General features: G+C 39.0%; 6 protein-coding genes, 2 long non-coding RNA genes and 1 pseudogene across 11 annotated transcripts; 6 read left to right on the top strand and 3 right to left on the bottom strand.

Moving 5' to 3' along the window:
* Positions 1–44,139: 44,139 nt before the first annotated feature.
* On the bottom strand, positions 44,140–44,658 carry LOC121810565 (protein FAR1-RELATED SEQUENCE 4-like). The gene has a single exon (XM_042211328.1). The coding sequence runs from the start codon at positions 44,656–44,658 to the stop codon at positions 44,140–44,142; it is 519 nt and encodes a 172-aa protein (XP_042067262.1).
* A 3,179-nt stretch (positions 44,659–47,837) lies between these two features.
* LOC121810564 lies at positions 47,838–48,191 on the top strand. Its single transcript, XM_042211327.1, has one exon. The coding sequence runs from the start codon at positions 47,838–47,840 to the stop codon at positions 48,189–48,191; it is 354 nt and encodes a 117-aa protein (XP_042067261.1).
* Positions 48,192–50,832: 2,641 nt separating this feature from the next.
* Positions 50,833–57,217, top strand: LOC121742590 (protein SPT2 homolog). 2 transcript variants are annotated; one of them, XM_042135778.1, is made up of 10 exons: positions 50,833–51,113; positions 52,037–52,127; positions 52,228–52,454; positions 52,765–52,882; positions 55,063–55,131; positions 55,210–55,333; positions 55,437–55,939; positions 56,024–56,160; positions 56,263–56,349; positions 56,800–57,217. In XM_042135778.1, the coding sequence occupies exons 2-10, from the start codon at positions 52,107–52,109 to the stop codon at positions 56,903–56,905; spliced, it is 1,392 nt and encodes a 463-aa protein (XP_041991712.1). In that variant the 5' UTR covers positions 50,833–51,113; positions 52,037–52,106; the 3' UTR covers positions 56,906–57,217. The 2 variants fall into 2 exon arrangements, with proteins under 2 accessions (XP_041991712.1, XP_041991713.1); XM_042135779.1 differs by having other exon boundaries at positions 50,834–51,113; positions 52,231–52,454.
* A 5,057-nt stretch (positions 57,218–62,274) lies between these two features.
* Positions 62,275–62,980, top strand: LOC121811164 (kirola-like). The gene is made up of 2 exons (XM_042211962.1): positions 62,275–62,487; positions 62,553–62,980. The coding sequence occupies exons 1-2, from the start codon at positions 62,301–62,303 to the stop codon at positions 62,804–62,806; spliced, it is 441 nt and encodes a 146-aa protein (XP_042067896.1). The 5' UTR covers positions 62,275–62,300; the 3' UTR covers positions 62,807–62,980.
* Positions 62,981–64,552: 1,572 nt separating this feature from the next.
* On the bottom strand, positions 64,553–67,176 carry LOC121740899. 3 transcript variants are annotated; one of them, XR_006037696.1, is made up of 7 exons: positions 67,039–67,176; positions 66,904–66,958; positions 66,410–66,801; positions 66,212–66,300; positions 65,444–65,558; positions 65,120–65,254; positions 64,553–64,985 (listed from the first exon to the last, which is right to left on the bottom strand). It is a non-coding gene; the product is annotated as an uncharacterized LOC121740899 (long non-coding RNA). The 3 variants fall into 3 exon arrangements; XR_006037695.1 differs by having other exon boundaries at positions 65,444–66,300; XR_006037694.1 differs by having other exon boundaries at positions 65,444–66,801.
* A 284-nt stretch (positions 67,177–67,460) lies between these two features.
* Positions 67,461–94,846, top strand: LOC121810563 (mucin-17-like). The gene is made up of 31 exons (XM_042211326.1): positions 67,461–67,559; positions 67,702–67,774; positions 67,823–68,163; positions 68,238–68,596; positions 72,296–72,593; positions 75,241–75,342; positions 76,024–76,256; positions 80,521–81,761; positions 81,917–82,583; positions 82,669–83,066; positions 83,115–83,928; positions 84,039–84,130; positions 84,179–84,497; positions 84,583–84,980; positions 85,029–85,842; positions 85,953–86,044; positions 86,093–86,651; positions 86,794–87,108; positions 87,194–87,607; positions 87,718–88,296; positions 88,439–89,244; positions 89,293–89,524; positions 89,634–90,313; positions 90,483–90,796; positions 90,898–91,076; positions 91,186–91,425; positions 91,646–91,980; positions 92,029–93,069; positions 93,118–93,344; positions 93,539–94,139; positions 94,188–94,846. The coding sequence occupies exons 1-31, from the start codon at positions 67,461–67,463 to the stop codon at positions 94,844–94,846; spliced, it is 13,521 nt and encodes a 4,506-aa protein (XP_042067260.1).
* Positions 94,847–108,025: 13,179 nt separating this feature from the next.
* LOC121741064 lies at positions 108,026–108,690 on the top strand. The gene is made up of 2 exons (XR_006037765.1): positions 108,026–108,324; positions 108,433–108,690. It is a non-coding gene; the product is annotated as an uncharacterized LOC121741064 (long non-coding RNA).
* Positions 108,691–127,411: 18,721 nt separating this feature from the next.
* LOC121741198 (RNA helicase aquarius-like) lies at positions 127,412–138,819 on the top strand. Its single transcript, XM_042133895.1, has 15 exons — positions 127,412–127,785; positions 128,077–128,219; positions 128,970–129,059; positions 129,674–129,736; positions 130,653–130,739; positions 130,834–130,983; positions 131,072–131,223; positions 131,837–132,071; positions 132,176–132,286; positions 133,555–134,613; positions 134,713–134,976; positions 135,243–135,428; positions 135,534–136,688; positions 137,402–137,752; positions 138,229–138,819. The coding sequence occupies exons 1-15, from the start codon at positions 127,509–127,511 to the stop codon at positions 138,427–138,429; spliced, it is 4,524 nt and encodes a 1,507-aa protein (XP_041989829.1). The 5' UTR covers positions 127,412–127,508; the 3' UTR covers positions 138,430–138,819.
* A 1,444-nt stretch (positions 138,820–140,263) lies between these two features.
* LOC121810562 lies at positions 140,264–144,059 on the bottom strand (annotated as a pseudogene).
* Between the last annotated feature and the right edge of the window lie 120 nt (positions 144,060–144,179).

The raw sequence follows: 144,179 nt of genomic DNA, 5'->3' as shown, positions 1-144,179 counted from the left end.
CTATGCTCACTGCAAGCAAGGCAAGCTCTACCCCATGGCCTAAAATGTGTAATGGTGGGTTATCGGCATGGGGTGAAGGGGTATAGGCTCTGGTGTACGGAAAAGGGAAGTCAAAAGATCATCATAAACATGGATCTGATATTTGATGAGGGAAACATGCCTTTCCTTAATGCTAATGTCCCTACAGATCCTGGACAGAGAGTTGCAGATTCTGGATAGATAGAGAGTGGTATGGAAATTTCTAATGAAGGTGGAGCTACTGGCATGGTTCCAATTCTTGATGGAACTGGAACCTCAGATGGAGGTGGAGCTGCTGAGTCAGGCAGTTCTGATCCTGATGCTAATGGATCAGAGCCAACGACACAGATTGATAGTGGATACAAGCTGGCTAGAGATAGAGTTAGAAGGGAAATCAGAAGGCCTACGAGGTTCAGTAACTATGAGATGAGTTTTTTTGCTTTATGTGTGGCCAAAGTTATTGGATATGCTGAACCTTCCAGCTATACAGAGGCTATCAAGAGCAAGGAAAGTGATATGGCCTATTTCATGCATCGGTTTATGGGTGAAATACATGCTACTTGATCGGTTTATCGCGCAAAACAAGTGTTAAATGTGCAGAATTACCACTTGACCAAGGCTTTAAGGCCGACCTGATCAAGCAAGTACAAAGGCGATAAAAGGCCCAGAATCGGGGGAGTTGATCAAGGAGAGCGATCAAGCAGTTAGGAGGGGACCACTGGCTTCTGGAAGAAGAGCCCGTGAGGAAATGAGCTAGATACAGCGCACCATTCTGTTATCAAGGACGACCTTCTAGAAGGGGACGCGTGCTGGAATATGAGACGCAAGGACGAAGCTGAGTCATGAATTTGTTACCAAAAAGCGTCGACATTCTAGAAGAACAACACGTAGCAATCAATGAGTCGCTCATTCTCAGAATGAGTGAATATTCCCTGACAAGATCGTTATCCAACTGGAGGCCGAATAGAGCTTATAAATAGAGGGTGTGCCACCACAAGAAAAGAGGAGACACTTTACTTTCAGCCTAGTTTAGTTTAGCATAGTTATCTATCGTAGTCCAGCTCTCTAGCTTAGTTTAGTTTAATTCTCTAGCTTAGTTAGATAGCTTAGTTAGAAGGGCGACCAAAGGGAGCGCTGCAGAATACTCATTTCTGTTAGCGTGACTTAAGTTTCCCGCTGAGATTCTTCTCAGTTTACCGCTTTCTTAGACTTCAAGTGTTAGCTTATTTTAATTTCACGCTGTAATCAGTTTTTAGTTTAATCAAGTTATTTTCGCTTTAAATCCGCGCATTTACTTTTCTGTTGTTTCCTGCAAATCACTTGACCCAGTAGTTAGAATTCCGTTGATCAAGCTAGCTAGTTTAAATTATGTCTAGATTAAAACAGTAGTTAAAACTCCCAAATTAAAGCGTGGCAGCAGCCAACCCCCCTGTTCACTACTCACACACTCGACACACCAACTTCCCTGTGGGATCGACCCCGAATTTGCCGCTTTACTGTTAAAGTTGTGCAAAATTGGGAGTTATAAATTACTTTGGCAAGGCGGAAAGGGCGAGGGCTAGAGTGCATTGATTAAGTGGCAACGACATTTGCTAACTGATCCAATCGGTTCGGTTATCACTCCATATAACTTGATCCGCATTCTATTCGTATTTTCGATCTCTTTCCTAGTCCCTCCAAAATGGCGCCGTTGCCGGGGAAGCATGGTGTTACTTTATGTTTGTGCGTAGTGCGTATGTGTATATAATTTTGTTTCTCATTTTTTGTTTTTGCTGTTGATGAGAAGGTACCACCAAGGCGATTACTGGAATCATCCCTTGATATACATAAGAACTAACACTCAGTGGCATTGTCATCACTCGTCGCAGAGCCGCATTAGAAGCAGCAGCAGCCACCAAGCAGAAAACACAACCACCACCACCAGAATGAACGGAAGCAGAGATGGCTGTTGTCATCGACGACTCGGGGATCGGTTCTCTACATGCTCATGATGAGAGAGAGCCCACGCATGCCATCACCGCTACTCCTGGGATGCGGACCGTTGCGATCAAATCAGGAGTACTGGCCGTCTTGTCCCACTTCTATAGCCTTTCGAAGGAATGTCCGTATGCTTTTCTGGACAAATTTTGCCGGTACTGTGATATTCAGCCCGTGCCAGCTGGGTCCACATCCGAAGATTACAGACTCAAAGCTATTCCTTTTGTCTTGAAGGGGGACGCGGGTGTCTGGCTGTCAAGGCTGCCGGAAGGATCCATCAGAACGTGGGCTGAGTTTCGCATGATATTCCTCGATCGTTTATTTCCAACATTAAAAACAAGTGCCCTAAAAAGGGAAATTACAGAAGCCAGACATGAATACGACGAGCCCCTCGTCCAGTACTAGGATAGGTTCCAAGGGCTGCTTCAAGCATGCCCTAACCACAAATTGGGAGAAAAGGAAATCTACTCGATTTTCTATGGCGGACTCACGGTGGATAGCAAAAACGACCTCAACCTCGCAGCACAAGGGGATTTCTCCTTTTTAGCCAAGCTAAGAATATTTTGGAGAGGCTGATTGAGGCTAAGCGGTCGTATGAAACCTCTCGAGGGCAGTACAGGATAGGAGCAGTGCACGCAGCAGAGGCGCGTAACGATGAAAAGCTGGAGGCTCGATTCGAGCAGATGGAGAAGAAACAGCTGGAAGCAGTAGAAAAAACGAGACCACCGCCACCACCTGCACCAAAGGAGACACAGTACGTACTGCAGCCGCCACCTCCAGAAGAACATCATTACTATTACTGTGAATTTCCCCCTGAGGTAGAGCAAGTGAACGCAGTAGGCCACTGGAACACAAATGGCAACTGGATCCAGGGGATGCAGAGAGATGCTCCGTGGAGGGACCACCCCAACTTCAGATGGACTGATCAGAATCAAAGCCAGCCACAACTAACCGCACCTCAACAAATACAACCCTTCGATGGGCAGTCCAACTGGCCAGCCCGAATCTTGGATAGACCAAACACAAGAGGAAATAGAATGCAGGGAGGTCAGGCAGGATGGCCAAGTGGACCTCAAGGGAACTGGTCAAGTGGAGGACAACCTAACTGGTCAACCCGACAACAAGAAGGAGAATGGGGTACCAACACCAAGCTACTCAGTATGGCAACCAAGGTAGGCAACCAAGTAATCAAATGGTGAGTTATGTCCCGCAGTACCACAGAGGAACCCAACAATCCCAAGGGAACCTACAGTACTACCAAGGAAATCAACAAAACCATCTGTCCCAGAACCAACTAGAGCAATATGGATCTTCCGGTTTCTACCAGCAAGGCAATGGAGGAGGCCGATTTAATCAGAGAAATAACAGGCAGCAAAATGAAGAAATGATGTTCCAGGGGGTATGATGGTTCCACATCAGCCTCATGATGCTATGCGGGAAATACAGGAAGCCCAGAACAGAGAGCCGTATTAGAAATGCTTACAAAGCAGTTATCTTAGGTCGCCATGTCACTAGGCAAGCTGAGAGGTAATGATGGAAAGATTCCGGCTACAGTGCAACCTCCAGCAGGGCGAGAGAATGTTAACACAGTCTCTCTGAAATCAGAAGGAGTTTATCAGAGCTCAACTGCAAGTTTTCCAGCATCCAGGGCAAGTCTTAGTAAAAGCCTTGAATCCAGCGCCCCTGATCAAGTCACAGCGAAAGAAGAGTCTAATATATATGAACATGGTGCTGAAAAGAGAAGAAGGGTCGAAGCAGAGGAAGTAACCGGTGAGATCCAACCTGATGATCTTCCCTCAAAGAGAACTGACCCATGAGTATTTACGCTCCTAATTTCTATCAGAAACGTTCAAATGAAGCACACAATGTGCGACCTAGGAGCTTCTATCAATATTATGCCGTATTCTATATACAAGAAGTTGGAGAATGCTAAGCTCGTCCAAACCAATATGGAAATACAGCTAGCAGACGGGTCCTGCATCTACCCCGAGGGAGTTCTGGAAGATGAAATCCTCAAGGTGAACAAATTCATGTATCCCGCTGACTTCTTTGTTATAAAAATGATGGAACCAGGAGCGGAGGAGTCTATTGGAATCCTTTTGGGGAGACCTTTCCTATCCACCGCTAACACAGTCATTGACGTCCGCCATGGGACAATTAATCTAGAGTTTAAAGGAGAGCGACTTACAGTCGGCATTAATGCAGCCGCAAGAGAGCCACAGGACAGAGAGCAAACAAACAGTAAACGCTATCAGCCCTCGAAAAAAGGAGTATCCAAAAAGGGAATCCCTCAAAGAGCCACCGTCTGGTTCCGCTAAAGGCGAACAGCTGAAGAGAGAGGCAGCAGAATGGTATGATACGACAATGGCTGAAGCAATGGATGACCAAGCCATTGGAAGAGCAATTATGGAGTTTTGCTAGCCGTCACAACCAGCTGAGGCAAGAGAGATTACTCAGCCAAGAAGGGTCGAGAAACCACCTGACCAAGCCGCTCCATTAAAAGAAATGCTGAAGAAGGATCCCTCGTTTACAAGGCAACTGTTTTCCGTACCAGTATCACCGATGGCATTCAAAGACTTGTCCAGTCAGACAGATCACAAGACAGTCAAACCACGATTGCAGAGAAAGGAAGAATTACTCTTCCAACATCAACCCCAGCTGATGCCCAAGAAGCAAAATTCAAACTGGCCGGAACATGGGACAGTCATGGCAAGACACACACATGTGGCAAAATTTCCATACCTTATTAACCAGGGGAAGATCAGAATCTTGTTAAGGCACGCTAAGGGCCGTGGAGGACGTATCAAGGATTTCACCGGGGGAACGCAGATCCTGACAAAGCTTCCCCAGGACGACATGGAGTTTAAACTTTCTGATGACTGCAAAACCACGTTCCCATTCCTGAAGGAACAATTGATGAGTTATTCTATAATTCGTGGTCCTGACTGGAATCACTCTCTTGAGGTGATGTGTGAGACTAGTAACTGTATTGTGGGAGCAACACTAAGTCGGAAAATCCAAGGGAAAAGTTATGTTTTCCTCTACGCATCAAAAGCATTGGGTCAAGCGCAAAGGAACTATGATGTAACAGAAAAATAATTGTTATCGATAGTCTTTGCATTTGTGGCGTTCAGGCAGCACCTATTCGGTTCTAAGGTGACGGTGTATACAAACCAGGCGGCCATCAAATACCTATCGTCGAAGAAGGGATCAAACCCACATTTGATCAGATGGTTACTCCTTCTACAGGAGTTTAAATGGGAAGCAGTTGACAAAAAAAATGTGGAAACATAAAGATCCATCAGGAAATGAGGATTGATCAAGGTAAATAGAGAAACTGGGAGCAACGTAAACCTAAAAGGGCAAAATTTGCAGGAAGGACCAACGGTTTGGAACAAAGCGAGCTACCCGGAAGGAACGAAAGGAAGGCGTTTGTAGTGGATGACATTTCACTACCAATTCCTAGCTTGTACCAGTAAACAGGTATAAGGAGTGATCGGGTATTCATGGATGATCTGCTTGATCAAGCAAGAATTTCTAAATCTCTAAATCTGATCAAGTAACATTCCAAGGAAACCCGGTCAAATCTTTGTAAATAGTTTTTTTTATTAAGTGTGTTTAGTTTTATTTTTGTTAATCAAAAGTCGGAAGTGGAGGAAAGGAACTGATCAAGTGGAATAATGTGAGCTGTCATCGAAGATTTAATGATTCACGTGATCAGTGCAATTTGAATTTAATTAGTGGAACAATGATTGAGTTGATAAGAGCAGGTGATGACGAGACATGTGCAGTAAGTAGAGAGGTGTCAGGCGGCGCCGACTGTTGAAATGAAAGGACGTTCTGGAAAGAGAAAAGGAGCAAGAGGAAGGGGGAAGAAAGTATCTTTCCTCCCCCTAATATGGGCCACCATACCAATTAAGGTATGGGGCTTACTAAAGCTGCCATCAGGTCTTTTGCTTCCCCTCCCAGAAGGAGAAAAAGAATAAAAATACCAAGGAGGAGGAGCTCCGATAAGCACGAAGCCGTAGAGGCAATAATGAAGGCCTGTGTAATGGAGGCAATAAGGAAGGAGCGCAACATTCCCCTGATTCAGCTATCTAGAAGGCAGTACTATCACCCTTAACCTTGTTTCTTTGTGTAAATTGTGTACTCCAATCTCACACTTAGTCCTGTGTCTGGACTAAGTGTGAGAAGTTTATGGAAGTTGTTTTCTATTTTGCCTATATCTGTTTTATTTCTATGTGGTTATTAGCATGTTTTGATTGCTGGCACTATCTCACACTTAGCCCAGTGTCTGGTTTAAGTGTGAGAAGTTTCCCTTGATTGTTGTTATGCCGTTGCCTGTGCCTAACCCTTCTTTCCACTGCATCCAGCCCCTCGAGGACGAGTTCATATGCAGTGGGGAGGGGAGATGGGTTAGTTACAGTAGAATCATACATGCTAAAAAATTTTCGAAAACAAATTCCAGATAGTAATAAAATAGGCAATATGCATGAAATTGGATAAATGGAAGACTTGATTACTTCTTGGGAGAGTTAGAAAAAGGATTCAATATGCTCACATGTAAAACTTGATTGCAAAAGCTTGATCAATTTGAATGACGCAAGTATGATAGAAACGCTCAATTTCTAAACCAACTGTGAAGCCTCTCTATATGTGAGTTATAAGCCAAAAGTAGAACACTTTCTACTATTTTTACAAAAGAAAAATTATGAGAGGCTGATTTTTAATATTGAGATGAAAATTGCACAAGTAGTAATGACTAAAGGCATTAGGAATTAACCATTTGAGCCGTGTTCTTCCTTCGTTCCACAAACCCGCCTCATTAGTCAAGGCACCCCCTAGTTAGCCAATTCGAGCTTATACACTCTTTCCCTTTCTTTGAAGCCTTAAAACCAAATTCAAAGTTTCATATCACATGAGGAAAGAGGGTCAAAGAGATGGAGTTTGTCAAGGGTAACGAAAGGGGATAGCAAGAAAAAGAAGGGGCAGCCAGGTTGATCAAGTTAGACAACCGGGTTGATCATTGATCATATAAAAAGAAAATGATGAAAAGGTTTTAAAAAAAAAAAAAAATAAGGGCAGGAAATAGTTGTAACCTGACCCAGAAAATAAAAAATAATATAAGGCTGAAGGTCGAAATCTGACCAAGAAGGAGCACCAAAGAAAAAAAATATCTCAATTCTGATCCAGCGAGTCTAGGAAAATCTTTGGCTTTTTGACTCATGTGATTTTTCTTTAAATTTTTTTATTTATTTTTTATTTTTTAATTTTGAACTTAGAACCCCTAGGACCCCACCCTAATACGTTACTAACCTTGAGCCTCGTTACAACCTTAAAACAAAGACCTTAAGGAACTATCTTGTGCAGTCCGATTCAAGGTATTAAATTTATGGCAACATCGAGTGAACAGTCCTAACTTCTCAGGTGAGGAATGAGTGACTGAGTGAATCCAACAGTGGTTTTTGAATTGAGCAATCTTGACAAGCTGACACCTTGATCAAGCAAAGGCGAAAGAGAATGAACACAAGCTACTGACAAATGGATTGACCTCGACCTCGGGTATGATTGTTGGAAAATTATTCGGTCTAATGCATACATGTGAATACGTGTCTTTATCTTAAGGTCATGTTTTTCTTTTCGTCTTTTCTTAAAAAATAAATAAACCATGCTTGAAATTTGCCCTATCTTTTTCTTTTCTTTTTCTTTATACTTGGGGACAAGTATGTTTTAAGTGTGAGTAGTTTGATAGGGCCTATTTCATGCATCGGTTTATGGGTGAAATACATGCTACTTGATCGATTTATCGTGCAAATGCAATTGTTAAATGTGCAGAATTACCACTTAACCAAGGCTTCAAGGCCGACCTGATCAAGCAAGTACAAAGGCGATAACAGGCTCAGAATCGGGGGAGTTGATCAAGGGGAGCGATCAAGCAGTTAGGAGGGGACCACAGGCTTCTGGAAGAAGAGCACGTGAGGAAATGAGCTGGATACAGAGCACCATTCTGTTATCAAGGACGACGTTCTAGAAGGGGACACGTGCTGGAATATGAGACGCAAGGATGAAGCTGAGTCATGAATTTGTTACCAAAAGCGTCGACATTCTAGAAGAACAGCACGTAGCAATCAATGAGTCGCTCATTCTCAGAATGAGTGAATATTCCCTGACAAGATCGTTATCCAGCTGGAGGCCGAATCGAGCTTATAAATAGAGGGTGTGCCACCACAAGAAAAGAGGAGACACTTTACTTTCCGCCTAGTTTAGTTTAGCATAGTTATCTAGCGTAGTCCAGCTCTCTAGCTTAGTTTAGTTTAATTCTCTAGCTTAGTTAGATAGCTTAGTTAGAAGGGCGACCAAAGGGAGCGCTGCAGAATACTCATTTTCTGTTAGCGTGACTTAAGTTTCCCGCTGAGATTCTTCTCAGTTTACCGCTTTCTTAGACTCCAAGTGTTAGCTTAGTTTAATTTCACGCTGTAATCAGTTTTTAGTTTAATCAAGTTATTTTCGCTTTAAATCCGCGCATTTACTTTTCTATTGTTTCCTGCAAATCACTTGACCCAGTAGTTAGAATTCCGTTGATCAAGCTAGCTAGTTTAAATTTTGTCTAGATTAAAACAGTAGTTAAAACTCCCAAATTAAAGCGTGGCACAACCAACCCCCCTGTTCACTACCCACACACTCGACACACCAACTTCCCTGTGGGATCCTGAACTTGCCGCTTTACTGTTAAAGTTGTGCAAAATTGGGAGTTATAAATTACTTTGGCAAGGCGGAAAGGGCGAGGGCTAGAGTGTATTGATTAAGTGGCAACGACATTTGCTAACTGATCCAATCGGTTCGGTTATCACTCCATATAACTTGATCCGCATTCTATTCGTGTTTTCGATATCTTTCCTAGTCCCTCCAGAAAGTAAAGAGTGGCTCAAAGCTATGAAAGATGAGATTGAGAGTTTGATGAAGAACTGGACCTGGATTTTGGTTAAGAATCCCATGACTCAGAAAATAATCAGTTGTAAATGGATTTATAAGAAGAAGATTGAAGTGGGAGAGATTGAGAAGCTCAGATTCAAAGTAAGACTTGTGGCTAGGGGATTCACTCAAGAGGAAGGGGTGGATTTTAATGAAGTTTTCCCACCTGTTGTAAAACACACTTCAATCAGGATTTTGTTGGCTTTAGTAGCTAAAAATGGTTAGGTCTTACATCAGCTGGATGTGAAGACAGCTTTTCTCCATGGAGAGTTGAAAGAAACCATTTACATGCATCAGCCAGAGGGTTTCGAAGTTCCAGGAAGTGAAGGGATGGTTTGTTTGCTGAAGAAAAGCTTGTAAGGTTTGAAACAAAGTAGCAGACAATGGTACCTCAAGTTTGATGAGCACATCACTACTATGGGCATCAGAAAGTCAGATTTTGACAGCTGCGTATTCATAAAGGAAAAGAATGGAGATGCAGTGGTTTTTCTTCTCCTCTATGTAGATGATATGCTAGTGGCAGCTGCAAGTGATGCTGAGGTGATGAGGGTGAAATCGGAGTTGGAGACCAGGTTTGACATGAAGGACCTGGGAGAGGCTAGGAGAATACTTGGAATGGACATAATCAGGGATAAGCAATAAATGGAATTGAGGCTGGTTCAAACATATTACATCAAGAGGTTGTTGCTGAGATATCAGATGAATAATGCGAAAGCTGTGAGCGCCCCTTTGGCAGCACACTTCAAGCTTAGCATGGATCAGAGGCCAAAAAATGATGATGAAAGAAGAGAGCTAAGCAAGATTCCCTATGCTAATATCATAGGAAGTATTATGTACACCATGTTATGTACCAGACCTGATCTAGCACAAGCTATAAGTGTTGCCAGCCGCTTCATGTCTGATCACGGTAGAGAGCATTGGAGTGCTCTGAAATGGTTACTCAGATACCTCAAAGGTGCAGCAGAGTATGGGTTAGTGTATAAGGCAGAAGGTGATCAGCAAGATGGGGCACTTGTGGACTTCTGTGATTCTGATTTTGCTTCAAACAGAGACGATAGGAGATCTCAAACCGGATTTGTTTTCAACCTATATGGGACTGCTGTCAGCTAGAAGTCGGGGCTACAACATGTAGTAGCCTTATCTACGACAGAGGCATAGTATATTGCTATAACTGAGGCAGTAAAGGAAGCAAAATGGCTCAAGGGAATCCTAGAAGATTTTGGTGAAAAACAAGAGACAATAGACATTTTTTGTGATAGTAGTAGTGCATTGGCTCTTGCGAAGCATCAAGTGTTTCATGAGAGGTCTAAACATATAGACGTGAAGCTCCATTTTGTAAGAGATGAGGTGCAAAAGGGAGTAGTCAGAATGATGAAAGTGTCGACTGATCACAATGCCGCAGACATGCTAACTAAACCATTACCAGCTTTGAAGTTCAAGTATTGCTTGGAGCTGGTGGGTCTCCGAGAGTAATGGAAGATGGAATAAGGCAGGGAAGAAGGTGGAGTTGATGGCGTGGGTAAGGTGGAGATTGATAAAAGTAACCACGCAGCATCTGGGCCGCTCATCAATGATCATCAAGATCGACGGCCGTGATTTGAATGCAACGGTTAAATCGGTTGAGAAGGCTGTTGCAGCTGGGACCGCTCGCCGTTGGAGAAAGCGTGCATCCTCCATATATAAAAAAGGGATTGGAGATGCATGCGCAGAGAGAGTGTGAAGTAACTAACATGAACACATTCTTGTTTTCACTTGTTTGATTAGCTTTGGAGAAAAAGTGAGATTAGAAGTAAGTGTGGTGTTTTAGAGTTGTGTTCATAGTTCTTGTAATCTTCAAATCATCATCAATAAAGCCATCTTCTTCCTTGCCCGTGGACGTAGATCGAAAGATCGAACTACGTAAAGATTTGTGTCTTTGTCTTTGGTGTTCGTGTGTGTTCAATCGTTGCCGTTTATAACAGTATGTATAATACAGTTATCATTTGGACCATTTTTCCCCTTAATGCCTTATTCATGTTAAACTAATGTTGGATGAAAATCATAGATCTTCACCCTATATTTCTTGATCCAAGAGGTCATATTTGACCTTAGTTATGATATAAAATTGAGATTCATTTTAATCCTACCTTACATAATTATATTTATTGTCTCATCCGATTTCACGATTTTTAATTTCTGGATCTGCCTTAGATGCTAAAAGTTCGAATGCTGGAATTGTTAAGCATCTATTCGATGAATTTATTGCCTATGATTCTTCAACTGGGAAAGAAACAAAAGCAAATGTGGGTAAACTATTGCATAAAGAAGTTGTTCAAAATCAACCAACAAATAGGAAAAGTGCCAAGTGTGGAACATGTACTTAATTTAATATTTCCATATAGTTTACGACACGTACTTAGTTTGAAATTTGTGATTGATTTCCAATAATTTGGGTAAAGAAGGTACAGTACAAAATGCTTCCAATGAATTGGGGACATTTAAGTTCGACAAGGATGAATGAAGTACAATACAATAGGATTAAAAAGGGCTAACATCAAAGTCCAATGATCACCCATAATACTTTTGAAATCTAAAAACGATACAACATCAAAGTTCATGAACCATTTTGTATATTTCACTCTATATGTGCAAGGAACGAGAGAAAGCAAAGAGGCATGGTAAATATACAACTCTTATAAAATATTTTATCTTTATTTTATATTGGTACAAAAAATTTAAAATTTAGATAAATTATACCAAAAGTTTCATTTGTGTTTCATTTTAGTACATTTCGTTATTTTTGTTTGGATACCGTTAAATCTTTTTCTATATAGAGTACAAAATGTTTCATCATTATTTCATATTGGTGGAGAAAACTTTATCATTGTGTTATATTGGTATAAACATTTTTTTTACCATTGTTTCATCTTTTGTACGCTACATAGGTAAAAAAATTAACTATGTTCAAACACATACTCCTTCCATCTCAGCCTAAATGAGGTGTATTTGTTTTTAGAATAGAGTGAACTACAAAACTAGTACCCATAAAATGTGATTTGCACACTTTTAGTACCCAAATTTACAAAATCACATTTTCAGTAAAAAAGTCTCATAAATCCCAAATTCACTCCAAATTTTTACTATTCTAGCCCTTGAGGGGTATATTTGTCCATTTAGTTTGATTTTTACTTCTTTTGTACTTTGTTAATGACCAAAAATCTTTGTGGTATTATTAAATTTTTGTATATTATCTCAAAATAAATTATTTAAATCTTTGTAGCGTTATCTAAAAATACATTATTTAAATCTTTATAGTATTATTTAAATTATTGCATTACAATCTGGAAATTAATATGCATTCGTAGTATTATTTAGAAAATATTGAATGGTTATTTTTGAAGCATTCATTATTAATGCTTGATTGCAACAATAATTTATAATTTGTTAGATACCGATTTTTTTACATGTAATTTAATTTGACTTAAATTGAATTGAATTGTAGTTTATTTTATTTAAATGACTTTATTTAAATTATTTTTGCAATCAAGCATTAAACTAAAAATGAATTCTTTAAAAATAAACCATTCAATATATTTTAAATAATACTACCAATACATATCAATTACACGATTATAATGCAATAATTTAAATAATACTAAAAATATTTAAATAATTCATTTTTAGATAACACTACACAGATTTAAATAATTTGTTTTGAGATAATATACAAAGATTTAATACTTCTTCCGTCCCCTATTAATTATCCACTTTGGTTTCGGCACTAGTTTTAAGAAATGTAAAGGAAAATGGGTTTAAAAAGTTAGTGGAATGAGTCCCGCTTTTATTTATTGGTTATAGAATAAAATGTGAGTGAAATAAGTTAGTGGAATGTGAGACCTACTTATCATTTATAGTAAAAGTGAAAGTGGACAATTAATGGGGACAGATGAAAATGACAAAAGTGGACAATTAATGGGGGACGGAATGAGTAATACCACAAAGATATTGGTTCTTAAAAAAGCACCAAAGAAGTACATAAACATTCAAAAATCACAAGTTTGGTACTCAAATCAAACTAAATGGACAAATATACCCCTCAATGACTAAAGGGTAGAATAGTAAAATTCGGGACTGAATTTGAGATTTATAAAACTTTTTGACTAAAAATGTGATTTTGTAAATATTGGGTACTAAAAATGTGCAAACCCTATTTTCTGGGTACTAATTTTGTAGTTCACTCTTTAGAATATCCCAACCTAAATGAGACATTTTTAGCTATATTAAACTTTCTTCTTTTTTCTACCTTATCCTTTTATCTTATTCTTACTTTATCCTACTTTATTCTTTCTTATTATATTATCACTCTTACTTATAATTAATTCACTAAACACCACATTCTAAATTTCTATTCCTAATTGAAATGACTTATTTAGGCTCTAACGAAGAGATTATGATAGAATGTAGTATTAAATTGGAACACATATAAAACTTTTTATACTCCCCCCATTCTCCGGTATGTATCCCACTTTGATCCAATACAGATTTTAAGAAATACTCCATCCATCCACGAATTGAATTTCCGGTTCACTTTTACCGTAAATGATAATCCATAAGGTCCAGTGGCGTATCCAGTATATGAACAAGGGGGTACAACTGTACCCCTAAATTTTGATATTTTTACTATATATTGTCGAGCCATTGTAAGGAAGCTCTATTGATCTACTGGTAAAGTACCTATTATTCTTCTTACTCACCAAGTTCAAATCCCAGCTGCTACTTTCAAGTTTTTGTTGCTGTATTTTTGTTTTATTTCCTTATTTTGTAGTTATATTTTATATGAAGTTATTAATATTTTATTTGTTTTGTAAGGAAAGTGGGTCATCTTCCTTTGGACGGAGAGAATAATATTTTTTTGAATACGAAACTTTCAATATTTATTTATATTTATTATATTGCTTCTTTTCTATTTGAAAAATAGTAATAGATATATCCTTGAATAATTTATATTCATTATTATATTTTTGCTAATAAGATTCGCAAATATTTTATCAATTATTTGGTTATTATGTATTCTTTTTTATTGTAGTAATTGCAACTTTGTTCAAATAATTTATGTTAAAAAGATTTATTTTCAGGATATTTTTTTACTACTATATAATTATTATATTTATAATTAATAAAAATATCTAAATAAGATATTCTCCACTAATAAAACAAAAGAAAAATGGTCGATCGAATTTTAAAGCTTCAAATCAATATAAGTATCGCACCCCCGAATCAAAAATCCTAGATATACCACTGATAGGGTCTCATATTTCACTAACCCATTCCACTTACATTTTATTTAAAACTAATATATATATATAAGTGAGACTCTTATTCCACTAACTTTTTTCACCTACTTTTCTTAACATTTATAAAAAATCTGCGCTGTCAAGAAATAAGACTCCTAATAGCCATGGTTGAGAGTCGAGACCTAGAGGAGAAAAGAAGGGTTGGCAGGATATTAGAGAACAAGGTTTTCTTAACTTGTAATGTTATTTGATATTAAAACATTTTTTTAGCAAGGATATGAATACAATTTATTTGGGTAGTAGTACATACATCAATACTCGACTAATAGTGTTAGTTATTTGTATATTCTGAGCATCAATGATATGAAATGGAAATGATTATTTGGTAGTATGCAAAATGGGCATTCTGAATTTGATAATTAATGTGAGTGTTGTGTTTGAAATCATGATTCATTTAGTTTTTCATAAAGACAAAATTCCGGTGAGGATTTTGCAGAGATGGAGAGGGGAAACAAAGAGTAGGGATGAAATTGGTGAAAAGATGTTAGGGAGATCAGCTGAGGATGATGGGGAGGCTGCTACTGCTAAGGCCATGCACGCCTACACATAAACCTGCAAAGTTTGTTCCGAGGTGGTTCAGAGAGCGGCTGCAAAGTTCATTCCCAGAGCAGCCTATTCTCCGCCTGCTACTGCTACTGCTACGTTAAGTTTGTTCCAAGATTCGGAAGAGTGGCTACTGCTACTGCTACGTTAGTTCCAACACCTACACCTTCAAAGTTCAGAAGAGCGGCTGCAGTCCATCCTCCGGCTGCTACGCCTACACCTAAACCTGCAAAGTTCGTTCCAAGCTGCAGCCCATCTTCCGGCTGCTACCGGTGACAAATAGTGTCCATAGGCATGCAGCTGTTGAAGCATGATTTATGGGTGGCTTTTTAATCGTTATGTTGATGAATTTTGTTTTTCTGTTCAAATGGTGTGTTTTAAGATACAAATATTCTTAACTTCTTCTTTTGATTTTCTCTATCCATACATCCATCACCCGATCCAACTTCTTTTGCTTCATACTCATTCCCTTCTATATGACATTACTTTTAGTGCATAATTCATACTAATATCAAGGGAGAAGAGCTGTGTGAAAATTTTGTTACAAAGGAAAGAGTGCAAATTAGAATCAAATCATAGTGATAAGGAAAGATTGCAATTAAGATCAATCACACAAATTAGGAGATTGATAGAATATTGCATAATCAATGTAATCAATGTCTTGCCATGTACATCTTCTTCTACACCCTATTTAAAGGGCACTCTGTACAGTTGATAAACATCCCATTCAATACAAATCATAGTGTTCCCTTCTCCCTAAATATGTCGATCATACCATTCAACATGGTACCAGAGCGGGTTTGGACTCAGAAAAGATATCATCATCGTCCTTGATACCTTTCTCGGCCCTTTCCCGTATCTTTTCCATTCTTTTTCCTTTCCCGAACCTGTAACAGCAAACATGTCAGACCAAGAAGATCAGAAATCAATAGAAACTACCAATTAGTCCATGACGGACGAATTTGCCCGGCAATTTGCCAACTTCATGTGCAATAGTTTTGCGATGAATCAAAACCAAAACGACCCACCAGAAACTGCTGCTGTGTCATACAAGATTGACACGCAGCCCCTCCACATCGGAGGAGACAAACTCAACGGAGAGAATTACGCTCTCTGGTCCGTACTTATGAAGGCGGCAATAAGCGCTCGGGGAATGATATCTCACGTGACCGGAGTCCCAACTCCCCTACCGCGAACCGATCCAGCCTTCACACGGTGGCAACAGGCTGACCACTGTGTGTTCACATGACTGACCCAAAACGTTGAACCTCAACTAGTGGGTCGAATTTCACAACACCCGATGGCCAAGCACATCTGGGATGCGTTGGCCGTCACGTATGGAAGCGGAGGAGACAGAATCCAAGTGTATGACCTCCAGTTCAAGGCAAGCACACTGAGACAGGGGAACAATACATTAGAAGAGATATGGAGCAAGTTGCAGGAGATTTGGATCTTAATCGATCAAAAACAAAGCAATCCAATGAAGTGTCCAGAAGACATCGAAATCCACAAAAAGTTCATACAAGATTAGAGACTATGCCAATTTGTTTATGCAATTGATAGCAGGTATGAATCGACGAAAAGGGAAATACTAAAATTAAACCCACTTCTCTCAGTAGATTTCGCATACAACCTAGTCCAGCAGGAGAAGACACGCCTCCGGGTGTTACAGACGACAAGCAATGGTGGAAAGATTAACCCCAATGGGATCGGGGCAGGCCTCGCCGTTTGAGGGTGGCAAAACCACACCGGCAGCTCGCGGGATGGAGGTCGCGGCGGCTATGGAAGGAAGCACTCAAATCGAACCGACGAGGAGGACAAATCGAAATTAGTATGCTTCTATTGCAAACGGAAGAAGCATACGAAGGAGTCATGCTTCGAGCTCATCGGATATCCCGACTGGTGGGAAGAAAAGCACGGCAAACCACCACCGCCGCCACGCGAACACCCTGGAACCGCGGTGGGCATGCCGCCGCAGCGGTCGGAGGCCAGGAGATGGGAGGCGCCACCCAGCCAGCAAATTCGGCCGACCTCGCCACAACCCAACCGGCAAACAGGACCGGGACGGCTAATTTCATCGCCGGAAGGAGTGGGAACATCATCGCAGATTGGAGTGAGGAGTTGATCAGAGAAGAAGAAGAAGAGACGGAGGAGGCGCGATCTAGGGCTTCAGGTAAAATGGGATTTGGGGCTTCTTTTAGTAGAGAGCCCCAAACTTCCAAGGAATTACATAATCGACCCTAGATCCCTAATAAATTCCGTAAAATACCCCACTTTTCTTATAATTCCATAGAAACCCCAATTTTGTGTAAAAATCAATTTCATCCCCTCAGAAATTATGGAATTGCGTGTCAGGTATCTAGTGGATATGAGAAAAATAATAGATGGATATTTGATTGCGGGGCAACGGATACGATAACTTATGATGCCTCGGATCTTACAGGAATTCAAAAACCGATGAAATCCCATATTCAGACGGCTAATGGGGAGTTTACAAAAGTTGAGGGGGCCGGGACTGTGAAAATATCACCTACCCTTCAATTATCTAATTGCGTTTACATTCCTTCAATGTCTCATAAACTGTTGTCTATTAGCCATGTCACGAAGGAATTAAATTGCACCTTATTGATGAAACCTCATTTCTGTCTGCTGCAGGATATCTGAACCGGGGAAATAATTGGACGTGGCACTGAACGTGATGGGTTGTACTATGTAGACGAGATAGCTCAAAAAGGGACCGCCATGCTAACTCACGGGTCTACCGACAGGAAAGCTTGGCTTTGGCATCGGCGCTTGGGACACCCCTCTAGCGGTTACTTAAAATTATTGTTTCCTAGTTTTGTTTCTAAACATGATGATTATTGTGAAACTTGTTTTTTGGCCAAAAGCCACCGAACCTCTTATCCTTTAAATAATACTCGTGTTGATTTCCCTTTTACCTTAATCCACTCTGATGTTTGGGGGCCCGCACCTTTTCTTGGGGGGCAGGATCTTAGATACTATTTAATTTTTGTATATGATTGCACTCGCATGACTTGGGTATATTTCATGAAACAAAAATCCGAGGTCTATACACACTTTTCACACTTCTTTAACCTCATAAAAACCCAGTACCAACACTCCATAAAAATTCTGAGATAGAAGGGAATTTGTTAATTCGGCCATGAAACAATTTTTTCAAGTAAATGGCCTGATTCATCAAACCAGTTGTGCCTATACTCCCGAACAGAATGGTGTAGCTGAAAGGAAAAACCGTTCCCTCCTTGAAATGACCCGGTCCATGCTCATTGAGTCTAAAGCCCCAAAACACTTCTGGCCAGAAGCTATTGCCACCTCAGCTTACCTTTTGAACAGATTACCCACAAGTATCCTCAAACACCAAACACCACTCCAAGCCCCGTCTTCCTTCACTAAAATTCCACCACCTTTAAATCTTGAACCACGAGTCTTTGGGTGCTCCGTTTTTGTCCATACCCCAAAACATGAACGAACCAAACTGTGTCCTTGTGCAATTAAGTGCGTCTTCGTGGGGTATGGGATAAACCAAAAGGGGTATAGGTGCTTTGATCCTAAAACCAACCGCATGTTTGTCACAATGAACTGCAATTTCCTTGAAACCGAATACTTATATACCACCTTAGCAGTCAGGGGGAAATAATAGTAAGGACCCGCTAAGTTGGGTATCAGCGCCAATGCCAACACCAAGTGATCCCGCAGCGGACCTACCAGAGGCTGCAGTAAGCGATCCCGCTGAGCAAGTCTCTGAAGTAGGACAGCCTGTTCCTGAAGGTGACACAACCCCAATTACTTCCCCGTTGAGGCTATCCGGTGTAAGTTCTGATAACCCTACTTCTCCAGTTTTCTTTTCTACTGATAATGTGAGTGTAGAGGAAGAAGTAGGGCTCGATGTGGCGAACACGGTTGAAGAAACCAGTGGGATAGAAGAAGTTGAAGGAATTGACCCGGACACAGGGGGATACATCCTTCCGCCGCGGGCCAACATGGGGGTTCCGCCAAAAAGATATACCCCGGAGAGGGTTAACAGGAAGGCTCGCTACTCTGTTGCTTGCCTAGTTACGAGTCATTTGAGCGAAATGACTCAAGCATTTGAGAAGGCACTGTACGAGGAAGGAGAGATCCCACAGTCATGGGAAGAAGCTATGCAACATAAGCATTGGAGAGAGGCAATGCAAAAGGAAATAGATGCACTGATCCGGAACAACACTTGGGAAATATGTATCTTACCCAAAGGGAAACGACCTGTAGGATGTCGATGGGTTTTCACTATCAAGAGGAGACCAGATGGCTCAGTTGAGAGGTACAAAGCACGGCTAGTCGCGAAGGGCTACACCCAGACATATGGGGTGGATTATTCAGAAACTTTTTCTCCGGTGGCCAAGATGAACACAATTCGAGTCCTATTGTCTGTGGCGGTAAATAAAGATTGGCCACTACACCAGTTCGATGTGACGAACGCCTTTCTTCATGGTGAACTAAAAAGGGAAGAAGAGGTGTATATGGAGGCCCCTCCAGGATTCGCAGCAGATTTCAAAATGGGGGAAGGATGTAGACTAAGGAAAACCTTATATGGGTTAAAGCAGTCCCCAAGAGTATGGTTTGGTAAGTTCGCTGGAGCAATGATTTGCTATGGATACAAACAAAGTAACTCTGATCATACATTGTTTCTGAAAATGAGAGGAGATAAAATCACTTGCTTGATCATATATGTCGATGACATGATTATCACAGGTGACGACTTGGAAGAAATTGAGAACTTGAAGAAGAATCTGTTTCAGGAGTTTGAGATGAAGGACTTAGGGGATCTCAAATTCTTCCTTGGGATCGAGGTGTTGAGATCTCAGAGAGGGATCTTTCTAAGGCAGAGAAAATATATTCTGGACATTCTTGCAGAAACAGGGCTCCTAGAGTGTAAACCGGCGGATACGCCCATAGTAGTTAATCATGGATTACAGATTGATGATAAAGCCGAGTTGACTGATCGAGGGAGATATCAGCGACTAGTTGGAAAGCTTATCTACTTATCGCACACTGGGCCAGATATTGCCTATGCCATAGTAGGGGTCGTGAGTCAGTTCATGCATAAACCACAGATGGATCATATGGAGGCAACACTCAGAATTTGTCGATATCTGAAGGGGACAACGGGACATGGAGTACTATTCTCTAGAAATGGGAACCTTGATATTCATGGATACACAGATGCTGATTGGGCCGGGAATCCGAATGATAGGAGGTCAACCGCGGGATATTTTACCTTTGTTGGGGGTAACTTGGTGACTTGGAGAAGTAAAAAGCAGAAAGTGGTGGCTCTTTCAAGTGCCGAGGCAGAGTTTCGGGGTATCAAAAGTGGATTAACTGAGATAATGTGGTTAAGAAGGCTGATGAAGGAACTTGGTCTCTCTCCAAGAAAGAAGTGCCGACTATACTGTGACAACAATGCTGCCATAAGTATTTCAGAAAACCCGGTCCAACACGATCGAACCAAACATGTCGAGGTGGACAGTATTTTTTCAAAGAAAACATTGAAAGGGGAATTGTTGAGCTACCATTTGTTCGCTCAGAAGATCAGCTTGCTGACATGTTGACGAAGGCAGTCAATACGAGGGCCTTTGGAGATGCTCTTTGCAAATTGAGTATTGGAGACCCCACCACTCAATTTGAGGGGGAGTGTTAGAAAGGAAAGATTGCAAATTAGAATCAAATCATAGTGATAAGGAAAGATTGCAATTAAGATCAATCACACAAATTAGGAGATTGATAGAATATTGCATAATCAATGCTCCATATATATATATGGAGTGTGTTAAGGTCCTTCGCAGCTTTTCAGTCCAATGTTCTTTTTAATTACAGCCCTTGGATGCTTGAATTGGATGGTTGTGATGATCTGCATTATTTGATGAAAAATTAGCATTATTAGTCGGTGTGCATTATTCAACTGAAAATCTGCATTATTACACTATAATGGTGCATTATTAGTCGGTGTGCATTATTCAACTGAAAATCTGCATTATTAAATGACACGTGGCATCAATCTAACCGCCGAATGACAAAATCGTGGGGTTGAGATTAAAAAGAACAATAGAACAAAACATACAAAAGGAAATGAATACATCCCTATATATATATATATATTTGGGTGTGTTAAGGTCCTTCGCAGCTTTTCAGTCCAATGTTCTTTTTAATCACAGCCATTGGATCCTTGAATTGGATGGTTGTGATGATCTGCATTATTTGTCAAAAAATTTGCATTATTCGTCGGTGTGCATTATTCAACTGAAAATCTACATTATTACACTATAATGGTGCATTATTAGTCGGTGTGCATTATTCAACTAAAAATAAGCATTATTAAATGACACGTGGCATCAATCTAACCGTCGGATGACAAAATCGTGGGGCTGAGATTAAACAGAACAATAGAACAAAAGATACAAAAAGGAAACGAATACATCCCTATATATATATATATATGTATATATATATATTACACATAAGTGAGATAATCAAAGTATAACTAATATTAAATGTATAACTAGAGAACAAATCCCAGTCATTAGATCAAAATGATATAGTTCACTATATGGGCGATTTAGTTCACTATAAGAGTGATTTAGTTCACTATAGGAAAGAGTCAACCAAAATACCATTATAGTGAAGTATTTACTTCGTGAAGGATTTAGTTCAATGTATAGTAGTTTTGGTTCACTCCTTCCTATAGTGAACTAAATCACTTTTATAGTGAACTAAATTCGTTTTCTCTAGTTATGCATTTAAGTAGTGGTTTCCCTAGATCACTACTCTTACTCCTAATTCATTATTTTAAAGTTATACTACTATTTCTTTATTTTATTTTTACAATTATTATAAATTAAAAAATTAAAAATGATCGAAAAAAATATTTTTGTATCTTTATGAGTTACCAATAGAAGTATACTTCCGCTATATCCCATAAGAATATGCATACTTTCCTTTTTAAATCCATATTCGCTTACCAATAGAAGTTAATAAAATTTGCATCTCCACATCACCTAATCGCCGTTGCCGGTCACCAATTCCAGGTGCGTACCTCTTCTGTCTTACTCATTCTTTTCGTTGCACACATACATACACAACTCCTGCTCGAACACACATGCACGTACGTTCACACACCCCTCTCTCTCGTGACTCTCAGGTTCCGGGATGGCGTCGGGCTTGCCGCGTGAACGGGGTTTTTGGGCAGCGGCTACGCAGGAGCAGCAGAGGTGCACAAGCACTCTTTACAACTATCACTCTTCAAAGCTTCTGTAAGTCCTTGGAGATGAAGTTGATACTAAAAGGGGTTTGAGAAGCCAAATTTCTCTGTAAAGCATTGGACAATGAGAATGTCCAACAATTGTCATTTTTATCACCAAATAACTACGTTTCCTTCCAAAATTACATTATTGTAAATTTGTTGAATGGTATGATCGACATATTTAGGGAGAAGGGAACACTATGATTTGTATTGAATGGGATGTTTATCAACTGTACAGAGTGCCCTTTAAATAGGGTGTAGAAGAAGATGTACATGGTAAGACATATATATATATATATAGGGATGTATTCATTTCCTTTTCCTATATTTTCTCCTTTTTCCTTCTTAATATCAGCCATTAGATTAGAGAAATGGACGGTCAAGATCAACATTGGGTAATTAATCCCGTGTTGCATTATTTGTCCTATTTTGTGCATTATGAGGGTACAATAGTAATCTAATAATGGCTGGAAACCGCTACGAATAATGCACCACATGGTCACGAGTAATGCATATAATTGCCTATATAATGCACAATATGTGAACTGCAATGCATACGAACAAGATGTGCTGTGTTATGATGTTTGACACACGTTTCTTGTTTCCCCTAAGGGTTTAATAAGCTTAGGGGCTAGGGTATAGTACGTAGACACGTATGTAATCTTCACATGGTAACGAGTAATGGACATAATTGACTATATAATGCACAATTTGTGAACTGCAATGCATACGAACAAGATGTGCTGTGTTATGATGTTTGACACACGTTTCTTGTTTCCCCTAAGGGTTTAATAAGCTTAGGGGCTAGGGTATAGTACGTACGCATTAATAACAAATTATAAAACGATACGAATAATTCACCAAATTGTCACGAGTAATGGATGTTATTAACTATATAATGCACAATATGTGAACTGCAATGCATACGAATAAGATGCACCATGTTATGATGTTTGACACACGTTTCTTATTTCCCATAAGGGTTTAATAAGCTTAGGGGCTAGGGTATAGTACGTAGACATTACTAAATGCACGTATGTAATCTTTAATCCGTTGATTAACCCATATACACAATATCTTTAATAATACATAATATACTGAGATAATGACAATTAACAGCTACATAATGCACTACCTAAACCAAATAATGCACATACGTATATTCCAATAACAACAATTTGTTAGTAATGTCTACGTACTATACCCTAGCCCCTAAGCTTATTAAACCATTAGGGGAAACAAGAAACGTGTGTCAAACATCATAACATGGTACATCTTATTCGTATGCATTGCAGTTCACATATTGTGCATTATATAGTTAATAACATCCATTACTCGTGACAATTTGGTGAATTATTCGTATCGTTTTATAATTTGTTATTAATGCGTACGTACTATACCCTAGCCCCTAAGCTTATTAAACCCTTAGGGGAAACAAGAAACGTGTGTCAAACATCATAACACAGCACATCTTGTTCGTATGCATTGCAGTTCACAAATTGTGCATTATATAGTCAATTATATACATTACTCGTTACCATGTGAAGATTACATACGTGTCTACGTACTATACCCTAGCCCCTAAGCTTATTAAACCCTTAGGGGAAACAAGAAACGTGTGTCCAAACATCATAACATGGTACATCTTATTCGTATGCATTGCAGTTCACATATTGTGCATTATATAGTCAATTATATGCATTACTCGTGACCATGTGGTGCATTATTCGCAGATACCAAAATGTGGCAGTTACTTTTCCGTCAAATGTCAATAATAATCCTGTAATGCATACAACCACCTTCTATAATGCAACACGGAACCAGTTTTATAGAATCAATCTGATCCGTTGATGCCTTAGATCTAACGCGTAATATTAAGAAGGAAAAAGGATCTAAGATGTGAAAAGGAGAATAACGCTCCCCTATATATATATATATATATATATATATATATATATATATATAGGGGTGCATTATAATGATAACCTCAATTTCCGTAATAACCCTATAACTAAATCTGGACCACACATTTTTAAAATCACGTGGTCTAGATTCAAACTTAGCTTTCCTTCATAAAAAAGGCACAGAGGGTAAATATGTCATTTCGCTCATGATAAAATGATAACATGATAAAATGAACACCTACTTCGATTCAGATTTAATTGAATTATGTTTTAGTATCTGGTTTGTAAGGTGTTGAGCTGCGACTACTCGTGTTTTAATTTCTGATGATTATTCATGAAAACAGATGTATGAGGTTCTGTTACACGTATGTATGTATGTATATGGCGTCCGAGTCTTTTATATTGATGTGGATTGGTTGTGGACTACATTCAACATGGATAGAGTAAATTGAATTGTGTTTTGACAGTCTGCATAATCGTGTGGATGCATAATAAATTTTTGTCAGTTATCATTTTATCATTTTATAGGTCAAAAGTATCATTTTATCATTTCATCAGACAAAAGTATCATTTTATCAACTCTAAGTATCATTCTATCCGGCAAAACTATCATTTTATGCAATAAACCTAGCATATATCATTTTATCTTTTTATCAGTCAAAAATATCATTTTATAAGTCCAAAGTATCATTTTATCAACTCAGAGTATCATTCTATCCGGCAAAACTATCATTCTATGCAATAAACCTAACATATATCATTTTATCAGTCAAAAGTATCATTTTATCAGTCAAAACTATCATTTTATCAACTCAGAGTATCATTCTATCCGGCAAAACTATCATTGTATGCAGTAAACCTAACATATATAAGCCAAAAGTATCATTTTATCAACTCAGATTATCATTCTATCCGGCAAACTATCATTGTATGCAGTAAACCTAACATATATCATTTTATCATTTTATCATTTTATAAGTCAAAAGTATCATTTTATCAACTCAGATTATCATTCTATCCGGCAAAACTATCATTCTATGCAATAAACCTAACATATATCATTTTATCAGTCAAAAGTAACATTTTACCAGTCAAAGGCATCATTTTATCAACTCAGTCAAAAGAATCATTTTATCAACTCAGAGTATCATTCTATGCAATAAACCTAACATACATCATTCTATGCGATAAAATGATAGATTCCGGCAAAACTATCATTCTATGCAATAAACCTAACATATATCATTTTATCATTTTATCAGTCAAAAGTATCATTTTATCATTCAAAAGTAGCATTTTATCAACTCAGAGTATCATTCAATGCGGCAAAACTATCATTCTATGCAATAAACCTAACATATATCATTTTATCATTTTATAAGTCAAAAGTATCATTTTATCAACTCAGAGTATCATTCTATCCGGCAAAACTATCATTTTATTCAATAAACTTAACATATATCATTTTATCATTTTATCAGTCAAAAGTAACATTTTATCAGTCAAAAGTATCATTTTATCAACTCAGTCAAAAGTATCATTTTATCAACTCAGAGTATCATTCTATGCAATAAACCTAACATACATCATTCTATGCGATAAAATGATAGATTCAAGCAAAACTATCATTCTATGCAATAAACCTAACATATATCATTTTATCAGTCAAAAGTATCATTTTATCAGTCAAAAGTAGCATTTTATCAACTCAGAGTATCATTCTATGAGGCAAAACTATCATTCTATGCAATAAACCTAACATATATCATTTTATCATTTTATAAGTCAAAAGTATCATTTTATCAACTCAGGGTATCATTCTATCCGGCAAAACTATCATTCTATGCAATAAACCTAACATATATCATTTTATCATTTTATCAGTCAAAAGTATCATTTTATCAACTCAGTCAAAAGTATCATTTTATCAACTCAGAGTATCATTCTATGCAATAAACCTAACATACATCATTCTATGCGATAAAATGATAGATTCCGACAAAACTATCATTCTATGCAATAAACCTAACATATATCATTTTATCATTTTATCAGTCAAAAGTATCATTTTATCAGTCAAAAGTAGCATTTTATCAACTCAGAGTATCATTCTATGCGGAAAAACTATCATTCTATGCAATAAACCTAACATATATCATTTTATCATTTTATAAGTCAAAAGTATCATTTTATCAACTCAGAGTATCATTCTATCCGGTAAAACTATCATTCTATGCAATAAACCTAACATATATCATTTTATCAGTCAAAAGTATCATTTTATCAACTCAGAGTATCATTCTATCCGGCAAAACTATCATTGTATGCAGTAAACCTAACATATATAAGTCAAAAGTATCATTTTATCAAGTCAGAGTATCATTCTATCCGGTAAAACTATCATTCTATGCAATAAACCTAACATATATCATTTTATCATTTTATCAGTTAAAAGTATCATTTTATCAGTCAAAACTATCATTTTATCAACTCAGAGTATCATTCTATCCGGCAAAACTATCATTGTATGCAGTAAACCTAACATATATAAGCCAAAAGTATCATTTTATCAACTCATAGTATCATTCTATCCGGCAAAACTATCATTCTATGAAATATAACTAACATATATCATTTAATCATTTTATCAGTCAAAAGTAATATTTTATCAGTCAAAAGTAACATTTTATCATTTTATCAGTCAAAAGTATCATTTTATCAACTCAGAGTATCATTCTATCCGGCAAAACTATCATTCTATGCAATAAACCTAACATATATCATTTTATAATTTTAGCATTTTATCAGTCAAAAGTATCATTTTATCAACTCAGTCAAAAGTATCATTTTATCAACTCAGAGTATAATTCTATGCAATAAACCTAACATATATCATTCTACGCGATAAAATGATAGATTCCGGCAAAACTATCATTCTATGCAATAAACTTAACATATATCATTTTATCATTTTATAAGTCAAAATTATCATTTTATCAACTCAGAGTATCATTCTATCCGGCAAAACTATCATTCTATGCAATAAACCTAACATATATCATTTTATCAGTCAAAAGTATGATTTTATCAATCAAAAGTATCATTTTATTAACTCAGAGTATCATTCTATCCGGTAAAACTATCATTGTATGCAGTAAACCTAACATATATAAGCCAAAGGTATCATTTTATCAACTCAGATTTATCAACTCAGATTATATTCGACACCACTATTACAAAACAATAGTATCAAGTCATACAATTACAATTACAACTACTAGTTCTCTTTAGGGGGTTTAAATTCTCTAATCAACTTTTCAACATCGATTTCCCCTTTTTTGCTATCATTCTGAAACTTCTGCTATATATTTGAAAATGTCTCAAAAGCCTTCTTGTTTGTATCTCCAACAAGCAATGCTTCAGTATATTTGGCACGGAGTTTTATGAAAGCCTCTGTCTCCTTCTTCGTTAAACCAGAATTCCAGTTACGAACAGGACCACCCATGTAAGTCTCCATATGGCGCATCACATAAATTCCATAGTCAACTTTATTTGTATCGTTCTGCCATGGCAAAGTCATGTGTCTGGTTTTTGACATTTTGACAATTCTCTCCATTGATGGATTAACTCCATCTCCAAGATAATTCCGGAAGAAAATTTTCTATTCAAATAACACAAAACATACATGAGGTTGATTAAAAATGATATTTATTACTAGTAAAAATGATATTATGTTCGTACTAAATGATATTCAATGCATTTTAACTAATAGATATTGAATGCGTTTAACTAAACATACCAGCATACTTGGTGCATCTTCATATTTGTTCTTAATCAACTCTTCACTAATCAGAGCATTGTCAATCACATCCATCATTTGAATCTTGAGATTGAAGCACATGATATAGAAATGCTCGTGCGCCCATATCGGAAAGAATATCTAATTTTCAAAACATTATATACAAATGTCATTTTCAAAAATATAGGAATGTTGTTCTGTAATGTATATCTCATTATGACTTACCATGTCATAATCTTCCCATTTGAAATTTTCAATCTTTGACACAAATTCATTCAGCGATGAGCAGAATTTTCTTTGAGCCTCGGCTTGAGTCCATCCAGATTCCCTTGCAGTGATATTGTATACCTGTCATGTTTACATTTTTGTAAATAAATTTAACTTTTAATGTAACACTATTATTTATTTATTCGTTTACTGTACCGTAGGTGTGGTGTTGATGAAAAGGAGACTCGGTGATGCCTTTGATTTGAATTTTTCATGGTGGTTGAGGTACACAACCCATGCATCTATGATGTTGATACTGACGTATGTACGTGGAGCAAGGCTGTGGAAATCAATCTTGAACATGCTCATCATGTTGTTCTCATAAACCATCTCATAACTGGTTTCAAAATCATATTTAATGTTAGTTAAAAGAATTTAATAAGAATATAATTATGTAATTCAAAACTTACTATTCGCTTTCTTCATGTTTCATCAACCAGTACATTATTTCCTTCTCTTCTTTACTCAGTTTTCCTTTTATACTTACTGCTCTGACATTGTAGGGAGAGCACAGTGCTTCAACAATTTTCTTTGTGGTTCTTGCAACTTTCTCCTTTTCAACAGGAGGTTCTTTGGAAACCTTCTTCTTACCTTTGGCCTTTTCCAAAACTTCTTCCCTCTCTTTTAAAACTTCATCATCTCCGGTTTCACCATGTATATCCTCCATGACATTGGATATTATGGCACATGCTCTTTCGTCCTTTCATTCAAAAATATAAATTGTTACTGACATAAGGGATATTATTTTACCCAATGGAACTCATATTATCAGCCAAAAGTATCATTTTATCAGCCAAAAATCTAAAGCTATCATTATGAAACAAAAATTTCATTTTATCACTGAACTTATCATTTTACTCACAGAAACTATCATTTATTCAACGAAACTATCATTTTATCATTTTATGCAAAATTATCATTTTATCATTTGAAACTATCATTTTATGATGCAAAAGTATCATTTTATCACTGAACCCTATTGATGTGTAATTTTCGAGTTCAAATATTAATGGTACAGTTCACACAAGTTTAATAAATTGACTCTAATATTACAACGAATCGGCAAGAATACAGAGCCGATTGTAGTACTTCGAGTGTCGATCCACAGGGAGGCGTAGGCTATTTAATTCGAGATTGATAAGATTAAAAAAAACAAATTGAACACTAAAGAATGAAAATAGAGAAACTCAAGAGATAAAGAACATCGCTCCTAATATGCTCCAGATGTGAATTAGCTTAACGGACCAATTAAGCTATGGATTAACAATTAATCTAATGAAAGTTGTAATAATCTCGTTCATTCTACTCACACTGAACATGTTCATAGATGCTTGAATTTAACCTTGCTGAACACTAAGATCAAATTCGTACTCGTCGGGTTATCACTCCTACAGACGCATAGTAAGCTCTAATCCAACTTCTACGTTTCAACGTACGTGATTAATTTACAAAATCAATTAAACATTCCTACAATTATTGTAACGACATGTAAATTAACTTATCCAAGATTCATACGTTGAACACGATACGATTCTCAAACTCTTTATCTACGTTTCCACCTTTTAACCAAGTTAAAGACACATTGGCTAAAAGACAAGATCGAATCATAAATCAGGCCGGAATTATAATTCAATGTAAAAAGCACCGTAGAAAAGATCATAAATTAATGTTAAACCATAGAATCCAAAAGTAATTCACATCTTTCACAAATTAGGAGCAACGTAAGAGCTTAGCCTAAACACATGGTAATAATAACAATTAAAACCGTAGGAAGCATGCTCTTGTTGAGTGGAATGGAGATATGAAGACGGATTGTCAGAATGTTGGTCGGAATTTCTTCCTTCTCTTCTTCCTCCTCTCTTTCTCTCATTCCTTCTCTGTCGTCCCCCCTCTAACATGCCAACAACTCCTCTTTTTCTTCCAGCCAAACTGCCGAAAACTACCACTTTGCAGTTAGGAGTGAACCACCCGGCCGAGTGGAATATTAACTCCACAAATTCACCCGGCCGGGTGACAGAAATTCTCCCCAGTCTGGACTTCGTACGCGTAATGAAAAACGCCTGACCGGGCATTATTTTGAATCTTGGAATCGCCCGACCGGGCGAAGAATCTGACCTCCGCATGCATGCCAATTTTCACCCGACCCGGTGGAATTTTAACTTCACAAATTCACCCGGTCGGGTGACCCATTTTCCGAGCTTTCTGGACTCACGACGCCATTTGCACAACCTTTTCACCATCCGAGCTTCATTCCTACACCATAAACATACTTTTGCAAGCATCAAACTATATAAATCATGTAAAGTTAGGGGAATAAAAATGAACAATTTGATTCGCGTCAAATACCCCCAAACTTATTTGCTTGCTCGTCCTCAAGCAAGATCACATAACACGCAAAACTTTAAAGCTCAATTCACAAAAGTTTTTCAAAAGTTTTCATAAGAGCGAATCACATAGGGACGTAAATGACAAAATCTAAACCCCTAACATTTTCAATCAAGATTTCCCACTCTCAAGAACAATCACTCTTCAACCTAGAACTTCAAGTCAATGTGCATGTCAAAGTAAGTCCAAGCATAGGATCATACAACTCAAACCGTCATCATTGACTCGTCAAGCATTACTTATCACATAGACTTGCGGATTTCAAATCAAACTTCTTTAACTCTACCAAGCTATTTACAAAACATCCACAATCAACAATAAGGTCCAAGGTCTTAATTCAAGGTTGTAATGGGGCTAGGGATGAGGTAGGATAAATATGGATAGTGAGCTCAAAGCTACACATTTGAGTGCCAAATTCTTCCCTCCTACAACTTCCTTCCAAAGATCAGACACAAAGATTTTACAACCAACTCTCACTCCCTCACACTTTGGATCATTCTAGACAAGATTACATCTTAAGAACAAATAGAAGCTCTAACTTTATTTCACAAATTTTTGTTTTGTAAAGACCTCGACTTTTGCAAATTTTGAGGTCGTCTTTTTCTTTTTCTCTTTTTTTTTTTCTTTTCTTTCTTCTCTAAGAACATCATTCTTTTCACCTATGCATTACATCAAGTCTAGAAAGTGTCTACTCTCTTACAATTCACCACCCAACACACCAACTCAAACCACAAAGCTCAAACTTATATTTAGCACCCAAATAGTAGCAAGGTCTATTGATGAGGCTAAAATGAGGCTTATTTCAGTAGCTAAGTGATTGGCTAAGTGTTTACACAAATAGTAGAGAATTAAGCTCAAACTGGCTTCTAGGGGATCATTTGTTGGACTAGGCATGTGATCATTTGGCCATGGAGTTCATCCTAGTGCCTTATCCTCCCAAATCATTAACACAAATGAATGCAAGCACGCAACTTGATAAAACAATTCAATCCAAGATAATCTCCACAAGACATGTAATTTTCATACTCTCCTCAACTCAAGAAATCGGATGTAATCACAACATGCTTTTTCAAATAAATTCATGCACAAATTCCATCCATCCTAAGCTTCAAAGATCAAGTAAAATCAAGCGAGATTTCCCAACCAGAAAGTCGAAGATCTAGCATGCACCCGTCAGCTACATGATTCAAAACACCTTTATCGTACAATACACAAAAAAAACATGCATAAAGCATAAAAATCATTCACAATCCCCCCCACACTTGAATGTTACATTGTCCTCAATGTATGCATAGAAGAACATATAAAGTAAAGGGAAAGAAGACTCCCCCAAACTTGGCGTGATATCCAAAGTGTATTCGGGTGGGTGGGTGGGTGTATTTTCCTTTGTAGGTGTGCTTCCTCATAAGCTCGAATGTGAATCCTATCTCCACGTTGCTCCTACAAAAAGAAAAATGAAAACAACAAAAAGAAAACAAAATACTCAATTCATAAAAATACATCGAAGGAAAGAATTGAGCGAACAAAACTCTCGATTTATTAAGAGAAAATAAAGAAAACTAAAAACTCATTGGGTTGCCTCCCAACTAGCGCCTTTGTTTAAAGTCGTTGGCTCGACTTAGTCTTCTAGCTACAACTCTGAAACAAAAAATAAAATGTTAGAAAACTATACAAAAATAAAAAAAACAAAAAGAATCATAAATTAAATAACCAGTTGCCTCCCCGCCAACGGCGTCAAAACTTGATGTGTTATTTTCGAGTTCAAATATTAATGGTATAGTTCACACAAGTTTAATAAATTGACTCTAATATTACAACGAATCTGCAAGAATACAGAGCCGATTGTAGTACTTCGAGTGTCGATCCACAGGGAGGCGTAGGCTATTTAATTCGAGATTGATAAGATTAAAAAAAACAAATTGAACACTAAAGAGTGAAAATAGAGAAACTCAAGAGATAAAGAACATCGCTCCTAATATGCTCCAGATGTGAATTAACTTAACGGACCAATTAACCTATGGATTAACGATTAATCTAATGAAAGTTGTAATAATCTCGTTCATTCTACTCACACTGAACATGTTCATAGATGCTTGAATTTAACCTTGCTGAACACTAAGATCAAATTCGTACTCGTCGGGTTATCACTCCTACAGACGCATAGTAAGCTCTAATCCAACTTCTACGTTCCAACGTACATGATTCATTTACAAAATTAATTAAACATTCCTACAATTATTGTAACGACATGTAAATTAACTTATCCAAGATTCATACGTTGAACACGATACGATTCTCAAACTCTTTATCTGCGTTTCCACCTTTTAACCAAGTTAAAGAGACATTGGCTAAAAGACAAGATCGAATCATAAATCAGGCCGGAATTATAATTCAATGTAAAAAGCACCGTAGAAAAGATCATAAATTAATGTTAAACCATAGAATCCAAAAGTAATTCACATCTTTCACAAATTAGGAGCAACGTAAGAGCTTAGCCTAAACACATGGTAATAATAACAATTAAAACCGTAGGAAGCATGCTCTTGTTGAGTGGAATGGAGATATGAAGACGGATTGTCGGAATGTTGGTTGGAATTTCTTCCTTCTCTTCTTCCTCCTCTCTTTCTCTCATTCCTTCTCTGTCGTCCCCCCTCTAACATGCCAGCAACTCCTCTTTTTCTTCCAGCCAAACTACCGAAAACTGCCACTTTGCAGTTAGGAGTGAACCACCCGGCCGAGTGGAATATTAACTCCACAAATTCACCCGGCCGGGTGACAGAAATTCTCCCCAGTCTGGACTTCGTACGCGTAATGACAAACGCCTGACCGGGCATTTTTTTGAATCTTGGAATCGCCCGACCGGGCGAAGAATCTGACCTCCGCATGCATGCCAATTTTCACCCGGCCGGGTGGAATTTTAACTCCACAAATTCACCCGATCGGGTGATCCATTTTCCGAGCTTTCTGAACTCACGACGCCATTTGCACAACCTTTTCACCATCCGAGCTTCATTTCTACACCATAAACATACTTTTGCAAGCATCAAACTATATAAATCATGTAAAGTTAGGGGAATAAAAATGAATAATTTGATTCGCATCACCTATCATTTTACCCAATGAAACTATCATTTTATCATTTTATGCAAAAGTATCATTTTATCATTTGAAACTATCATTTTATACCCTTTCACTATCATTTTATGATCCAAAAGTATCATTTTTCAAATAAAACAGAGCAACCAAAAAACATCATCAAACCTATATCATCTTAACCATATAAACAATCATTTTATGTACTTAAACTATCATTTTTAAAAGTACCTCAAATTCATCATTGAGAGACAATTCAACTTCTTTCTCTGTAACTTTTTCCTTCTCTTCTCATGCTGCTTTATTAGCCATTTCCTTCTCTGGAAGTTTTTCCTTCTCCATATCCTTTTTCTGATTAAAATTTTCATTCTCATCAGGAGTTTGGTCATATTCGGTTATGAGAGTGAAGGTAGGGAACTCATTCCTATTTTTCAGAATAAATGTCCTCTCAGCCGCTTTAGTCAGCTCAATCATGATATCGATCCATTCAGGATCATCAATTTCGTCATTGCTCATAGCATGTGACATTGATTTCTGACTTTCTGTAACATTCTGCACCCCTTCCTCTCTCAATCCCATTGCATTTGTTGTCGTATCACATATTATCTTAAAGCTATTAAGCTTCCTGAGTTCATCTGGCGCTGCTTCAAGGACATCAAGCATCTTCGACATTGAGGCTTTACACTCCCTGGCAGCTTCCTTCCATTGATCTATGAAAGTCTTTTCTTGACTTCCATTGTTTGTCCCCTCTTCATCCTGATCATTCATCTTCAAAGCTTTTACATCTTCAGGATCATCATCTTTGGATTCAGATTCATCATCTTCATCGTTATCTTCATGTGGTTGCTTTTTATATCGGTCATACTTATGACCGAGACCAAAATATGAACTACTCATTTATGCTCTTTGCCTTTCTTTCAGCAGTTCGCCAGTCCAACCCTTAACTGTTGGATAGTATCTTGGCACCATTTTTTTTCAAACACAATTTTGTCGACGTAACAGGCCTACATTAACAAAAACTAAATATTAGTTTTTCTGTAAATAGATTCATAGACAATGAAAAAAAATATATTCTTACCACTACAAAGATAACTGGTCCTGTAAATATCTTTGCTGTGTTTCTTTTCCATCTCTTTTGTGTTTCAAGCAATTTGGATATGACATAGCTACACCAATTTTATTCTTTGATCTTCTCCACATCAGCTATGTAATCTAAAACTTGTGGGCTCAGATTTCCATCAGCAGGGGTGTTGATCAAGGCATACTCCACCAGAATCATAAAATTCCTTTTGAACCACTCACCACCTTCTTCGTCTTTCATCATATGCTCTACAACATACGCTGGAACCATATTTTTTTCTCCACCTTTACATAATCTAGCAATTTCACTTTTGATGTTGATATTTTTCTGAAATTTGATCCTACTCATAGGTAAAGATCCCATCGGGAACCCAAGAGTAATATGAACATCTTCATCATCTAAAAATAGTGAATCCCCGCTGTTCAATTTAATTGAACAACTTTTATGGTTAAAGTTGTAAATCAGATAATAAGCCAATGATCTTGGGAAACTTCTTATTTTGAAGTTTAGGATTGCTCCAAACCCAATCTCTCTAACAGCTCTTTTTTTATTCTTGTTTAGAGTTTCGAGCATGTTTACGAAGAAGTCAGTATTCCTTCTTCCTGCCAAAGTCGGTGAGTGAATGGCTGTATCATCTTGAACAACTATTTTCTTGCAGTTCTTTGCAGCTGCCTTCTTCTTACTTGCATCATCATTCTTTATTTTCTTGTTATTTTTTATACTTTCTATTTCATCTACTAATAGTCTATCATCATCAGCAGCATCACCATCACCTAATACACAAAAGATTTCAGTGTGTTAAACGGTTTATGTCATTATATTAAGTCAAAGTATCATTTTATCCCCATAAACTATCATTTTATCCCCTGAAACTTTCATTTTATCAAGTGCAACTAGTAAGTTTATCATTTTACCTACTGAAACTATCATTTTATTCCAAGAAACTATCATTTTATCATTTTATGCAAAAATATCACTAAACCTATCATTTTATCCCCTGAAACTATCATTTTATCCCCTGAAACTATCATTTTATCAAGTGCAACTATCATTTTACCTTCTGAAACTATCATTTTCAATGTAGAGATTTATCATTAATACACAAAAGATTTATCATTTTACCTTCTGAAACCATCACTAAATGTCTATCATCATGATCAGCACCAGCAGCAGGAATGTTTGTTCCTAATACACAAAAGATTTCAGTGTGTTAAACGATTTATGTCATTATATAAAGTAAAAGTATCATTTTATCCACTGAAACTATCATTTTATCCCCTGAAACCATCATTTTATCAAGTGCAACTATAATTTTATCAAGTGCAACTAGTAAGTTTATCATTTTACCCACTGAAACTATCATTATTTTATGCAAAAGTATCATTTTATCATTTGAAAACTATCATTTTATGATGTAAAAGTATCATTTTATAACTGAACCTATCATTTTATCCCCTGAAACTATCATATTACACAGTGAAACTATCATTTTATAACCTGAAACTATCATTTTATCACCCGAAACTATCATTTTATCCCCTGAAACCATCATTTTATCAAGTGCAACTATAATTTTATCCCCTGAAACTATCATTTTCAATTTAGAGTCTAACATCATTAATACACAAAAGATTTATCATTTTACCTTCTGAAACCATCATTAAGAGTCTAACATCATCATCAGCAACAACATCAGGAATGTTGTTTCCTAATACACAAAAGATTTCAGTGTGTTAAACGATTTATGTCATTATATAAAGTCAAAGTATCATTTTAGCGCCTGAAACTATCATTTTATCACATGAAACTATCATTTTATCACCTGAAAATATCATTTTATCACTTGAAACTATCATTTACTAAATTTCAATGACTTCAAAACAGGAGAGAGAGCAAAACTTGTCACTTAAGTAGAACAAAAAACTACTCACAAAATCAGCACTCAAATAAACTTCTTCGAATCTGCATTATTGCTGCACACATTTTTCTAAACCAAAGCGTTTTAATAAGGTCAGGAGGTTAGGATATGGTTGCAGATACTGATAAACTAACGGATCTCAACTATTCGCTTTATCAATATGAGTTTTGCCGCTATAGTCACACATTTGCTATAGACACTGATAAACTTCTTCGAATAAACCGCTGATTTAGAATCTAAAAACCGCTGAGTTAGGATATGGAACAAGGTATGTATTGATGATACAAAACCAAGTATGAAGTAAATTCGAAGTAAATTCATCATGCTGTCATATGTAACTCTAAATCTACACTAAAAAACTATAGAATCTAAAAAAAAGGAGAATCACAGGCAAAATGATAAAATCGAGCAAAAACAAAAGTGAAATAAGTAAAAAACTTCATTCAGCCTTTCTTCGATGATGCTTGAGCGTTTCCCGACGTCATATTACAGAATTTGGATGGATTTACCTTCGAAACTGAAGAAACTAAGGTTTTAATGCGATCGGAGAGTTTAGAAGCGATTCGGAAGGTTTGGAAGCGATTCGAAGGGTTTGAGTGTCAGAGAAATCAAATTTAGCGTCAAGTTCACGTTTTCTATCGACGCGCCAATTTGAAAATGAAATGACAATTTTGCCTTTATATATTTTATCAATTATTTATCCCCACTTTATTAAAGTAACCACAAAATACTCCAACTTATGAAAAAAATAGTGTTAGGTATAAAATGATAGTTCAATCCTTTAAAAGTTTGGATTTGTCAAAAGTTCAATCCTTTCAAAAGTATCATTTTATCAACTCAGAGTATCATTCTATCAATCAGAAATATCATTTTATCGGCTGCAAGTATCATTTTATCATTTTATAGGTTAGAAATATGATTTTATAAACAACAGTATCATTTTATCAACTCAGAGTATCATTCTATCCGGCAAAACTATCATTTTATACAGTAAACCTATCATTTATAAGCCAAAAGTATCATCTTAACTACCAATCATTGGCTTCAAAGCATCATTACAAACAGGAATGTACATAACTACATATCAGTAAAAGTATCATTTTATCAACTCAGAGTATCATTCTATCCGTCAAAACTATCATTTTATGTTGTAAACCTAACATTTATAAGCCAAAAGTATCATTTTATCAACTTAAAGTATCATTCTATCCGGCAAAACTATCATTTTATCATTTTTATGTCATTTTATCAGCTTATATGCCATTTCTTCAACTTATATCATTTTATAAGGTTGCTATCATTTTATCCGCTTATATTATCATTTTATCAGGTTAAAGTGTCATTTTATGACCAATGTATCATTTTATAAATAAAAGTATCATTTTATCAACTCAAAGTATCATTCTATCATTCAGAAATATCATTTTATCGGCTGCAAGTATCATTTTGTCATTTTATAGGATAGAAATATCATTTTATCTGCTGCGAGTAACATTTAACATTTTATAAACTCAGAGTCTCATTCTATCCGACAAAACTATCATTTTATACAGTAAACCTAACATTTATAAGCCAGAAGTATCTCCTTAACTACCAAGAATGTAAAACCTACATATCAATAAAAGTATCATTTTATTAACTCAGAGTATCATTCTATCATTCAAAACTATCATTTTATGCAGTAAATCTAACATTTATAAACAAAAGTATCATTTTATCAACTCAAAGTATCATTCTATCAGTCAGAAATATCATTTTATCGGCTGCAAGTATCATTTTATCATTTTATAGGTTAGAAATATGATTTTATCTACTGCGAGTAACATTTATCATTTTATAAACTCAGAGTATCATTTTATCCGACAAAACTATCATTTTATATAGTAAACCTAACATTTATAAGCCTAAAGTATCATTTTATCAACTTAAAGTATCATTTTATCCGGCAAAACTATCATTTTATCATTTTTATGTCATTTTATCAGCTTATATGCCATTTCTTCAGCTTATATATCATTTTATAAGGTTAGATTATCATTTTATCAGGTTAAAGTGTCATTTTATGACGAATGTATCATTTTATAAACAAAAGTATCATTTTATCAACTCAAAGTATCATTCTATCAGTCAGAAATATTATTTTATCGGCTGCAAGTATCATTTTATAGGATAGAAATATCATTTTATCTGTTGCGAGTAACATTTATCATTTTATAAACTCAGAGTATCATTCTATTCGGCAAAACTATCATTTTGTCAACTCAGAGTATCATTCTATCGGCAAAAATATCATTTTATCAACTCAAAGTATCTTCTATCAAGCAAAACTATCATTTTATCCAGTAAACCTAACATTTATATGCCAAAAGTATCATCTTAACTACCAATCATTGGCTTCAAAGCATCATCACAAACAGGAATGTACATACCTACAAATCAGTAAAAGTATCATTTTATCAAGCAAAACACATCACTCTCATTCGAATTTTACTTCACTCTTGTTCACAAAACACTAGTTCCTTATTCAGTGAAGTAAATAGATACAACACAACAGTGAATTAAATAGTAAACAAGATATTAATGTACAATAAGTACTTGCTATTGAATTTAAATGAAGTTTTCTACAATAGTTTATAAACGCTTGAAGTTTACAATCATTTTTTCCACATTTGTGTTATTTGTTTTCCCATATTCTTCATAATGCTTTGATGCTAGTGACAAGATATTCAATGCCTCATGGTTTTTTTCCGACAATAATAATGCGCTGCATTACTTTGCTCTCAGTCTTTGGAGTATTCCCTTGCTTCTTGCAGTTAATCCACAATTCCAATCTTGTTCACGCTCACCATAATAACATTCCAAATGTCGCATCAAAAAAACTCCACAATCTTCTACATTTGATGTTGTTCTCCAAGGCATTTTGAGCCTTACTATGCTCGCATACTTTATTGATTTGCTTTGATTGTGATACCCCATTTTTGTCAAAAAATGACAAAAAAACAATCTCTGCAATATATCATTAAGAATATCAGATGTAGTCCACTATAAAGAGTGCTATACTTCACTGTAATCACAAAAATACTTCACTATATATCATGTATACTTACCACATTTCCAGGTATGCCACCATATTTGATTAATACGTCCTCATCGTCAGCATTCTTCGAATTGTCAATCACCACTATACTTTTAGTACTAAATCTGAAGAATATGGTATAGTAATGTTCTAAAGCACATATTGGAAAGAACACCTACATAGATAATAATAATAATTTCAGAATAAAAACAATTAGTAATATAACAAAGAATCAATTGTGTTCAGTATTTACCAAATCTACATCGTCCCATTTGAAATACGGAATTTGTTCAACCTCAGTTTGTAAATTGTCACATAATCTATCAAATAGAGTCATGAGGTCGACCCCATAAGGCCAGTCAACAATTGTATACAGCTGAAAGATGAGACAAGTCAAATCTGGATGGAAATAATTGAAAATGATAGGTTATGGGAATAAAATGATAGTTTCAGTGGGTAAAATGATAAACTTACTAGTTGCACTTGATATAATTATAGTTGCACTTGATAAAATGATGGTTTCAGGGGATAAAATGATAGTTTCAGGGGATAAAATGATACTTTGACTTTATATAATGACATAAATCGTTTAACACACTAAAATCTTTTGTGTATTAGGAGAGAAAATTCCGGATGCTGCTGCTGATGAAGATGATAGACAAGCATATATATAATCATGCTTTATAATGAACATATACCATGCAATTTATTTTTCAAAATTTATATTATTCTTACGGATGGGTATGTTGTGAAAAAGAGGCGCCTTGATGAAGATAAAGCCCTGTATCCTTCCATATTATTCAAATAAGAAGCCCATGCACTGATCACACCAACTTCTATTAGCGTACGTGGCAATAGTGAATAGAATTCTCTTTTTGTTACCGTTATGACATTATCATCATACACTATGGCGTCCATGTTCAAATATGTGTGTGTGTTAGCACATCTTTTGTATATTTTTCTTCTAAATCAGAACTATAATATAAATCTTACTCATTTGATTCATATGTTATCATAATCCACAAAAAGATTTGTGACTCCTTCAAGGTAAACTTGGTTTTGGCCTGGACCATCCTCTCCGTTTGTTCAATCCTAGCAGTTGCCTGTCAGGGTAAGAATGATATGAAAACTTCACTATATAAGACATATAGTTCACTTCATGTTTGTTAAAAGTGTTGGTGAATGGATGAGATATATCATTGCTTAACACTTACCTTGTCTGGATTGTAAACTACTATTTCGGTTGAGGGATTATAATCATTTGTCTCCTGCAAATAGTGAAATGTGATATAACATAAGAATAAAAACTCAAAAAAGTAAATAAATTGTTTCCCAAATCTTCAACGTACTAGTTTCTTTCCCAAGTTAAGATCAGACAAAATTGATGTGCCTTCATTCACTAATTTGCATTTTTCATCATGGGCTTCCATCATTTTTTCCATAAGCTGAATCCATTCTAGATCATCTTCTTGATCCTCTTCCATAGCTTGTGTCATGTTTTCAATTGGCTTAGACACAGCTTGGTTCCCTTGATCAACCTCCACACCAACCATCTTTAGTGCATTTATAGCTGCAACTTTGAAGCAACTGGTGTCATTGGTATTTGCTGGAGCATCTTTTATATACCTCATCATTTTACTAATAGCATCTGCAGCCTCCCTAATTGAACTTTTAATTTCATCACACGAAGGAACTTTATAACTAATATCTTTAACACTCTTTCCTTTATCCTGTTTCTTTCTGGCAAGCTTTCTTCTTCATCGTTGGTTTATGACCTCCCACGCTTTGAGGCTGGAAGACATACAAAAAAAGTGGTCAAATTACATATAGCTCAAAATTATTCACTGAGATACTAAATAATGATAAACTTCTTCGCATAAACCGTTGATTAAGAATCTAAAAACCGCTGAGTTAGGATATGGAACAAGGTATGTATTGATGATACAAAACCAAGTATGAAGTAAATTCGAAGAAAATTCATCATGCTGTCATATGTAACTATAAATCTACACTAAAAAACTATAGAATCTAAAAAAAGGATAATCGCAGGCAAAATGATAAAATCGAGCAAAAACAAAAGTGAAATAAGTAAAAAACTTCATCCAACCTTTCTTCGATGATCCTTGAGCGTTTTCCGACGTCATATTACAGAATTTGGATGGATTTACCTTCGAAACTGAAGAAACTACGGTTTGAATGCGATCGGAGAGTTTGGAAGCAATTCGGAGGGTTTGGAAGCGATTCGAACGGTTTGGAAGCGATATTAAATTTAGCGTCTAGTTCACATTTTCTATCGACGCGCCAATTTGAAAACGAAATGACAATTTTCCCTTATATATTTTATAAACAAAAGTATCATTTTATCAATTCAAAGTAGCATTCTATCAGTCAGAAATATCATTTTATCGGCTCAGAGTATCATTCTATCCAGCAAAACTATGATTTTGTCAACTCAGAGTATCATTCTATCGGAAAAAGTATCATTTTATCAACTCAGAGTATCATTCTATCAGTCAAAACTATCATTTTATGCAGTAAATCTAACATTTATAAACAAAAGTATCATTTTATCAACTCAAAGTATCATTCTATCAGTCAGAAATATCATTTTATCGGCTGCAAGTATCATTTTGTCATTTTATCCAGCAAAACTATGATTTTGTCAACTCAGAGTATCATTCTATCGGCAAAAGTATCATTTTATCAACTCAGAGTATCATTCTATCAGTCAAAACTATCATTTTATGCAGTAAATCTAACATTTATAAACAAAAGTATCATTTTATCAACTCAAAGTATCATTCTATCAGTTAGAAATATTATTTTATCGGCTGCAAGTATCATTTTGTTATTTTATAGGTTAGAAATATGATTTTATCTACTACGAGTAACATTTATCATTTTATAAACTCGGAGTATCATTCTATCCGGTAAAACTATCATTTTATATAGTAAACCTAACATTTATAAGCCAAAAGTATCATTTTATCAACTTAAAGTTTCATTCTATCCGGCAAAACTATCATTTCATCATTTTTATGTCATTTTATCAGCTTATATGCCATTTCTTCAGCTTATATATCATTTTATAAGGTTAGATTATCATTTTATCAGGTTAAAGTTTCATTTTATGACGAATGTATCATTTTATAAACAAAAGTATCATTTTATCAATTTAAAGTATCATTCTATCAGTCAGAAATATCATTTTATCGGCTCAGAGTATCATTTAGTCATTTTATCCCGCAAAATTCAGAGTATCATTCTATCGGCAAAAGTATCATTTTATCAACTCAGAGTATCATTCTATCAGTCATAACTGTCATTTTATGCAGTAAATCTAACATTTATAAACAAAAGTATCATTTTATCAACTTAAAGTATCATTCTATCAGTCAGAAATATCATTTTATCGGCTGCAAGTATCATTTTGTCATTTTATAGGTTAGAAATATGACTTTATCTACTGCGAGTAACATTTATCATTTTATAAACTCAGAGTATCATTCTATCCGGCAAAACTATCATTTTATATAGTAAACCTAACATTTATAAGCAAAAAATATCTATCATTTTATCTGCTGAAATTATCATTTTATCGGCTGAAAGTATCAGTTTATATCAAATGGCTTCAATCTGCCTTCTCATTGAATCAACCACAATTTCTTGAATCTTGATGACCCATCTCATGACATTTACCACATCGTCATTTTGGCTTATTTGCTTTCTTTATTGCATTCTCCCTCTTTGATACCCTGTCACTAGCCGATCCTTTGGTACGAACAACATTTGGAGGATGTACATCAATTACATCAGGTACTGCCATTCCATATAAATTCTCAACCATCTTTTTCTTTTCAATGACTGAATGTGTTGCACAATTTCCAAATATATGCTCTTCCAAATCATCAAGACCAGCACATAACAAAGACAGATGATCCATACTTCCCTCAGACTTTTGGACTAATCGATAAAAGTTGGAGAACAACTTTTTCTTAACTTCCTGCTTTTCATCCAAATCTGCAAGGTAAAAGATAACATTATTACAATAAATAATATCATTTGAATGACTGAAAAATAGAGTTTTTACAAATAAGGTTAAAATTGGAGCTCACGTTCAAATGGTAGTTGCTCCTCAAATGGTAGACCATGGGCTGCCTTTAGTAAAGAGCTCTTCAACCACCTTCGACCAAAATATTTCTCAGGAATGAGATTAGCAGACTTATTCTTCAACAAACAAAATATATGACAGCATAACAAACCAATTCTGGAAAATTTCTTACAACTACAGTCGAATGTGTCTTGCTTACAATCATACTTAACATCCCATGTTCTACCATATTGGTCCTTGACCTTATGCATCTTGATGTTATCCTCAACAGTTATCGAAACAATCTCACATACCATACTTATTTCCTTTTGTACATGTTTGAAAATAGAATCAGTGTAGATTGTAGATGCATGCTTCTCAATAGGCAATTAGGTTGACAAATCAGGAATAGTTGAGTAATCCAAGTAGTTCAATCGTGAATTGGCATTCCTTTGATCTCCCACAGCACAGTTAAAGAAATTGATGAACTGTACAAGATTTGCACGAGGCTTTGTGTAGTTTTTAAAAAAGCTATTCTCTGATTCAGACATCGATGTAGTCCTAAGAAGCGACCCCATGGGAAAATCTCGAAAATAAGCAGGAACCCAGAATTCTCTATCTTCAAACATCGATCCAAACCAGTGGACGTCTTCTAATCCATATCGTTCCATAATATAATTCCATATTATATCAAACTCATCAGGCTCTAACAAATCAGACCAAACACATGCATTAAACTCTTTTTTGATATCTTCACTACCAAGCAAGGATTTGGGCAACTTATCTGACACCTTAATCATAATATGCCACATGAACCATCGGTGCCTTGTTTGTAAAAGTACTTGTTGAACAGCAAGTTTCATCCCCCAATCTTGATCAGTGATAATCATTTTGGGTGCAACCCCCATACTCGAACAAAACAGCCAAACAACCAAGAATATGAGTCTCTACCTTCACTTGATAACAATCCAACTCCAAATGTAACTGCTCTGGAATGGTTATCTGTTCCAGTGAATGGAGCAAAAATCATGCAATACCTTCAAAACATAACATAAAAATGAGTTATATTTTCATGCATACAGAAAAAGTATCAGTTATCAGCTATAACTATCATTTTATCAGCAAAAAGTATCATTGTATCCACTGAAATATAATTGTATCAGCAAAAAAGTATCATTGTATCAGCAAAAAGTATCATTTTAGGTCTATTAGCAACAAAAGTAATATACATGTTAGTGTTGTATGTTGAATCAAATGAAATTACATCTCCAAACATATGATAATTTCGTCTTGAAATAGCATCAGCCCGTAAGAGTTTAGTTAACTTTCAATGAGATCCTATCTCAATTTCATAATAGAAGGCATCAGATAATTCCTTTTGAGAACGCATATAATCAAAAATCATTTGAGCATCTGAACCATCAATATTGGACATAATATCACGATAACCATTTCTAATATCAATAATATCACATCCAACATTTTCAGGTCCACCCATTATCTCCTTCAAAAGTTTGAATGTTTGAGTGGGACCAATATTACACCTGCCACAATCCTCCATAAAACTTCGATGGATAGGATCCAGACTGCGATTGGCCGTCATAAAATGCCTATGCTCATCCGCAACCATTAAGTGATTATGATACTCAACAAACTGATAAAACTCATACCCGCTGCTAATACCATCTGAAAAATATCTCAAGTTGAGCTTAGCAAGACATTCACACCTAAACGACCGACACCTACGCTTCTTAACGGACACTTCAGTTGATTTGGATGTATGACCAGGTATAAAACTCTTAGAGCCTTGTCTGCTGCAAGCCAAATACTGCCACTTAATAATACCATGAACTGATTTGTTGCCCAGTTTACGAATGCCAAAACCAACTGAACGGGCATAGTGTTCATAGAAACCAGATGCTTCTACTAATGTATTGAATTTCATACCAATCATTGGCTTCAAAGCATCATCACAAACAGGAATGTACAAACCTACAAATCAGTAAAAATATCATTTTATCAACTCAGAGTATCATTTTATTAGGAAAAACTATCATAAGAAAATGTATCATTTTATAAACTCAGAATGTCATTGTATCGGGCAAAACTATCATTTTATGCTGCAAACCTAAAATTTATAAGCCAAAAGTATCATCTTAACATATAATCGGCACAATACATAATATACAAACCTACAAAGCAGTAAACGTATCATTTTATCAACTCAGAGTATCATTTTTATAAGGTTACTGTCATTTTATCCGCTTAAATTATCATTTTATTAGGTAAAAGTATCATTTTATTGAACAAAAATGTCATTTTATACACCAAAAATACCTATCATTCTATCTGCTGAAAGTATCATTCTATCCGGCAAAACTATCATTTTATGCAGTAAACCTAACATTTATAAGCAAAAAGTATCATTTTATTAACTCAGAGTATCATTCTATCCGGAAAAAAACTATCATTTTTATAAGGTTACTGTCATTTTATCCGCTTAAATTATCATTTTATCATGTAAAAGTATCATTTTATTAAATAAAAATGTCATTTTATACACCAAAAATACCTATCATTCTATCTGCTGAAAGTATAATTCTATCCGACAAAACTATCATTTTATGCAGTATACCTAACATTTATAAGCAAAAAGTATCATTTTATTAACTCAGAGTATCATTCTATCCGGAAAAACTATCATTTTATCAGTTTTATGTCATTTTGTCACGTTAAAGTATCATTTTATCAACTTATATGCCATTTCTTCAGCTAAACTATCATTTTTATAAGGTTACTGTCATTTTATCCGCTTAGATTATCATTTTATCAGGTAAAAGTGTCATTTTATGACAAATGTATCATTTTATAAACAAAAGTATCATTTTATGTGCTGAAAGTAACATTTTGTTAACAACACATGTTGCAAAACTCTCAACTCAGAATATCATTGTATCCGGCAAAACTATCATCAGAAAAAGTATCATTTTATCAACTCAGAATATCATTGTATCCGGCAAAACTATCATTTTATGCTGCAAACCTAAAATTTATAAGCCAAAACTATCATCTTAACACAAAAACGGCAATAAATAATTTAATTAAATAAGAATTTCAGTACATCAGAAACATAAACCAATCGACATCTAATATTCATCAAAAATCAAATTCAATACATGAATCAAAACAATCAATAAATTAAAATATGAACACAATCAATAAGCTAAATAATAGATAATGATTGTTACCTTCGTTATTTGCTACGTTCTCCATCGAAGCAAATTCTGACAGCTATTGAACAGATAATCAATGAAAATCTGGAGATTATGGAATAATGAACCAAATCGGAAGGAAATCTGGAGTCTATTAAAATAATCGGAAGGAAATCTGGAGTCTATTGAAATAATCGGAAGGAAATCTCTATGGAAATAATCGGAAGGAAATCTGGAGTCTATGGAAATAATCGGAAGGAAATTTGAAGATTATGGAAATCTAGAGATTATGGAAATCTGAAACCAAATCGCGGAGAATAGGAAAGATTCGAACTGAGAAAGAGAGAAAGAATGGAGCGGAATTCAGAAATTTAAATGAGGGAAATGACATATTTACCCCGCGCCTTTTATTATGAAGTAAATCTAATTTTGAATCTCAACCACAAGATTAGAAAATATGTGTGGTTCAGATTTGGTTATAGGGTTATTACGATATTTAGGGGTTATCATATGATCACAAATCTCTCTCTCTCTCTCTCTCTATATATATATATATATATATATATATATATATATAGTAGTGATCTAGGGCAAGAGACCCTTAAACCTATAACTAGAGAACAAATCACAGCCACAAGATCAAGAAAATCAAGGGCTATTATTAATACATGTAATTTTTGAATTTAAGGAGAAATTAGTTCCCTCAATCACAAATTTACTCCACAATAACAAGGCGGGGTATAATGGTCATTCCATCTTCGTTGAACCTCGAGGAATCGCACTTGAGAGAAAGTGCAGACTCTCTACATTGTTGATCAGGAGGGCTACGTTTCATTTGATTGAATGTTGTTCAGTTCACCAACGTTTTCGATTGAATGTTGTTCATTCAATCGCACTTTGCTACGACGAGGAGCGGGGCGAGCAAGAGCTTGACGGAGCTGGAGGTGGAGGAGCTGAAGGGGTTTATTGATCTAAGGTTTGTGTTTTCGGATGAGGATCGGGATTCCAATTCGAGATTGGCGTCGATCATTCCCGGGCTGATGGGGAAGAGGGGGAGTGAAACGACCCCGTCGCGGCCGTATCTGTCGGAGGCGTGGGAGAGGATGGAGGAGGAGGAGAGGAGGAGGAATTTGGTGATGGAGTGTAGGATTCTGGCTTTCGGTAACGAGATGGAGCTCAAGGATCATCTCAGATTCTGGGCTCATTCTGTTGCTTCTACTGTTAGATGACGATTTGTGTGTGTTTTTGGTTGATCACTTTTGATTTCTTGGAGATTTTGTTATAGTGATTTTTGTTGAGAAGTTATGAGAAAAATGTTTGGTGGGGATTGATACAAAGTTTGTATATGTAGATTGGATTATTGGAATCATAATAAGAGTGATGTGTTTTGTAAACAATAATGAAGTAAAATCATAATAAGAGTGATGTGTTTTGTAAATAACAGTGAAGTAAAATCATAATAAGAGTGATGTGCTTTGTAAACAAGAGTGAAGTAAAATCATGCTAAGAGTGATGTGTTTTGTAAACAAGAGTGAAGTAAAATCATGCTAAGAGTGATGTGTTTTGTAAACAATAGTGAAGTAAAATCACGCTAAGAGTGATGTGTTTTGTTAACAATAAATAGTGAAGTAAAATCATGCTAATTATGGTTTTTACTTATTCTTTCTTCTTTCTAGTCATTAAACATTCTTGATAAAAATAAATAATTAAATAAATAACAAGTAATGTAATGTATTTTTTTGAGGAATTCTTGGAAGATTTATTTTATGGTAATTTTACGGAGAAATATGATGCTAAATAAGAAGATATGGAGGTGTATTTTAAGTGGAAAATTTTAAACAAGTAAAATGAAGATCGAAATGTCAACAAGCTAGCTTGGCAGTTTTACGCGTTTTTGAATCAAGTGGATGTTTAATCACATATGAATTCACATTCATATTTCCAATCTCTCTATTCACTTTCTCTCTCTAATTCATATGAATCTGAGTCTATATATATCAAGCATTTGGGGAGATCATAACAACTCAGAAATCCGACAGAATTGAACGCGAATGCGTCGTTTAGCATTCTGGTGGTGGTGGTAGTGGTGCTAACGTGCGCTCCGCGGTGCATTATCTCGCAGCAGCGGCGTGTGAACATGACTCTCGTCAGGAACGCTTCGTCGATCGGCGCATGTAAGTTTTCCGCCATTAACTCTCAAACCGTGATTCCGATTTCAAACACATTTCAATTACTTCAACAATTGAAAAAATAAATGTGTAGATTGCTTGGACGGAAGTTTGCCGCTGTATCATTTTGACAGGGGATTCGGGGCGGGGGCGCGCAACTGGCTTTTGCAAGGGTTTGCATAAGAAGGTCGGGGCGGAGCTGCAGTGACCGCTGACTAAGGAGGAGCCGGTGGTGAAGCTGGACGAGAAGCACTACCTCTTCTCGCTCCCCACGAACGACGGCAAGCCTCTCAGCTACGGCTTGGGGTTTGCCAGCGGCGAAAATCAAATGGTTAGCGAAGAACAATCCTACAAATTTTTTCCCCATGTCAAAGGTGGAGTTTTTTTTTTCCAAAATACTCCCATGCAATTTTTATTAATAGAAAATGAATACTTAATTTAGTCATTAGATTAAGATAATGAGGGGCTGAGAATGTTATACTCTTAAAATTAATTATACATTGATCATTAACCTATATATATATATTCATGTACATTTGAGAAAAATGTTTGACTAACTTTGTTTGAAAAAATTAATGAAAATTGACAATTAAAAATGAGAATTATTATATTTTGGGCAAATTCTATAGGCTCGGGTTAATTTCAAGCCAGTCCTATTGGGTTGCGGGCTATTCGGGTTGTAACCTTTCCAGGTTATAAATTTTTAACCCTAACTTTATAATATTGTAGACTATTCGGGTCAATCCATGAGTTTCAGATTAAATTCATATCCTATCTCCAACGACTTAGCTACCTTGATCCCTCTATTCTCGTTAAAAACCAACGGTTAAACATCGATTTTTTATTCCACATTTCTTGTAACGTCATTTGTCAATCGACTATTTGATTTCAGCTCGAATTAGACTTGATTACGTGATCGGCGGTCGATGTTAAAACACAATTTAGTTGATTAAACGTTTTTTTCACTCCATTCAATAGATCGAACTTAGAGTTTTCATATGGTAAAAGTAGGGGTGACAACTCGTGCGTGTTGGGTCGTTATCGGGTCAACCTGTTAACGACACGATCCAATAAGGACAAACACGAACACGACCCGTTAAGAAAACCTCAAACCCGAACACGACCCGCTACCCTCAAACCCGAACACGGCACGAACTCGTCACGAACCTATTAACGACACGAACGACTTTAGGTCAACACGACAAGAGAACAACACGTATATGACACGACACTATAACAACACGACCTGATAACAACTGCTATTGATTAGCAAAAGTTATAAAACTGTGAATCTGATCTTTAAGAGACTAAATAAAAGCCTAAAATCTGATTACTCAATGTGATCTGATGAACAATAACATCAATAGATTCATAGCCAAGAAATCCAACAAAAAAATCATTTTTAAAATACTACTAAAAATTAATACTAATATTATTTCTTAACGGGTAATCCGAACACGACACGAATATTTAGTGTCCTTAACGTGTCGACCTGATAAGGACACACGCCCAATAAGCTTTGACCAAAACTCATTATTTTCATGCGAATTTGTGTCGAGTTATTGTATCATGCCAAAAATTACCGTCCTAGGTAAAAGAACTACTATTAATCCCCTTATTTATAAAAATAAAAAGAAAAAATAAGAGCAGTGATCGATGATTAATGGTCAATGGTCTGATTTTACGCCGAATCGGTGGTTCAAAAAAATCTGGTTCCTTCTCCGCGGCGCAAATACCGGTTCGGTCCAACATTGTTATCCTCAACCCTACAGGCGCACGATAGCATAGCGCCCCTCTTTTCTGGTTCCTTCTCCGCGGCGCTTTATCTCGCCCAGCCTCACCAAAGGAATTTCTCCTCAATTCAATTGCGAAACCCTATATCTATGCCTCTAACACCACGGCCTCCGAAAACGCAGCTCAATAAATATTGACATTTAAGCTCTGATTTTTCCGTCGTCGATTCCGTTTTCACCCGTTTTAGAGGTATCTTTATTCAATTTGATCGAATCTGTTAATTTCATTCGCTATTTGAACTTTTTTTAATCGTGGTATGATTTCAACCGTGTATGATTTTCACGGTTTAAGATCAAGCTTCCGAGTAAATTTCAGTATCATACGGGAGATTTGCGATTGTTTTTCATTTTTTTAAAAATTGATCCGTATGTTTTTCATGCTCTGTTTATGTGTTCGATCAGCAAAAAACAATGCCTTTCATCGGTTGATGATGTTACATCTCAATTTTCTTTCCTTCGGTTGAATTTTCTCAATGTTTTTCATGCGTTGTTTATTCGTGCTATCCAAAAAAATTCTAATTTTTGTATTGATGTTATAGTTCAGGAAAATTTTTGGCTGTAATTGATTGATTTATGATATTTTTCAATTTTGTATTCGCGATTGAATTTGATATCATCTGCATCCCACGATACAAATGATGATCTGATGATAATCTGATATTGTCCGATTGAATCTCCTTTCCTTCAAGTGTCTTTGGAAATACCAACTTTTTTTTTCATTCAATGTTGCAAATCGGTTAGGGATTTGAATATGTTTAGGCGAGTTTGTGTTTTATGAGTATGTAAATATTTACATGTGTTTGTTATATTATACAGTTAAGTGATATGTTAGATGCTTAGAAATCTGAAATGAAGATGCCACAACCTGTCATTAAGCAATTAAAGAATGAATCAATATGTGGTTTGGGTTTGATATTATCATTTGGATGTGAGGAATTTGTTTTATATTCCTATATTACAACTAGTTTTCTCTGTTGGATGTTCCTTGTGCTACATTAAACAAACTATTTATTCGTTCAGTTGTTTGGCATTTGGCATCTGGTAATTAATTGCAGCAATTTGCGGATCCGAGTTCAATTAATATTTGAAATATGTTTACATTTCTGTCTTCAGTGTTGGGGATTCAAGTCTTATGAGACCGGAATCTATATGTTCTGTTTGTATCTAGCAATTCATTAGAGCAATGCGAGGGTATGAAAAAGATGTAAGCAACTCACCAATCAACATCTTCAAATGTATTGGCAGGTGTCTTTCGGGATACTTTTGAGATTTTAATTTTCCGAAAACATATATTTTTCTAATAGCAGGAGTATGAAAATTGGGATGAGTATGAGGAAGATGGAGAGGAGCAAGAAGAGGAAGAAGGTGGTGATGATGATTATGAAGAAGTTCATCAGTCCACCCAGGAGGAGTTGGATTACCTTGCTATCAGGCAAAAGTTAAAAGAGTCGATCAGAAAGAAGATGAAGAAGGATGCAGGGACTGCGAACTCTGCCTCCCGCAACAAAGTGAATGCATCACGTAAAGACAAGTGAGCTTACCTCAAAATTTGATCATCTTGATGTTTTTTGGATACTGTATTGAGTGAAATGAATTGGTATATATGCCTATGACGATCTTTATTTTGCTATGGGTTTATTCAACCATTTTTATGCACAATTTTGGGTGCTTGAGCATTTTGAATTGTTGATTTTTGTGCTAAAGATTTTACTAATATAAATATATAACACAAGCTTTGTTGATTAATCAGCAAGGATGCTATAGCTGTATTGCATATTTATATTATAGTTGTATTGCACTAAGATCAAACTAATGTTGATGTTAACTTGTAATACTTGCAGCTATGGTTCTTTCTTTGGGCCTTCACAGCCAGTTATTGCTCAGAGGGTAATCCAAGAAAGCAAGTCCTTGTTGGAGAATCCAGATCTGGCAGCAAGAATGTGTAAAACTAGCCAAAAGGTACACTGCAGTTCTGTCCTTTTTATGTTGGTACTGTTGCTTTGATGTTGTTATGCTTTCCCTTTTTTACTTCTTGAACCTTAGATGGGCCAAAGATAGTTACATGTGTAAATTTTAATCTAAATAACTGACATTTCAAGCTAATGACCTAGAGAGGCGTGGTTAGTTGAATTTTGATATCAGCAAGAATCATCACTACTGTTTTGTAGTCAGTTGAGTGTTCTGCTATAGGATGCCTGATAGCGATTAGGTAGTTGTTGTCAGAGAACAGACAGAAGAGCAAGGCCCTACCGCAAAACTACCATCCTTAAATAAACAAGTGATCAGACATTTATCTCTTCCAGTAAGGAGCTATTTGTAATCTACTAATGAAGACTCCTACTCAACAAAGACTACTCCAAAGATACAAGTAGACTCTAAACTGACTCTAACTCTAAAAGATAAAAAGTCAATAAGCAATAATAAATAAACTACTCCATCCGTCCGCCATTAGGAGTCCCGGTCAGCTTTACTTAAATGGTAAGTAGACCCCACTTTCCACTAACTCATTCTACTCACATTCTATTATAAAACTAATATATAAAATTGTACCCCACATTCCACTATCTTTTCTCACTTAGTTTCCTTTACATTTCTTGAAACCCGTGCCGAACTCAAATTGGACTCCTAATGGCGGACGGAGGGAGTACTAAGGGCATCCGCAATGGGGCGGACGATAGGCCGCCCGATGCCTCGGGCGCGCCATCGTCCGCCACTTTGGGTGTGCGGACGATGCCCGATGCATCGTCCGCGCCCTATAGATTGTCCGTGGACGATAGAGCATCGTCCGCGCCATCGTCCGCCCACTGTGGTTGACGCAGACGATGGCACGCGTTTTGTTTTTTTTTTATTTTTTAAATTCGAAGTTTTTTTTTATATAAATACCCCCTACCCCACATTCATTTTTAACATTTCCATTCACATTTCCACTCTCAAATTACACTATAAAATGAGCCAACTTGTGCACGACTTATTATTTTGCATTTCCACGCGGATTTGCCGTTTTTAATTAATCGTTGTGTTTTTTAAATTATTTTGCATTGACATATTTGAAAACATATAAATTAATTAACAAAACAATAGTGAAACCTATAGGGCGGCTTATAGGGTGGCTTATAGGGCGCCCCACTGCAGGTGGAAGGAAGGGTAGGAGGATAAAATGATGATGTGGCAGTGCATAGGGCGCCCCATTGCTAATGCCCTAAATATAAGGATGGGAGCATTAATATGACCAATATCATCCGCCCTGATGTCAAAACAGCCTTGTCATCAACGTGGATGTTAAAACTGTCTTCTCCACTCCCAAGGAGCAGGGACAATGCCTGGTGTCGGAAGAGGCACTGTAATAGGAACAATGTCGATGGCAGTGGCAGGAACCGGGGTGTTTCTGCTACAGGTAGCTGAATCGCTACCGTAACCGGAGGGTAGAGTGGTGGAAGGATTTGCATCGATGCTGTTGGAGACGGAGGGAATTCCCAGAATCCTTTCAGGTTGGTGACGGAAAGGTGGCTAGATGGAAGCACTGTTGGGCCATTTCATTTACGGTGCTGTCACACTCGGACTATGCTCTGATTGCATACATGCAGAGGGTTAATGTGCGCAATAGGCTGGAGTGTCGTAAACGTCGTTGTCTTAGGAGAGTGAGGATGTCGCTGTGATTATTGGTGGGAATACCTGCAGACTTGTGGTGGTAAAATGTAGCTGGAGTTGTTGGAGAATGGCTCTGATGCAAACGTTAAAGGTTATGTCGTGCTTATCGATCCTTGTGCACCACGCAAATGCTTACCCTAATTTCGGGATCGCAACCATCGTTCGCTGCACCAAATTGGTGGAGATACGACGATTGTTGCTAGAGAACGAACATAAAACAAGAGGAGGCAAGAAAAAAATTGAACGACAGAGTATAAACGGAATAATGCTGATGTAATTGAATGATAAAAAACTAAAATGCAAAGATAATCCTTTGGCGAGGCCCTATGGCAGAATTACTGACTGAATTAAACCAAGTAATCAAGATATATAGCTCTTCCAATGATGAGCTCTTTATTATATAACCTACTAATGAAGACTCCTACTCAACAAAGACTACTCAAAAGATAACAATTAGGCTCTTAATCAAACTCTAATGTGTTTATCTGCAGGAGAAGAAGACCTATGTTTCGGCTCCTGTCAGTTCAAAGTCTCAAGCACCGCCAAATGTTAAAAATGGGGTAAGAATTTATAATTTATACTATTTTAACTGATTGCTGTACTTGTTTCTCAATTCTGGATTGCTGAAATTGTTGCAGTTGAAGAAAAAAGTTGAAATGCTGAAAAATACAAGAGACTATTCATTTCTGTTATCAGATGATGCTGAGGTTCCAGCCTCCTCAAAAGGTCCACCTCCAAGGAATGTGTCAGCCCCCAAGTCTGGTGTGAGATTGCTCCTCTGTACTTTCTGGTTCGTTGACGCAAATCGTGTTGCAATTATATTTTTCTTAAGGGAACTCATACAGGTTTTTTCGTGGACTTGAAGATGCACGATCTGCAGAATTCATGCATAGGAGCGGCAGATCAGTGGTGAATGGTCGTGTAAGAGATGTTTCCAATGGTCGTGATGGCAGAAAGCCTACGCTTCCATGTAGCCAAAGTAAAGCTAAAGTTGGGATGGATAACGTAGCTCATACTAACAAGTCATCTGCAGAATCTAGGAAACAGTTTGGTAACAATAGTGGAAGTGGTCCTGGCCGGCCTCTAGGGCACAAAGTTGTGCCTTCTAAGAGTTCAGTACCTGCTACAGCGAAGTCAGCACCACCTGTTGCAAAAAATATTAACTCTGGTGTACGTAAACCAACGTCTTCATCTCTTCTACCCGTTGCACGAAGACCTATTTCATCAAATTTGCAATCTGGAAATAACAGACCTACTTCATCGCATGGTCAGCCTTCGACTTTGAGAAGACCTGTACAAAAAGACTATCATGGGACTACCAAGCCTAAGGTTATTAGTAAGCAGTCATTGCCTTCCTCTAAGGTTCAGGTATGAGCTATTAGATCAGTACAAATTAATTTTGCTTTATATTAGTTCTAAAATTTTGTAAGGGTTATTCTATTGTTTTGGTAGACGAAGATTTCGCCTCAAAGACACCCGGCACGCGTTCCTTTGCGCGATGAACGACCGAAGGCAAAACCCAAGAGGCAGCTCCGTGATGAAGATTCTGAGGGAGCGGATGCCATAAATTTAATAAGACAAATGTTTGGGTAATTGAACATTTTTTATTGGTACCTTATGAATTATTCTCTTACAGAGGGAAACTTTTCCTTAGTATTCAAGTATTAAAGACTACTATATTTGTCTGGCAGTTATAATCCTAATAGGTTTCGAGATGATGATGACACTGATGACATGGAGGCCAATTTTGATGATATCATTAGGGAGGAGAAACGAAGGTCAGTGAGATGCACTGAGTATCTAATTATTAAATATAAACTGGTTCAGTGACATGGCTTTTTAACTTTATGCTATGGTATTATCATTGTATATAATCATGAATCATGCAGGAATTTTGGACCCATCTTTACAATATCTAAGATGTTGAATGATTGTTCTTTCTTTATTAATGCGGTCAGTAATTAGTTAGCCACTTAGAGTTTTACATTCAGTTGCTCAGAAATCAATTTTCATATGGATTTATAGTTGGAATTTATGCTAATATGCTGCGTGCCTCTGCCAGAATTTGAACACCAAGAGTATGTGGAAATTCAATCAATCTATCTCATTATTTGCCTTTTGTTTGTGCCTTGTCTTATCCTGGGAAGAAATGCGTATTTGCACTCTGATATGTGGTCTTAACATTGAGCTTTTCGCTGCTTTGAATATCAAATATGTTTGCTGTGTAGTTCAAGAATTGCCAAACAAGAAGATGAGGAACAACGCATCCTGATTGAAGAGGAAGAAAGAAGGGAAAGGATGAGGCAAGCGAAGAAGCGCAAGATGAGCCGTTAGAAGGAGCCGTAAATAGATAGATGGCATGATGGATGGAGAGGAGTTTGTTATGGCTGATTTGCTGTTGCTTTGTGTCTACATGAATCGATCAAACTCTACGGAACTTGCTATAACAATTGTGATCATTTTCTATTTTGGATTCATTATTTTCTTTTTGTTGAAGGCCCAAATCTGCAGTTTTATCTAGAAGATTGTTTTCTGTTATTTATATCAAGCTTTTGGAAAAATGTATCTCAGTGACATATTTTCCTTTCGAGATGTTACACTTTAAATACAGTATATTTTTAAAATAGAAATATCACTTTATACCTATTCTATCATTATTTTATTATCTTTTCATTTAACTTATAACACATTACACAACCTTATATAAAATTAAAAAATATTCCATTTAGAGTATGACGTAGGGATATATAATACTCATTCCGTCTTAGTCTAAATGAGATGTATTCTTTTTTCGTACTTCCCAACCTATATAAGACGTTTTCTATTTTGACAATAATTAACTCACTTCTCTCTTCTACTTTATTTTCTCTTTCACTTTATTATGTCTTTCTCTTTTTTATTTTATCACTTATCTCTCTCTTTTTTACTTTATTTTCTCTCTTATTTTACTATTAATAATTGAATTGACTAAACACCACTATCCAAAAATTTTATTCTAAAATAGAAATGTCTCTCATAGGCCGGGACGGAAGGAGTAACAAATAGAAGTTATCAACTTTTATCTTTGGTTATTTCGTAAGGGACAGCTGGTACCTTTAAGAGCTCATATATGGGTTTAACTGTATGTTTGATATACATGACTTGAATTATTTATATGGCATTGAAGCCTACGTTTCACCTTTGAAAATTAATCCATCATTTTGGAGGGTTATTAAACAAGCAACATTGAAACTTGCACCTAGATAATAGCATAAAAGCAACTTGGAAGCATGCTTTTTAATATACTTCTTCCGTCCCACTTAGAGCATCTCCAATGCCGGCGTCAAAATCACGACGCCGAACCATTGGAACCGGCGTCAAAATCGGCGTGGCCATGCCGATTCGCGCGATGACGCCGGTTCCGACGCCGATCCTCACGGCGCCATTGTGGGTCCCGGATCGGCGTCAAACACAGATTTTATTTTTTATTTTTTTACTTTTGAAAACACTATATATACGCGCTTTGAACGTCATTTTCATTCGCACCACTTGTTTTAACGAGTACTCTCTCTCTACCTTACTTTCTGTACAAGATCAATTTAAGAAATGAGTAATGCCGGTGGTAGTGGTGGGGATGCGGATGAGTACGAGCGTATGATGAACGAAGAGCTAGATGCCTATACGAGCCGTGAGGTTGATCGATGGATGCAGAGTTATATGCAGCCGGCGGCACCTCGCCCACGACCAGTTGTCCACCGTCGACAAGTGGTTGATCGTGATCATGAAGCTGCACATCAGCGCCTGTTCACAGATTACTTCGCAGAGGAGCCGCGTTTTAACGCCAACCATTTCAGGCGTCGTTTTAGGATGAGGCGGGACTTGTTTATGCGTATTGTTAACGCTTTGGAGCAGCGATATCTGTATTTCCGCTTCAGGCATGATGCGGCTGGCAGACCCGGCCACACCCCTATTCAAAAGTGCACTGCGGCAATCAGACAGTTGGCCTACGGCACCGCGGCAGACATGTGGGACGAATACCTCCACATCGGTGAGACGACTGCCATCGAATGTATGAAGTATTTCTGTCAGGGCGTGATCGAAGTATTCGGTGATCAGTATCTCCGAAAGCCTACGCCCGAAGATTGTCGGAATCTGCTGCGGATGCACGGGGATCAGCATGGGTTCCCGGGAATGTTAGGCAGCAGGAGTGGAAGAACTGTCCCGCTGCTTGGAAGGGGTTTTACACGACCGCCTACAAGGGAAAAAATCCCACGATGATCCTCGAGGCCGTAGCTGATTACCGGTTGTGGATTTGGCATGCGTATTTTGGGATAGCCGGTTTGAACAACGACCTAAACGTCCTCAACTCGTCGCCCCTTTTCAACGAGCAGTGCCAGGGCGTCGGTCCGGCCATCAGTTTTGTCGCCAACGGCAACCAGCATGATATGGGCTACTACTTGGCGGATGGGATATACCCTAGGTGGCCCGTCTTTGTGAAGACGATCCGGTGCGCATCAGATGCGAAGAAGGCCTACTTTGCGACGCGGTAGGAGTCGGCGCGAAAGGACGTGGAGCGCGCATTTGGTGTGCTTCAGGCTCGATGGGCTGCAGTTAAGGGACCAACGAGTTTGTGGAATGTCGACTGCATTGCTGATATAATGTACGCCTGTATTATTATGCACAATATGATTGTCGAAGATGAAGGTGTACAACTGACTGATTGGGCCAACGACGATAATGAGGCCGGTCCAAGCCACGGCGTCGCCACCGCCAACGTACGAGGTGGGGTACCTCACGATGAAGAAGCCCTCCTCCAAGCACATGCCGACATGCGTCAGACGGAGGCTCATATTCGACTCCAAAAGGATTTAGTTGAAGAGTTGTGGGCGCGGAGGATTGCAAGGCGTTAGTTTTTATGTAAATTTATGTAATTTTTTTAAATGTAATTTTTTTAAATGTATTTTTTTTAAATTATTGTACTTTTTGAAATTTTAATATTATTATTCGAATTTTCCGTATTTGTCTCGTAATTTAAATTCCGTATGTTGATACGAGTGTAAATTAAATTATATAATTGTTATTAGTGATGTGGATAGGTAGTGTGAAGGCTATGTGAGGGCTATTTGATGTCTAGTTGATGTGGCAAGCTGATGTGGCAGGAGAATTGTAGTGCTGATGATGTGGCAGTGTGAAGGCTATGTGAGGGCTATTTGACGTCCAATCTTACTGGAGATGCTCTTAATATATCCACATTCTTGAATTGCAAAGAATTTTAGGATGAGTTATTACATGGAGTAAGTAGAAAAGAAGTAGTTGAATATTTTAATGAAGAGAGATGAAAGTAAAAAAGAGAGAGATAAGTGATAAAATAAAAAAGAGAAAGACATAATAAAGTGAAAGAGAAAATAAAGTAGATTGGTGATGTCAGTCTTAGAGGGGGATGCAGATGGAGTTTGGATTAGAGAAGCCCATGGTTCCGGAATCGCCGGTTTCGGTTTTAGAAATTGTCGAACCGTGAGGGTGTTTCGCGGTTACGGTTCTGGTTTCAAAATTGCCGGTTTCAGCTTCGGTTCCAAACCGGTGTTTTTTATAGTTTTTCACGGTTCCGAACCACCAGTTTTTGGCGGTTTTTTGCAGTTCCGGTTTGGGACTTCCCAGAATCGGCAGTGTCTGAAATTTTGGAACTTGGATCGGCCCACGGTTCCTAAAGTGACGGTTTTGGTTCAATTTAAATCTCACGGCTACGATTTCACGGTTAACCGCCCAAACCGTAAACCCTAGGTCATCTTTAGTTTGAATCCCCTACTGTGACTTCCATACACTCTATTAGTTTATTTTTAAAATATAATATTAAAATATTAATATTTTTATTATATAATAATTGAATATGTGTATATATTTTGGGGACCCTTGCCATGCAGATGGAGCAGCAACGAGAAATAGGTTACGACGGATAAAAAAACATCTACAAGAGAGAAAAAGAAAGATTTGACAACTATTTTTACCGTGGACATTTATGTAAGAATAGAAAATGTAACTAATTATTGACTTTTAGTTATACACATTACGTATTTTGTACCCCCGTCATTAAGAGTCTCATTTGAGTTCGACACGAGTTTTAAAAAATATAAAGAAAGTGGGTGGAAAAAATTAATGGAACGTGAGACCCATTTTTATATTGTACTCCCTCCGTCCCATAAAAATATGTGCACTTTTCATTTTCATCCGTCCCACAAAAATATTTGCATTTCATTTTTGAAAAGTTATATCAATTTAATAATGTAGGTCCCACTATCCAATAACACTACATTAACTATCATTCTTCTCATCTTTCTTACTTTACCATATCATTCTCCTCATCTCTCTTACTTACCAATTTTATCTTAATTCACGTGCCATACCCATTGCCCATATTTTTATGGGACGGGGGAAATAGTATAATAAAACATGAGGGAATGAGTTAGTAAAATGTGAGATCTACCTATCATTCACAGTAAAAGTGAATCGGAACTCCTAATGGCGGACGGAAAGAGTATATAACAACATTAATATTACTCTTATTCTTATGATTGGGGAAAAATACCGTAATACTAGATTTATCGTATCGATAAAATACCCAAATTACTGATTTTTGGTATATCGTGCTTTTCAGTACGGTATGATACCTTATCAAAAGATTTTAGTACGATAACAATATGAATTTCATATACCATGCGACATAATGAAATTTCGGTATATATTGTAAATTGTGGTATACACGTGATTTATGGCATACCGTCTTTATATTGACATCAATATAATTGTATATACCCTAATAGTACGTAATTTTTTATATATATTAAATATATTTATACATATATTATGTATTTATAATATAATAGGAGTATTATTTAACGAAATATCAGAATTGCGGTATATTGAAAATTCGGTATTGGTATCGATAATGAAATTGGTCATAGCAAAAATTCAACATACTAAATTCTGATGTATCGAAAATTTTTGTAAGGTAAATATAGTTTTTATTCATGCCGAATTTGCGGTACGGTATACGATATGATAGTTTTGGTATTGTATACTGCACCGACTCCTATTGTTACCATTCATGGAGGTATTCTTTGAGTTTTTGTGTGTTTTTTTACTATGTTTTATGCTACTTTGGTTCTTTCCTTTTTTGGGGGGGCATTTTGTCTCTTCACTCTATTGTATAATGAAAACTCTTCTGTGGAGGAGAGTTGTTTATCTATCACAATATAGAATATGAGGAATAGGACCACGGAATGAAAGGGTTCCTTTATGCATGTTGTGGTTGGCTTTATTCTCTTCTCATGCCAAAAATCTGCCATACATCTTCACGATTATGACTCAAATTTCTGGAGTATCACATCAATTTTCAACACTTATATTGAATAAGAAACACCGCGTATATATTTTTGAGACTATTTCAGTGAACTTTTAATATCCATATTAATTTTTTTCTATATCACTACAATAGTTTAATCACTCTTACTCCTAACCTATCGAGTTATTCTTTAATTTATTTTTCTTCATTTTATTGAGTAATAAAAACTCTTTTGTGGAGTAGAGTTGTTTGTGTATCACAATATAGAATATACAAAAGCTATAGGCGCTTTGAATCTTTATGCAAGTGGAGGATGCATGGCTTTATTCTTATGCCAAATCTGCCTTATATATATAGGTATATGTTTATGATCATTTGTGGAGTATCATATCAAATTTCTTATCTTAAATTATGGCTCAAATTGCTAAGCTTGAGACCAAGGCAGAGATTACAAATCCTCCTGCTAAGGTCTATGATCTCCTTAAATATAATCTAAACAAGTTTGTGAATTTGTTCCCACAAGTGTTCAAAAGTATAAAGTTAATTGAAGGAGAGGAAGGCCATGCCGGAAATGTTAAGATCGTCGAATATGTAATAGGTCAGTGTCTTTTCATTTACGATATTTTTTTTTCCGAATTAATTAAAAACATGAATCACATACAGGTAAGGCAATGAGTGCAAAGGTGAAGACTGAAGAAATAAATGATGAAGAGAGATCCATGATAATGAGGGTTGTTGAAGGGGAGGTCTTGCAGTTATACCCTACATTCCTCTGCAAGATTAGTGTGAGCGATGGCTTTGTGAATTGGTCGATTGAGTTCGAGAAAACCAAAGATTCAACACCTAAACCAGATGCCTATGCTCAAGTTCATTCCCATGTTACTAAACTCATGGATCTTTACCTTCTCACCAATTGATACATCTATGAAGGACTTAAAACTACCTACTGAAATGCATACTAATCAAGAATGTCGGATCTGACTTTTCAGCTCTACCAATATCCACTCTTATGTATATGCCTCGCATGCCATGTATGTTTATCGTATCGTACGACGTACGAATAAATAAATCATGTTCCTATCTTTGTATTACCAAGATTCGCCTTGCCTTAGCCCAGAAAATTATTACCAGTTAATACCGTGAATTTGGTTACAACTTACACATTTATTGAGGATATATATATATATATATGTGACAGTCTTTCACCATAAGGATATGAAACAAGGTTGCACAAATTAGTCGAGATTGAGTTAAATACAACTAATTCAACCAACTATGTCACCTCTTTGGTAATAGAAACACTAACAAGTGTATACAAGTAGGAAAAACAAAGGTGTGAAAGCTACGTCCACTACAAATAACCGGCCGGGGCTATCACGCTACTCTGGATCTCGTTGTTCAACTCTCCATGTAGATTAACAGAATGGTAGGTTTTAGAAATAACTCAGTTCCGAATTGTTGTTCCTCGCTCATCCAACTTCACCCTAACCATCCATGTGCGTGTTACTATTGTTTTTCTTTTTTTTTTGTTAGTTTTTTAGATGATAATTGTCCAGTGTTAGACTTTTGCTGGCTGTTTTATGTATCTTGTTCACAGCTTAGGCGATTTGAGTATTTTCCAATAATTATAAAAATAGTACTGAGTATTTATCACTACCTCTGTCAACAAACTTATATTTGACACCAGTTTTAACCCGCAATTGGTAAAATAAGAGAGTGAGGGAAAAGGTGGCGGAAGTAGTGTTAGTAGATTGTGAGGTTCACATTTAAAATGATGTGTAGGGTTATTATTTGTTTTAAATTTTCCTATTTAGAATTGGTCTAATTTTGGTGGACGACCCAAAATGTAAATATTAGTCTATTTTTTTGTGGAATGAGGTAGTATTAAGAATGAGAGTGTATTTCCGAGATCAAATTTACGAACATTAAGAAATTGTGAATAAGTTTGGAGGTTTTGATTCTAAAACACAAGTTTCTTATTTTCATATTTGGGATGATAATTTCAATTGTGAGGTGTCTTTTCAGTTTAATTTTAAGGGAAAATAATACTAAAAATCATGAACTTTTCCCAAAACTAATACTCCATTTCCTATGAACTTTAAAAGTGATGAGAAATACCACAAACTTTGGACGATATGTCGACTTTCAATAATAATTTTTCAGCCAATTTTAATTGGCGTGGCTCGTAGGACATCCTCCGTGCTACACAAAATGCACCATTTTTTAAATAAGAAAATGTCATCATTTTGAACCCTGATTTATATTTACTGTCGTTTTTTAAATTGTCGCTTATTAAGGCATCTTCTTCCTTTTATTAAAGAATTAGGGTTAGAAGTGAAGAAGTTTTTTTTTTTTTTTTTTTTAAATTTTGATCACCTTATGGGGTTTACACGTATAGGTTGGGCAAGCCGCGTGAATTAAAATTGGATGGAAAATTAAGTTCATGGGAAACTTACACATCGCTTCATGGTATTTCCCACAATTTTTAAAGTTTGCGTAGAAATACCATATTTTGGGAAAAGTTGATGGTTATAAGGCTATTTTCCCAAATTTTAATGGGGAAATGTAAAGTCTGAAAGCAAGCACGAAAGGAATGTTTGATTTAGGGTGGGTTTGTTGTGTTGTTAGAGATTGTTTGGTTAGTGCGACATTGTACAACTGAATGACCAAGTAATTTTGCTGGTAACATTCTACAAATCGTGAAACTCTGCTAAACAATCATGGACCATTTTGTGTGTTTCCCCAATTCTCTAATTCAGCTAATACACAAGTAGGACTTACATGTAAAATTTATTTCCTGCATTTTATACTCTCCTTATCATATGTTTGGTGGTGATGGTTTGGCAAACAAACCTATATCCCAATAAGTGTCTCAAAATGACTCCGGACTTGTTGACATCTACGCAAATCTCTGCATTCTGCCCCTGAATTTGTGACTTGCTGTGTAATCCACATTTTATCCAAAGAAGAGTCAATCTCTTCGCCATCAGAATCACCCTCACCGTGACTCCTCCTGCCATCTGGAATATTCATCACTTCCGCGTCTTCATTCTCACCATTGACCAGTACACATAATTTGGCCGGATGTAGCTGCAGCTGCAGTAAAAGAACAATGGAAAGGTAAACTCCTAGTACCGCACAACGGAAGACTCTAAAACAGTTTTTCTCCAAGATATATAAACAAATAAAAGTAGAAGATGGAATCAAGAAGATATAAAGCAGAGACAAACCTGTCACATTTCCTCAATAGGCAAGGATCAAACGGGAAGAAATCTTTCTATCCCACCAAATCTCCTAGGAGACCATGAAATATGCGCTTTTCTTTTACCACCCGTACAAACTATTGATGGCAGGCATAGGCATACCTAAGCAGGAAATGTAAGTAAGAAAAAACAGAGTCAGTTTGGTAAGACAGACTAATAGATACAACAGCGAGTTGGTCACAAAAAAGTCTTCTACTCATAATGCATCCAATTGCATTAAAGATATCGAGTAGCATAGCATTGTCAGAATATTCTACCGAATGACTGAAAAGGTTCAAACAAATATTTCACCTGCAATGGCCTCAAATGATGCTTAAGGATGTCGTCGAGCAGCAGTTGGGACTTCAGCCGAGGAATAACAAGCAACTGTCTCAAGCGAAAACAAAGCACATACAATATATATAGCCTGCAGAAATTAACAAACTGCCACACTTTGAAAACTCAAAACAGAATCTACCACTGCAAATTCATGGTACTGAGTGGTGTTGGCACTATTTATGATCTTTTAGTCAATCAAAAACCATGCTTATTCATCTTTTTCTTATCAAACTTCACAATTTCTAAGTGAAATCACAATCAGAGTAAGATCCCCAATTTGTTGCCTGTTATATGTAACGAAGCCCAAGACCAATTGCTTATATTCTTCCAAAAAAACCCAACTTATTTTCATGCCAGAGAAGATACAAAGGGGCTTGTTATTCTTTAATGTTAGTACAGTTTTCTTTTCAGTGGGGTCACATTACCAGACAGCGCTAAGAGTTCTGTTATTTCGTTTACCCTAACTAGATTAAGTTTTTCGGAAGAAGGGTAGGGTGTAAAATATATATACAAATTTTGAGATTTAAAGATATAAGAGAGAGAAAGATTTTGCTATATTTAGGTGATTTTGCAGTTGTAGATTCTAAACTGCCACATTTTGATGATTCACAACTGCTTTAATAAACGATTCAATGTATCTCAATTCTCAAGACAAGGTTGAGGTGAGGAATTATATTCTTATGCTTGTCGTTTTATATACTCAGGCCAAAATATTTGAGAGCAAAGCTATATATAACGCACCTGACAACCAGCATAAAATAGTTTATGAGCTTTTGGATTAATGTTACCGTCCTGATTTTTGGCAATAAAGGAAACAGCAGCTAACCATTCTGAAATCATGCAAATCAAACCTGAATAAAGTTAATACATTCTCATCTGTTTGTAGGTCTCAAGGAGAGCACCGGATATCAAGAAAATGAGATGCATAGTGACCGTGACCTTTCCAGCATTGCGGTAACAAATGAGATGGGGATAAATCTGGCTCGAGCCACATAACTTGCAAGCTATGCAACAGCACTCCTTCTGCAGTACAGATAAGTCCATAGCCCATAGGCTATAGATCTTTGATAAAGTAAATTAGAATGAAAAAGAGAATAAAATAAAAAAATAGAGACAAGACAACTCATAATAAAAGTAGAGAAATTAGATTCCATAAAAGAATACTAGTCAACAGTGCATGAAAAGCTAGAGAATTAAACTTTACTGAATCCTTATATGTTTCTTTACCTCCATACAGGATTGAGGCCACTAACATAGATATCTATAAGAGCATTACCAAACATCTTTCCACAATTGTCAGGATCCAGTGAGCAAGCATAGAACATGATAAACTACAGAAAACATGGGGACATTACATGCCAATTAGTATGGGCTAGAGCCATTACAAGGAAAATGTGTCAGCAAGAAGAGACAAATGGTCTTAGTTACAATACCTGACCAAATTTTGATTTGTAAGCTCTGAAATGATTGGAGGAGAGTCTCAAACACCTACAGCATGTAAACAAATCAACAAACTCAGCAACATCTCAAACCAAACCAAACAAAAAACCCAGAATGAAAGACTTTACCCGAACCAGACGACCACCCTCAGAACAAGATTTAAGGTATTCAAATGTGAGCACCATCAGACTATCCAACTTTTGAGCTCTCAAGTTTGAACTAAGAAACCTTTGGATTAAGACATGCTGAAAACTAGTAAAAATGAGTTTTGCTACCAAACAAAAGATGCTGAAGAAATAGAAAAGAATTTTGCAAGCTAATCGTGTACAGCATACACTTTGGTTAGTAGAGATTAGCTTTTCTTATTCCTTGGCTATCAGAAGATATTAGCATTGGGTAACCAATGTGTTTTTTACCCCAAATCAATTTTAAAAAATCTAGTGGCACAGCCTGAATTGGGCATCACTCATCCAAAAAGGGCGATGAACGTGAATTGGTCCCAATATAGCGTGGGAAATCATCGGAGACGGTTTGTTCCGAGGTGATTCAGATGCAGTCCATCCTCTGGCTGCAAAGTTCATTCCAGAGCAGCCTATTCTCCGCCTGCTACTGCTACTGCTACGTTAGTTCCAACACCTACACCTTCAAAGTTTGTTCCTAGGTGGTTCAGAGGCAGTCCATCCTCTGGCTGCAAAGTTCATTTCCAGAGCAGCCTATTCTCAGCCTGCTACTGCTATTGCTACGTTAGTTCCAACACCTAAACCTTCAAAGTTTGTTCCGTGGTGGTTCAGATGCAGTCCATCCTCTGGCTGCAAAGTTCAATCCCAGAGCAGCCTATTTTCCGCCTGCTACTGCTACCGCTACGTTAGTTCCAACACCTACACCTTCAAAGTTTGTTCCGAGGTGGTTCAGATGCAGTCCATCCTCTGGCTGCAAAGTTCATTCCCAGAGAAGCCTATTCTCCGCTTGCTACTGCTACTGCTACGTTAGTTCCAACACCTACACCTTCAAAGTTTGTTCCGAGGTGGTTCAGATGCAGTCCATCCTCTGGCTGCAAAGTTCATTCCCAGAGCAGCCTATTTTCCGCCTGCTACTGCTACTGCTACGTTAGTTCCAACACCTCCACCTTCAAAGTTTGTTCCGAGGTGGTTCAGATGCAGTCCATCCTCTGGCTGCAAAGTTCATTCCAGAGCAGCCTATACTCCGCCTGCTACTGCTGCTGCTACGTTAGTTCAAACACCTACACCTTCAAAGTTTGTTCCGAGGTGGTTCAGAGGCAGTCCATCCTCTGGCTGCAAAGTTCATTTCTAGAGCAACCTATTCTCAGCCTGCTACTGCTATTGCTACGTTAGTTCCAACACCTAAACCTTCAAAGTTTGTTCCGAGGTGGTTCAGATGCAGTCCATCCTCTGGCTGCAAAGTTCATTCCAGAGCAGCCTATTCTCCGCCTGCTACTGCTACTGCTACGATAGTTCCAACACCTACACCTTCAAAGTTTGTTCCGAGGTGGTTTAGATGTAGTCCATCCTCTGGCTGCTATTCTCCGTCTGCTACTGCTACTGCTACGTTAGTTCCAACACCTACACCTTCAAAGTTTGTTCCGAGATGGTTCAGATACAGTCCATCCTCTGGCTGCAAAGTTCATTCCAGAGCAGCCTATTCTCTGCCTGCTACTGCTACTGCTACGTTAGTTCCAACACCTACACCTTCAAAGTTTGTTCCGAGGTGGTTCTGTAACGCCCGTACTTTTTAAAGTACTAATTTAATGAATATCACGAAATAATTAATAAAATTATTTCGAAATAATGATGCTTTTCGATGAATGTGCTTTGGAAAATCGTATGGTTTATGTGTTTAATGTGAAAAAGAATGTGTTTATGTTATTTTAATTATGAACGATGGGAGACACGTTTAAGGTCTCGTTGAAGGATCGATGATGAAATTGCTATTCTTTAGCAAGACGAAGGAATTTAATGGAAGGGAAAAAAATATGTTTTATGGATAACGACGCGCGTAAATCGAGAAATTGTCAAATGGATATTATATTTGGGACAACACCAAATATAAAATGATGCCGTTAAACGTACTTTAATTTTTGGTTATGAAGAACGAGATAACACAATTTAATTAAAGACTCGTGAATTTTAGTTAACGAAGGAAAATGCGAAAATATAAAAGTATGAATTTAATTTGGGCTTTTCAAATTAAATTAGAGTCCAAGTATTTATAAAATAACTTAGATCCTAGTTATTCTTTTGGATCCACTAAATAATAATAGTATTTCTAACTTGGGCTTTCAATGAAATAAGCCCAAACCAAATTAACTATTTTGGAGCCCAAGTTCCTTTCCAAAATGTGGGAAAAACCCAACACCCTTTCCTCTTCCTTCTTTCTTTCTTCTTGGCCGAGACACACCAAAGGAGACTCTCCATGTCTCCAACTTCTTCACCTTCCATCTTCTACCATAACTCCACCATCCCAAGAGTCACCACCACCCCTTCATTACCCTCCCCACTAACACCTCATCATTCACACTCCAAGAAAAGAAAAGAAAAGAGAGAGAGAGAGAAGGGCCGAGAGAAGTCGACGGGAGAAGGAGGGAAGAAGAAGGAGTGGCTTTCACCATTTTTGTTCAACCACCATCAAAAATTCAAGCTCTTGAGGTATACCATTACTTCCATCCTCAAAGCATGAGTTTAATATTGCCTTGCATGATGCATATAGCCTTGTCTTTCTTCCATAACCACCTAAGTAGGAAGCAACGTAGAACCTTCCAAACGATCGCCGTATGTCACTAAAACTAAGAAAGAACGTAACTTTATAGTAATAACACGTGTTTCGGGAGGTTTCGGGGTGGTATCGGGCGTGTTCGGAGTGGCGTGGTGGCTGTCCGGCGGCTGGACTTCTCGGCGATGGCAAAAGGGTGGCTGTCCGGCGGCTGGGTTGCCTCCGCTCCAGGCGCGACGACCGACGGCGACCGGGGTGTGGCTGCGGCGGCAACTCGGCGTACGCAGTCGTGGAGGCCGTCGACTCCAGCAGCAACAGCAACGCGACGGCAGCAGCCTCGTTTCCGGCGATCCCAGCGAGTGGCCGACGAACCAGCAACAGCTCCGCGTGCTTCCGGCGACCCCATCAGTAGTTCGACGGCGGCGGCGAGCTGGAACGGCCGACGGGAGAGAGAGACTGCCTCCGGCAGTTTCTGTCGAAGAGAGGCAGAAGAGAGAGAGAGAGATAAGTTAGAGAGGGAGATGAAAGTTTGGGCCTCTTTGTTTTTTTTTAAGTTTGGGCCTTATAATTTTAATTGGAAGACTAATTAAATTGATGGGCTCACTTTAAATTGTTGGGGCTTCCTAATTAAATTTTTTTTGGAGGAATAAGGTGGGCTAAGCTTAATCTTAGGGGCCGGAGATTTAAAATTTAATCGGGGAAGAATATTTAATTAATTCCCGGAAGTTTTTTTTTAAGGAATAAATAATTTACCTAAGTATGAATTAATACTTTTTCCAGCGGTGAATAATTAAGAAAAATTTAAGTAAACGCTTAAATAATTTTTAGAAATTATTTTCGACGTTATGGAAAAAAAATACGAGGAGCCAACGAAGGAAAGAACGAGCGTAAGCGGCCGACCGGCGTCGCACGCGACGCCTTGGGCGGCCGCCGAATAACTGAAAATACACGGAAATCGAGAAAGAGGATTTAAAAGAATTTAATTAGAGTGCATGCATTCTAATTATCGTCGTTACCGAATTTTGATATGAATTTTATGTATTTTGCGAAAAGGTGGTTCGCACGCACGCTAAAAGTCGGAACGAGGATTTTTACGGAAAACCTAAGCTTTTGAGGTGGGCTTTATTCTTTAAATGTTTATTTCTGAAATGATATGTTTATGGTGTTATAAGGATGATTTTATAAGTATGTCATGCCGTGTTTATGTTTTGAAACTGCCTATCTGATTGTCTACTAGAATAATACTCTACTAGACTTTGATGGTTAACGAATTCGGGTCTAACTAGGGTCTACGCCCTACTTAGACTAGTGCACTGATGGGGATCGTGAGCCGTCCCCTAGGTCGGCCGGTCCAGTGATCGGGATTGTGGCCACAGTCTCGTTTCACATGATGGTTCAGATATGGTATATGATGGAGGATGATGTTAGTCCGCGCGGACACTTTTAAAGGAATGATTTTTAGTGTTTCTCGGCCTTTTAAAGTAAAACCCGAGATTCACTCGATGATGGCTTGACATATCTTAACGATAAATGTATTTCGGGCATGAGTTCACTGGGTGCATCAAGTACTCAGCCCCTGCATATGTTTTCCCTATGTGCAGGTTGAGCGAGGTCGGGAGGCGGAGGATGTTGAGTGATGATTTCAAGAATTGGTCCGGTTATTATTATGTCTTCATACTAGTAGTAACCACACTCTCAAATTGCTTCCGCTATTCAATGACTTAAGAAACTCTGTTATTTACGTTATTGTCGAACTCTGTTATCTTTCATTATGAGACTTGGTTTTTGAAACGTTGATTTATTTAAATGAAATTTCCTCTTTGATTGTTAAGTTGTATTGCCTTGAATTGTTTTTCCCCCTTCTTCCCCGCTTCTTAATTCCCCCACTAGTCACGATTTCCCGTGCTTCCTATCCTTAGGAAGTGCGGTCGTGACAGAATGGTATCAGAGCAATTTTTCCTTCTGCTCTGGACCGAGAGTCGCTTATTCAATCTAGTCTAGACTCGTTTCGCTAGACTAAAAGACTATCCGTTTAAAGCTCAACACTCCGTCTCACCGCGCTCAACACGAAAGAAGGCAAAAGTTTGAAACGAAGTATATTAGAAGTGATAGAACGAATGAGGCGCAGAAGGGCGCAATTTCCAAGGAATGATGAGGTGACGCGGCAAGGATAACCTTGTGAAACGCGATTGTGATAGATTGAAGGATAGACGAAGTTGCAAAAGTACCACGCTTATAAAATATGAAACATCTATCCTTAGATGATAACAAAAAAAAAAAAAAGAAAAGAGAGAAAGGAATTTTTATGACTTTTCCTTATGGAAATCGACAGGTATATGCACGGTAGTACGTATGACGTTCTTTACGCGTTTTATCTTTCTCTACCTTGCTTTGTTTCTTTTTCTGCGACTGGATGCTAAGGGGACTTACTTTTATGTAGATGGCGATCATGATCCACGCACCGCTAAGGGGAAGGTACGTCAAGAATGGATTGCGGGCGGTGGAGATGTATCGCGAGTTCGAGAGGGACGAGAGGACCCCTTTGATATCTTATGTCACCGATTACTTGACTTTATGGCGGGATGCTCATGGCTGTGGAGTGAAGCACTATGAGGGAATCAAGAGGTTGATTGATGGATTACCGGCACCTTGGAATAGGTGGGCCGACGAGGCTTCACAGTCATATGTTTGGCATAAGCTTCCCGACTACAGCATGCAAGGAGACATGCATGGCTTTGTCAAGGTTCTCTTGGGAGCACTGGTTGATGCTCGTGATGGACCGCCACCCTATGCTCCTCCTAGGAAGGAGGCGTCCTCATCAAGTCGCAGCCCCTACAGCGGGGGTCGGTACGAGAGTGAGACTCCACAACCAAACTTCCCCAAGAGGAGAAGGCTTGGGATGCGCACCTCCGCACCTCCCGCGACGGAAGTTCTTGTAGTCGATAAGCATATCGACGTAGCCACTTATGTTCGGGAGAATGATGAGGAAGAGGAGGAAGATCCTCTCGAAGATGAAGATGGACCTCTTGAAGACGAGGAGGATCCCATGGAAGACGAGGAAGACCCCGAAGAAGAGCCCCTTGCGAGAGAGGTTGGGATTGACAGCGAGGAAGGGGCGAATTATGAGAGAGCTCCCGAGGAGTAGTGTTTCTTTTGATGTTTTTAGCTTTTGAATGTTTTGTTTTGACAAACTATGTAATAGTTTCTTTCGACGTTTGTTTTCCTTCCTTGTTTCAAAGACCTTGTGGAAACACGTACTTGTTGGTTTTGAGTTAATAAAGTTTCCGTTGTTATATCGTTGTGTTCGTTTTACCACGTTGTGTATGGAAAGTTGTGTTATCGCTTTGGAAAGGTTATGTGGAGTGGTGATGGTAAAGTTGGATGTTATACTAACGTATGTGTTGAACAGAATGCCTCCCCGACGTGCAGCCGTTCACCACGAGAATGAGGCAAGCAACGAGACCCAAAGCAGTGTGGGTCCTGAAGGACAATCACAACCACCACAACCACCTCCACCACCGCCACAGCCGGAACGGAACGTTGAGAAGGAGTTCCGAAAGGAACATCCTCCCACGTTCGATGGAATGGGAGATCCAACCAAAGCTGAGACCTGGATTCGGGCCATAGAACGCATCTTTAAGTTCTTAAGGTGCACCGACCAGGAGCGCCTATCGTGCGTGACCTATCAGCTCACCGGGTCCGCAGAGTTTTGGTGGGAGACGAAGCAACGGACAATGACGCAGGAACAGTTGGACGCCCTGACATGGGAAGACTTTAAGGAGGAATTGTATGACAAGTACATTCCAAGAAGCTACCGCAAGGCTAAGGAGGCCGAATTCTACAACTTGAAACAGGGACGGATGACTGTGACAGAATATGACCGTGCCCTATGTGACATGTCTCGATATGCACCCGAACAGGTGAACACTGATGAGAAGATGGCGGAAAAGTTCTGTGCCGGTCTGAGGCACGAAATCAGGATGGCTTTGGCATGCCGTGGCAGACTCTCGTATGCCGAGTCATTGTCTCGTGCATTGGACGTGGAGGAAGCGATGCCACGGGAAAGGACAGTCACACCCACTACACCAACACCGCCGACCCCACAACAGAATTTCCGGGACAAGAGAAAATGGGACGGGAACCGCACACCCTTTGACAACAAGAGGTTCCAGGGTACCCCAAACTCTTCCCAGGGAAAAGGAAAACAGGCTGCTCCATTCCAAAGTGGAGATTTCCGTCAGAGAGCACCTCCATGTGCCAAATGTCAGAAGAACCACATGGGAGAGTGCAGAGTCGGGACCAACATCTGCTATAAGTGTGGGGGAACAGGACACTTCGCCAAGGAGTGCCCGAGCAACAACAACACTGGAGGTGGGGGAACACCGAACGGACCTCGAGGGAATCCTACACCACCTCAGCAGCAGCAGCAGCGTCGCCAACCATATCCAACTCAAGCTAGGGCCTATGCCTTGGGACGCAGGCAAGCTAAAGCCCCAAAGGGAGAGCCAAGACAAGATAATCTGGCAGGTATGGGAACACTACTTGACATGCCTGTTGCTGTTCTGTTTGATACGCGTGCGTCGCACTCTTTTATATCGCACTCCTGCGTGACTGCTTTAAGACTGCCTGTTGTTGAACTTGAACATAAGATGAACGTGAACTCACCGGTAGGAGGCCTTATAGAAATTTCACAGTCTTGCTTGAACATAGAACTCACAGTGGGACAACTTAGTTTAACGGCTCACAACTTGCATGTTATGCCGATGGATAACGTCGACATAATTCTGGGGATGGACTGGCTAGCTGAAAACTATGCCACTATCCGATGCCAAGAGAGGCAAATCTCATTACAAACCCCGGGGAAGGAGCCCTCTACCTTCCACGGAATTTCAATGAATCAGCGAACTTGTGTGATATCGGCACTTCAAGCAACTACGATGCTTAGGAAGGGGCGTCCTGCCTATCTCGTGTATTTACAAGGACAGGACAAGAAAGAGAAGACAGTTGAAGATGTGGCAGTGGTACGTGAGTTTCCCGACGTATTTCCCGATGCGTTGCCAGGCCCTCCGCCTGACCGACAGTTGGAGTTTACTATCGATCTGGAACCAGGAGCCGCACCAGTATCGAAAGCACCATATAGGATGGCACCGAAGAAGTTGGAAGAACTCAAAATCCAGCTACAAGAACTGCTGGACTTGGGTTTTATCCGACCGAGTGTGTCACCGTGGGGAGCACCAGTACTATTTGTGAAAAAGAAAGATGGGACGCTGAGAATGTGCATAGACTATCGGGAATTGAACAAGTTGACTCTCAAAAACAAGTATCCTCTGCCGAGAATAGACGACCTGTTCGATCAACTCAGGGGAGTAGGAGTATTTTCGAAGATGGATTTAAGGTCGGGATATCACCAGTTGAGGGTACGAAGGGAAGACATACCTAAGACGGCATTCCGAACAAGGTATGGGCATTATGAGTTTGTAGTAATGCCGTTTGGACTGACAAATGCACCGGCAGTATTTATGGATTTAATGAATCGAGTATTCCATCCATACTTGGACAAGTTTGTTCTGGTATTCATAGATGATGTGCTGGTTTACTCGAAGGATGAAAAGGAACATGAGGAGCACCTAAGGATCACGTTGGAAACACTAAGAACGGAGAAGTTGTACGCCAAGTTCAGCAAATGTGATTTCTGGCTAAAGGAAGTAAATTTTCTGGGGCATATTGTGACGGCCGAAGGGATTCGAGTTGACCCTGCAAAGGTGGAGGCCGTACAACAGTGGAAGGCGCCGAAGACCCCAAATGAGATTCGGAGTTTCCTTGGACTGGCAGGATACTATCGGAGATTCATTGAGGGATTTTCGAAAATCGCACGGCCAATGACTCAACAACTAAAGAAGGGGACCAAGGTCAATTGGACACCGGAGTGTGAAACTAGCTTCCAATTGTTGAAGGAGAAGTTGACCACCGCACCTATCTTAGCCGTGCCGGAACCGGGAATAGACTATGTGGTTTATACTGATGCGTCGAAGGTTGGACTTGGGTGTGTTTTGATGCAGAATGGTAAAGTGATTGCCTATGCTTCGCGGCAGTTGAGGCCACACGAGTTGAACTACCCTACTCATGACTTAGAACTAGCGGCTGTTGTGCACGCATTGAAGATTTGGAGGCACCACCTCTATGGAGTTCGGTGTGAAATTTTTACCGACCACAAGAGTCTGAAATATTTCTTTGAGCAGAAAGACTTGAATATGAGACAACGCAGATGGCTGGAGCTAGTCAAGGATTATGACTGTGGCATTAACTATCATCCGGGCAAAGCAAACGTAGTTGCAGATGCTTTGAGCCGGAAAGCCCAACCGCAGTTGGCTACTTTTCTCACTCAGGAAGCGGAGTTGATTCGCGATTTTAGCAAGATGCGACTGGAGGTAGTGAGAGCTCCGGAGACTGTGAGGGGAAAGATTGCCACCTTGGTAATTGTATCTGATCTGCGGACAAGGATAATAGAAGGGCAACGAAATGATGAAAACTTGGAGAAAATCCGACTGAAGGTGAGGAAGGGCGATCAAGAGAAGTTTAGAGAAGAAGCTGATAATGCTCTCACCTACGAGGGGAGACTGTGTGTGCCTAGTGACGATGGACTCCGAAATGAAATCTTGACCGAGGCACACGAGACTCCATACACCGCTCATCCTGGAAGTACAAAAATGTACCAGGACTTGAAGGGATCATTCTGGTGGGATGGCATGAAAAGGGACATAGCTTCGTTTGTAGAAAGATGCTTGGCATGTCAACAAGTAAAAGCTTTACATCAACGACCCTATGGGAAGTTGCAACCGTTGGAGATTCCGGAGTGGAAATGGGAACACATCGCCATGGATTTTGTGACGGGACTACCAAAGACCCGACAAGGGAATACAGCCATTTGGGTAATCATAGATCGCCTCACCAAGAGTGCGCATTTTATACCCATCCCAATAACGCATGGATCCGACAAACTAGCCCGGATTTATGTGAAAGAGATCATTCGGCTACATGGAGTGCCAGTAACAATCACGTCAGACAGAGACACCAGGTTTACTTCAAGGTTTTGGATGAGTCTACAACGAGAACTGGGGACACGACTGAATTTCAGTACTGCTTTCCATCCACAAACCGATGGACAGTCCGAGAGAACGATTCAAACTCTCGAGGACATGTTGAGAGCCGTGGTCCTTGACAGAGGAGAGAATTGGGAAGTGGAGTTTGCTTACAACAACAGTTTCCAAGCGACTATAAATATGGCCCCATATGAAGCATTGTATGGGAGGAAGTGTAGATCACCACTCTACTGGGATGAGGTTGGTGAAAGAAGAATACTCGGGCCAGATTCGGTCGAAGAAATGATAGAAATTGTGCGACAAATTCGACAAAGAATAAAAGAAGCACAAGACCGACAGAAGTCGTATGCCGATGTCCGGCGTACAGATTTACAGTTCAATACGGGAGATAAGGTGTTCTTGAAAGTATCTCCGTCGAAGGGAATAACGAGGTTCAGTGTAAAGGGGAAGTTGAAGCCACGATACGTAGGGCCTTATGAAATTCTTGAAAAGGTGGGACCCGTAGCGTATAGGTTGGCACTACCACCAAGTTTTGGGACTGTGCATAATGTTTTCCATGTGTCACAGTTACGAAAGTACGTGTTCGATCCTAAGCACGTGGTTCATCAAGAGGAAATGATTTTGAATCCTGACTTGAGTTATGAGGAGAAACCCGACGCTATTCTGGACAGGAAAGTACAAGAGTTGAGGAATAAATCGATCGCGTCCGTGAAAGTACTATGGAAACACCATGGCCACGAGGAGGCTACTTGGGAACTCGAGGATAAAATGAAAGAGAAATACCCAGAGCTTTTCGTTAGAAATGAGTAAATTTCGGGACGAAATTTCTGTTAAGGTGGGTAGAATGTAAATCCCGTACTTTTTAAAGTACTAATTTAATGAATATCACGAAATAATTAATAAAATTATTTCGAAATAATGATGCTTTTCGATGAATGTGCTTTGGAAAATCGTATGGTTTATGTGTTTAATGTGAAAAAGAATGTGTTTATGTTATTTTAATTATGAACGATGGGAGACACGTTTAAGGTCTCGTTGAAGGATCGATGATGAAATTGCTATTCTTTAGCAAGACGAAGGAATTTAATGGAAGGGAAAAAAATATGTTTTATGGATAACGACGCGCGTAAATCGAGAAATTGTCAAATGGATATTATATTTGGGACAACACCAAATATAAAATGATGCCGTTAAACGTACTTTAATTTTTGGTTATGAAGAACGAGATAACACAATTTAATTAAAGACTCGTGAATTTTAGTTAACGAAGGAAAATGCGAAAATATAAAAGTATGAATTTAATTTGGGCTTTTCAAATTAAATTAGAGTCCAAGTATTTATAAAATAACTTAGATCCTAGTTATTCTTTTGGATCCACTAAATAATAATAGTATTTCTAACTTGGACTTTCAATGAAATAAGCCCAAACCAAATTAACTATTTTGGAGCCCAAGTTCCTTTCCAAAATGTGGGAAAAACCCAACACCCTTTCCTCTTCCTTCTTTCTTTCTTCTTGGCCGAGACACACCAAAGGAGACTCTCCATGTCTCCAACTTCTTCACCTTCCATCTTCTACCATAACTCCACCATCCCAAGAGTCACCACCACCCCTTCATTACCCTCCCCACTAACACCTCTCATCATTCACACTCCAAGAAAAGAAAAGAAAAGAGAGAGAGAGAGAAGGGCCGAGAGAAGTCGACGGGAGAAGGAGGGAAGAAGAAGGAGTGGCTTTCACCATTTTTGTTCAACCACCATCAAAAATTCAAGCTCTTGAGGTATACCATTACTTCCATCCTCAAAGCATGAGTTTAATATTGCCTTGCATGATGCATATAGCCTTGTCTTTCTTCCATAACCACCTAAGTAGGAAGCAACGTAGAACCTTCCAAACGATCGCCGTATGTCACTAAAACTAAGAAAGAACGTAACTTTATAGTAATAACACGTGTTTCGGGAGGTTTCGGGGTGGTATCGGGCGTGTTCGGAGTGGCGTGGTGGCTGTCCGGCGGCTGGACTTCTCGGCGATGGCAAAAGGGTGGCTGTCCGGCGGCTGGGTTGCCTCCGCTCCAGGCGCGACGACCGACGGCGACCGGGGTGTGGCTGCGGCGGCAACTCGGCATACGCAGTCGTGGAGGCCGTCGACTCCAGCAGCAACAGCAACGCGACGGCAGCAGCCTCGTTTCCGGCGATCCCAGCGAGTGGCCGACGAACCAGCAATAGCTCCGCGTGCTTCCGGCGACCCCATCAGTAGTTCGACGGCGGCGGCGAGCTGGAACGGCCGACGGGAGAGAGAGACTGCCTCCGGCAGTTTCTGTCGAAGAGAGGCAGAAGAGAGAGAGAGAGATAAGTTAGAGAGGGAGATGAAAGTTTGGGCCTCTTTGTTTTTTTTTTAAGTTTGGGCCTTATAATTTTAATTGGAAGACTAATTAAATTGATGGGCTCACTTTAAATTGTTGGGGCTTCCTAATTAAATTTTTTTTTGGAGGAATAAGGTGGGCTAAGCTTAATCTTAGGGGCCGGAGATTTAAAATTTAATCGGGGAAGAATATTTAATTAATTCCCGGAAGTTTTTTTTTTAAGGAATAAATAATTTACCTAAGTATGAATTAATACTTTTTCCAGCGGTGAATAATTAAGAAAAATTTAAGTAAACGCTTAAATAATTTTTAGAAATTATTTTCGACGTTATGGAAAAAAAATACGAGGAGCCAACGAAGGAAAGAACGAGCGTAAGCGGCCGACCGGCGTCGCACGCGACGCCTTGGGCGGCCGCCGAATAACTGAAAATACACGGAAATCGAGAAAGAGGATTTAAAAGAATTTAATTAGAGTGCATGCATTCTAATTATCGTCGTTACCGAATTTTGATATGAATTTTATGTATTTTGCGAAAAGGTGGTTCGCACGCACGCTAAAAGTCGGAACGAGGATTTTTACGGAAAACCTAAGCTTTTGAGGTGGGCTTTATTCTTTAAATGTTTATTTCTGAAATGATATGTTTATGGTGTTATAAGGATGATTTTATAAGTATGTCATGCCGTGTTTATGTTTTGAAACTGCCTATCTGATTGTCTACTAGAATAATACTCTACTAGACTTTGATGGTTAACGAATTCGGGTCTAACTAGGGTCTACGCCCTACTTAGACTAGTGCACTGATGGGGATCGTGAGCCGTCCCCTAGGTCGGCCGGTCCAGTGATCGGGATTGTGGCCACAGTCTCGTTTCACATGATGGTTCAGATATGGTATATGATGGAGGATGATGTTAGTCCGCGCGGACACTTTTAAAGGAATGATTTTTAGTGTTTCTCGGCCTTTTAAAGTAAAACCCGAGATTCACTCGATGATGGCTTGACATATCTTAACGATAAATGTATTTCGGGCATGAGTTCACTGGGTGCATCAAGTACTCAGCCCCTGCATATGTTTTCCCTGTGTGCAGGTTGAGCGAGGTCGGGAGGCGGAGGATGTTGAGTGATGATTTCAAGAATTGGTCCGGTTATTATTATGTCTTCATACGTAGTAGTAACCACACTCTCAAATTGCTTCCGCTATTCAATGACTTAAGAAACTCTGTTATTTACGTTATTGTCGAACTCTGTTATCTTTCATTATGAGACTTGGTTTTTGAAACGTTGATTTATTTAAATGGAATTTCCTCTTTGATTGTTAAGTTGTATTGCCTTGAATTGTTTTTCCCCCTTCTTCCCCGCTTCTTAATTCCCCCACTAGTCACGATTTCCCGTGCTTCCTATCCTTAGGAAGTGCGGTCGTGACAGGTTCAGATGTAGTCCATCCTCTGGCTGCAAAGTTCATTCCAGAGCAGCCTATTCTCCGCCTGCTACTGCTACTGCTACGTTAGTTCCAACACCTCCACCTTCAAAGTTTGTTCCGAGGTGGTTCAGATGCAGTCCATCCTCTGGTTGCAAAGTTCATTCCAGAGCAGCCTATTCTCCGCCTGTTACTGCTACTGCTACGATAGTTCCAACACCTACACCTTCAAAGTTTGTTCCGAGGTGGTTTAGATGTAGTCCATCCTCTGGTTGCTATTCTCCGTCTGCTACTGCTACTGCTACGTTAGTTCCAACACCTACACCTTCAAAGTTTGTTCCGAGATGGTTCAGATGCAGTCCATCCTCTGGCTGCAAAGTTCATTCCAGAGCAGCCTATTCTCTGCCTACTACTGCTACTGCTACGTTAGTTCCAACACCTACACCTTCAAAGTTTGTTCCGAGGTGGTTCAGATGTAGTCCATCCTCTGGCTGCAAAGTTCATTCCAGAGCAGCCTATTCTCAGCCTGCTACTGCTATTGCTACGTTAGTTCCAACACCTAAACCTTCAAAGTTTGTTCCGAGGTGGTTCAGCTGCAGTCCATCCTCTGGCTACAAAGTTCATTCCAGAGCAGTCTATTCTCCGCCTGCTACTGCTACTGCTACGATAGTTCCAACACCTACACCTTCAAAGTTTGTTCCGAGGTGGTTTAGATGTAGTCCATCCTCTGGCTGTTATTCTCCGTCTGCTACTGCTACTGCTACGTTAGTTCCAACACCTACACCTTCAAAGTTTTTTCCGAGATGGTTCAGATGCAGTCCATCCTCTGGCTGCAAAGTTCATTCCAAAGCAGCCTATTCTCTGCCTGCTACTGCTACTGCTACGTTAGTTCCAACACCTACACCTTCAAAGTTTGTTCCGAGGTGGTTCAGATGTAGTCCATCCTCTGGCTGCAAAGTTCATTCCAGAGCAGCCTATTCTCCGCCTGCTACTGCTACAGCTACATTAGTTCCAACACCTCCACCTTCAAAGTTTGTTCCGAGGTGGTTCAGATGCAGTCCATCCACTGGCTGCAAAGTTCATTCCAGAGCAGCCTATTCTCCGCCTGCTACTGCTACTGCTACGTTAGTTCCAACACCTACACCTTCAAAGTTTGTTCCTAGGTGGTTCAGAGGCAGTCCATCCTCAGGCTGCAAAGTTCATTTCCAGAGCAGCCTATTCTCAGCCTGCTACTGCTATTGCTACGTTAGTTCCAACACCTAAACCTTCAAAGTTTGTTCCGAGGTGGTTCAGATGCAGTCCATCCTCTGGCTGCAAAGTTCATTCCAGAGCAGCCTATTCTCCGCCTGCTACTGCTACTGCTACGTTAGTTCCAACACCTACACCTTCAAAGTTTGTTCCTAGGTGGTTCAGAGGCAGTCCATCCTCTGGCTGCAAAGTTCATTTCCAGAGCAGCCTATTCTCAGCCTGCTACTGCTATTGCTACGTTAGTTCCAACACCTAAACCTTCAAAGTTTGTTCCGAGGTGGTTCAGATGCAGTCCATCCTCTGGCTGCAAAGTTCATTCCAGAGCAGCCTATTCTCCGCCTGTTACTGCTACTGCTACGATAGTTCCAACACCTACACCTTCAAAGTTTGTTCCGAGGTGGTTTAGATGCAGTCCATCCTCTGGCTTCTATTCTCCGTCTGCTACTGCTACTGCTACGTTAGTTCCAACACCTACACCTTCAAAGTTTGTTCCGAGATTGTTCAGATGCAGTCCATCCTCTGGCCGCAAAGTTCATTCCAGAGCATCCTATTCTCTGCCTGCTACTGCTATTGCTACGTTAGTTCCAACACCTACACCTTCAAAGTTTGTTCCGAGGTGGTTCAGATGCAGTCCATCCTCTGGCTGCAAAGTTCTTACCAGAGCAGCCTATTCTCCGCCTGCTACTGCTACTGCTACGTTAGTTCCAACACCTCCACCTTCAAAGTTTGTTCCGAGGTGGTTCAGATACAGTCCATCCTCGTGCTGCAAAGTTCATTCCAGAGCAGCCTATTCTCCACCTGCTACTGCTACTGCTACTGCTACGTTAGTTCCAACACCTACACCTTCAAAGTTTGTTCCGAGGTGGTTCAGATGCAGTCCATCCTCTGGCTGCAAAGTTCATTCCCAGAGCAGCCTATTCTCCGCTTGCTACTGCTACTAATACGTTAGTTCCAACACCTCCACCTTCAAAGTTTGTTCCGAGGTGGTTCAGATACAGTCCATCCTCTGGCTGCAAAGTTCATTCCAGAGCAGCCTATTCTCCGCCTGCTACTGCTATTGCTACGTTAGTTCCAACACCTACACCTTCAAAGTTTGTTCCGGGGTGGTTCAGATGCAGTCCATCCTCTGGCTGCAAAGTTCATTCCCAGAGCAGCCTATTCTCCGCTTGCTACTGCTACTGCTACGTTAGTTCCAACACCTACACCTTCAAAGTTTGTTCCGAGGTGTTTCAGATGCAGTCCATCCTCTGGCTGCAAAGTTCAATCCCAGAGCAGCCTATTTTCCGCCTGCTACTGCTACCGCTACGTTAGTTCCAACACCTACACCTTCAAAGTTTGTTCCGAGGTGGTTCAGATGCAGTCCATCCTCTGGCTGCAAAGTTCATTCCCAGAGAAGCCTATTCTCCGCTTGCTACTGCTACTGCTACGTTAGTTCCAACACCTACACCTTCAAAGTTTGTTCCGAGGTGGTTCAGATGCAGTCCATCCTCTAGCTGCAAAGTTCATTCCCAGAGCAGCCTATTTTCCGCCTGCTACTGCTATTGCTACGTTAGTTCCAACACCTACACCTTCAAAGTTTGTTCCGAGGTGGTTCAGATGCAGTCCATCCTCTGGCTGCAAAGTTCATTCCAGAGCAGCCTATACTCCGCCTGCTACTGCTACTGCTACGTTAGTTCAAACACCTACACCTTCAAAGTTTGTTCCGAGGTGGTTCAGAGGCAGTCCATCCTCTGGCTGCAAAGTTCATTTTCTAGAGCAACCTATTCTCAGCCTGCTACTGCTATTGCTACGTTAGTTCCAACACCTAAACCTTCAAAGTTTGTTCCGAGGTGGTTCAGCTGCAGTCCATCCTCTGGCTACAAAGTTCATTCCAGAGCAGCCTATTCTCCGCCTGCTACTGCTACTGCTACGATAGTTCCTACACCTACACCTTCAAAGTTTGTTCCGAGGTGGTTTAGATGTAGTCCATCCTCTGGCTGCTATTCTCCGTCTGCTACTGCTACTGCTACGTTAGTTCCAACACCTACACCTTCAAAGTTTGTTCCGAGATGGTTCAGATGCAGTCTATCCTCTGGTTGCAAAGTTCATTCCAGAGCAGCCTATTCTCTGCCTGGTACTGCTACTGCTACATTAGTTCCAACACCTACACCTTCAAAGTTTGTTCCGAGGTGGTTCAGATGCTGTCCATCCTCGGGCTGAAAAGTTCATTCCCAGAGCAGCCTATTTTCCGCCTGCTACTGCTACTGCTACGTTAGTTCCAACACCTACACCTTCAAAGTTTGTTCCGAGGTGGTTCAGATGCAGTCCATCCTCTGGCTGCAAAGTTCATTCCAGAGCAGCCTATACTCCGCCTGCTACTGCTACTGCTACGTTAGTTCAAACACCTACACCTTCAAAGTTTGTTCTGAGGTGGTTCAGAGGCAGTCCATCCTCTGGCTGCAAAGTTCATTTCTAGAGCAACCTATTCTCAGCCTGCTACTGCTATTGCTACGTTAGTTCCAACACCTAAACCTTCAAAGTTTGTTCCGAGGTGGTTCAGTTGCAGTCCATCCTCTGGCTGCAAAGTTCTTACCAGAGCAGCCTATTCTCCGCCTGCTACTGCTACTGCTACGTTAGTTCCAACACGTCCACCTTCAAAGTTTGTTCCGAGGTGGTTCAGATACAGTCCATCCTCGTGCTGCAAAGTTCATTCCAGAGCAGCCTATTCTCCACCTGCTACTGCTACTGCTACTGCTACGTTAGTTCCAACACCTACACCTTCAAAGTTTGTTCCGAGGTGGTTCAGATACAGTCCATCCTCTGGCTGCAAAGTTCATTCCCAGAGCAGCCTATTCTCCGCTTGCTACTGCTACTAATACGTTAGTTCCAACACCTCCACCTTCAAAGTTTGTTCCGAGGTGGTTCAGATACAGTCCATCCTCTGGCTGCAAAGTTCATTCCAGAGCAGCCTATTCTCCGCCTGCTACTGCTATTGCTACGTTAGTTCCAACACCTACACCTTCAAAGTTTGTTCCGGGGTGGTTCAGATGCAGTCCATCCTCTGGCTGCAAAGTTCATTCCCAGAGCAGCCTATTCTCCGCTTGCTACTGCTACTGCTACGTTAGTTCCAACACCTACACCTTCAAAGTTTGTTCCGAGGTGTTTAAGATGCAGTCCATCCTCTGGCTGCAAAGTTCAATCCCAGAGCAGCCTATTTTCCGCCTGCTACTGCTACCGCTACGTTAGTTCCAACACCTACACCTTCAAAGTTTGTTCCGAGGTGGTTCAGATGCAGTCCATCCTCTGGCTGCAAAGTTCATTCCCAGAGAAGCCTATTCTCCGCTTGCTACTGCTACTGCTACGTTAGTTCCAACACCTACACCTTCAAAGTTTGTTCCGAGGTGGTTCAGATGCAGTCCATCCTCTAGCTGCAAAGTTCATTCCCAGAGCAGCCTATTTTCCGCCTGCTACTGCTACTGCTATGTTAGTTCCAACACCTACACCTTCAAAGTTTGTTCCGAGGTGGTTCAGATGCAGTCCATCCTCTGGCTGCAAAGTTCATTCCAGAGCAGCCTATACTCCGCCTGCTACTGCTACTGCTACGTTAGTTCAAACACCTACACCTTCAAAGTTTGTTCCGAGGTGGTTCAGAGGCAGTCCATCCTCTGGCTGCAAAGTTCATTTTCTAGAGCAACCTATTCTCAGCCTGCTACTGCTATTGCTACGTTAGTTCCAACACCTAAACCTTCAAAGTTTGTTCCGAGGTGGTTCAGCTGCAGTCCATCCTCTGGCTACAAAGTTCATTCCAGAGCAGCCTATTCTCCACCTGCTACTGCTACTGCTACGATAGTTCCTACACCTACACCTTCAAAGTTTGTTCCGAGGTGGTTTAGATGTAGTCCATCCTCTGGCTGCTATTCTCCGTCTGCTACTGCTACTGCTACGTTAGTTCCAACACCTACACCTTCAAAGTTTGTTCCGAGATGGTTCAGATGCAGTCTATCCTCTGGTTGCAAAGTTCATTCCAGAGCAGCCTATTCTCTGCCTGGTACTGCTACTGCTACATTAGTTCCAACACCTACACCTTCAAAGTTTGTTCCGAGGTGGTTCAGATGCTGTCCATCCTCGGGCTGAAAAGTTCATTCCCAGAGCAGCCTATTTTCCGCCTGCTACTGCTACTGCTACGTTAGTTCCAACACCTACACCTTCAAAGTTTGTTCCGAGGTGGTTCAGATGCAGTCCATCCTCTGGCTGCAAAGTTCATTCCAGAGCAGCCTATACTCCGCCTGCTACTGCTACTGCTACGTTAGTTCAAACACCTATACCTTCAAAGTTTGTTCTGAGGTGGTTCAGAGGCAGTCCATCCTCTGGCTGCAAAGTTCATTTCTAGAGCAACCTATTCTCAGCCTGCTACTGCTATTGCTACGTTAGTTCCAACACCTAAACCTTCAAAGTTTGTTCCGAGGTGGTTCAGTTGCAGTCCATCCTCTGGCTACAAAGTTCATTCCAGAGCAGCCTATTCTCCGCCTGCTACTGCTACTGCTACGATAGTTCCAACACCTACACCTTCAAAGTTTGTTCCGAGGTGGTTTAGATGTAGTCCATCCTCTGGCTGCTATTCTCCGTCTGCTACTGCTACTGCTACGTTAGTTCCAACACCTACACCTTCAAAGTTTGTTCCGAGGTGGTTCAGATGTAGTCCATCATCTGGCTGCAAAGTTCATTCCAGAGCAGCCTATTCTCCGCCTGCTACTGCTACTGCTACGTTAGTTCCAACACCTCCACCTTCAAAGTTTGTTCCGAGGTGGTTCAGATGCAGTCCATCCTCTGGCTGCAAAGTTCATTCCAGAGCAGCCTATTCTCCGCCTGCTACTGCTACTGCTACGTTAGTTCCAACACCTACACCTTCAAAGTTTGTTCCTAGGTGGTTCAGAGGCAGTCCATCCTCTGGCTGCAAAGTTCATTTCCAGAGCAGCCTATTCTCAGCCTGCTACTGCTATTGCTACGTTAGTTCCAACACCTAAACCTTCAAAGTTTGTTCCGTGGTGGTTCAGATGCAGTCAATCCTCTGGCTGCAAAGTTCAATCCCAGAGCAGCCTATTTTCCGCCTGCTACTGCTACCGCTACGTTAGTTCCAACACCTACACCTTCAAAGTTTGTTCCGAGGTGGTTCAGATGCAGTCCATCCTCTGGCTGCAAAGTTCATTCCCAGAGAAGCCTATTCTCCGCTTGCTACTGCTACTGCTACGTAAGTTCCAACACCTACACCTTCAAAGTTTGTTCCGAGGTGGTTCAGATGCAGTCCATCCTCTGGCTGCAAAGTTCATTCCCAGAGCAGCCTATTTTCCGCCTGCTACTGCTACTGCTACGTTAGTTCCAACACCTACACCTTCAAAGTTTGTTCCGAGGTGGTTCAGATGCAGTCCATCCTCTGGCTGCAAAGTTCATTTCTAGAGCAACCTATTCTCAGCCTGCTACTGCTATTGCTACGTTAGTTCCAACACCTAAACCTTCAAAGTTTGTTCCGAGGTGGTTCAGCTGCAGTCCATCCTCTGGCTACAAAGTTCATTCCAGAGCAGCCTATTCTCCGCCTGCTACTGCTACTGCTACGATAGTTCCTACACCTACACCTTCAAAGTTTGTTCCGAGGTGGTTTAGATGTAGTCCATCCTCTGGCTGCTATTCTCCGTCTGCTACTGCTACTGCTACGTTAGTTCCAACACCTACACCTTCAAAGTTTGTTCCGAGATGGTTCAGATGCAGTCTATCCTCTGGTTGCAAAGTTCATTCCAGAGCAGCCTATTCTCTGCCTGGTACTGCTACTGCTACATTAGTTCCAACACCTACACCTTCAAAGTTTGTTCCGAGGTGGTTCAGATGCTGTCCATCCTCTAGCTGAAAAGTTCATTCCCAGAGCAGCTTATTTTCCGCCGGCTACTGCTACTGCTACGTTAGTTCCAACACCTACACCTTCAAAGTTTGTTCCGAGGTGGTTCAGATGCAGTCCATCCTCTGGCTGCAAAGTTCATTTCTAGAGCAACCTATTCTCAGCCTGCTACTGCTATTGCTACGTTAGTTCCAACACCTAAACCTTCAAAGTTTGTTCCGAGGTGGTTCAGTTGCAGTCCATCCTCTGGCTACAAAGTTCATTCCAGAGCAGCCTATTCTCCGCCTGCTACTGCTACTGCTACGATAGTTCCAACACCTACACCTTCAAAGTTTGTTCCGAGGTGGTTTAGATGTAGTCCATCCTCTGGCTGCTATTCTCCGTCTGCTACTGCTACTGCTACGTTAGTTCCAACACCTACACCTTCAAAGTTTGTTCCGAGGTGGTTCAGATGTAGTCCATCCTCTGGCTGCAAAGTTCATTCCAGAGCAGCCTATTCTCCGCCTGCTACTGCTACTGCTACGTTAGTTCCAACACCTCCACCTTCAAAGTTTGTTCCGAGGTGGTTTAGATGCAGTCCATCCTCTGGCTGCAAAGTTCATTCTAGAGCAGCCTATTCTCCGCCTGCTACTGCTACTGCTACGTTAGTTCCAACACCTACACCTTCAAAGTTTGTTCCTAGGTGGTTCAGAGGCAGTCCATCCTCTGGCTGCAAAGTTCATTTCCAGAGCAGCCTATTCTCAGCCTGCTACTGCTATTGCTACGGTAGTTCCAACACCTAAACCTTCAAAGTTTGTTCCGTGGTGGTTCAGATGCAGTCCATCCTCTGGCTGCAAAGTTCATTCCAGAGCAGCCTATTCTCCGCCTGTTACTGCTACTGCTACTGCTACGTTAGTTCCAACACCTACACCTTCAAAGTTTGTTCCGAGGTGGTTCAGATGCAGTCCATCCTCTGGCTGCAAAGTTCATTCCAGAGCAGCCTATTCTCCGCTTGCTACTGCTACTGCTACGTTAGTTCCAACACCTCCACCTTCAAAGTTTGTTCCGAGGTGGTTCAGATACAGTCCATCCTCTGGCTGCAAAGTTCATTCCAGAGCAGCCTATTCTCCGCCTGCTACTGCTACTGCTACGTTAGTTCCAACACCTACACCTTCAAAGTTTGTTCCGGGGTGGTTCAGATACAATCTATCCTCGTGCTGTAAAGTTCATTCCAGAGCAGCCTATTCTCCACCTGCTACTGCTACTGCTACTGCTACGTTAGTTCCAACACCTACACCTTCAAAGTTTGTTCCGAGGTGGTTCAGATGCAGTCCATCCTCTGGCTGCAAAGTTCATTCCAGAGCAGCCTATATTCCGCCAGCTACTGCTACTGCTACGTTAGTTCCAACACCTACACCTTTAAAGTTTGTTCCGAGGTGGTTCAGATGCAGTCCATCCTCTGGCTGCAAAGTTCATTCCCAGAGCAGCCTATTCTCCGCTTGCTACTGCTACTGCTACGTTAGTTCCAACACCTACACCTTCAAAGTTTGTTCCGAGGTGGTTCAGATGCAGTCCATCCTCTGGCTGCAAAGTTCATTCCCAGAGCAGCCTATTTTCCGCCTGCTACTGCTACCGCTACGTTAGTTCCAACACCTACACCTTCAAAGTTTGTTCCGAGGTGGTTCAGATGCAGTCCATCCTCTGGCTGCAAAGTTCATTCCCAGAGAAGCCTATTCTCCGCTTGCTACTGCTACTGCTACGTTAGTTCCAACACCTACACCTTCAAAGTTTGTTCCGGGTGGTTCAGATGCAGTCCATCCTCTGGCTGCAAAGTTCATTCCCAGAGCAGCCTATTTTCCGCCTGCTACTGCTACTGCTACGTTAGTTCCAACACCTACACCTTCAAAGTTTGTTCCGAGGTGGTTCAGATGCAGTCCATCCTCTGGCTGCAAAGTTCATTCCAGAGCAGCCTATACTCCGCCTGCTACTGCTACTGCTACGTTAGTTCAAACACCTACACCTTCAAAGTTTGTTCCGAGGTGGTTCAGAGGCAGTCCATCCTCTGGCTGCAAAGTTCATTTCTAGAGCAACCTATTCTCAGCCTGCTACTGCTATTGCTACGTTAGTTCCAACACCTAAACCTTCAAAGTTTGTTCCGAGGTGGTTCAGCTGCAGTCCATCCTCTGGCTACAAAGTTCATTCCAGAGCAGCCTATTCTCCGCCTGCTACTGCTACTGCTACGATAGTTCCAACACCTACACCTTCAAAGTTTGTTCCGAGGTGGTTTAGATGTAGTCCATCCTCTGGCTGCTATTCTCCGTCTGCTACTGCTACTGCTACGTTAGTTCCAACACCTACACCTTCAAAGTTTGTTCCGAGATGGTTCAGATGCAGTCCATCCTCTGGCTGCAAAGTTCATTCCAGAGCAGCCTATTCTCTGCCTGCTACTGCTACTGCTACTGCTACATTAGTTCCAACACTTACACCTTCAAAGTTTGTTCCGAGGTGGTTCAGATGCAGTCCATCCTCTGGCTGCAAAGTTCATTCCCAGAGCAGCCTATTTTCCGCCTGCTACTGCTACTGCTACGTTAGTTCCAACACCTACACCTTCAAAGTTTGTTCCGAGGTGGTTCAGATGCAGTCCATCCTCTGGCTGCAAAGTTCATTCCCAGAGCAGCCTATTCTCCGCTTGCTACTGCTACTGCTACGTTAGTTCCAACACCTACACCTTCAAAGTTTGTTCCGAGGTGGTTCAGATGCAGTCCATCCTCTGGCTGCAAAGTTCATTCCCAGAGCAGCCTATTTTCCGCCTGCTACTGCTACCGCTACGTTAGTTCCAACACCTACACCTTCAAAGTTTGTTCCGAGGTGGTTCAGATGCAGTCCATCCTCTGGCTGCAAAGTTCATTCCCAGAGAAGCCTATTCTCCGCTTGCTACTGCTACTGCTACGTTAGTTCCAACACCTACACCTTCAAAGTTTGTTCCGAGGTGGTTCAGATGCAGTCCATCCTCTGGCTGCAAAGTTCATTCCCAGAGCAGCCTATTTTCCGCCTACTACTGCTACTGCTACGTTAGTTCCAACACCTACACCTTCAAAGTTTGTTCCGAGGTGGTTCAGATGCAGTCCATCCTCTGGCTGCAAAGTTCATTCCAGAGCAGCCTATACTCCGCCTGCTACTGCTACTGCTACGTTAGTTCAAACACCTACACCTTAAAAGTTTGTTCCGAGGTGGTTCAGAGGCAGTCCATCCTCTGGCTGCAAAGTTCATTTCTAGAGCAACCTATTCTCAGCCTGCTACTGCTATTGCTACGTTAGTTCCAACACCTAAACCTTCAAAGTTTGTTCCGAGGTGGTTCAGCTGCAGTCCATCCTCTGGCTACAAAGTTCATTCCAGAGCAGCATATTCTCCGCCTGCTACTGCTACTGCTACGATAGTTCCAACACCTACACCTTCAAAGTTTGTTCCGAGGTGGTTCAGATGCAGTCCATCCTCTGGCTGCAAAGTTCATTCCAGAGCAGCCTATACTCCGCCTGCTACTGCTACTGCTACGTTAGTTCAAACACCTACACCTTCAAAGTTTGTTCCGAGGTGGTTCAGAGGCAGTCCATCCTCTGGCTGCAAAGTTCATTTCTAGAGCAACCTATTCTCAGCCTGCTACTGCTATTGCTACGTTAGTTCCAACACCTAAACCTTCAAAGTTTGTTCCGAGGTGGTTCAGCTGCAGTCCATCCTCTGGCTACAAAGTTCATTCCAGAGCAGCCTATTCTCCGCCTGCTACTGCTACTGCTACGATAGTTCCAACACCTACACCTTCAAAGTTTGTTCCGAGGTGGTTTAGATGTAGTCCATCCTCTGGCTGATATTCTCCGTCTGCTACTGCTACTGCTACGTTAGTTCCAACACCTACACCTTCAAAGTTTGTTCCGAGATGGTTCAGATGCAGTCCATCCTCTGGCTGCAAAGTTCATTCCAGAGCAGCCTATTCTCTGCCTGCTACTGCTACTGCTACATTAATTCCAACACTTACACCTTCAAAGTTTGTTCCGAGGTGGTTCAGATGCAGTCCATCCTCTGGCTGCAAAGTTCATTCCCAGAGCAGCCTATTTTCCGCCTGCTACTGCTACTGCTACGTTAGTTCCAATACCTACACCTTCAAAGTTTGTTCCGAGGTGGTTCAGATGCAGTCCATCCTCTGGCTGCAAAGTTCATTCCCAGAGCAGCCTATTCTCCGCTTGCTACAGCTACTGCTACGTTAGTTCCAACACCTACACCTTCAAAGTTTGTTCCGAGGTGGTTCAGATGCAGTCCATCCTCTGGCTGCAAAGTTCATTCCCAGAGCAGCCTATTTTCCGCCTGCTACTGCTACCGCTACGTTAGTTCCAACACCTACACCTTCAAAGTTTGTTCCGAGGTGGTTCAGATGCAGTCCATCCTCTGGCTGCAAAGTTCATTCCCAGAGAAGCCTATTCTCCGCTTGCTACTGCTACTGCTACGTTAGTTCCAACACCTACACCTTCAAAGTTTGTTCCGGGTGGTTCAGATGCAGTCCATCCTCTGGCTGCAAAGTTCATTCCCAGAGCAGCCTATTTTCCGCCTGCTACTGCTACTGCTACGTTAGTTCCAACACCTACACCTTCAAAGTTTGTTCCGAGATGGTTCAGATGCAGTCCATCCTCTGGCTGCAAAGTTCATTCCAGAGCATCCTATTCTCTGCCTGCTACTGCTACTGCTACGTTAGTTCCAACACCTACACCTTCAAAGTTTGTTCCGAGGTGGTTCAGATGCAGTCCATCCTCTGGCTGCAAAGTTCTTACCAGAGCAGCCTATTCTCCGCCTGCTACTGCTACTGCTACGTTAGTTCCAACACCTCCACTTTCAAAGTTTGTTCCGAGGTGGTTCAGATACAGTCTATCCTCGTGCTGCAAAGTTCATTCCAGAGCAGCCTATTCTCCACCTGCTACTGCTACTGCTACTGCTACGTTAGTTCCAACACCTACACCTTCAAAGTTTGTTCCGAGGTGGTTCAGATGCAGTCCATCCTCTGGCTGCAAAGTTCATTCCAGAGCAGCCTATTCTCCGCTTGCTACTGCTACTGCTACGTTAGTTCCAACACCTCCACCTTCAAAGTTTGTTCCGAGGTGGTTCAGATACAGTCCATCCTCTGGCTGCAAAGTTCATTCCAGAGCAGCCTATTCTCCGCCTGCTACTGCTACTGCTACGTTAGTTCCAACACCTACACCTTCAAAGTTTGTTCCGGGGTGGTTCAGATGCAGTCCATCCTCTGGCTGCAAAGTTCATTCCCAGAGCAGCCTATTCTCCGCTTGCTACTGCTACTGCTACGTTAGTTCCAACACCTACACCTTCAAAGTTTGTTCCGAGGTGGTTCAGATGCAGTCCATCCTCTGGCTGCAAAGTTCATTCCCAGAGCAGCCTATTTTCCGCCTGCTACTGCTACCGCTACGTTAGTTCCAACACCTACACCTTCAAAGTTTGTTCCGAGGTGGTTCAGATGCAGTCCATCCTCTGGCTGCAAAGTTCATTCCCAGAGAAGCCTATTCTCCGCTTGCTACTGCTACTGCTACTGCTACGTTAGTTCCAACACCTACACCTTCAAAGTTTGTTCCGAGGTGGTTCAGATGCAGTCCATCCTCTGGCTGCAAAGTTCATTCCCAGAGCAGCCTATTTTCCGCCTGCTACTGCTACTGCTACGTTAGTTCCAACACCTACACCTTCAAAGTTTGTTCCGAGTTGGTTCAGATGCAGTCCATCCTCTGACTGCAAAGTTCATTCCAGAGCAGCCTATACTCCGCTTGCTACTGCTACTGCTACGTTAGTTCAAACACCTACACCATAAAAGTTTGTTCCGAGGTGGTTCAGAGGCAGTCCATCCTCTGGCTGCAAAGTTCATTTCTAGAGCAACCTATTCTCAGCCTGCTACTGCTATTGCTACGTTAGTTCCAACACCTAAACCTTCAAAGTTTGTTCCGAGGTGGTTCAGCTGCAGTCCATCCTCTGGCTACAAAGTTCATTCCAGAGCAGCCTATTCTCCGCCTGCTACTGCTACTGCTACGATAGTTCCAACACCTACACCTTCAAAGTTTGTTCCGAGGTGGTTTAGATGTAGTCCATCCTCTGGCTGCTATTCTCCGTCTGCTACTGCTACTGCTACGTTAGTTCCAACACCTACACCTTCAAAGTTTGTTCCGAGATGGTTCAGATGCAGTCCATCCTCTGGCTGCAAAGTTCATTCCAGAGCAGCCTATTCTCTGCCTGCTACTGCTACTGCTACATTAGTTTCAACACCTACACCTTCAAAGTTTGTTCCGAGGTGGTTCAGATGCAGTCCATCCTCTGGCTGCAAAGTTCATTCCCAGAGCAGCCTATTTTCCGCCTGCTACTGCTACTGCTACGTTAGTTCCAACACCTACACCTTCAAAGTTTGTTCCGAGGTGGTTCAGATGCAGTCCATCCTCTGGCTGCAAAGTTCATTCCCAGAGAAGCCTATTCTCCGCCTGCTACTGCTACTGCTACGTTAGTTCAAACACCTACACCTTCAAAGTTTGTTCTGAGGTGGTTCAGAGGCAGTCCATCCTCTGGCTGCAAAGTTCATTTCTAGAGCAACCTATTCTCAGCCTGCTACTGCTATTGCTACGTTAGTTCCAACACCTAAACCTTCAAAGTTTGTTCCGAGGTGGTTCAGTTGCAGTCCATCCTCTGGCTACAAAGTTCATTCCAGAGCAGCCTATTCTCCGCCTGCTACTGCTACTGCTACGATAGTTCCAACACCTACACCTTCAAAGTTTGTTCCGAGGTGGTTTAGATGTAGTCCATCCTCTGGCTGCTATTCTCCGTCTGCTACTGCTACTGCTACGTTAGTTCCAACACCTACACCTTCAAAGTTTGTTCCGAGATGGTTCAGATGCAGTCCATCCTCTGGCTGCAAAGTTCATTCCAGAGCAGCCTATTCTCTGCCTGCTACTGCTACTGCTACATTAGTTTCAACACCTACACCTTCAAAGTTTGTTCCGAGGTGGTTCAGATGCAGTCCATCCTCTGGCTGCAAAGTTCATTCCCAGAGCAGCCTATTTTCCGCCTGCTACTGCTACTGCTACGTTAGTTCCAACACCTACACCTTCAAAGTTTGTTCCGAGGTGGTTCAGATGCAGTCCATCCTCTGGCTGCAAAGTTCATTCCCAGAGAAGCCTATTCTCCGCCTGCTACTGCTACTGCTACGTTAGTTCAAACACCTACACCTTCAAAGTTTGTTCTGAGGCGAAAGGTTGCAATGTCAGTCCGATTATTTCTAAGCCTTATTGAAATAAGATGACGTTGGTGTGGTATAGCACTGAATGGATCTAACAGCAAGACAAGTCTTTATACTATCTACTGAAAGACGAGGTCTTGAAAATTAATTTCTTAATCAATGTACATTAGCATTGAGCATACGATATTGAGTATCCACTACTTTGACTTACCAAAGGTGCGGGTTTTTCGTAACCCAACGATCCAGGTATATTGGGTAGTGGTGATCATTATTTAGAGGTGCTAGGATTGCTATTATGTTGAAACGTGCTCGAGGAGAGTCTCGTTTGATAACATCCACAATAGGAGCTCGAAATAAGGTTTTTTTATTCGGAACCTAACTAGTTGGAGTTTAATTACTCTATGAATAATAAATAAGAGTTTCTTGCTAAGTCCACTCATAGAATTCGAAATACGTTAATTTATTAAGTCTATAGCAGACATTAATTAATTAATTAATTAATGTTTCTATCTTAAGCACGGGAAATAAATCAAATGCAATTAAAGCAAACCCGGAATACATGTAATTTCGGATTTGGAAGGCAGTGCAATATTACTTCTGTAGTGACTGCTTGTAATATTCCAATATAAGCTTATATTAAATTGTGGGTTCATTTTAATTAGTAAAAAGCTAATTGGGTGAGGCCTGTTCCAAATTCTTCCTTAGATCCCTGACTGGGCCCAATGTGTGACTTAATATAAATAGGAGAATAAAGGAGACATGAATCACTTTTTTGAATACATAAAATTTTCGTCCCCCTCTGGAAAGAGAGAGCTCGAAATTTGTGCTTCCTCCGTGAGCAGGATCTGTCTTCCATTATTCGAGTCCTAGTACGTTGGTGAGATTTTCCCACACAAATATCAGCGTATAGTCTGGGACACCAGTCAGAAGATCTGAGGTCTTGTATTGAAGATCTTCACGTGGAGACGGAGCAAACCATCATCGATTCTTAATTGAATCTACGAGGTAAATTGGCTAATTCCGTAGTAAGCATGTTTTAGGGATTTTATATGCTAAAGCATGTTTTTAATTCAAGTTATGAGCATGATACATATGATAATTACGCGAATAGAATTTGTCTAAATAATCTGCTAAATAGATCAAATTCATATGATCGGTAAATTCATGCACGCTTCCACTGTCAACCCCTTCAATTGGTATCAGAGCCAGTCTTTGGCTCTGATTATTTGGATTTAAATTTCGCGAAATTCATGTATGCATGTGTTATTTGATTGCGAAGCATGTTCTTGGTGTTTTTGTTTAATTTTATGCATGATGAACTCAAGAACTATCGAATCAAAGAACTTGAATTGCTCGAACGCACCACGTGCAATCGAGGTAGGGATGTCGAGACAGTGGGAGCCGGGAGCTGTAATCACGGGGTGACGCGCAAACGAGTGGGGGCTCGTGCGCGCCGCCAGCCGAGACCACACGCACCAGACAGAACCCGGGTCGAGGTCGACGCGGCGGTGACTGGCGCGGAGTGGTGGTTCGTCCGAGAACCACCAAGACACCGCGAGACACCAGGCTAACCCTAGGCGGAAGGCTTCCCGAGACGAAGCTCCAGTCGTGGCCGAGACGTGTGCGCCATAAGGCGCGACGTGTGCCGAGACGAGAGGAGAATCCAGGCTCGGGAGGGACGAGACGGGCGATAGCAACTGGCCGAGAGCAGCGCCGCAGTCGTGCGTGCTGCTGGCCGAGAGTCGCGGCACCCGACGAGCCACGACACCGAGACGGACTTAGCGGCTGGCCGAGAGCTGAGGCGCCTGTGCGCGTCTCACTGGCTGAGAGCTGCCGAGACACCGACGAGCCGGTGGTCTAGCCAGGCGGCCGAGAGCATGTGCGCACTCATGCACTGCTGGCCGAGACGCTTCATGCGTCGTGATCCGACGACGAATTCGTCGGATCTTCGTCGTTCATCGTTCGTTCGAACCTCGTACGATGAGATAACGATGAAGGATTATTTTAATGATTATTTAATTATTTTATTAAAAGATATCATTAAAATATTATTATTTAATGGAAATAAAATCTTTTTGGAAGATTTGTCTAGATTTTAGGAATATTTTTATTATTATCTATATCTATGGAAATAAATAATATTATTTTATTCCTAGATGATATAGATGAGAATAATTTAATAGTTTCCTAATATTTATTTAGATTTAAGGAATATTTTTATTATTTTCTATATCTATGGAAATAAATAATATTATTTTGATTCCTAGATGATATGGATAAGAATAATTTAATAGTTTCCTAATATTTATATATCTAAGATCCTAAAAAGGATAGATATGTATGAATACATTAAATAATGAAATATCTCTTTCTAATCTTGAACATGTTTGAATTTAATTTTTCATGTCTTATTAAGAATTAAATAATTTATTTATTTTAGACAAATCTTATAGTAGACATGAATAAGAATTAAATTCTAGATCAACAATTTCCTAAAGGAAGATAACAACATTAATCTAAAGATTTAATTATCCAGTAGATTAAATACCAACAGAATTTAATTAAGCCTTAAACTGCCTCAAGGCTAAGGATAATTAAAGTAAAACCATAACCCAAAATATCTAAGCTATAATTACGAACTCAACGTTTGTATATAGTCTCCATCAATTGGTCTGCAATTTATGAAGCCTTTTTCTAATATTATCGCCACTTGCTCTGTGGGGACAATAATCCTAAGAAAATAGCAAGTTCATGAGGGCGGACTTCTCAAATATAAATAGTATGAACTAGAATGTGGTTTCCAATATTATCGCCACCTGCTCTGTGGGGACAATAATCCTAAGAAACTACGAGATTCAGAAGTTCACACAGAATTTATGAGATAGCTTGATCTTGTTAGCAGCACATAAGTATTGTTATGGGAGTGTGTTGTAGAAACGAGACTCTGTAATGCTAAAGAGATGGTCTTGCTTAGGCAACATTTGGCGGCCATGCCACTCTGTGGTCTCTGGACTATTCGTCGGTGCTGTGACCATTAAAATTGTAAGATTTTAATGCGTATTGACTTCCTCTGGAGGGTAAAAAATTTTAATTTTACAGTTGTAAGATTTTGAAAAGTTTTATGGTTAATCTAAACTTCTTACATAAGTTTATGACAATAGTAAAATACTCTGTTTTGCAGTGCAAATCAAATCGTTAATATATCGTTCAATCCTCTTTCTGCAATTCTCAAAGAAAATAAACTCGAGTGACAAAATTACATAGAATGGAAACAAAATTTGGACATCGTTTTCACAGCAGATGAGTACATCTTTGTGCTCACCACCCCGCGACCTCCAGTGCCACCGGCTAACGCTGCGGCAGGAGTCAGAGATGCACACAGACGGTGGCATAAGGCGAATGAGATGGCTAAGTGCTACATGTTGGCTTCTATGTCTTCGGTACTCAAGCATCAACATTCAGCCATGGAAACAGCCGCCGAGATTATGCAGAATCTCAAAAATCTTTTTGGTACTCAGAATCGAACGGCTAAGTCTCAAGCCTTTCGGAGTATCATATCGAAGACAATGAAGGAAGGCTCGTCTGTGAGGGACCACGTCCTCGAGATGATGGGCCACCTCAACTAAATTGAGGTCTTGGGAGGGACGATCGATCCCGAGTCCCGGGTGACTATCATCCTTCAAAGTCTTCCCCCTAGCTTCCAATAGTTCAAGCTCAACTTCGAGATGAACAAAAGGAATTACACCTTGGCAGAGCTGTTGACTGAACTTCAGTCGGCAGAGGACCTTATGGTCCACGCTAAGGCGGCCATGATGATTTCGGCGCCTCGTTCCTCTGGCATAAAGCCTAGCAAAGGAAAAAGGCAAGCACCGAACTTAGGACCGGCCAAGATAGCTAAGGGAAAGAAGAAGAAGAGGGCTAACAAGAAGCCCACGGGGAAGTGTTTCAAGTGTTGAGAGAAGGGGCATTGGAAGCCAGACTGTCCTAAACGGGGCAAGGCTACAGGTATGCACCAGGATCTAGTTGTTGAGTCTTGTTTGACTTCGACATCAATTTGCACTTGGGTTATTGACACATGAGCCACTGATCATATTTGTTTTGATCCTGACTTAATGCAGGTGACAAGACGGCTACATGATCGTGAGATAGCAATCACATCTACACAGTTTAATAATCGCAAATCAGAACTCAATACAACATCGAAAATTTCAAAGAAACGAAAGGAACCTTCAAGTTCAATGAACGAAACGTACTTATGGCACCTTAGACTTGGTCATGCAAATGAAAGGAGGATCCATTCTCTTGTTCAACAAGATCTTATTAAAGGTCTAGAGGAGGAACCTTTTTCATAAGTGCGAGTCATGCTTAGAAGGCAAGATGACCAAGAGGCCTTTTAAGGCTAAGGGCAATAAGGCCAAGGAAGTACTTGAGCTCGTTCATTCCGATGTATGTGGACCAATGTCAACGGAGGCAAGAGGTGGTTTTCGATACTTCATCACATTTATTGATGACTTCTCGAAAATTGGATATGTCTATTTGATGCGTCACAAGTCAGAGTCTTTTGACAAGTTTAAAGACTTTAAGACTCTTGTGCAGAAGTATCATGGAAAGAATATCAAAAGCCTACGATCTGATCGTGGAGGCGAATACCTCAGTGCCGAATTTTTGGACTACTTATCGGAGTCGGGTATTGAATCCCAACTGACTGCGCCGGGCACGCCCCAGCAGAACGGCGTGGCTGAAAGAAGGAACATGACCTTGTTAAATATGGTTCGATCGATGATGAGTTATGCACGTCTGCCTATTTCGTTTTGGGGACATGCCTTTCTTTCTGCAAGTCATATTTTAGACAATTTACCATCAAAATCCGTACCTAAAACTCCATATGAGTTGTGGACTGGGCGTAAGCCCAATCTACCACATCTCAAGGTTTGGGGTTGCCCGGCTCATGTATTGGAAAAGGATCCAACTAAGCTAGGATCTAGGACGGAGGTATGTTTGTTTATAGGATACCCCAAAGGGACGAAAGGTTATGAATTCTTTAGTCTCTGAGATAAGAAAGTCATTGTGAGCACTCACGCGACATTCTTAGAGGAAGACTATGTAATGAATCATAAACCCAGCAGTGAAGTGGCTCTTGATGAGCTAACTTCTGTCACAAGTTCCATTAACCAAGAACAAGTACCAAGTGTACAAACAATTCCCGAAACTTCAACTTCTACTCAAAATATTGTAGTGTCGCGCCGCAGTGGGAGGGTCTCACATGAGCCCGACAGATACATTGGTTTGGGGGAATCTATGGATCACTCCTCGGACAGCAATGTATTAGATCCCTGGAACTTTGCGGAAGCACTGGCAGATGTCGATCATTGCGAATGGGTGAAAGCAATGGATTCAGAACTACAATCTATGATAGACAAAGACGTCTACGATTTGTCCGTCCTACCCGAAGGCTGTACTGCCATTAGGAGTAAGTGGATATATAAACGTAAACGTGGACCCGATGGACGAGTTAAAGTCTTCAAAGCAAGACTAGTGGCCAAGGGGTATACCAAAAAGGAAGGCATCGATTATGATGAGACCTTCTCCCCAGTGGCCATGCTCAAATCGATCCGGATACTGTTGTCTATTTCAGCTTATATGGATTGGGATGTATGGCAGATGGACGTTGAGACTGCGTTTCTAAACGGCAGTCTTGAGGAGACCATCTACATGGAACAACCCGAAGGATATGCCATAAAGGGCAAAGAACACATGGTTTGGAAGCTTAAGAAGGCCATTTATGGCCTCAAGCAAGCATCTAGATCGTGGAACCAATGTTTCGATCAAACTATTTGCAAGTTTGGATTCGAAAAGTGCCCAAGTGAAAGCTGCGTGTATAAGAAAGTTGATAAGGGGAATGTAGTGTTCTTAGTTTTATATGTAGATGACATTCTTCTAATTGGAAACAATAAAAAGATGTTGTCATCAGTTCGAACATGGTTATCAAACCAGTTCGAGATGAAGGATATGGGAGACGCGGGACACATCCTCGGGATCAAGGTTCTTCGGAATCGAGAGAAGAAGATGTTGTGCTTATCTCAAGAATCTTACATCGAAACAGTACTTAGTCGTTTTAGCATGCAGGATGCCAAGAAAGGTTTCTTACCTTTTAGACATGGCATCCATTTATCTCAAGAGATGTGCCCTAAAACGCCGTCTGAGATACAGGAAATGAGAAGGATTCCATATGCTTCGGAAGTTGGAAGTCTCATGTATGCTATGCTTTGTACTAGACCTGATATTTGCTTTGTTGTTGGCATGGTGGCAAGATATCAGTCGAATCCGGGCCAAGGACATTGGACTGCCGTAAAGAACATACTCAAGTACCTTAAACGGACTAAGGACTATGCTCTAGTTTACAATGCAGTCGAGCTATGCCCTTTGGTATATACTGACTCAGACTTTCAAGCTGATCAGGACTCGAGAAAATCTACTTCAGGATATGTGTTCACCTTAGGAGGTGGAGCCGTAATTTGGAAGAGTGTGAAGCAGAAATGCATCGCGGAATCGACCATGGAAGCCGAGTATGTGGCAGCTTCGGAGGCTGCAAAAGAGGCTGTATGGTTCAAGAACTTCCTTATGAATTTAGGTGTGGTTTCGAATCTGCCCAAGAGCATCACCATTTATTGTGACAATTCTGGTGCTGTGGCAAACTCGAAAGAACCAAGAGCTCACAAAGTGAGCAAACACATAGAGCGGAAGTATCATATCATTAGAGATATAGTGCAGAGAGGAGACATAAAAGTGGTCAAGATTGCGTCAGAGAACAACCTGGCTGATCCTTTTACAAAGGCTTTGGCGGTGAAACCGTTCGAGTGCCACGTTGAAGGGATGGGAGTTCGACTCATTCAAGACCTCAACTCGCTTTCAGTATAAGTTGGAGAAATTTAGACGTGTGCACTACCATTTTGTATACTCGAAAACTGTTTTGAGTATAAGTGGGAGATTGTTAGGGTTTTGTATACTAGAAATCACCTTTCGAGCGATTGCATACTGTAAAACTCTAATGGTTATTTTCCAGTAAATACAACAGATTATTTTTGTCATAATGTTGTTATGTTTTACATTTAATGGTTGTTTATTGCATATTTAAATGTATAAGCAAACGTAACAAAGTCTAAGTCTTTGTTTTAGTAGACCGGTTGTGGGCGTCGTCCAATTTAAGGTAACACGGTCAGTTCTAAACAAAAAAAAATAAGAATTTCACAACCTAGATAGGCCTAGACTACCTATCGCGAAAGGTTGCAATGTCAGTCCGATTATTTCTAAGCCTTATTGAAATAAGATGACGTTGGTGTGGTATAGCACTGAATGGATCTAATAGCAAGACGAGTCTTTATGCTATCTACTGAAAGACGAGGTCTTGATAATTAATTTCTTAATCAATGTACGTTAGCATTGAGCATACGATATTGAGTATCCACTACTTTGACTTACCAAATGTGCGGGTTTTTCGTAACCCAACGATCCAGGTATATTGGGTAGTGGTGATCATTATCTAGAGGTGGTATGATTGCTATTATGTTGAAACGTGCGCGAGGAGAGTGTCGTTTGATAACATCCACAAGAGGAGCTCGAAACAAGGTTGTTTTATTCGGAACCTAGCTAGTTGGAGTTTAATTACTCTATGAATAATAAATAGGAGTTTCTTGCTAAGTCCACTCTTGGAATTCGAAATACGTTAATTAATTAAGTCTATAGCAGACATTAATTAATTAATGGATGTTTCTATCTTAAGCGCGGGAAATAAATCAAATGCAATTAAAGGAAACCCGGAATACTTGTAATTTCGGATTTGGAAGGCAGTGCAATATTACTTCTGTAGTGGCTGCTCGTAATATTCCAATATAAGCTTATATTAAATTGTGGGTTCAATTTAATTAGTAAAAAGCAAATTGGGTGAGGCCTGTTCCAAATTCTTCCTTAGATCCCTGACTGGGCCCAATGTGTGACTTAATATAAATAGGAGAATAAAGGAGACAGAAATCACTTTTTTGAATACATAAAATTTTCGTCCCCCTCTAGAAAGAGAGAGCTCGAAATTTGTGCTTCCTCCGTGAGCAGTTTATGTCTTCCATTATTCGAGTCCTAGTACGTTGGTGAGATTTGCCCACACAAATATCAGCGTATAGTCCGGGACACCAGTCAGAAGATCCGAGGTCTTGTATTGAAGATCTTCACATGGAGACGGAGCAAGCCATCATCGATTCTTAATTGAATCTATGAGGTAAATTGGCTAATTCCGTAGTAAGCATGTTTTAGGGATTTTATGTGCTAAAGCATGTTTTTAATTCAATTTTTAATTCAAGTTATGAGCATGATACATGTGATAATTACGCGAATAGAATTTGTCTAAATAATCTGCTAAATAGATCAAATTCATATGATCGGTAAGTTCATGCACGCTTCCGCTACCAACCCCTTCACCTTCATCCATTGAAGATGATCCACTTTCTTTTTTGGTTTGTCCCAACCAAAATGACCTATTAGTAAAAATAGAAACTCTTTTATCTCTACTTTATTCTCTACATTCAACACACATAATTAATTTACATAAAATCTCGTGCTGCTTAAAAAGTGGATCATCTTCCTTGAAACGGAGGGAGTACTAAAAAGATAATCTACCTATCCAATACATGGTTAGATGGAAAGGCAAATAGCTAGCGTTTTTTGTTTTTGAGTGAAGTAATATATTATTTTGTGTGAAGGTTTAGGCTAGTATATATAAGCATGCCGGAAAATCCAATTCCGCAAAAGATTTTTATTTTTATTTTGTAATCTCTAATCAAATTAATTAACTTATTTTGTATAGACTGTTTTCAAAAAAAATTCTTGTAGTATGTGAGTTGGATGATCGTCCAATATTTACGAAAAACACAAGTAATATTTGGAAAACATTTTAAACACCACAAATTGGTTATATATAGCTACTATCTATTGTTTTGTATATTTGAATTGTGAATTATATATGAACAAAAATAAATGTATATGTGTCGGATGTGTAACATAGAAAGATGAATAACTTATCGGACATGATACAACCAAAAACAATGGAAAACGAACGAATGAAAAATACAGGAAACACTGATTATCACTTGATTATCCATTTATGATTAGGTTGTGTGATTGAATCTCGTGAATCAAACACGATACACTATCATCTAGCCATGAATCCACACCATGTTTTGGATATACAAGAAACGTGTAAGATTCGAGGTCGGCAAATACTCTTATGTGCCGATTGATTTTCCCAAATAAACATTTTTTTCCCATAGCCAAGAGTCGAACTATCATCTTATAAGCCCAGATTTTCGTCGGACATTTGCACAACCGTCTATTTCATCACCCGAGAAAGCTTGTCGTACGATGACATAGAAGAGGCGGTCAGAGAACCAATCATATCCAAGGAGGAGTTAATGTGCAGACCCGTGATCGAGCTCATATGGGAAATGGATGGTCGATTTAAATATCCGGATGATATATTCCTATGCGTTGGCAAAGGCCGCCACAACGCCATGATGGAGTTTTGTGGTGGTGGGGGTGCCCCATCTGCTTGGCGGAGATCGGTGGTACGGTACCCCAACGTTGAGAATGCCGTGTAGCCATTTGTTTCACTCCGCTTGCCTCGTGCTTTGGCTGCGGCGTGGTTACTCTTGTCCTCTTTGCCACTACGAGACGCCATCGATCAATCTGAGTTTTTGATACGACCCATGATGCGGATGGAGGTGGGGTCGAGTGGGGTCGGCCGACCCCACCGCCATCCCTTCTGAACTGCCGGAATACTCCTCCCAACGGCCCTCGACCCCACGGCGTTCGGAACTCTGCCCCATGATTCATCTTCAAGCTGCGCGCAGCTTTTGCACCTCCATTGTTATTTCCTCTACTGCTAAATCTTTTATGATCTCTATTATAATGGTTAATACTTTCTGCTCGGTATCTAAATTAATTTTAATTCAAATTAAGGGTTTGAAGCGTAGAACATAGCCTGTGCAAAAAAAGATTCGGTGCATTATATTATAGGAGTATAGTTTATTGAACATCTTGTAGTCATGTTTTATTAATTAATTTATTTTATTATCGTGATAAATTTTAACCTAATTTTAATAGATATTCCCTCAGTCCGATAAAAATATGAATATTTGGAATGAAACGGAAATTAATGTACAATTGTTAAAATAAGAGATAAATGGAAAGAAAAAATAATTATAGTATTGTTAGTGGAGAATGTGGCTCATCTACTAGAAAAGGAAGTTACCAAATACTATAAAAAGAGATAATTTTATGTGACATTCCAAAATGAAAATGTATTTATTTTTATGGGACGGATGGAGTAATATCTATCTTTTACTTTTAATTATTGATTTTAGTTACCTTCTATTTTAGATTAATAGATACTCCATTCGTCCCACAATAAAAGTCATATTTTGTCATTTCGGTCCGTCCTACAATAAGAGTCACATTTCACTTTTATCATAAATGGTAAATAGGTCTCACATTCCACTAGCTCACTTCACTCACATTTTATTATAAAAAATCAATATAAAAAAGTGGGCCTCGTGTTCCACTCACTTTTCCTACCCACTATTCTTTACATTTCTTATTGCAGCAAGATCTGCCCTTCCGTTGCCAACTGCGCTACGCCCTTGCTTAAAACTCATGTCTACATCAAATGTGACTCATATTATGGGACGGATAGAGTGTTCATTTTTTTAAAAATCTCGAGTTTCCATCAACTCTTCTAATGCTAATGGCGAACAAAAACAACAGCAACTAGAAGATATTTTCGCAACTAATTTTGACAGTTTCATAATATCGTAGAAGTACATATAAAATAGAGATATTTCATTTATAATGTATCTTTATAAGTATATATATTAGTATATTTTATTATTTTTTTCGACCCCACGGGATTTTATTCCTGGATCCGCCATTAGATGAACCCATAAGGATGAATCTAGCACCACCACGGCCACGAAGTCCTATCAAGACTATGATCGGCTTTACAATGTTCTATATTGTTATTTATTCTATTTTGATTGTAAAAGTTGAACCAACATGGTCCTTAATTTATAAATAGTGAAATTGTTATTATTTTGGGGCTATGAAATAACTAAGCTACGGCAAACCCCGATCACTCGGATAAGGTTTTCACCTTATCAGTTTGACAACATTTAATGTTTTATCAAGATTTGATCTTTGAGATTTTTTAATGTTTAAATTTGAAGAAAAGGACATTGTTTGGAGTTGATGGTTCTCCTAACTCTATGCAATTGATGCAAGCCTAAACTCAAACTTATGTTGTTCGCAATTGATACAAAATCGATGTTGTTTCCTTTCAAAAACAACCCCCTTTGAGTTGCAGGACGATGGCTCCACATGGTTTCAAAATTTTTACTTTTTACTAGACAGATAATATAGAATAATTACTTATATTCAATTTACGAATGAGATTTTACTAATTATTCAGTAAAAAAAATTTGAAAATATATTAAAATTAAAATTTTAAAATAAATATCTACAAAAAAATTAATTTTTTACTGAATATTCTATAATTATTTTGAATAAAAAGTTTTCATATCATTTCTTTTTAATTTTGTAAAATAATATAACTAATGCTAACAAAACTAATTTTTTAACTTAATTAAATTGAACTAAAAGAAAGATATCCCTTAAAAAAGTTAAATAAAAATATAATTTATATATATGTGGAATTTGGTCAAAAATTATCATGATATCCTTTTTTGGCGGGAAATGATCGCTAATTGTGGGAAAAGGTGAGAAAAATATATCGAGAAATGAATTGACTATATTTTGGGCAGAGAAAGTGGTCTTCACAATGAAAAAAAGTGATCTTTCCAAAGAATTTGGCTTAGAGGAGAAGCTTTGTAGCATTATCTATAAAAATGCACCATTGCTATAAAAGCAAGCTTCTGTTGTAGAGATGGAAGATAGAGATCCAGCACTGCCTTTGAAGTAAGCCACAATCTCGAAGGAAAGAAAATCAAAGTCATTTAATATTAGTAAACAACTTATATCTATTTATTCCAGTAAATAATAACTATTAAAATAATTTAAAGAAATTTTAAAAACTTCTTGATTTATGCCCAACAAGGAGGATTTTTGTGTTTTATGAAAGCCTGAGTTCTCTGAATTTCAGTTTTTTCAAAATAACTCATATCTTCTTCAAATTTTAGTCCACCTACTTAAATTAATGCAGTTTTTGGGTTGTTCAATCCATCATCTCCAACTGTCTTTTTAAACTTTTTTTTTTAACTGCCTTTTTAAACTTGAGCTCAACTTTTTAATTTATGATACTCATATAATAGATGACATACTTGGGGAATGACACATGATTTTAGGAGACGTTTTTTTATGTGTTAGGTGGAAAGAGAAAATAATATATTTATATTAATGTCAGAGATAGCTTTTTCCTAAAAAAATGAAATGTGACATCTTTTGTGGGACAAACTAAAAAGGAAAGTGTGACATCTATTATGGGACGGAGGGAGTATTACTTAGGGGTGTCGAAACAGGTAGTGGGTAACAGATAATTCCCAACCCGACGTGATACTCGACGAAATCGGGAAACAGGCGGGTCGGATATTCATATTTTGGGTTTTGCGGGTATTGGATATACCCGTTAATCCCAAGATACCCAATATTTATATAAGTATTTTATAATTTTTTATTTTTTATTTTAATACCTGCCGTCAGAATATAATTTTTTTTAGTAATTTAGTATTGAGCTTGTTTATTAAGTTTTAACTTTTTAATTAGTTAAGTTTTTGTCTTTTTTTCCCACTCTTCTTTCTACTCTACCTTTGTGCCTTAGGTCAGCCGCAACCGATCCCTTAGCCGTCTCTTATCTCGTCCCGAAGAGACGAGACGGATAAGAGACGGCGTTGCAGCCTTCCGTCTCCATCCCGTCCCAGACGAATCGGAGCTCGCCACATTTTAGTGATTACCACCTTTTCTATATAATTCTCACATCAAACCCCATGATAATTTTGTCCATATTGGAGTGAAAAGGAGGGAAATGAAATGCACTAGGAAATCTTTGCTTCATAATTAAACCAGGAAAAATTGTAGATCACATAAAAAGGGTGGAACACATCATAGGTTATTTTCAAATCTAGGCGTGCACTAAAATATCATGGAATTTTTCATTGATAGATAGTAAAATTTATTTTATATCAAGCTGCATCAAATAGAGAAGATGTAAAATCCCAAGAAGACACAGTGAGAAGATTAAGCTTTTGTACCTTTCTTTGTTTGAAGGGTCATCCTGGGGTTTCATTGCAGAGAAAAGCAAAACTTCCTGCGCACACAAAAATTTCAAACTCCAATCCAATGCGACCTTTATATTCTGTGAATCAGTTAACAGCCCCAAACCCCAACCGCCATTTGGAGGTAATCCATATTCAAGTGCCGTACACAAAGTCTCATCCAAAAAAAGATGAAACTCAGACAAACAAATAAGTTGTCAGAGTAACATACTTCATGCTTGTTGATGAACAGCTCAAATCTCTGAGTGAGGCCTGGTTTACACATGATGAAAGCAGGGTTTACACATGTCTCCTCAACAAGCTGCATCCATAATATATGCTTAATAACAACAGGGGAACAACGCATCTTACTTTGTCTAATAATCTAGTCGTTGTTTGAGGAGGTGGGCATTTCATTTCAAACTTGGCACATGCATCCACCAGATATTTATTGGTTTCCTCACTGCAGAGGTCATTAGGTATGTTAAGATTAGCCATCCTCTCTCTCTAATTCTTCTATCATATCCATCCGCCTGTACAAGTAAAAAAGACATGCAAACATATACATGACAATTAAGATACAAGTATTGGCATAATTAAATTATTCACAAGTGCAGGAGGAGTGAAATCGATCTCATTGGCATGATATTTCTGTAAGTTCCCTCACCAGACCTACCAAACCAGAATTTCATTGAGAAAACCGAGCATACAGTTTTATAGTAGTTAGATCATAACTGAGCATATCTTCAGTTAGCATTCATCAGGTCATTGTAGTCGGCAAAAGCCATGTAAAACTCACAACTCGGGATTGTGAGTTAGGTCAATTCCCTCATTTCTAAACTGCTTCCCAACTAGTTCCTTCAGATATATGGCCGTTGGTGTAAGGCCTTCACTTGTTGGCATGCTAGACATCGTTCCACAAATGACGCTACGTCTCCTTTCATTCCATTCCACCAAAACCGTTGTTTCAAATCCCGATACATCTTCGTGCTTCCGGGGTGTGCGGTGTAAGGCGTGTCGTGCGCTTCACTCAAAATCTCCTCTTTTAGCACCTCATCGCTTGGCACACACAATCGTCCATCATACGTCAAAGCATTATCCGCCTCCTCACGGTAATGATCAAGCTTCTCGGCTCTCACCTTCGCACGTAATTCCTCCAACTTTCCATCACGTCACTGGGCTTCTATGAGCTTGGTCCTCAAATCTGGCTCAATCACTAGTGTCGCCAATCTTGCACCCACTGTCTCGGGCGCTTTCACTATCTCCACTCTCATCTTGTCGAACTCGTGAATCAGTGCTTCCTCTTGCGTTAGGAAATAAGCCAGTTGAGGTTGGTTCTTCCTACTCAAAGCATCGGTGACCACGTTCGCCTTGCCCGGATGGTAATTAATACCGCAGTCATAGTCTTTCACGACCTCTAACCAACGTCGTTGTCGCATGTTTAGCTCCTTCTACTCGAAGAAGTACTTGAGACTCTTGTGATCGGTGTAGATTTCGCATCTCACTCCGTAGAGATGATGTCTCCAAATTTTCAGTGCATGCACCACTGCTGCTAACTCCAAATCGTGCGTCGGAAAATTCAACTCATTCGGTCTCAACTGTCGGGAAGCATATGCTATCACCTCCCCATCTTGCATTAACACACATCCTAGTCCTACTTTCGACGCGTCCGTATAGACAGCGAAGTCCTTGTCGGGTTCTGGTACCGCTATGACTGGTGCTGTAGTCAATTTCTTCTTCAATAGTTGGAAACTCACCTCGCACTCTGGCGTCCAAACCACCTTAATTCCTTTCTTTAGTAGTTGCGTCATCGGTCTCGCAATCTTAGAGAATCCCTTGATGAATCGTCGATAATATCCCGCCAATCCCAAGAAACTGCGGATTTCACTTGGTGTTTTCGGCGATTTCCAATTCTGTACGGCCTCGACCTTTGCTGGGTCTACTTGAATCCCATTTGCCGTCACAATATAACCAAGGAAGTTCACTCGAGTCAACCAAAACTCACACTTACTAAACTTGGCATAAAGTTTCTCCCCTTGCAACGTTTCCAACACTGTTCGTAGGTGCTGTCCATGCTCCTCCTCGTTCTTCGAGAATACCAACACGTCGTCGATGAAGACTAACACAAACTTGTCAAGATACTCGTGGAAAACTCGGTTCATCAAGTCCATGAAAACGGCTGGGGCGTTGGTCAGCCCAAATGGCATCACGACGAATTCATAATGGCCATAACGAGTGCGAAAAGCAGTCTTAGGCACATCCTCTCGTCGGACCTTTAGTTGATGATACCCTGATCTCAAATCCATTTTCGAGAATACGCCCGCTCCTCGAAGTTGGGCAAACAAGTCGTCAATCCTTGGCAGTGGGTACTTATTATTCAAGGTCATCTTGTTAAGCTCTCGGTAGTCGATGCACATCCTCATCGTTCCATCCTTCTTCTTAACGAACAAAACTGGCGCTCCCCATGGTGACACACTGGGTCGAATGAAACCCAAGTCTAACAGTTCCTGCAACTGAACCTTCAACTCGGCCAACTCCTTAGGGGCCATTCGGTATGGCGCCTTTGATACTGGCGCCGACCCTGGTTCCAAATCAATAGTGAACTCCACTTGTCTGTCGGGTGGCGGTCCTGGCAAAGCTTCTGGAAACACATCGGAAAAATCTCACACTACTGACACGTCTTCCACTTTCAAATCCTTCTTTTCCTCCCCATTCAAGTACACCAGATACGCCGGACGCCCTTTTCTTATCATCGTAGATGCTTGCAAAGCAGAGATTATGGAGGTTCGTCGGTTCATGGAGATCCATACAGGATAGCCGGCTCTTCGCCCGGGGCTTGAAAAGAAATCTGCCTCTCTTTATAGTAAATCGTTGCGTGGTTCTCGGTAAGCCAATCCATTCCCAAGATTATGTCTACATTCTCCAAAGGCATAACGTGCAAAAGCTGGGCCACTACTCCTAATTCTCCTAACACAAACTCTATGTTCGAGCAAGTTCTCACAATGTCAATCAATCCTCCAACCGGTGAAGATACATTCAAATTCGATTCAAGCATTGCAGTAGGGAGTTCTAAGGCATTCACACATGACATGGAAATAAAAAAAAGCGAAGCACCCGTATCAAACAGCACAATAATAGGCAGTTGTTGGAGCTTTCTCATACCTGCCAAATTCTCTTTGCCCTTGCTGGCTTGGGGTTCCTGCCCTTGATTCCCTTTGAGCGCATATGCACTTGCTTGTTGTGGGGCCACTTGTCGGATTGGTTGAGGCTGCTGTGGTGGTCTCTGTCCTTGCCCATTCTTCACTCCACCTTTGTTGTTGTTTGGGCACTCTCGAGACACGTGCCCATTTCCACCACAGGCATAACACCGAATGCCTCCAACTCGGCACTCCCCAATATGATGCTTGGAGCACCGATTACAGTAGGGTGTTCTCTGCGGGTTTCCCCTCTGATGTGGCACAATTTGGCGCCCATGATTCTGTGGTTGCCGAAAAGTGGAGAAACGCCTCTTGTTATCAAAAGGAGCTCAGTTTCCCTCCCATTTCCTCTTGTCTCTAAAGTTCGCTTGGGGTGCAGATGGGGTAGGGTTTGTTGTCCTCTCATTCTTGGGCAGTGCTTCCTCCACATCTAAGGCACAGCCCAATACCTCGGAATAAGGAATTCCCCTGCGACTAGCCACCGCTACCCTTATCTCTGGCCTAAGGCCGGAACGGAACTTCGCGGCCATCTTCTCGTCTGTATCCACCAATTCTGGCGCATAACGAGTCATCTCACATAGGGCGCGGTCGTACTCCGTGACCGTCATACTTCCTTGTTTTAAAGTGTGGAACTCCACTACCTTCGCCCCGTCGATAACTCATGGGAACATACTTATTGTAAACTTCTTCCTTAAACTCCTCCCAAGTAAACGCCTCACGGCGAGCGGGGTCCATAGTTCTCTTCTTCGTTTCCCACCAAAAGTCAGCGGGTCCTGTCAGCTGATACGTCACGCAGGCCAGGCGTTCTCTGTCCGTGCATCCCATAAACTCAAAGACACGCTCAATGTCGCGTACCCATGCCTCCGCCTTCGGGGGATCTCCCAATCCATCGAACTTGGGTGGGTTCTCTTTCCGAAAGGCTTTGATGTACTCCCTTTCGTTTGGTTGGGGTAGAGGTGGTGGTGGAGGCGGGGGCGGATTCCCAACACTTCCTTCTGTCTGCCCCCCCACATTGTTCTCCACACGCGGACCACGTCTACGTCTTGGGGGCATGTTGATCTAAAACCCAGGTTAGCACCGTTGTGAGTACATCGTTATTAAAACATCATCGCTTTCATGCCCGCGTACGATACGGTAAAAAAGAACACAAGTACTTAAAAGCACGTGAAAAGGGAACTTCCATAAACAACGTGGGAAAAGAAGGACATAGCATTTGATCGCAAAACAAAAAGGTACTACTTCCATCGTTTTAACAACTTAAGGAAAAAAAACAACATCACTCATCTATCTAGTGTTAAGATCCTCTTCCGGGTCTTCTTCCTCTTCCGGGTCCTCTTCCTCTTCTACGTGATACTCGTCAACCATGCGGAGGGCTTCTTCGATATCCATGCTATCTTCCACATAATCATCCTCAAAACCCGGAACCATGCTTTCTTGTGGTACGGCTTCTCTTTCTGCCGTGGGTTTAACCTCGATCACGTCTTTGTCTTCCCATACCGTTTCATCTTTTCCTTCTTGTGTCGACGGTGGTCGCTCGGAACGTGAGTCAATCAAAGCACACGTTAAGGCCTTTAGAAAACCTTTCATGTCGCCAGCCATCATCTGGTTTCTTGGTTCGTACCACGTGAACCGACTGGCTGTTGTTTCCGTCCAAGACTCCCAATTGTCGGGCATCAACTCAAATAGTCTCCTTATGCCACCATAGGCCGTTACATGGTACCCGCAGACATCTCGCCATAGGGTCTCAAAACGGGCAACAACCTCTCTCAAGGCTTTGCCTTCCTCTCTCTCATAGTGGTCGTAATCGTATATCGCTTGTCGTATTCTGGCACTATACTGACTGCTCTTGAGCGCGGTTCGTTTCGTTCGCACCATCTATGTGAAGACGAAAGTTTCTTTTAAAACACCAAAAGTATTATTGTTTGTTCGAAAAAGTTCTTAAGTTTGTCGCGTAGTTTGAAAATTTGTCGTTGTCTTAACGTTTCATATCTTTGCATGCTATCGTGGTAATATTTTCGCGCATTATACACATTTAGCAGCATCACTAAGTTCATGCTCACACGTATTCATACCATATCGATATCACCTTTGTATATACAATACATGTCTTAATTATCATGTCAATCATACTTGTATTCCACGCAATCATGCTATTACAACATCATATTTACGCACATAATGCATGCTTAAATTATCATACCGATCATGCTCATATAATCATTCCATTACAACTCATCCTTATGCATATCATTCATTCACATGCGTAACTTGTCAACGTCATATCATATCATCATACATTTTCATGCATCAATCTTCCATACTTTCAACAATTTAAACATACCTCACTTTCATCGGTTGAGCGTGATGCTTTGGATGTTGAGCCTTCGTGACACTTCTAGTCAAATAAGGGTTCACTAACTTAGACTTAAAGTGAAAGAAGACTCTCGGACCAGAGCGAAAGAACGAAGCTCTGATACCACTCTGTCACGACCGCCCATACAAGGGTACCACAATGCGGCGATCGTGACCGACATGCATGGATAACAATTTAAAGAGAACATCTTGATTAACTTAAAGGAAGAAAACAACTTAGTTTAAAAAGTTTAAAGTTAAAAAAAAAAAATTTTTGAAAAGACATAAGGTAAAATACTTTTAAAAAGGACAACGGGAAAAATTAGACTTAAGAAATACATCAACTAACTAAAGTTGAACAAATACTTAACTTAAATCTCGAAGAATAAAATTTTAAAAAGACAACGTAAACACTAGTTTAAAACTCATCACCACCATACATGTTCACACACAAAACATAAAGGAAAGATTAAGTCTTGAGTCATAGTTCAAGTTATAGCAGCGGAAAATACGGTTCAAGGAGAGTCAAGGACGACGCCTATGTATGACGACACAACGCATCCTAAGTACTTAAGCCGGCTCAACATCCACCGCAACATCCCGCTCAACCTGCACATAAGAAAATAAAATGCAGGGCTGAGTACTTGTTGTACTCAATGGGCTCATGCCGAAAACATTTTAATAATAGTTATGTCATCCATACCAGTGATCTCGAGTTTTATGTAGTAAGAAAATATCACGAGAAACACAAAAATATTCAAGTCTGGCCAGACAATTTATCTCCCCACTTTTCACATCAATCCATCAATCACATCACAGTGCGACGATAGTGTGGCCACACTATTCGCCCACGAGACCGGCCGACTTGCAAGGACGGCTCGCGATCCCACCAGTGTACACAGCCCGATAGGGTTTACGGCCCTACTCGGACCCGAATTCGTTTCACAACACAGCCATATAGCCTAACGGAGTAAACTCATACGAACTAGGCATCAGGCACACAATCTCATAACAAAAACAACATGGCATGACATAACAGTTAAACCACCCTTATATCTCCACATAATATTTTTCGGAAAAGTAAAGAGGTTTGAAAAGAAAGCCCACCTCAGTCGCTTAGCAATTCACAACCCAACTTAGCAACTCTCGATCCTCGAGTTCACGAATACACAACACCCTTGTCAACGACAACATAAGTCAGTCTTACACTTCAACATATTACTATGCATGTCCTATCGTCTCTCTCTCATCGTCTTTCTCAATCCCCCAACTCAACATACGTCAAAAAGGTGTAAAGACACACGTATCGCATTACAACTTATCACATGTGCTTACACCATTTAGACACGTTCCTTGGACATACATGCATCATACAATACTTTTAAACTTGAAAATAAGAGTTATTTTAACAAGGCAGAAAACTGGCAGAACTGCGCGACCGTTTGGTAAAAATTACTATAAATTCACCCGACCTCAAAAGAAGCTAAATTTTGGTCACAGTACAGAAGACACATTCAAGTTCGTCCATGAAGATTTTCACACCGAAATCACGTCATTTAGTCAGTCATATCACATATTAAACTCTCTGTCGTAACATACAATTTCTGACAGTATTGCGCAGTTTCTTTGAAAAATTCACCATAAATTCATAAGATGCCCAAAAAGGCTGAAAATTTAACACGACTCAGAAGACACTTCAAATTTTCATATAGTTCAAGAATGACATCAATCGGAGGTCATTTGGTCAGTCAAACAGAAAACGAAACATTCATGGCGAGAACTCACGTTTCTGGCAGATTTGCGCAGTTAACTTCAAAAATTTATTAAAAATTCATTTTTCGATAAAACAGGCTGAAATTCACACGAGACACAGAAAACACCTTGAGGTTTACTCAGTAAAAATTTTATAGCAAAATTCGTTCGTTTGATGGGTCAAATACAGATCATAAGTCACTGGTCGTGCATCACAGATTTCTGGTTCAAGTTCGAAAATAGGGTTTTTAAACTTCCACAACACAACCACCGATTTTTCATGCTCGAAAACACATAATCATGCTTACACGTTCCTCAAACACATATTTGCATACAAACTCATATTATTCACCCAATAAATCGATCCAACTCACATGGTTTCAAACAACAACGCCAAAAACAACAAGTTCTTACGAAGCACACTTTCCCTCCCGTTAAACCTTGCGATCTATCGAACCTACACCCTCTACATGCATGTAGGACTCAAGAACATGGTCAAAACGGATAGGATGATAAGAAGTGAGCAATATACCTTCTTTGACACAAAACGAATAGGTAGAAACGATGGATGAAGCGATTCGTCGGAGACTCTCGAAAATAACTTCAACGGATTGCAAGAACACGAGTTGGATAGAAGATTTTTGGAGATGGGAGAGTGGGAGAAGAATGAAGCGTGTGAGAGAGGGAGAAGAGAGGGGGCGAAAATTGTAGGGAGGGTGGGGGCTAGGGTTTGTTTAATTGCTATTTATTTGCTAGGTTTAATCCATGGGTAAATTAAATAAATAAATTGTGGGGAATTAAAATATAGGCTAACAAATAAAAATCCCACAATTAAAAGAATAAAATAGGCTTGTGGGAGGTGAGGGAATTTCGAAAATTCCAGGTGCACAACAAGGAATTTATTTGGTATCTTCTTGGAGAATATATTCATAACTTAGGAATTAAATATAATGAATATAAGGGAACAAATAAATTAAATCTCCAGGTAGGAAATAATAGGGGTGGGGGCCGAAAATTCTTGGGTCATTGCACAAGGATATTATTTAAATCCCCAATTAAATAGAATGGGATTTAAATTTGGTAATTTCTTTATGGAAAAGGCTCCCATAAAATAGGTAACAATTATTTAAATTCCCACAAGGAAAAATATAAGCATAGGGGCGTGTGATATGGAGGAGAATAGAAGGAAAATATTCACACCCCCAATTAATTAGACATAGGAATTTATTTGAATAAAAAAAGGATTCCACAAAATAGGAAACAAATAAAATATTCTCCAAAATTTATTGGAGGGGGCCGAAAAATTAGGCTCAAATAGCCAAGGCAAAAATCCCAACTCTCTATTTATTTTGGGGTGAAGAAATAAAATATAACATGATTTAATTGGATTATATTCAAAAGAAGAGAGTCAATAAAGCACCAATTAAATCAAATGAAAAATAATCCAATCTCCTATTGGAGATTTTCGAAACTCCCAAGGATAAAAGGATGGAGTTCAAATTTCATGTAGTGTAATTTAAGGTCCATTGGTTTGGATTTAATTTGGAATAATGTCCCAAAACAATTAATTAAATCCACAAAAAGAAGTACTATTTCAATAATTAGGGAGTGCCGAATTTTTCAATGAATTGACTTGAGAAAGAATAAATGCATGATCCTATTAATTATTTCCCCTCATTGGAAAAAAATAAAAACTCAAGCTCATCATTCACATTAACCACGACAAATTATTTCACGCAACTCACTTAATCACATAGAAACAAAAGTTTCATAAATTCCAATAACGTATTAAAAGAGTCACAAAAGTTTGGGATGTTACATCCTTCCCCTCTAAACAGAAATTTCGTTACGAAATTTAAACGTCTCACACAAACAGCTCGGGAAACTTTTCTTTCATCTTATCTTCTAACTCCCACGTAGCTTCCTCGGGACCATGGTGCTTCCACAACACCTTCACGGACGCTATCGACTTGTTTCGAAGTTCTTGTACCTTCCGATCTAGTATTGCTTCTGGCCATTCCTCGTAGCTCATGTCGGGGGTTAGGATCACTTCCTCTTGATGAATCACATGCTTGGGGGAGTTTGAGGCTACAAAGAAGTGTAGTCCATGTGCATTCCGTGCGTCTATTTTTGTATCTTTATTGTTTTGTTTGAGTACAAACAAAAATGTAAGTTTGGGGGAGTTGATACGCTCGGATTTTGCACTGTTTTACGGCCTTTATTTGGTCCGTTTTTAATGTCAAAATCATAATCCATGTCCATATTTTGCATGTTTTATCTATTTTGGTATTTTGACGTGTTTTGTGAAAAATGTGCATATTTGAGCCTAAAAAGACAGCTAAAAGTCGAAGTTGGAAATCTGGAGCATTCGAGAAGCCTAGCGGTCTGCTACAACCCATACAGGGGGCGCTGGGGCCCAACGACCGTTGAGCCAATAGCGGTCCGCTTCGGAGAAAGTTGTGCTAAAACGAAGAACACGCCCAGCGACCGTTGGGGTGTGCGCAGCGACCGCCCCAAGAGATCCAGAAGCTACGGGATTATTCACAGCTACTGCTGCAACATAATGTAGCAACCGCTATCCAAGAGGCAGAGGCTACGGATCAACCCACAGCGACTGCTGGCCAAGGTACAGCGGCCCGCTGGGAAAACGCGGCGCACAAATTTGACCTACTTTCTCCCCAAAATTTACCAAACTCAACCACTTTTTGCCTTTATTTACCAGGGGATGGTTTTATCTTCTTTTTGCCAATTAATTCAAGAGCATAAATTTGAGAGTTCTTCATAGTGCAAGGGTTGAAGAAGGAATCAAGAGAAGATCAAGGATTCAACCTTTGGGTTGTATTACTTTAGTTCTTATGTTCTTTTTGTTTTCCCTACAATCTATGTTTTTAGACTATTCTACCATGTGTAACTAAACTCATAGGATTCTAGGGATGTGTTATTAACTACTTTGGTTATACAATTCCGTTTTGCTATTTAATATCTGTTTTGTTTTTACTTCGTTTCTTCCCTAAGTTGTTGGATAATGCTTCACGTTTGGGTAACACATTCGGTGATGAATTAATATAACTTGCTACATAATCGTGAGAAGAGGTTGGCGAGTTAGGTCCACTTTGTAGACACTACAATTAGCTTCCCTTAAAACGGCACTGTTAATCGAGAGTGAGGACTTTTCAAGGGATTAGGAGCTTTTGGGAGTTACGGATCTAGGATTGACAACCCTAGTGTTAGTAATCTACGCTTGTGTCGCATGTGCAAAACTTATGTAACTCGTTCTATCTAAGTAATAACTGTGCTAGGGTATTGTAGTAGGAATTTGTGTAACCATAACAGTGAACGCACATCACTGAAATTCCCTTATCTCTCATACTTTATCTTTGTGATTTAATTGCAATTAGTTGTTTACTTGCTTTATTTATTTATTTTATTTATTTTAAACCCAAAACTCTTGTTTCTCTAGATAATATATGACGCTTAGTACATGATAGCTAGTTGCAATTATATTCCCCGTGTCCGATATCCCGGTACTGACCTTTAGCTATACTAGATCTATCATGTATACTTGGAGGTATTTTTAGTGCTAATAAAAAGTGCATCAAGTTTTTGGCGCCGTTGCCGGGGAATATTCTTGTTTTAAGCTGATATTGTAGAAATGTTGATAATACTAATTTAGAGCGTATCATTATTTAATTTTGTTTTTCTTTTATTTTTCGAGGTACTTGAGGAGAACGAGGAGCTCAACAATGAAGGTGTACCAATTATGATTTTATTTTGGTTTTTCTAATTTTAATTTTCGTTTTTCTTAAATAAAAAATTTAGAAAAAACTTTTAAAAAAATTATTTTTTTCCTGCTTACTTTATTTCATTTTTTGTAAAAAGATTAAAAAATATATTTTTTTCATTTTCTTTAAAAAAAATCTTTTCTGTTTAGTTTTTTCATTTTTCCAAAAAAAATGGAGCAGCGAAAGAAGAATAGTGAGGACAAACCATCCTCAGCGGTCCGCTCGACTACAGTCTGCGACCGCTGTGGCAAGTCAGACGCGACATTCTATATAAAGTATGTTTCCTTCTTCCTTCTTTCATTCATTCTAAACCTAGCATCCACTTCCCCCTCTCTTTAAATCCTATTTCTCCACATTATTCACACACCCACACTCCAAATTCACATCACTTCTATCAAATTGTTCTTGTGCTCAATTGTCAACCAACGCAAGGTACGTTCTTCTTGTAATTTCTGAGCTTTGATCTTGAATTCTTTTATTGGACGACTTTGTTGTTGGTATATATTTTGGTAGTTTAGATTGGAGTTTGATGGGGTATGATATACTTTTGATAATTTGTTGGTGAATTTGTGAGTTGGATTTATTGGAATTAATTATTGTTGGGTGTGCTTGAAATAGCTTCTTTTTGTGGATGGGAATTTGAATACCCCGTTGACTTGATTGTTGATACGCATAGTTCATGTTCATAGCATTGTGAGGCTATTTTATCTTGCATGACTTATGTATATTTTTTAGCTCAAATTATTTTGCATGATCTTGGTCTACTGTTGAAAATTCTTGCAAATTATTGGGGGATAAAGATCATGATGGGGGGATGATTTTTGAATCAAGGTTGATTAATTGGTTTTGCATATGATTATTTTTACGCCTTGATTTGGTTCGAGTTTGGGGGATAGCCAAATATTATGTGTTGTATCCTACTACAATTTTCTTCATTCTATGCTCACATTGTGAATTTGTAGGTACAAAAGCATCCCAACAGAATTCCCACGATGGGGGATAATTCATGAAATTCAAAGAACGTCAAGCCAAAAACGAAAAATAAGCGCTTGTTGGGATGCAGCCCAACCATTTATTTCTAGTTTTTAAAAGTTTCTTTTGTGTTTAATTTTCGTTTTGTGTCAATTGAAAATTTTCGCAGGTTCTAGACTCTCCCAGCGACCGCTGCAGAGTCCGCAGCGGCCCACTGGGCACTCACTGGAAACGATCTAACTCGCCATAGCGACCGCTGGAGGACTCCCAGCGACCGCTGCCCAATTGCAGTTTCCAGCACGATTTTTGAATTTTTTCGAATTTTCGCCCCGTCCAGCCACTACGCGAAGTTTTTCAAGGTATGTTTTCTTTTTAGTAGTTTACTCACGTCCCTCCCGACTCTACAAACTTATTTTACACTTTGTTGTAAATAAGTTTGGGGGATGAAGTGGTGGACCGTGAGTTTAGGTTTTTAGTTTAAGTTTTTGTTTTAAAAACCCGAAGGTGAATCCATGTCATGAACATAACATGAAGAACTTAGAAACACGCATATTTAGGGACACATTAGACCGAGTTGCCAATGATATGAAGCTCTGTTCATCTTTGATTGAGTATGGCTTGACGTTTTGATTTGATGGTTTGGTGAAAAGGTGCATAGTTAGTGAATTGCTTGTTCACCTTGAATCATACTTATACCTTGTGAGATTTGAGCCTAATTTCTTTCTTGTGTTATTTATCTGCATTTATGTATATGATTTACATAGTGTTTAAGTTGATTTAGGAGGATGTTAGGCCATCTTTTCTTAGCTACTTTTATTCCCAAAATTTTCGACCCTCTCAATTTTATCCCTTTGGAGCCAATTTTGAGTCTTTTAAGCCTATTCTTTGGAACCCAAATAAATAGGGACAATTCTTTGGGTTAGTATAGTTTTATATTATCTTTTGTAAAGGAATTAGAGAGATAAGGAGGAAAGTTATTAAAAGTAGTGTGCCTAAATATAGAAAAGTGCAAGTTAAGAAAAAGAAAAATTCAAAATATGTGATTGATCTTAGAAAGGATGCTTATGAAAAAGAAAGAAAAAGAAAAAGAAAGAAAGGTTGTGAAAAGAAAATCAAAATCAAAGGTTTAAGTGAGTTGAAGTTAGAAATAAGTGTTAGAAGTGTATTGGGTTTTTAGAAAAGTTAAGTCATTTTAACTCTACTTGGGATATTTTTATTTTGAGTCACTTTTTAGCCAAATATTCCTCACCTACCAAAGAGCCTACATTACAACCAAAAATAAAGATCTTTCGGACTTTTGATGCTTAATCACATCTAGTAGAGGAGGGATTAGACTTTGAGCAAGCTTATGGTAAACTTTGCATGATGCATGATTTGAGTGTTTATACATATTAACCTTATACACTTTGAGAGTAAGAGATAAATCACTTCCCATCTTTGGAAGTTTGCCACATGTGAGTGCATGAAATCAAAGTGTTCCACGAGTTAGTAATGAAAGTGCACTAATAAGCGTTGCTTGATTTGATTGCGTTAATTCATGCTTAATCTATCTTTTCCATAATTTTAGGCAATTATGACGTCTAGTCTTTATGCAATTCGTGCATCTATTTTTGTGTCTTTCTTGTTTTGTTTGAGGACAAACAAATATTCAAGTTTGGGGGTATGATGCGCTCGGATTTTGCACTATTTTAAGTCCATTTTGTGGCCCGTTTTGAGTGTCAAAGTCGCATTACACGTCCATTATTTGCATATTTTATCCATTTTGGTATTTTGATGTGTTTTGTGCGAAATGTGCAAAATAGAGCTAAAAAGGGCATAAAAACGTTAAAGTTCGGAAGTTGGAGCAGAAGGCAACCCATCGAACCATTGGCTCTCGCCAGCGGTCGCTGAAAATCACTCAAGAACATTCTGACTCTCTCCAGCGCCCGCTGGGAATGTTTGCGAACGACAGTCTCTGTTCAAACTCAATTTTTCGGTGATTCTGAAGTCCGATCAGAGCGTGCTACATACCATTCCCTTCGTCTTTGAAAGAGCTTCGCGTTGGTACCTTGATAATCTCAATCGGATTTCTATGGAAAAGTTATTACCGTTGTACCAAAGTCGCGCAAAGCTATCAAGTGCAGAGTTGGTGGCGTAAATTGAAAGAAGGAAAGAAGACACTACCTCGTGAAGCCAAATCTTTTCCTTAACCTATGGGGCACGAAAATTCCATATTTACTATTGCTTGGAGGAAACTTTTTACCATATTTAAATTTTTTTCAAGCATATATATACCCCATAACATAATTCATAGCCCCCAAAAGGGGAGCCTTCATGGCTCCCCCTCCATTGGAGCAAGGCAAGAGAAGACTAAAGATTGCACAACAATTCATCCCTGGGTTTTGTTTTCTTTTTCTTTATGTTTTGTATTTTAATTTGTAGTTTTTGCTACTTGTCTATAAGTAGCTAAACTATAAGATTTCTTTGGATGTGCTAGTAACTTTTATTGGTTTATACAATTCCATTTTGCTATTTAATATCCGTTTTGTTCTTACTTCATTTCTTCTCTAAGTTGTTCTATAATACTTCACGTTTGAGTGACACATTCGGTGATGATTTAATATAACTTGCTACATAATCGTGAGAGGAGGTTGGCGAGTTAGATCCACTTAGTCGGCACTATAATTAGCTTCCCTTAAAACAACACTGTTAATTGAGAGTGAGAACTTTATAAGGGTCTTAGGAGCTTTTGGGAGTTACGGATCTAGGATTGATGCCCCTAGTGTTAGTAATCTACTCTTGTGCCGCATGGGCAAAACTTATGTGACTCGTTCTATCAAAGTATGAACTGTGCTATGGTATTGTAGTTGGAATTTGTATAACCATAATTGTGAAACCACTATTCTTGGAATTCCCCTATTTTCCTAATTTACTTGCTTTATTTTATTTGCTTTATTTATTTAAAACCAAATCTCTTGTTTCTCTAGATAGTATATGACGCTTAGTACATGATAGCCAGTTGCAATTATATTCCCAGTGTTCGATATCCTGGTACTGGCCTTTAGCTATACTAGATCTACCCTGTATACTTGTAAGTATTTTTAGTGCTAATAAAAAGTGCATATTAAGCAAAACGCCTCACTTTAAATAGTTTCTTGATTGTGTTTGTAATGAAATTGAAAGCATTTTTGCTGAAGTTAGAAGTTTGGTTTGTGCAAAATAAGGAGTATTGTGACTGGGGGAGGGAGTGTTCCCTGGCCGCGGGCTACTGCAGAGGACTGGATCGATATGGTGAATGCGTTCCAGAAGGGGGCTCTGTCGACTCGTCTAGGGATACCGTTGATCTATGGGATTGATGCCATTCATGGCAACAACAATGCATATAAGGCCACAATCTTCCCCCACAATGTTGGCCTTGGAGTCACCAGGCAAGTCCGTTTCTCGCAATATGGTTAATCGACTAGTTCTTGGTTTGCGTTGATGTGATTTTCGGTAATGCTGGATCAGGGATCCGGAGCTGGTCAAGAGGATAGGCGCTACGCTGCAACGGCTCTAGAAGCCAGAGCAACGGGGATTCCTTACACCTTCGCGCCTTGTATAGTTGTGAGTGAAGTTTGATGAGATTTTTTTACATATTATCTTGCTAGGTTTGTGACCCCTCTTTGCATGTGTGCAGGGATCCTATATGGGGCTGTTGTTACGAAAGCTGCAGCGAAGATCACGAGATTGTGCAGATGATGACTGAGATCATCCCTAGTCTGCATGGGGAAGTTCCACCAAATTACCAAACAACTTCTCATTTGTCCTTCCTAGGTACGGATCTGATTTATTGTAACAATGTTGTTGTTTGTTCGCCTTTGATTTGTCTGATTCGTGCTTGTTGTGGCGGAAGGGGGAAAGTCGCGGGATGTGCAAAGCATTTCGTTGGAGACGGTGGCACTGCCTATGGAATCAATGAGAATGACACAGTGATAGAGTGGAATGAGCTGCAAGACATCCATATGCCTGCTTATCTAGACTCAATCAGGAAGGGTGTCGCGACTATAATGATCTCATACTCAAGCTTGAATGGAATCCAGATGCACGCCAACTATGATCTCATCACTGGAACATTCTGCAAATTTGAGTCCGCCTACGCCACGATCGCCAACGTGTGCAGGGTCGTCAGGTGCGTCGTGGTGCTCGTGACCGGGCATCTTCCATTAACGTTGACATTGCTATACATATTTTTATCATCTTCCATTAATGGCGCCAATTTGTGAAGATATCCAATGTGTACACATCTTCCATTAACGTTGACATTGCTATACAATGTGTACACATATTTTTATCATCTTCCATTAATGGCGCCAATATGTGAAGATATCCGCGCCAAGCTGCACATTTGCAAGGACGACAGAGGGTAGGGGAGTCATTTCATTTGAAAAAGGAGGGCATATTTGTCATCACATGCCTTAATATAATTTTCTTGTATAATGACTAATGCCTACCAAATGATGTATTAAGTCACAAAACATTTCTACCAAACAACATCATAAGTATGATTAGCTATTTAAACTCATGGAAAAAGCCACTATATGGGATCTTAATAAAACCTCAGCAATGCTACCAATCGCAAGAAAAAGGAACCCACCATATCTAGAAAAGGGAGAGGCAAAGGGCTTGTACATGAAGCATCAAAAGATGAAGAATTTAAGGATAATGTATGTAGGAGGTTAAGAGGATGAAGCAATTGATGCTAATGATGAAGATGAAGCAATGGATGCCGAAGATATTGATGAGGATGAACTACTATAAGACTAACTTGGGCTTGATGATTGATGACTACTAAGTATTGCTTATGATGACTTTATGTTTTGTTGAACTAAAGATTTTAATTATTAGACTTTTATATAATTGCTTTGGATCTTATGCTTTATTAATTGTTTTAAGAGTTTTAGATGTTATATTTTTTTATCATTTTCTAATTTTATTGAATTATATATAAATATATAAATATTATTTTATTTATTTAATTAATGACCGCCATATTCCGTCATTCTAATACGCCGTATCCCTGTGGCGGTTTTCGGCAGACCGCCATAAGCCGCCATACTAATTTGACAACATTAGAACTACCAATTGATGACCGTTAGATTTGGATGTCTAATAAGTTAAAATAATGTTTAGTGACTTTTTAGAATTAATTAATTTAATGATATATTAATCATCATATTTTCTATCCATAATTATAATAGTTATTTATCCCCTAAGATCTCTCAAATCTTTTTATATTTTCATCCATAATTATGGTAGTTATTTCTATAGGAATGATATGCTACATACCTTGTGTGAGCTCCTTATGTGAGCACCATTCCCGTTCGACGCATGTTTAGTGTTGTTCGTTTTGATCTATATATTTAGTTTGATTCTAATACATTACAAAATGTTATTGAAATTTTTAATTTCACAAAATTTATAAAAATCAAAGCTCGTTTTGCTCGTTTTCTCTATAATTTCAAATAAATTAATTAAATACAAATCAAGCTTTGATTTTTATGAATTTTGTGAATTTAAAATTTTTAACAATATTTTTAATGTATTAGAATCAAACTAAATATATAAATCAAAACGAACAACGTTAAACGCGCGTCAATCTAGAGTGATAATCACATAAGGTATGTAGCATATTATTCCTCGTCATCTCTATCCATGATAATGTTATTAGATCCTTAAATTTTAATTCTCATAATTTCTTGCTCAATGATATTAATGAATATCTTGATACTATGAAACATATATAGACGTAATATTTCAGATTATTTCGAGAATATTGATTTTCCATCCATCTTCATTGTGTGCACCTAATAATGATAGTTTTATTATACATATGATATGTTGGTAGAATTATACTCCAATAATATATCTATTTTATCATGCATATATGTTGATATTTTCACACACTTGTTTAATACATTCACATTATCAATCAAAGAAGTGTCATATATTGACACTCAATTATCTGCAATGGTATCAATGAATACTTGTATTGATACGTGAATGTATACACACTATTTATTCATACAATCACATCATCAATTGATCAGAATGTGATATGTTAATATTCATTAATGGATATATAGATGTTTGACGCTATTAATACATTCACATTATTGATAAGTGAATTCACATATTTTTAATATGTTCACATTCATATAAACAATTGTATTAATATTCATGACAAGCATCCATGATATCAATACAATTGTTCATGAATGATAATATACTTAATAAATTAATCAAATCCGTCAATTAACTGATCATACCAACTAGTGTTCAAACTTCAACAATTTTGTATTTACGAAGTTAATATGCGTTTTGATTAACAATTTGATCCATTTAACGTTTGTTGAGATTTGATGTGAAATGTATCGACATTGATAACTACCTATCCTATATGGAGTAGCATTTTATAGGACCTTATATAAACTCCATACGTAAAAAAAGACAAATTGTATTTTTGTAATTTTGATTCGTTTTTTAAAAATAGACAATTTTATTTTGGAAAACTTTTCACTATACCACTACTAATTATATGATTCCACTATCCACTAATACATTTTAACTAATTTATTAATTTTTGTTTTACTTTTTATTAGCTTTGCGTTAAAATGTGTAGTTGACCAGCGGGTTGTAGTGTAGTTGGCAGTGCGAAGCTGCGGTGACCTTGAGGTTATAGGTTTAAACCGTGCCACCTGCAGGGAGACTTTTAGCTTTAATTTGCCATAAACTGGTTTTATAGGTTCGATCCGTGCCACTTGCTGGAGAGACTTTTAGCTTTAATTTGCCATAAACCGGTTTGAAACACCTTTGGTAAAAACTATACTCATAGTAATTTATTTTTCACCCGTCCCATAAAATAGATCGTATCCATTTATGAAGCTTGCTCTTCTTCTACTTTGGTAAAAACTATATTCCCTCAATCCCATAGAAATAGATCATAGTAATTTATTTTTCACCCGTCCCATAAAAATAGATCGTATCCATTTATGAACCTTGCTCTTCTTCTATTTTACTTTATCATTTATGGGCCCGCCATCCAATACACAATTTCAACCACTTTTGCTTTTTTTTTTCTTACTTTATCAATCATTCAATCTTAAATGACAAAATCTCTATTTAGAGATTGAGGGAATAGGATAGGGTATTATTTGAATGTTTTCTGGTTTTAAGACATGGTCGTTAAACCCCCTCTCTATAAAAACCCTAATTTGAGTCTCCACATGTGAAAACCCCATTTCACTCTGTTCAATCCAATGACGAAAGTATCCGGCACCGGTGTCTACGATTTCCGGCGACACCGGGTGGCTGAATACCCGGTTTACGGGGAGGCGCCTCCTGTGCCCGAAAAGCCGACTGAATCCAGACCACTATCCAATGTGCCCAGCTCTATTACCCTAAGCGAGATTCAGAGAGACCGTCTCACCAGAATTGCAGCCGAAAATTGGATGAAAACCGCAGATTCAGCCCCAACGAAGCCCTTCAGCCCGGACCTTGCCAAAGAAATTTACTCCACGGAGTTGACCGTTAAAGGTATTTGCCGATGCTTTTCAATATTATCTTACTCTGCTGTGAGTTGTTTATGGCTTGAGGGATCTCTGTTGCTTATTTTAGCCTAGTTGTATGTTTTGGGGCTTATGTGATTCTAGGGTAGGTAAATTCTGTTTACACTTTCTCCCATGGAAATCGAATTTATAGGTAATTCAGTGAATTATTAGAAGTTCCATATTATTGGAGCTGGGTTATAAATTCTAGTTAGTAAATGAAGTAAGGTTCATTTGTTGTTGAGTGATTTTTATCAACTTGTGTTCTTGCTGAGTATAGGGGGGAGAAAGCCAGTGCCGCTGCAGAGGGTAATGATACTGGAAGTGAGCCAGTACTTAGAGAATTACCTATTGCCAAACTTCAATCCAGAGACTGCTTCATTTGAGCATGTGATGTCAATGATACTCATGGTCAATGAGAAGGTATATCGATATATGTGTTTGCAGTTGATTATATTTTTATCTTTCAATTAATTGTTTCCATTTTGATTAACAAATGTTTATCTCGAAGGGAAATAAATTCCTGCCTGTAATATATTTCTTTGATTCCTTCTAGAAGGAAAAAGAGCCTCAATATGATTTCTGCTATAAATGCGTAATATTGATTTTCTTTCTTATGATTTTGATTTTTGATTTATAAATTCCAAGGAGTTTAATTCTGGTAGTTATAGTTATTATGACTGAGCTGAAGGTTTATGTGAATCTAATAAACAAAAATCTGTAATGAATACGCCTTTGGACCAGGATGTAGGGATGGTGTTCCTTAGACTAGGTCGGCTAAGGTCATTTGCTAGAAAGGATGACTTTTCCCTAGTTGAGAAGGCCTTATGGATAAAAAGTAGTTGCAATTACTACTGGAAAGAGATGAGCAAACCCATATAAGTACTACTGTACAAGTAAGAAATTCAATAAAACAAGAGGGTCAGGGTCGTACTGACTTCAACTGTTCATCTGAAGATTTGTGTCTTCAGTGTTGGATGGTTTTATGTCTCCTTTGGATGAGATTTCTGATTTTAGTTGTTTTCACAAGTATTCTGTTCAAGATTGATGATGAATTAAAACTGTTTAGGCAAATTTATTCAAAATTTATATTAGTTTGAAACTGAAGGCGTAGTTTAGCCTCCATCCCATTTTCATGCTGGAACTGTTGACAACGTGATTTTTAAATTGCAGTTCCGGGAGAACGTCGCTGCATGGATATGCTTTTATGACAGGAAGGATATGTTTAAATCATTTCTTGAGAGGGTACTCCGTCTTAAAGAGGTACTATTTCATTTGCACATTCTAATTCTTTTTCAAGTTATCTTCATTGACTTTGTGCTCAATAAAACTTTTTCCCTACAATTTCTTTAAAGAACTTGCTTTTTGGTTCTCGTAAATGTATTTAAAAGAGTGTTGTAAAGTTATGTTTCCTTTATTGTGTTCTGAGCTATTTTTTTTCCAAACTAAATTACCCTTGATGCAAAGCTTTTAATGAGTATCAATGATTGAACCTAGTAAATATTGGTTAAAAAACTGTTTCTTTTGTGGTTATTTCCCCATATATCGTCATGCAATGTTTCACCCTTCATAAGCATTAATGTTCTGAACATTTTCTAGGATCAAAATATCTTTATGTGAGAATTAAATGGAAGTCGATATATGTATCTGGGTCCTGTATACTTGTTTATAAGGCTTCTTCTTTTAGGATTCTTCATTTTTAGTTGTTGGTTATTCTTGTTTTTTTGTTGTTGTTTTGGACTTCGGCTGACAAGTTGTTATTTTACTGCTTGTGTGCTGCCTTTTTTTCATTAGTTCTTAAATCACAAAGTTGACTCTAATACATCTTTCTAGAAGCAAATTGATTCATATTCTCATGTATTACTCCCGTCTTGCAGGGAAGAAGCCTGACTCTTTCAGAAAAGACGAATTATCTACTCTTCATGATCAATGCCTTTCAGGTACTTGTTCATCATGTGCCTGTTTTAAAGTCGTATAATTGTTTTGACTTCCAACTTCAGCTATGTTGCCAGACTTCTAGTTATCTTCTGAACCAAAGTCTCAACTGATTCACCAAGTTTTACGTATTGCCACAGTCTTTATTTATTAATTGCCTACTTTTCCGGTGCAGCTAATTTTAAGTTGCAATGAAGCTAGTATTTTTAATGACTAAATCTTGTTAATTTTCAGTATTTCTGATATAGCAAATTTAGCTTTGAACCCTTGTTCCGGGTGTCCTCTTATGATATCTGCGAATAGTATGACAGTTGATTATTGACCACTTTCTAGGTTTTGGTTGAATTTTAGTTTTACGTACATCTAGAATTCAAGATTTTCCCCTTTTTTCAATTGTTTGTAGTTTTTCTGATTACTATTAGCACTTACTACCTGCTCATACTGTTGTCGTATTTCTACTTGTCTTGTTTCATTTCACTTGTTTTTGGTTTGTGTGATCATATCTAGTAATTAACTTTAGGTCCGGATGGTCTTATGCGAACTTTACTTGAAGAACTGCCTCCAGATGCACAAGTTAGATAGTTATTCAGAAGGATAGTAAGTTAGTCAGAAGGACTTTCCAATGTAGAAGCTCTTCTCAGTTTGTACATGAAATCGGACTATGAATTTGCATGTTGTCTCTGGTTGTCCTTTTCTATTGAAAAAATTTTAGTTAGGGAAGAAGTGACTAGATTTAGATTTGTTGAGCTGATCTCTAATGTCATGTTCTTTTAAGCTTGCCTCAGATTCTTATATAGAGAACTACTTAACATGTGGGTATTATATACTGGCTTCTCGTTGAAGCCGTATTTATGACATTATGGGGATTTACCTTACTCTAGCTTCAGTGTGATGGCTGAACCCAACTTTTAACTTTTATAGAGCTTGGAGGATGAAGTAGTGAGTGAAAGGATTATGCGATTAGCGAGCCTGGAGTGCTGGCATAGCCTATCGTATGGACGTTTTCAGGTTGCATAACCTTACCTTTATACTTAGTAAAAAAGTTTTTTCAGCTTCCCCTGTGTTCTGATATCTTCGGTTACTATTGTTCTCATGGCCATAGATGGAACTTTGCCTTAATGAAAATCTGATAAAAAAGTGGAGAAGAATTGCAAAACGAGCAAGGGATGGAACTAAACAAGGGGGGAATTTTGATCCCACAACCATGTTGGAAGCGAACTTTTTGAGAAATCTCATTGAGGAATTTTTGGAGGTATTAATCAGCACATTTTTTTAAGTTATCTTGTTTTATTATTTCAACCCTTAAGATGACAATGTTCTTTTGTTTTCTCTATTACCAGGTGCTTGATTCTGAGGTTTTCTCTTCCATTTCCAACGAGGAAAATGATCCTGTTGCTCATGGTTCTGAGTATGTGAATGATGCCTGTGTCCTCTATTGTGAAAGGTTTATGGAATTCCTTATTGACCTCTTGAGCCAACTGCCTACCAGGAGGTATAGTATCAACACTTATATGCCAATTCCATTTTTATGACACTAGCACCTAATATTTTTTTAGCAATTTTATTTTCAATTTTTTATGCAACAAAGATCTCATTGGGTTCAGTTATTGCTGTGTATAGAGGGTAGGAGTAGGATTAATCTAATTGTGATGGTTGCTGTAGTCAATAGTACACTACAAATATGTTTGATTATTGCCCAAAAGGACAATAGAGTAGAACACTGAAAATGACATATCTAGCCTCCAACTCCTTTCAAAGACAAAGTAACTTGGGCTTTTCTATTTGTTGTCTTCGTCTACTACCTTCTGAAGTCAGCATATCTTGGAAGTGTGCTAGCCTGAAAACAATGACACCCTATTTTCACTAAAATTGTCTTACTTATGTTTGTTTTTTTGATTTTTTTTACTATGAGAGCTTTACTCAGTTTGTAATATTCTCCAAGGGGGACGAACTCGTGCATCCGTAAATTGCTCTTGGGCATTTAGTATTCACCCCTGTTTATCACTAAATTCTTCTGGTTCCTTTTGAATGATTTCAAGAATGTTAGGATTTCACTTGAATATTGTTTGGCCATGCTGATTATCCTAACAATTTTTTCGATGCAGATTAGTGCGACCTCTTGTTGCTGATGTTGCAGTAGTTGCCAAATGTCATTTAAGTTCTCTGTATAGCCATGAGAAAGGGAAGCTTTTTGGACAGTTGGTTGACTTGCTCCAGTTCTATGAAGGATTTGAGATTAACGATCATCAGGGTAGACAAATGACTGACGATGAGGTGCTTCAAGCTCATTATAAGCGCCTTCAGGCTTTTCAGCTGCTTGCATTTAAAAAAGTTCCGAAGGTATTTACATTATTTATAAAGTTCTTACATTGGCTTCTAGCATCAAGTGGAACTCTTATTATTTACTTTTATTTATCTTATGTCCTGCTATTTTGTCCTTGCAGTTACGAGAACTTGCATTGGCTAACATTGGTGCAATCAACAAGCGTGCTGACCTTGCCAAAAAGCTTTCAGTACTTTCTGCTGAGGAGTTAAGGGATTTAGTATGTGCTAAGGTTTGTTAAGTTGCTAAACATATTTCTGAGGAATACATAAACACAGAAATTGTTGTAAAATCTAATTTGTGAAATGTGGCACCATATAAATTTACTTTAAACTACGTATTATAATACCATTTGAGCTAACACGAGAATCAAAAGGTAGTTTGTGATTGCACAATTAGTTTTGTTGTTCAGGCATCAAGAATGTGTAGTTATGAAGTGATGATGAGCTTATTCACTTGCATGTTTTGCTATGAAGTCATATATAACACGGTGAACAAACATAAATGACTAATTAATGATGTGTGTCAGTTACTAGGTTGACCATTACCCATACTGGTATTCAGTTGGAAACTGTCTTTATCATCTATTGAAATCGAATATCATGATATTTGCAAGTCAGTAAGATGAAGATGCTGTGAACTTTCATTCATTCTTTATTTTCTATTTCTTTATGGTTTATTTAACTGAGCATTACTTTCTATGTATCTGAGTTGTATCATAATTCATAAACTATGTTGCTTTTCATGGATAAATATCCTATTTTGATTTTTGAATTTACACTCAATAGTGTATAGAGTTTAAAACTTTTAAACTGCAAATTAGTTTGTTTTTTTTGGGAAGGGGCCAGATACGTGGCTTTATTGTGATTGTAGTGTTGTATGCTGTTTACTTCAGCACTTGGTTGCCTTAATTGTCAAAGCTTCATGCTGAAATGCGGCATATTCGAATAGTTTATTTTGTGTTCCATTTTGTTCTTAATCAGTAGAGAGTAGTCTTTTTATCATTGAAAAGTAACAAGCTAAACATATGTGATCATAAATAGAAGGGGAAATATGCGTGAATGAATTGCAACCTGAAATTTAATAATGGAAAGAAACACTGGATGATGAAGAAGGAATTCATATATCTGTACCATGTTATACGAAATTAATAACTATGCTTTTGGGATAATATTGCTTCCAGCTAGCTCTCTCAAGGGCCATATCCAAACCCCAGTCGAGGTTTTAGTAATTTCTATGCGTGTGCACTTTTCTTTTTACATGACAAATAATAAAGAGTAAAATGAGTAGAAGTATTGAGAGTTGATTGACAATTATCATGTTGTGCTAATTGTTAAAGTCAAACTTGTTGAGTCTTGGCCTGACAGGATCATACTGATAGAGCACATGCAACCATGACAAAAAGAACTAAAAAGAATGTTCTGCAAATTCAGTTTCTCTTTTCTGCTAGTGTTGGAATTATATCTAATGACATTTCTCTCTGATAAAATGACACTGCAGCTCAAACTGGTATCAAAGGATGATCCTTGGTCAGAAAGAGTTGACTTCCTTATAGAAGTTATGGTTTCATTTTTTGAGAAACAACAGTCACAGAAAGAAGCGATCAATGCTCTTCCACTATACCCCAATGAGCAAATAATGTGGGATGAAAGCCTTGTACCAAGTATCAACTACTCTGGTGAAGGGTGTCTGGCACTTCCAAAGCTAAATTTACAGTTTTTAACACTTCATGATTACCTTCTTAGAAATTTCAACCTCTTCCGCCTTGAATCAACTTATGAAATCAGAGAGGATATTCAAGAAGCTGTGCCACATCTTCTCTCATATACAAATAATGAAGGAGAAACTGCTTTTCGTGGTTGGTCAAGAATGGGAGTGCCGATTAAAGAATTCAGGATAAGAGATGTCAAGCAGCCAAAAATTGGGGAAGTGAAGCCTTCTGCAGTGACAGCTGAAGTTACTTTTAGCTTTTCGAGCTATAAAGCACAAATAAGATCTGAATGGAATTCTCTTAAGGAGCATGATGTCCTTTTTTTACTCTCTATTCGGCATTCTTTTGAGCCTCTGAGTGCCGAAGAGGCAGAAAAGGCAACTGTTCCACAGAAACTTGGTCTTCAGTATGTGCGCGGGTGTGAGATCATTGAAATGCGTGATGAGGAGGGAACTCTCATGAATGATTTCACAGGGAGGGTCAAGCGTGATGAATGGAAGCCTCCCAAAGGAGAACTGAGAACTGTGACTGTTGCACTAGATACTGCACAGTATCATATGGATGTTTGTGACATAGCAGAGAAGGGTGCAGATGATGTCTATAGCACATTTAACATATTGATGAGGCGGAAACCTAAGGAGAACAACTTTAAAGCAATTTTGGAATCCATAAGGGATCTGATGAATGAAACATGTATTGTTCCTGATTGGTTACATGACATATTTTTGGGTTATGGTGATCCTTCTGCTGCCCAATGGATCAATAGGCCAGATCTCCTTGAAAATGCTGATTTCAAAGACACGTTCCTTGATGCTAATCATGTCAAAGATAGCTTTCCGAACTATCAGGTTGTTATCAAACTTACATTATTTTCTTTACCCTATTTTTTCATCACAGTAGTCCTAAAATTCGTATTAATACCTCCCATACTTCGTATTCTCGTGCAGGTTCACTTTGTACATTCAGATGGCACGGACAATTCTGATCCATGTCCTCCATTTCGTATTAAGTTCCCCAAGAATCCTGACGGCGCAGTACATTTTCAACCTGGAAATGCTGCATCTACAACATCCTCAAACAATTCCGATGCTATGGAAGATGATCATTCTGATAAACTGGAACTTGTAGTTGAGTCTTATGTTCCTCCTGATCCAGGACCATATCCCCAAGATCAACCAAAGCTGAACTCTGTCAGATTTACTCCTACCCAGGTCCTTGAAAATAAACCCTGCTAAAGTCTAAAGATAAGCATGAAAATAAACCCTACTAAATATTAACATGAAAATGATAGCAAACTCCTAGGATATGGTAGCTCTTAAATATCCTGCATTATCTCTGATTTTCGATCTGTATCATCTTATGTCTGAGCTTTATGGTACAGGTGTTGAAAAATTTCGTAATTCTTATACTTGAAAGTGTGATAAACTTCGCCAGGTCTTGATTCTTGATATCTCCTAGTTTCTGTGTTGGCATGTAGGTTGGAGCTATCATTTCAGGCATTCAACCTGGTTTAACTATGGTTGTTGGTCCACCTGGTACTGGAAAGACAGATACAGCTGTGCAGATTTTGAATGTTCTATACCACAATTGTCCTTCTCAGAGAACTTTGATAATTACTCATTCAAACCAGGCTTTAAATGATCTTTTTGAAAAGATAATGGAGGTATAGATTGTTTGATGTGTTCATGTTTCTTCGCAACAATGTTTGAGTTAGATCATCTTGTTTATGTCATGCCATTCTAACTTCAACTTGTGTCCATCAATTCAGAGAGATGTCCCAGCCCGATATCTACTTCGACTTGGTCAAGGTGAGCAAGAATTGGCTACTGACCTTGATTTCAGCCGCCAAGGCCGTGTGAATGCCATGCTCGTTCGGCGGTTGGAACTCCTTAGTGAAGTGGAGCGCCTGGCGAGGTCTCTGCAACTGCCTGAAGATGTAGCTTATACTTGTGAAACAGCTGGTTTTTTCTGGTTGCTTCATGTGTATTCGCGCTGGGAACTCTTTTTGGCTGCTTGTGCTGACAATAAGGATAAGCCAACGTTTATTCAAGACCGTTTTCCTTTCAAGGAGTTCTTTATTGACACTCCAAATCCAATTTTCTCGGGCCAGTCTTTTGAGAAAGATATGCGGGCTGCTAAGGGTTGCTTCCGTCACCTGAAAACTATGTTTCAGGAGCTTGAAGAGTGCCGGGCATTTGAGTTACTGAAGTCAACAGTTGATAGATCAAATTATCTTATGACCAAGCAAGCAAAAATAGTAGCCATGACATGCACCCATGCAGCTCTTAAAAGGAAAGATTTTCTGAATTTGGGCTTTAAATATGATAACTTGCTAATGGAAGAAAGTGCTCAAATTTTGGAAATAGAGACTTTCATCCCAATGTTGCTCCAAAGGCAGGAAGACGGTTATGCTCGTCTTAAACGCTGTATATTGATTGGTGACCATCACCAGCTACCCCCTGTCGTGAAAAATATGGCTTTTCAGAAGTACAGCCATATGGATCAAAGTCTTTTCACAAGATTTGTCCGTCTGGGAATTCCCTACATTGAGCTCAACGCCCAGGGAAGAGCTAGACCTAGTTTAGCTCAACTTTACAATTGGAGATATAAAGATCTTGGAGATCTTCCATATGTGAGAGAGAATCATATCTTCCGCAGGGCGAATGCTGGATTCTCCTTTGACTATCAGTTGGTGGACGTTCCTGATTACCATGGGAGAGGTGAGTCTGCTCCTTCTCCCTGGTTCTATCAAAATGAAGGAGAGGCAGAGTATGTTGTTAGTGTGTATATATACATGCGTTTGCTTGGGTATCCAGCCAACAAGATATCCATACTGACAACATACAATGGTCAGAAACTTTTAATTCGTGACGTGATCAGCCGTAGATGTGTCCCATACGACTTCATTGGTCCACCCCACAAGGTTACTTATGTTCTTACCTTGATAGACTATGCTTGCAATTGCAAATACTGTTCATGAATTGTAATCTGTTGCAAGTGGAAAGTAAGATGTGAACGTTCTTTGTGTGCGGCTCTGAATGCTGTATTTCAGGAGCAACAGTATTGTGAATTCTAGTTTACATAAGGTTCTTCGTGTGCGTCTCAGAATGTATTTGTGCTTCAATGTGGATGCTACATGCTCAATTTAAAATAACTTCATAAAGTTTTTACACATTTCTGCCTGTTGCGCTTCCCACTATTGCAGAGTTTTGCTAGTTATAGTGATATAATTTTGATCGAGATCCTGGTCAAATGTCTGTTGTTATGCATTATAGTTCTCATCACTTAAGTTCCAGGCCTGCTGGGTAAGCTCCTTTTGCTTACAGTTTCAGGTTTAGACTTTTGATCAGATACTGTCACATTCTTGGAGCTCTCACCTGACCTTATAAAAGCCAGTAAAACAGTAGGATTGGATCATTTCATTTTATTTGTAAGGAGAGTATGTAGGAACAGATAGTTGTTGATTATAGCGTACTAGTTTTAAAGAGGCTTACTGTAAGATAATTTATCTGAGTTTTTTCCAGAATGCAGTAATAATGGTCCATAGTTGTGCTTCTTACCATTTATTTCATCTCACAGTCCAACTCTTGTTATATGTCACACGTTCATTGCTTACTTTCATGTTTCCAACTGTAGGTAACAACTGTTGACAAGTTTCAAGGGCAGCAGAATGATTTTGTCTTACTATCTCTCGTGCGCACTCGTTTTGTGGGTCACCTTCGTGATGTAAGAAGATTGATAGTGGCAATGTCTCGTGCAAGATTGGGACTTTATGTTTTCTGCCGCCGTTCTCTTTTCGAACAGTGTTATGAGCTCCAACCAACATTTCAACTTCTGCTTCAGAGGCCTGACCATCTTGGTCTGAATTTACAAGAGTTTACAGCATTTACAGATCGTCATGTTGATGACACAGGATCTGTCCAACTTATTAGCGGACCGGATGAGATGGCTGACTTGGTGAATTACAGGATGCACGAGGTCTACCAGGTATTCCCATACTTAGCTAAGGTCTTATGGCAGACTGGTATCCCCGGTCTTAATTGCTTCTTTTCCCTTTTCTTCATTGACGACCATTGTTTAATCATGTGTTATATCCTTTCAAATGGTTTAACCTTCTACTGCCTCAATACCTTCTTGAAAGTCCTAGGAATATGGTTATTGAGATATTAATTATATTATGTCATTATTTCTTGTTCTTCAGTTTAGGTGGTCCAGATAAGGCTGCATTTATGTGCCTTGCTATAGCTTCTACGTTGTTACATTTGTTACATTGTGCTTGCTTGTTTTCCCTAGGCACTTGTAAAACTCAACCCAACATAATAGAACCTCAATAAAACTGTGCTGTTTTCATGCTTGATGGCCCCGGCCACTGCCCCTATTTTTCAGCATGTCGAACTATAGCTGGTTATACGAGTACCAGTGAAATTCAGATACTAACTCTTTCCTCCTCTTGTTTGCACCAGTCACGGGTTGCGAGCTATCATTTGAATGAGTCTTGGTCTGAACATGATAATTCCGTAGAAAATAGCACGGCAAATCCAAACACCTCTACTGGTACAGATGATGTTGAGATGAATGGTGATGACGTAGAAATGCAGGCTACAGTGAATGTTGATGTCACGGATATGCCAACCGACGACGGTAAGCCAAATGATTCAACCTGAACAGGCTTTTCTCCAAAAGAGGATAATCCGTCCAATCGCAGAATGACACACTATAATAGACCCCGACAGACACTCGGAGATTTGAAAGTTGAAACCATGGAAAGTTAAACCATGGTTCCAAGAATGTGCCTTCACCCTCAAATTTCCTCTACCGTCTTGAGCGCCATATCATGCTAACGACTACTTTGAATCAAGGTTTGTATGACAATTTTATGGAATCGGCTGCTAATATTTAAATAGTTGAAATTTTTTATTTTCTACTCGGATTTTGGTAAAAAAGTCATACCATTTTGATATGTAATCAATGTCACAACTATTTGTATGATTGTATCTGCTGACTATCTCTAGAGAAAGAAGTGAAAGATTAACAAATTTTACTTGAAAGCTTTATTTTGAGTTTACAAGATTCTAGTGTAATTCGTAATTAAGAACACGGGGATCCTGTGGTGTGTTATTGACTCGTTCCCAGATCATAAGATGATTTCCTACATAGTTGATATTAAGGTGAACTACAAAAATTGTTTTTGAACTAGAGGTTTTATTTTACTAGCAGTCCATAGATTTTAAAAATATTATCCACAATCCCTGGATTTTGCTATAATCATTTGAGCTATTTTTTTACGTGATTTTTGGGTGAAATTACACTCTAAATCAATTTCATAGATGGAGGATAATTTTATCCATTTATAAAAATGAGATAGTACTACGTATGATGTTTTCTCTCTCTACTATTGGGTTTGATATTTTTCACTTCACTTTTACAATTACTTTATATCAAATCTTCTTTTGCTCTTTTTCTCTTAAAAATAAAAAATGCTAGTATGACATCATTAAATATATTAATTATAGAAATTAAAATTATAAATTTAATAATCAAAATGACTTTTAGCTAACTTTAAAATTTTTATTATGATTCGAATGTTTTTTTAAATTATATATTTAAACTTGTTTGGAGATACTATAAAATGCATTTCCTAGTCTCCAACTATAGTATCGAAACTTGTTATTCATCCTAGCTTTCCGATCAGCCCAAGGCCTTATCAAATAAAGATGCTAATATTACCACCAAGAATTGAAGAAACATATTCCCTAAGAATTGAAGAAATGTAATCCCTCTATTTCAAGAAAGATGATCTTTTCCTTGAGAGCCACCAAATTTTATGTAAATTAATTTTATTTGGTGAGTGGAAAGAGAGTGAATAAAGTAGAGATAAGTGTGTTTCTATTTTTGTAATCAGTCATCATAGTTAGGACAAATTACAAAGGAAAGTGGGGTCATCTTCAGTTGGACGGAGGAAGTAGTATTTAGCAAGATTGTTGACTAGTTCTCGATATAATGTACTCCCTCCGTCTCATTCAAGATGTTCATCTTTCCTTTTTAGTTTATTTTAGTCAAGATGTTCACTTTCTATATTTGGAAATATATCTCTCTCCTCATTATAATATTCAACTACTTTTTTCTCTCTACTTAGTCCACCTAAGAACTTTTCCTAAAATCATGTACCACTCAAGAATATAGACATTTTGAGTGGGACATTCTTGAGTGGCACGGTGGAAGTAGTTGACTACGCCATAAAATTTGTATTGGTCGAAAACTTCGCTAAAAAATACGATTTCCAACTTATTCTTTTAGAACGACCTCCATCTATAATGAACACTCTGATTTTACACCTCAACGTTGATTTTTATTTTAGCCAATGATATTTCCTTGGAAAAGTAGAAATGTCGAGATTTTGCAAACTCCATAAGATTGTGAAATTTCTAGCCAATATGCTTAATGCCAAGAACATAATTACATGAATATACACATAGGTAAGAAAAAAAAAATCCCAAATTCATCAAACTATGCTGGACTTTTAATCACTACAAATAATACAAGATCATGTTTTTCCATCATATCCCACTTCCTCCCAACTTGAAATATGCATACAAAAAACACTACATCTTTGAATGTAATTTGAATCAATCACAATATATCAACAATAAAAATGATCAACAAGCCAAAAAATACTACAAAGCATGCATTTCTTCTCAAAAGTAACTAGACTGCGGCTGCAACAGCTGCAGCTGTGCCAAAACCTTGGCCACCGCCGGCGCGAGCATCGGATCACCATTCTGCGCCACCTCAATCAACACATTCTCCGCGGATTCGCCAAACTCATCTCTATGACTCTCCACTCTAAAAATCCTCTCCAGCATCCACAAGGCCTTCTCTTGAGCCTTGAAGCTCCCACATCCCGCAACTCTGATGATCGGATGCACCACCGATTCCTCCACCAGATGCCTGCACCCGCTCTCCCATATCTCGTCTCTAAGAAGCGTCAACAAGCAGCCTAACACAGTCTCATCCGCGCCTCTCTCCTCGCCTTGGAGAATCTGTACCAATGGAGTGATCGTCCCTGCTTTGATCAAGCAGAAGGTGCCTTTAATCGTGCAGTGTCGGTCATGGACTTTGCAGAATGAATTGGACGAGGGAGGCACGCAGAGCCACTTGAGTTTTCTTGATTTGGTCATGTTTGTTGTGTTTTGTGATAGTTGGGCTAAACTGAGTGCTGCCTTGGATTTGGCACATTGTGAGGTGCTTGTGAGTAGCTTGATGAGGAGAGGGAATATGCCGTGTTCAGCCGCGTAGTGCTGCATCTTTTTGTCGTTTGGATTCGTGAAACGGATCAGGAAGGAAGCTATGCTCTCAGATAGCATGATGGATGATGGTGTTGAAGTGGTGGTTGAGGCCAAGAAAGGAAGTATGTTGGCTTGTTTGAAGATCTCAGTGACTCGGTTTTCATTGACTGGTAGATTTGCGAGGATTCCTAGGGCTGCAGTCTTCTCACAATCTGATTTTGTTGTGAGCACTATGTTTGCAATGGTGTGGATATGGGATTGGTCTAGCTCCAGTGTGAGCTCTTGTGTGTATTTGGAAAGCGCGTGGATGAGCTTGACGGCGCCATTCCTGATCCGGGCGTCCCTCTCCGGGAAGCAGTTGGGTGTGAGGCTATGTTGTTTAGTGCATCCAAAAGATGGGTTTGGATGACGGGGTTGGAGAGGTTGAGGAGCGACAGCATCTGCTGCGCAACGTCGTGCTTGACTAGTATGGTCGACGCCGGCTCTCTCAGTGTCATCAAGACTGATGTAACTGAGAAGAGTAGCTGCAGGAGGGACGCCACCATCCCAGAGTCGATCAGCCTTTGGATGTTCGACTTTAGGTTGGATATGCTCTCTAGGGCGTTCAAGGCGGACAGCTTCGCCTCTAGGTTTCCTTCCTTGAACATGCTCACCAGGGGCTCGATCGCCCCTTGTTCCCCTAATGCGGTTTTGTTTTGGTCTCCAATCTCGACACCGCACTTGCCATCAGAACCTTGCTCAAATGGAAATTAATTACCCTCCTATTAGAAACAAACAACAACATCTTGATATAGAAAAGATAAGGAGATTACCTTGTTTTACATCAATGGCTTGAAATAACCAGCTTCAGCCATGTGAAGAGAGAGCATGTTGAGTGTTGGTTGACATAATATTTAGCAGCATTCTTGCATGATGGGAAGCTTCTTCATCATCTAAATTTGAGATTGCTACCAACATCACTTTGCAACCTTGTATTCTCCCGATTCTTCGGATGACTCCTGCATCGTCATCGCAGAAGCCCGACCGCCTCCTTCTGCTCCTCCGCGTCTCGTGCCAATGATTTCACCAACGCAGACAAGAATTGTGAATCTTTCATCTTTTCCTGCACACTATGTTGCTTAAATTAAAAGAAGAGAAAATAAATGGTGGAATTTAACTAAAAGTAGAGTACCTTGTGGTGGTGATTGTGTTGAGCAATATATCTCAACATTCGAATGATGATCAATCGGTCGTTCCCCTTGCACGAAGCCAATCGACAAACAAGATCCGCACCACGTCTTCATCCAAAATCATCTCATTTGAAATCATCCCATCTCTCAAGAATCCATCCAAAACAAACAGAGCATTCTTGAATCCCTCTTCTCTCCCATACTTTAATTCCAAAATGGCTTCATCAACCCTCAAGTCTCTCGTCTCCTCCTCTGTTTCCTCCCCTGTCTCCACGGCCTCGTTGGCAAACTCCCACGAGCTCGACTCAAAACGCACGTTCATCATCTCCCGGCAGAGCGCCTCGACCTTGTCATTGTTCGACAGTGAGCCCCAACGATCTCCCGAGATTCTGTATGAGGCTCTCGATGTTCTTGGGAGTGCCCTCACACGATCATAGTCTCTCTCCAACGAGGCGATCGCCTTCTCCAAGGCCGGCACCTCTGCTGCCTCCACGCAGCCTCTGATCTCGCTCAAAATCGGACTCAGCTTGCCGATGAACTCTGCAATCACCTCTGTTTGAATCGATGACCATGATCTCGACTCGAATCCATCGGAGTAGTGAGAAAGAGAAATAGAAAAATAGTAGTAAGACTTGGTTTCAACCCAACTCCTGTATTTATTATACTCGTTGTTTGTTATGTAATTTCCAGTTGTTGAGAGAGAAGAAATAGAAAGAATTGGAGTTTTATGGTCTGTATGGTTGCAAAGTAAGCATCTTATATGTCATTTTCAGTTGGAAAATATTGATTATTTGTTGGTGAAAGTGATTAATTGTTGTATTTTGTTTGTGTGAATATGGAAGCTTTGTTTAGAAGACTAAGTCAACTTCCACCAAGGCAAAACACACACACATCTTTCTTTGGTCAAAGTAATAGATATTTTTCTTTTTTAAGTGCCCTAAATACAAGGACACTATGTTCTAGATGTATTCCTCAGCTATTTATATAATATGCCATAGTTTTCTTCTTTGTTTGTTTAATAAAAAAAATGAAACTTACTTTTATTTTAGTGCAAGAAAAATAATTACCACTATCTTATTGTAACACCCGTACCTTTAAGTACGAACCCAATTTATGTAACGAAATAATTGATAAAATTATTTCGAAATACTATGCTTCTCGATAAATGTGATTTGGAAAATCGTATGGTTTTATGTGTTTAATGTGAAAAGGAGCATGCTTATTATATTTAATTATGAACGTTGGGAGACACGTTGAAGGACTCGTTGAAAGAATGACGACGAAATTGCTAATTTTTGTAGCAAGACGAATGAAATACGTGGAGATGGATATTTTTTCTTATGGAAGACGACGTACGTAAATCGAGGAATGGTTGAAGGGATTATATTTGGAACAACACCAAATATAAGTTGTGCCGTTAAACGTACTTAATTTTTGTTCGGGAAGGATGAGTTAACAAAATTTAATAAAGACCCGTGAATTTGAATTATCGAAGGAAAATACGAAAATATAAAGTATGAATTTATTTTAGGCTTTTCAAATTTAATTAGAGTCCAATTATCTACAAATAGCTTGGACCCTAATTATTTTAAATCCACTAAATAATAGTAGCAACACCAGCTTGGGCTTAAAACACTTGAGCCCAACAACATGTAATTAATTTAAGTGGAGCCCAATATCTCTCCAAGAAAATGGGGTAAGCTCAAGAACTCTTCTTCTTCCTTTTTCCCCCTAGCCGACGCCTTCTCCTCTTCAAGGAGGAGACCCTCCAAATTTCCACCTCTCCACATTCTATCTACCTCCATCAATACCTACAAACAAAGAGTCACCACCACTCATTCATTTACCTCTTTCCCAACTTTTCACAACTTGCAAAAAAAAAAAGAAGAAAGGTTTGAGAGAGAGCCGAGAGAGAAATGAAGGGAAGAGGAGGAGGATTCTTTTCACCATTTTTTGTTC

This window comes from Salvia splendens, chromosome 7 (genome assembly GCF_004379255.2).
Source record: "Salvia splendens isolate huo1 chromosome 7, SspV2, whole genome shotgun sequence".
NCBI classification, from domain to species: Eukaryota; Viridiplantae; Streptophyta; class Magnoliopsida; order Lamiales; family Lamiaceae; genus Salvia; species Salvia splendens.
The sequence above is the reverse complement of the archived record's forward strand: the minus strand, read 5'-3'. Positions and strand labels throughout refer to the sequence as shown.

Coding starts and splice junctions, on each gene's coding strand:
- LOC121741198 (XM_042133895.1), top strand. CDS start 127,509: ATGACGAAAGTATCCGGCACCGGTGTCTACGATTTCCGGCGACACCGG. Junction 128,220..128,969: donor TACTCATGGTCAATGAGAAG/GTATATCGATAT, acceptor TTTAAATTGCAG/TTCCGGGAGAACGTCGCTGC. Junction 130,984..131,071: donor TCATTGAGGAATTTTTGGAG/GTATTAATCAGC, acceptor CTCTATTACCAG/GTGCTTGATTCTGAGGTTTT.
- LOC121810565 (XM_042211328.1), bottom strand. CDS start 44,658: ATGGGGGTTGCACCCAAAATGATTATCACTGATCAAGATTGGGGGATG.
- LOC121810563 (XM_042211326.1), top strand. CDS start 67,461: ATGCAGTCCATCCTCTGGCTGCAAAGTTCATTCCAGAGCAGCCTATTC. Junction 90,314..90,482: donor CTTGCTACTGCTACTGCTAC/GTTAGTTCCAAC, acceptor GAGGTGGTTCAG/ATGCAGTCCATCCTCTGGCT. Junction 91,077..91,185: donor CCTTCAAAGTTTGTTCCGAG/GTGGTTCAGATG, acceptor ACACCTTCAAAG/TTTGTTCCGAGGTGGTTCAG.
- LOC121811164 (XM_042211962.1), top strand. CDS start 62,301: ATGGCTCAAATTGCTAAGCTTGAGACCAAGGCAGAGATTACAAATCCT. Junction 62,488..62,552: donor GATCGTCGAATATGTAATAG/GTCAGTGTCTTT, acceptor AATCACATACAG/GTAAGGCAATGAGTGCAAAG.
- LOC121810564 (XM_042211327.1), top strand. CDS start 47,838: ATGTTGTTCATTCAATCGCACTTTGCTACGACGAGGAGCGGGGCGAGC.
- LOC121742590 (XM_042135778.1), top strand. CDS start 52,107: ATGCGAGGGTATGAAAAAGAT. Junction 55,334..55,436: donor TGTGTCAGCCCCCAAGTCTG/GTGTGAGATTGC, acceptor GTGGACTTGAAG/ATGCACGATCTGCAGAATTC. Junction 55,940..56,023: donor TGCCTTCCTCTAAGGTTCAG/GTATGAGCTATT, acceptor TTGTTTTGGTAG/ACGAAGATTTCGCCTCAAAG.